General features: G+C 39.7%; 1 protein-coding gene across 2 annotated transcripts; it reads left to right on the forward strand.

The window, feature by feature from the left end:
• Window positions 1–14063: 14063 nt before the first annotated feature.
• LOC108719919 (ATP-binding cassette sub-family B member 5) lies at window positions 14064–86917 on the forward strand. Of its 2 annotated transcripts, none has more exons than XM_041567496.1 (28): window positions 14064–14151; window positions 40821–40937; window positions 43346–43403; window positions 46229–46379; window positions 46511–46553; window positions 47875–48066; window positions 48155–48326; window positions 48926–49050; window positions 49653–49827; window positions 51352–51465; window positions 54451–54561; window positions 56605–56730; window positions 56823–57026; window positions 57315–57485; window positions 57939–58100; window positions 59422–59577; window positions 61777–61920; window positions 62025–62129; window positions 63390–63467; window positions 63562–63645; window positions 66263–66466; window positions 67344–67444; window positions 68051–68191; window positions 69696–69852; window positions 71675–71872; window positions 73660–73866; window positions 75279–75425; window positions 84984–86917. In XM_041567496.1, exons 2-28 carry the CDS (start codon window positions 40864–40866, stop codon window positions 85179–85181), a joined length of 3798 nt encoding a protein of 1265 aa, XP_041423430.1. In that variant the 5' UTR covers window positions 14064–14151; window positions 40821–40863; the 3' UTR covers window positions 85182–86917. The 2 variants fall into 2 exon arrangements, with proteins under 2 accessions (XP_041423430.1, XP_018124703.1); XM_018269214.2 differs by lacking the exon at window positions 14064–14151 and adding an exon at window positions 16293–16552.
• The last annotated feature ends 20854 nt before the right edge of the window (window positions 86918–107771 follow it).

Raw genomic sequence — 107771 nt, forward strand, 5'->3', positions numbered from 1 at the left:
TATGACAAATGTCTTCTCACAAACTATATAAACCTTGGCCAATACCCCTGAAAGGCCTGCTCCTTTTGCAGCATGTGAATCAGGCTTTTATATCTCAGGTCCTCTGACAGTACCTCTCTGATGGTGGCCTTGCCAATCCAAAGCACATTGAGAAAACAAATATCTATACCAGAAACCTCATTTACTACTAATTGACAGGGTCGGACTGGGCCGGAAGGACTGGGTAAAAAACCTGGTGGCCCCCAGCCCTCATGGGCCAAAGGTAAAAGGTACTGGTGGACTAACTCTCTCTCTCTCTCTTTCTCTCTAGTGCACAGGGTGGGGGTGGGTGTCGGGAGGAGGCCCCGGGAGGTTGCAAAATAGGCCCTTGAAGTCACACCCCTGGGGGGCCTCCGATGAACTAGTCCAATGCTGCGAAGTGATAATAAACTTCCTTTCTTCAGAAACACAATTATAGTTTATATAAACATATGTTGCCAAGGGGGCAGCCATTCAAGCACAGGATCCACAGTAGATAACAGATAAGTTCTGAAGAATCCCATTGTATACTACAGAGCTTATCTGTTACCTGCTGTGTATCATGTGCCTTTTCTCCTTTTTCAGCTTTGGATGGCTGCCAGTGTCGGACTGGCCCGGTGGGACACTGGCAAAAAACCCGGTGGGCCCCGACCCTCATTGGCCTCCGCCGGGCCAGACCCCCTCCCTGACACTTGTTTTTTTTTTTAAAAAAAAAAGATTTTCAGCGATGCGCAGCGCATGTGCGCCGATGGGTGCCGTGTGCACACAGAGGGGGTGCCGTGTATGCATGCGCACTGAGGGGCACCGCACGGCGGGTCACAGTAGGGGGGATGGGGGGCCTGTAGTGGGGCCATGGACTGGAGTCCCGGTGGGCCCCAGGCCCCCCAGTCCGACCCTGCCAGCAACTTAAGCCAGCAAGACAGAAATAAAAAGCTTTAGCATAAAATCAGCATTGATATAAGCTTCAACCATTAATCTAGCTGCTTGGGGTATTGCATAACAAATATGTGGCATTCATACACGATTATAAAGAAATATAAATACAGAATTGTCATTTGATCTTACCACTTCTCCTTTTTGCGGGTCATAGAATCTCTGTAGCAGCTGTGCTCTTCCCACATCTGCTACTACCAACAAATGCTACTGTTTGCCCACTTTCTACTTTAACACATAAAACTCTGAGCACTGCAACATCTGAACAAGTTGGGTAATTGAATGGAACATTACGGAATTCTAAAGATCCAGAGTAGTCATCCTTTTTTTTTAAAAAAAAAAAAAGAAAACGGTGAATCAAAAATAATTTGGAAAAATGATTATTTTTACAAAGGAGGTACTAATAGCTAACAAAGGCAAGAGGATTTTCTTGCATCTTGTATACATGCGTTTGCAAGGACTCTATTCAGTTTAGTGTCTAAACATAGAATAGTTCCACTAGACTCATACATTATGAGGCCTTAATCAAATGCACAGTGTTTTACCTGTGGAGTGCTCTTTAGAGGCAGAGTGAAATGTGTTCTTAGAGTCACTTACTGGTTTCTGTCCCTGCTGGGTAAAGCTGTCTATTGTGGGTTCTCTTTCAAACAAGGCAAAAAGGTATCTGGCAGCAGACATGTCCTTAGTGAAGTCAGGTGCAAAGGTTAATGTGTCATGGCTCCAAATGCTATGATAGTAAATACACTGCAGAGAAAGAGGAACAAATATGCTTTCAGTGCAAATACATGCGTGTAAGGGGGTGAAATGTGAATTGTTAAGTAATTAATAATAAATGTTAAGTTAATATATAATTAGTTTGGCCACTAGGTGGCAATGAGTCATAAGTTGAATTGTGAAATAGTGAATAAATCATACAGGAACAGGAAATAGGCAGTGATAGAGGAAGGGACAGCAGTCTTTGTTAGGGAGAGGTGAGGAGAAAAGGTTGTGCCACTATCTACCTGTTTTGAGTCACAGCAATAAAATAAAACTGTTTAAGAGAAAGTCTTCCATACCTCGTGTATTAATGTTACATGCAAATGTTTCACTTTTCTCAGCCTGAGTTTTGTATGCAGACTAAGAAAAGTGGATCTGCTCCCATCCGCTCCTTTGTGTAGCTCCACTGGCATGGCACGGACATGCAAGCAGCTACATCGAGTGGATTTTGTGTTTTTAGGGCCGAAATCTGCTCATTCCATCTGCACACAGGCCCATGTCATGTCTGGCAGTGGAGCTACACAGAGATGAGGATGGAAGAAGATCTGTTTTTCTCAACCTGCATATAAAACACAGGCTGAGAAAATGGATTATCTTCCCCATTGTACCCTTAGCCTCAAGTGGCATTTTTTACAAGCCTGTTTCTGAAATGTTTCTTACTTATCCAGTGTCGGAATGGCCCACCGGGATACCAGGAAAACTCCCGGTGGGCCCAGGTGTCAGTGGGCCTCTTGCTTCTAACCATTTCTCCTATTTCATGTCATTCCCTATTTCTTTCTTGGAACAGAGAGGCTTAATAATGGAAGAATAGAGCATATTACGTGGAGAAAAGAGACTAGGAGAATAAATAGGTTGAGTGAGGAGAGGGGGTATAATAGTTTAGAAAGAGGGCCTTCAGCCTAAGGTTTTCTGCTGAGCCCCTGGCATCCCAGTCCGACACTAGACTTGTCTATTATACTGTCATCTCATTTGGTAGATTTTTTTTTTTTATAAACATAAACATAAACAGAGCACCTTTAAGCTGTTGGCACTGTAGTTGCCGTGTATATATAAAATCACAGATCTGCACCAGTGCCAGACAGGCTCTAAACAAGTGAACCACTGAAATGAGTTCACCTCCATGTGCAGCCAAATGGACCAGAATCTGTAGGCCAGTTGACTGGATAACTTAAGTCTAACTGTAGTTCAGCTTAAAACTTCTGCTAAAACTGAATTGTCATTCCAAATGCAGTTTAATAACAGACAGTGTCGGACTGGGACACCAGGGGCCCACCAAAAAACCTTAGACCAGGGGCCCACCCTCAGTATTATTTTTCTATTCCTCACTCAACCTCTATTCTCCTAGTCTCTTTTCTTTACATACTATAATCTATTGTACCATCTATTTAGCCACTTTATTCTTATAGAAATAGGGAATTACCATGAAATATGCCAAATGTTTAGAAGCAGGAGGGCCCACTGACACCTGGGCCCACCGGGACTTTTCCTGGTATCCCTGTGGGCCAGTCCGACACTGTTTGCTGGAGATACTGTAGAAGACCTGGGTAAGGGGTCTTTCTGTAATTTGGATCTCCATACCTTAAGTCTATTTTATAATAACAAGAATTAAACCCAACGGGATTCATAATGTCGTATTCATTATATCATAGTTGGGATCAAGTACAAGGTACTGTTTTATTGTTACAGAGACAAAGGCAATCATTTTTAAAAATTGGACTTATTTGATTAATATGGGGTCTATGGAAGATGAGCAGGGGCCGAAACCAGTAAATGACACCGAGTACACATTTCACTCTGCCTCTAAAGAGGCAAAACACTGTGCATTTGCTTTCTGGATAATAGGTTTCCGGATAAAGGATCCTATACCTGTACATTAGCAGTTAAATACTACTTGCTAAGTGGGTTACTAGAACTTGAAGAACCTGTTATTGCCTAAACCCATTAGTTCTAGTGACACTTGCAGAATTCCTGCTGTTAAAAGCAGAGTATCTATCAGCTGGGAGTTGTACAGTTATTCTGGCAGAGCCAGGTCTCCCTGGTTAGGCATCCATGCTATATAACCTGCTGTATGGTGTCAGTGTGCTGCTAACGTGTTATTCTCCTGTGTGCAGCTGTTTGATGAAGTGGATGCAAAATGCTTCAATGTGCAGTGGCTCCATCCCAAATGGGAATTGTGTCCCAAGAGCCTGTCCTGTTTGACTGCAGCATTACTGAAAATATCGCCTATGGTGACAACTCTGTCTATGGATGAAATACAAAATGCAGCCAAAGCAGCTAATATCCACTTGTTCATAGAAGGACTTCCTCAGGTAATTTGTTCTCTAACGGCACAATGTAATCAAAGCTGTTAAAAGAGAAATGCGCACAAAGCAAAAGTATATTCTTCCTTTCTATACATCAAGGGGCCGATTCACTAAATTCGAGTGAAGGATTCGAAGTAAAAAAACTTTGAATTTCGAAGTATTTTTTGGGCTACTTCGACCATCGAATGGGCTACTTCGACCTTCGACTACGACTTCGAATCGAAGGATTCGAACTAAAAATAGTTTGACTATTCGACCATTCGATAGTCTAAGTACTGTCTCTTTAAAAAATACTTCGACCCCCTATTTTGGCAGCTAAAAGCTACCGAAGTCAATGTTAGCCTATGGGGAAGCTCCCCATAGGCTTTCCTAAGTTTTTTTGATCGAAGGATATTCCTTCAATCGTTGGATTAAAATCCTTCGAATCGTTCGATTCGAAGGATTTAATCGTTCGATCGAAGGAATAATCCTTCGATCGTATGATCGCAGTATTTGCGCTAAATCCTTTGACTTCGATATTCGAAGTCGAAGGATTTCAATTCCTAGTCGAATATCGAGGGTTAATTAACCCTCGATATTCGACCCTTAATGAATCAGCCCCCAAGTGTAGCTTTTGGAAACCAAGTCGTATTTGGCGACTCCATGCACCATGTCACATTTGAAAATGTGCTATGTGCATTCAAAATGCGCAATGTAATAAGTGTCTAATGAAGAACATTATAATTCTGTTATAACTTCTTTAACCATCTTCAGGTTTATCTGATTGTACATTTATAAGTATAAATGGCTTATGGTAGTTGTGTTTGCACCTTTAAATCTAGTGTAGCTATTATGATGACCAGTTGTGTTGTGGGCAAAAGCACAACTGCAGCACTACACTGTGAGTTTGCGAAGTGGCAAAAGTCTCAACATTTGAGTTTGCTTTTATTCTCTGTAAAACTCCCATTGGGAGTTCAAGTTTCAGATAGCGGTTGCAATGAGGGCTAGTTCTGCTAGTTCAAGCCACGGTCCAAAGGAAGACAATACTGCTAAATACAAGCTGGCAGTGTGTCCTACAACCTTTATCAATCAGAAGGTATAAACAGAATACAGGAACTGGACCAGTGTCTGCCAAATGTTGCGAAGAAAATACTGTACTTTTGTAGCCCCTTTTAGTGTGACGTAGAGAGTGATACACTGAGGCAATTTGCAATTCGTTTTTTTTAAATTATTTATGGTTTTTGAGTTATTTAGCTTTTTATTCAGCAGATCTCCAGTTTGCAATTTTAGCAATCGGGTTGCAAGGGCACAAATTACTCTAGCAACCATGCACTGGAATATGAATAGGAGAGGGCCTGAATCGAAATATGAGTAATTAAAAGTAACAATAGCAAGGCATTTTTAGTAACATACATAGTAAGTAAGGTTGAAAAAAGACACGTCCATCGAGTTCAAACTTTTTTTTTTTTTATTAACTACCTATCTGCCAGTTGATCCAGAGGAAGGCAAAAAACCCATCTGAAGCCTCTCCAATTTGCCTTAGAGGGGGAAAAATTCCTTCCTGACTCCAAAATGGCAATCGGACTAGTCCCTGGATCAACTTGGACTATGAGCTACAGTATTTCCCATAACCCTGTATTCCCTTACTTGCTAAAAAGCCATCCAACCCCTTCTTAAAGCTATCTAATGTATCAGCCTGTACAACTGATTCAGGGAGAGAATTCCACATCTTCACAGCTCTCACTGTAAAAAACCCCTTCCGAATATTTGGGCGGAACCTCTTTTCTTCTAATCGGAATGGGTGACCTCGTGTCAGCTGGAAAGACCTACTGGTAAATAAAGCATTAGAGAGGTTATTATATGATCCCCTTATACAGTATATTTATACATAGTGTTACCGAGCATGTGTTTTTTTTAGGTGGGGTCAGTGACCCCCTTATAAAAAGCTGGAAAGGGTCATCAGAAAAATTCAAAAACTGTAAAAAGAAAAAATGAAAGGCAGTTGAAAAGTTGCTTAGAATTAGTCATTCTATAACATACTAAAAGTTAACTTGAAGGTAAACTACCCCCTTTAATTTCATGTCGTATTCATGTCGTATTCATTCTTTTTACTCTCCCTTCTTTCTGAACTTTTTTGTATTAGTATGCCCCACTTTCTTTTGTTTCTGGAAGATTTTCCCAGATTTATTTCTCTTCCAATATCATTTTGCCATTAGAAATATAACACTCAAAGGGAACTCAACTCTCTGGAGGACAGAAGCAAAGGATAGCTATTGCCAGTGCACTCATACAAACAAATATCTCTATCATGTCATACAGGGGCAATTCTGGCCCCTCCACTTAATTCAAATTCAAAAATCATTTACAATTTAAATATGTTAAAGTCACTGCTATTGTGTGTTTAGCAGCTGTGAGGTGTGCTTGCTTCTTTCCTGTAGATTGTACAGCAAGCCCTTGATCAGGCCCGGAAGGGAAGGACCTGCATCCTGATTGCACACAGACTGACCACCGTACAGAATGCTGATATTATTGTGGTTATGAACAAAGGGAAGATCATGGAACATGGAAGCCACCAAGAGCTGCTCGCCAAATGTGGGTCAAATTATGATCTAGCCAGTGATCCCCAACCAGTAACTCGTGAGCAACATGTTGCTCTCCAACCCCTTGGATGTTGCTCCCAGTGTCCTCAAAGCAGGTGCTTATTATTGAATACCAAGCAAGTTCTGGCTGCATAAAAACCTGGTGAACTGCCAAACAAAGTCTCAGTATAGGTTGACAATCCACATGGGGCTACTAAATGGCCAATCACAGCCCTTATTTGCCACCCCAGGAACATTTTTCATGCTTGTGTTGCTCCCCAACTAGTGTACATGATAAAAAATATATTAGTATGATTATAAATGTTGCACTATCAATTCACCATAAGGTGAAAAATATAAGGGTTCTATCAACAGCAACCAATAAGGCATTTTTATACATTTTACTGGATTAATAACAGCTGATTTTCAGTTTGTTGCTGTGCTTAACATTGCTATTTTCTCAGGGATACAAACCCCACAAACATTAGATGAGCTTTCAGATCTGTGCATCTGCATTAAAATTATTTGACTTCTCAGGTCTTTTGTAATAGCTGCATGTCATGCGACCATTATAATGTAGAGTCAAAAATGCAAGAACTATAAATGCTGCACTAAATAAGGAACACTAAATGAAGAATATAAGATGTGCAAATGAGCCATACTGTGTTTAGCTACTGTAGCTTTAAGGTTGCTGCTCAGGGACTCAAGTGTTTATCTACAATATGTGGTGCAGTGTATTTCTTAGGAACCCACTGGATATTTGGTGTCAATATCTCTGAGGATATTTAATCTCTGCTGGGCTGGTGTGTATGAGCCTACATATATCAATGACCTCAGTTATACAACTTGCACTGAGCAGAGAAGCTGCCTGTTATATACTAAGAATACTCAAGAAAGAAGCACTTTTGCACTTTTTCTACAATTTAGGGCAACAACACGGTATTTTCATCCATGTTAAATCATGGACCACAAAACATCTGAAATGTCTCACTACTGCCCATCCACAATGTAAATCATTAAAATCAAGTCATTCAAACTATATTTGAGATATGAGACCTGTTATCCAGTATGCTTGGTACCGGGGCTCTTTTTCGTCATTTTAATTTCAATACCTTAAGTCTTCTAAAAAGTAATTGAAACGTTAATTAAACCCAATAGGATTATTTTAACCAATCTGGATTAATTATATTTTAGTTGGGATCAAGTACAAGGTACTGTTTTATTATTACAGAGAAAAAAAGAAGAGTCAATACTGTAATTGTGTGAAAATATGCCTTCAGCATTTTTGCACGGTTATGCAATTTTACCTGTACATTACTAGCAATGACAAGTAGTGATGGGCGAATTTGCGCCGTTTCGCTTTACCGAAAAATTCGCCTGTGTCCGTTTTTTCCGAATTTTTTTTTGACGCCGGTGAATTTACGTGGGCGTTTCGCGAATTTTTACGCTGGTGATGAATCGCGCAAATTCGCTGCGAATTCGCGCCTGGCGAATAAATTCGCCCATCACTAATGACAAGCTATTTAAGATGTTTTATGTAATGTAAATTGTGGACGGCAAAATAGTCCATGTGTCTTTGCCCTTATAGTTACTGTACCTCTTTCTAGTGAAATGATCCCTATTTAATAAGATGCTGCTCAGTTGTTTCTTTTGTAATTCTACTTTGTTTTGGCAGTATTTTATAAAACATCCTTATAAAGCTGAACAGCGTAGCAGCAAGCAGTTCAATGGAAAGCTCACATAACAATACAGGGGCGGAATTAAGAAAACGTAAACAGGGATGTGCCAAAGAATGCGCCATTAAAGTTTTACTACATTTATTAGCACTTTTCTGACTGTCAGGAAAGTGTTTAAAGTATATGAAAATTAAAAAATTGTACCCCCCCCCCCCGTAAATCAGGCCCATAATAACATAGTATTGTCACCGAGACTGGAGTCAAGTCAGGCATAACACAGAGCTAGTTCTGTATTTCCAATGTTATTTTCAGTTGATTGAGAGGAACATGGCATACTTTGTAATTTGCACTCTGACCTGCAATTAAAGGGAATGTAAAGGCAAAAAAATAAAATCCCGTTTTTAAATTGGAATTTAATTTTTTTGCCTTTACATTCCCTTTAAAGAAAACTCCATGGGGCAAATTCGGTAACCGGCGAAAATTCGCCATCGCTGGCTTCGTGCACTTCTCAACAATTCGCCAGGCGTAAACAACGCTAATTCACGAAGATCCGTAATTGCGCACAGGGTACCGAACACTGGCAAAATTATGCCAGCGAAATTATGCTCAGCATTGGCTAATTTGCATACGGCATGCACTTAAAGTACAATGGCCGTATTTGCTGCAGCAAATACATTACACTACACAAGGCCAAGGAACCTTAATAAAATTATATTAAGTTGTTATAATGCCCTACAAAAGTGTCCATAGTATAGTTTAGGTGCCATATGTTAGCAAATGTAGGGGGGAAGGAGGGTACCCCAAAAAAAATTTACAATCTTTTTCAGCCTATCACCCTTTAAATAGGAAAAAGCGCCAGCGTTTTTTGGGACTTTCAACTTTTTTTGAGGAACTCCTATCTACTCTATTGCACTTCGCCTGGTCTAAGGTGGCGAAGGCAAGTCTGGCGATAGAGGTAACAGTCAGTAAAATCAAAAACATAGTGAATTTACACAGTAACGCTCTTTCGCCAGACCGAAAATTCGTCTGGCATTAGAGTGCAAAGTTGGCAAAAATATGCCAGCGAAATTACGCCAGCTACCGTTAGTAAATCGGCGAAGTGCCGAAATGACGCCACTTCACCCTTTAGTAAATTTCCCCCCATGGGTTTGCAAATCGCCAGTCAGGAAACAATTGTACTGAATGCAAGTCTCATTCTGGATTTCATTGTGGAGGCAAAATATCCCAGGCAGGTTTGCACTGCCATGTTTGATCATGACATATTCAGTATTAGGCTCCCTGGTGGCAATCACCTACCAGAAATATGGCCAGTGGAACCAGGACCACGTTTTCTCCCTCCAGCTCAGTGATTTGTAGATCGGGCTGGTGAGTATTCGTTCTTTGACTGTGATGTCAGGGTACCTGTGCAGGGGCCATCAATTATAATTGGAAGAAAATGTATTTCTAGATGATAATCACTGGTTTTAGTCACACAGTTTAATGAAATCTCTGGTATTAAGCATCAATCATCAGTTCTCTGAATAACTATATTGTCTGCATCACATGGCAAAATACTTAAATGCTTTATTAGAACTTCCTCTGGGTGTTTTTAGTCTATCTTGGGTCAGGCTGACTGATATGTGTGCGGTAATATAAAGTTTCATTGACTGATATGTTCCCATTAGGCATAGATAGTTCTGGTTAAAGGAGGATCAACAGGACTTGACCAAAACATGATGCAAAGCTTTCAAGGAATACCAGTAACCAGTTGCTGACTGTAAATAGATGAAATCTTTACACAATGCTACGAATGCTAATAATATGGGAACAGAGATATTGTTTCTATCAAATGATTAAATAAAAGGAAACACCCCACAGGCATTCCTAGTTATTTTGCAGGTTGTTTTAGGAAGAATGATATCTGTGTTTTAACATACATTTCCTTTGGAGAGATTATAGTATAGGGCCATATATATTTATGATAGTGAGATATACCTATATGATAGGACAGCAAAAGGAAAGCATTATTTTTATGCTTTTTTTTCCAGTTCTGTCAATGAACGATTGCTTTTACTGAAGTTTTGCCATTTGAAATTTTATTATTTTGTGTGTTTTTACAATTAATCCAGTTTGCGATAATTTCCAAATGTTTTTTTAGAATGACGATACCATTCTATAAACCCCACCTTTCCATACCAAAAGCAGCTTCTTGGCAAATACAGATCTGTGTGTGCAGTGATCCTACATAATGACAAAAAGATTAGATAAATAATGTGATTACAGAGGTAACTATGGAGGTAGCTCAAGGCTATCTGTTAGAATAAAACTATGTGGGTCAGATTTTATATGATCTTGCCATGCAATAGTATGCAACAGCACAAGATTTGCAGGATGCCCCCAATGGGCTAAATTCCATGGGAGATTTTGTGTTAAGCTGGCCATAGACGCAAAGATCTGATCGTACGAATCGAGGATTCGTACGATATTCGGACCGTGTGTGGAGAGTCCCGACATTTTTCGTCCGGCGGAGATCGGTCGTTTGGTCGATCGGACAGGTTCGAACATTTCTGTCGGCTGCCGATAATATCTCTGCGTGTATTGCCGATCGTACGATTTTCAGTGGGAGACTGTCGCTAGCTTTGGTTGGACATAGATATTGTACGATTGCTGTCAGGGGCAGAACATTGCTGATCTGTTCTTTAACTAATCTGACTGGTAAGACTTTGATCTGAATGGTTAGTGGCGGGTCGGGAGATGGGAAAGTCCGATCGTACGATGATTCGTACGATCGGATCTTTGCATCTATGGCCAGCTTTATGGTGTTGGACTGGATGCAGTAGCATAATGGGACTGATACAAAATTTTGATGTGTAAACTACATGGAAATGTTTTCATCCAATGTGACATGAGTGTAGGATGGGAAAGCTGCATGCTGCATTTATGTAGCCAACTAGATAAAATCTGATGGTGTCTGACGGACTTTTTTCCCATTGAAATGTCAGATGCATGAACAAATTACACCATCCAACTTTATCCGAACAGACTTTACATTCTAGCTATAAGGGGATCAGAATTCGTAATATCCTTCAAATCTGGTACTGCTGTGTGTTGTTTCACAGTGTTGGATGGTATAATCAGATAAAAAAGTCCTGTGTAGTTTAACACTAAAGGTGACCATTGGGGCACAGATGATATTGTACAAAACGATATTCGATGCATATATGGCAGGAGACGAGCTGACTGATATTGGCAGAAGACAAGGATATTGGTTGGCCTGTCCATCGGGCAGGTTGGAAAACATCGGCCTGTTGAACTGCTGAATTGTCAGATACAGGTAGAATTCGATTGTTTCTACCTATATATATATATATATATATAGACACATACAAGAGTCCTCTGCACTCAACCCATTATCAATATATTTAAGACAGAGACATTTTGTGCATACTGCTACTAAAAAATGCCTTACCCTTTAAACAAAACAGGGATTGTTTGTCCATATATTGCAATATATTTAAGCTGGCCAACTACGTCAAAGTCATCCCATATCTGGCCAGTCCTACGCTTAATTTTCATCTGATTCATTAAGAATTCTATTGCTTCATTATACATTTTACAAAGGGACTAGGTTTTACTTAACGTAGTTGGCCAGCTTAAATATATTGCAATATATGGACAAACAATCCCTGTTTTGTTTAAAGGGTAAGGCATTTTTTAGTAGCAGTATGCACAAAATGTCTCTGTCTTAAATATATTGATAATGGGTTGAGTGCAGAGGACTCTTGTATGTGTCTATATGTATTTTGTGGTCACAGCCTCATTGCACCCCCGCCTAATGTTTTTAAAAAATAGTGGTGAGCACAACTTTCCCTTGTTTGTTATATATATATATATATATATATATATATCTGACACTCAGCTCTACACATCTGTATTGAAAAACAATGGTTGCAGGAAAGATCGTAATTGTAAGAGCTTGCAGCTATTTTGTTACAACCCAAGGGCTAAACAATCGCTTTGGTTGGATGGATCAAATGTAAACGCATGAATAAAAGACAACATCTGACTTTTTCAGAACTTTACATTCTAGCTATAGGAGGATCAGATTTCATAGCATCCTACAAAATCTCATGGTGTTGCATGGCATGACCTGACCCACAAAATATGATCAAAATCTTCTGTTGGGTTTTACTCTAAAAAAGGCATGACATTTGCAAGAACAGAAAGGGGCCGATTCACTAAGGGTCGAATATCGAGGGTTAATTAACCCTCGATATTCGACTAGGAATAAAAATCCTTCGACTTCGAATATCGAAGTCGAAGGATATAGTGCAGATAGTTCGATCGAATGATCGAAGTATAATTCCTTCGATCGAACGATTTAATCCTTCAAATCGAACGATCGAAGGAATATCCTTCGATCAAAAAAAGTTAGGCAAGCCTATGGGGACCTTCCCCATAGGCTAACATTGACTTCGGTAGCTTTTAGATGGCGAACTAGGGGGTCGAAGTTTTTTTTAAAGAGGCAGTACTTCGACTATCGAATGGTCGAATAGTCGAACGATTTTTACTACGAATCCTTCGATTCGAAGTCGTAGTCGAAGGTTGAAGTAGAATCCTTCACTCAAAGTTAGTGAATCAGCCCCCAAGTGTTGTTTAAAAATAAAAATATTCTCTTAAACAGTGGGTCAAAGTACATGGTGAAATTCTAATAATGACAAAAAAAAGTGTTTATTTCCAACAAAACAAAACACATGACGAAATTCAATCTGGCTTTCTAGTGACCCAAACGGAATTGGCAAATAAAAGGATGATTCGCCTTTAAGTTAACTTATGCGGGGGAATGTAATTAAAGTCGCAAAGAGCAAAACAATTTGCGCCAATAAGACTAAAAATCCACATCTCGCAATGCAATATTGTTCCTTAAACTGTTATTGCATTGCGAATTATAATTGCGCATTGCGAATTGCGCATTGCGAATTTTACTTGCGCACTCGTAAGAAGTGCTTGAAGGTGTTGTAATCTTTTGGAGCAAAAAGAATGACTTTTTCAGTAAGAAGTTTTATTACATTGACTGCGCATTGGCGCAAACTATGAAATTTGCAAACGGTCTTCCATTGTTGCAAGTGGTCGCTAAACAGTTTCCGGGTTCGCAAAAGCTATATTAAATTCCCGCAAAGCAAAATCTGTTTGCGCAAAAGGCATAACTTTTCGCATTGCGAATAGTTTTTCAGTTACGGACTTTTAATACATACCCCCGTTAGTATGTTATGTTTAGAATGGCCAGTTCTAAGCATCCTTTCATTTGGTCTACATTATTTATTTGTTATAGTTTTTGAATTATTTGCCTTCTTCTTCTGACTCTTTCCAGCTTTCAAATGGGGGTCACTGACCAGAGTCAGACTGGTGGGTGCAGGACGCACAGGGGTTGCCGCCCTAGGGGCCCCCGCACCCGCCAAGGGGCCCAGTGCACTCCCACACCCCCCTGCAGGGGGACAGCCATATTGGCACCCAATAACTACCTGCCCACGAAAATGATTTGAGTAAAAGGAATAGCACATACAGTTATCTAAAATGTGTCATTATAAATGAATATAAATGAATACTCCAGTATCTGTTTATGCAGGGAACGTTTATTATGGGAGCATAATACATAAATGAATACTGCTGTAATAATTCTGGGGGATCAGGCTGATAAATGCAGTATCTGGGTTATAGTGGTCTGTAATCATTTTATTTCTGTGTTGTGAGCCAAATACTATACACTTCAACAATTATAGAGGAGGGCTTAGTGACATGGGGGATGGACCTCCTAAGGAGAAGGAACAATACCCAGGAACTGCCCTTAGAGCTGAGTGACTCCTCCCAGCACTCCAACTGAGAAGATCACAGGCACCTTCAGTCACTGAGAGAAAAAACAAGGAGGAGGTAGGTCTGGGCTTATCTGAAGTTTGTGGGGAAACATCTGTGCAACATAGCAGGATCCATGTGGAGCTGAAAGACAATGGGGAAGATATACATATATATACTGTATATATACTGTATATATATATATATATATATATATATATATATATATATATATATATATATATATACATATATATATATATATATATATATATATATATATATATATATATATATATATATATATATATATATATATATATATATATATAGCACACCTTTTACATAGTTGTCCTCTCAATATATTATCAGTAAGTTAAAGTTGTAAATGAAGCAGTGTTTCCTTTTAGAATGCTCACATTTAAATACAATATGTTAGAATTTTGTTTAAGGATATTCTTACTTGGTTGTGTTGGAGGGGGAAGGTAGAGCAGCAGTAAATGAGTGCATTGTTCTAGCATTAATTCTCTTTAAAAGATTACAGATAAACTCAAATTAAACCGAATTCTTTCCCTGTAATGCATTATGTTGTAAATCAAAGACATTTTCCTGTGCCTTGAATGAATAAACTGCAAGGATATTGGGTTGGCTGAACTGTAAACAATGTTAAGCATTTTGCGGTTTTCCTTCATTTCAAACTTTTTAATTTGGCTTAGAAAGGCCATATTGGCACCCGATATCTGCTCTGTATGAACACCTTGGGAAGCATGGTTCAAGCAGTAAATAACTGCACCCTTAGGGTCCATGCATGGAGCACTTACACCCCTGACAATGGTCAAGTTGCTCTCTTTAAAATCTGGTGCATAAAGGGAACCCTGTACTTATCATATACCCTAGACTAGTTCCCTGGTTCCTTACTTCCCCTTGGCTCTCTCTCGCTTGTGTGTTTAAATTATGGTCAAGCTGGTGGGCATTCCAGGGCCTTTTTGCCACCTACCAAATTTTGTACTGTATAAATGATGTCTTTTGTATATGGGGAAAAAAGGTCCCACTCATATGAATAATAATAATAGCAATAGTAATGGCTTGACAAAGGGCCTGTGTAGCCCGAAACGTTACCTTTGGCATTTTGGTAATGCTTTTCACTTTTGTCAATAATACCGGAGTGCTGCTGTTTTCATTGGAATAATAATAATAGTGATCCATACATGCAATAAATTACTGAAAATATGGGAAGGGGGGATGAAGGTCCGCGTTTGCTGAGTATTTAAGGGGTTAAGCAGCACCAGAAAAAAGGATGGATCCACGTATCCACATAAAAGAAATCTTTAAAGCAAAATAAATTTTGCTTTAAAGAATGCAATAAATTACTGTTTGTGTAAGGACATTCACATAGAACATAAACCCTTATTTTGAATACAATAACATTTTTATCAACAATGTGGGGACTTACTGTGAAAATCAATAGAAGTAAGCGGTTATATATTTCACAGTTTAAAGGAAAACTATACCCCCCAAACAATGTAGGTCTCTATAAAAAGATATTGCATAAAACAGCTCATATGTAAAATCCTGCTTCATGTAAATAAACCATTTTCATAATAATATACTTTTCTAGTAGTATGTGCCATTGGGTAATCATAAATAGATTTAAAAAATAAGGGCCGCCCCCTGGGATCGTAGGATTCACTGTACTCACAAACATACCATAATAATAAACTTTTTTAGTAGTATGTGCCATTGGGTAATCCTAAATAGATAAGTGCCATTTTAAAAATAAGGATCGTATGATTCACTGTGCACACAAACATACCAAACAAACTATACATGTTAGGTCACATGAGCCAATTAACAGACAGAGTTGTGTCTTTTGCTTAAACACTTCTTCCTGTTACAGTTAGAGCTGCAGTATTTCTGGTCAGGTGATCTCTGAGACAGCACACAGACCATCACAAAATGGTGGCTCAAGGCAAGAGATGTAAAAGGGCAATATTTACTTAAATATATATTCCAGTTTGGTAAGATTCTTTAATATGCCACTTAATATGATATGAACTATCTGTTGCTTAAGTGTTCATTTTGGGGGTATAGTTTTCCTTTAATATTATGCATACTTTGGTTGCTGCACAATAGTAAAAAGCCAGTGCTTATAACTACAGCAAAATGAATCATCCTGTATGCAGTAATAAAGTGACGTAACGTTTATTATTATGGGTGCTTGTGTAGAGCAGTGCAGTTTGGCAGCTTAGTACAGTATCTAGGTTATTGTTGTGGGTAATTTCCGTGGTGAGCCTAAGAACAAACCTTTTACTCATTGTATTACTAAAAGGAGGAGCTAATTATTCAGGAGAGGGAGTGTGTAATAACTATCTGGAACAAATGCCCAGGAACTGCCCCTAGGACAGAGTCACTCCTCCTGACACTCCAGCTGAGCAGATCCCAGGCACCGGCAGTCCCTGCTACAGCCAGGAAAACACAGGTTTGTGCTTATCTTTTCTGTCAGGGGAGAAAAGGGAGAGATAATGGAAAGCTATACACAGGGATGGATGCACATTTCTCCTAAGGGCAATGGCATATGATGACAGGTGGTGGCAAAATGCTCATGTTTGCCTTATTATACACTTTCCTATTAACTGACGTGATTGTTGGAGTAACCGGCTACTGACGCCCAGGGGTCCCTAAGACAGCGCATCCGTACGTTCCTCGGATCCGGGAGCTTGTACAGAGAGACACTAGCAAGCAGTGAGACTCATAACAAGTTCAGTTTATTGGTAGTGTTACAACAGCCTATATTGAGAAGCATATGATCTATAGCATAGGAGCAAGACACATCTTGTGACAGGATACATCGCTTATCAGTAAGTAATAACAGTTGCAGAAAAGAAACAGCACATACATTAATTGTATGTTTCGCAAATTTCCCAAATTTTTCGGCGAAGCGAAATGGCGAAAAATTTGCGAAATGGTGCCGGCGTCTGTTTTTTTGACGCCGATGCCCGTTGTTGACGCCGGCGCCCGTTTCTGACGCTGGCGTTCGTTTTTTCGAAACGAATTTTTTGACGCGAATTTTTGCGGATGTTTCGCGAATTTATTCGCTGGCGGCGAATCGCGCAAATTCGCCGCAAATTTGTGCCTGGCGAATAAATTCACCCATAACTACTCTTTGATCATAACATCATGAAATTCATAATATACAGTTAAGAAGGTTTATAGAAGTGGGTATGAAGATGAGCTAATTGGGACTGTTCTGCAGTATCAATAAGAGACTTAACATGGGTACGAAAAGAACAGAGAAGATATAAATTAAAAATAACAAGGAGAACCAAAGCAACAGTAACAATGAGAATAGGATCAAAAATAGCGTACATGATTTGAGAACCAGTGAGAGACCATCCAGTGAAAATGTCATACCAATAGTGTTGCAAATCGTCCTGTAATTGGGAACCTATAGAAAGTGATTTGTTTTTTGTAGCAATAGTTTTAACCACTGTATCATACAATTTATCAGTGTGTTTACGATAGGCAGCAACAGTGTCAGTATGATGATGAATAAGTGTGCGGAACAGAGACTCAAGGGAGTTGATAATTAGCAATGGGTAACGCAGGTGGGAAATAGGTAAGGGAACGATAGATTGAAGGAATAGGATAGAAGTAATAAAAATAGAAATGCCATTGTAACATAGTAATATTAGAGAGACAGCCAGCAAAGGGTAAATTAGAACCAACAGAAGGAATCCCAATAGGAAGAGCGGTAACTAAACTGGTATGCTTTAAGGTGGGTTAGGTTGGTTACCTACCATAACCAATTAGAAAAGAGTATTCAGTTTCAGAAATAACAAGTATTGAATGACCGTTCACCTAGTCCTGTGTAATGGGACCAACCTTGAACAGAGGCATAAGTTGTTTGTTTTAAGATGATAGAAAGGATGGTGCTTAGGGGCCGATTCACTAACTTCGAGTGAAGGATTCGAAGTTAAAAAACTTCAAATTTCGAAGGTTTTTTTGGGCTACTTCGACCATCGAATGGGCTACTTTGACCTTCGACTACGACTTTGAATCGAAGGATTCGAAGTTAAAATCGTACGACTATTCGACCATTCGATAGTCGAAGTACTGTCTCTGTAAAAAAAAACTTCGACCCCCTAGCCGAAGTCAATGTTAGCCTATGGGGAAGGTCCCCATAGGCTTTTTTTGATCGAACGATATTCCTTCGATCGTTGGATTTAAATCCTTCGAATCGTTCGAATCGAAGTATTTAATCGTTCGATCGAAGGAATTATCCTTCGATCGTTCGATCGAACTATCTGCGCTAAATCCTTCGACTTCGATATTCGAAGTCGAAGGATTTTTATTCCTAGTCGAATATCGAGGGTTATTTAACCCTCGATATTCGACCCTTAGTGAATCGGCCCCTTAGTGTCATGCTGACATACAATGTGGTTTCTGCTAATAGAGAAAAGACTTAGCTTAAAGTGGTATACAACCATGTATCAGATATGATATATGTGATTATAATAAAGGCCACCTTAACATTCCCATGACCAAAATTAACCTAAACTATAAACTCACCTAAATGCAAATAACCGTATTGAGACTACTATGCTCTGAAGAGGGGCTAGGCCTGTCTTCAAAACCAAGAACTCATTCTTGACCAGCAGAATTAACACAACTACATGCTGGAGAATTCCTAATCCATCCCAATCTTGTTATTTGCCTAACTACACAAACTACTTCAGTTTAAAAGAATTAACATGAAGTATTACATATCTAATTCAACCAACACCCAAAAGATTTGATGCCATGTATTTTGAAATATTGCGTTTAGTAAACATAAGTCTCTTTATCCATGTTCCAGTGTCGTTTAGAAAAGATGGTTTGAGCTTATTTATAGTAAAGGCATCTGCAAAGGTATTGTCCCAAGTATAGTTCTTAGAAGTGATGAACTTAGTATACCTGTAGACAGGTGTCAGCAAACATTTTCTTTAAAGTGCTTTGGAAAGAGACGTCCGGAATTAAAGGGAACTGTGAAATAGGAATGGTTCGCCTCTATCACAGATTTGGAATTATCAATAAAGAGTGTTCATTTGAAATCATCATCATCATAAACATGTAGCAAGAAAAACGATTGCCAAAATCTTCCACATGTTCAGTTGTTCTATAGAACGAAACAAATTATAATGTTAGAAACTACTTTTATAAATAATTTCAGAGTCAGGATATTGAATCCTGACACAGTAGATATGTTTAGCATTAAGTTTTGTACTTTGAGAAATTATAAACACACTAAGGGGCCGATTCACTAAGGGTCGAATATCGAGGGTTAATTAACCCTCGATATTCGACTGGGAATTAAAATCCTTCGACTTCGAATATCAAAGTCGAAGGATTTAGCGCAGATAGTACGATCGAACGATCAAAGGATTATTCCTTCGATCGAACGATTAAATCCTTTGAATCGTTCGATTAGAAGGATTTTAATCCAACGATCGAAGGAATATCCTTCGATCAAAAAAACTTAGCCAAGCCTATGGGGACCTTCCCCATACGCTAACATTGAGTTCGGTAGGTTTCAGATGGCGAACTAGGGGGTCGAAGTTTTTTTTAAAGAGACAGTACTTCGATTATCGAATAGTCGAACGATTTTTAGTTCGAATCCTTCGATTCTAAGTCGTAGTCGTAGTCGAAGGTCGAAGTAGCCCATTCGATGGTCGAAGTAGCCCAAAAAACACTTCGAAATTCGAAGTTTTTTTACTTCGAATCCTTCACTCGAAGTTAGTGAATCGGCCCCTAAGTTTATAAAGGGCATAAAATGATAACAATATAATGAAAACCATGAACAAGAAAACACTATCTTGCTTAAGTAAAACTAAATATATTATCAAATTGTAAACCTTTAAAAGGGTTCCACCCCTTATGCCTACTTGCACTTGCTTCATATTGTAACTCTTTAATCTTATTTACAATTCCACAAAAAATATTAAACTTTACTATGGTAAACAATTCTCTTAAGAAGATTGTGGTGTGATATTAAAAAAAATTGCTGTTACATTATCCTAATCTACAATTGTTATGGCAGGAGCTGAAGTAGCAATAATACAGGTACCATATCTATTCTCTGGTAACCAAACATAAGGCCATGTACCACATTCAAAGTAGTGGTTAGATTTCTATGTAATTAATCCATAAATAGCTAATTCTATTTTAGAATAGAATAGGTTCCAACACACTCTACTTTTCTTAAAGTTAGTATCTGTCAAATTAAGAGTTGTTTTATAAATACCATCTTCTGCTCAATGCTAAATTCATTAGCTTCCTCTTTAGTTGCCTGTAAAAACACACTTAGACCAATCATTATTTTCCATGTATCATTTAAACTTGTTTAATGCTTTAACAGTGCTATTTTCCAAGCCGTATATTTTATATAACATCATTAAGCTTTCAACCTTCCCAAAACTCTGAGGGTTATTTTTTTTTATTTAAGACATTTTTTGCCCTGTAAAGTGTGTACCCCTGTCACTTTCAATGTAGGTTGGTAAAGAATACCTACAGATTACTTCAGTTAAAGTTTCTTAGCAGTTGCTTTTGTTGTAGCCTTAGCAACTTGGCCATGCCTCAGGCCATCCTGAGAACATTTCAATACATACTGGTACATATTCATACGGACCTACTTTAGGCAGTTGGCTGTAGTGTATTTGTAATCGCTGGTAGGGTTATTCTGGCTTAGCAAAGTGCTGTCTCAGAGATTTGACTACCTAAACAGGATTATGACGTAAACCGGTAGCACAAGAAAAAACATATTTTGCAACAAATGCTAGAAACCCAGGTGCTATTCAACTTTTCTGAACTGAAGCAGCCATTGCATTCTTACCTGAGTTAGGTGTGCCATCATAGCATACACTGCTTTTGATAGACAGTATAATAGACCATTTCTCCATAGACTCATGTCATCCTTGGAGGCTCCCAGCTTCGACCACTTTCCTTTTTCCATCTCAGGGGCCTAGTCCTGTATTGTAGCCAGGATATCCATGTCCAACTTGCTGTCATTATAGGCAAGAGGGCAGCTGACTAGTAGGGATGTAGCGAACGTCGGAAAAAAAGTTCGCGAACATATTCGCGAACTTGCGCAAAAACGCGAGCGGTTCGCGAACGGTTCGCGAACCCCATAGACTTCAATGGGAAGGCGAACTTTAACATCTAGAAAAGACATTTCTGGCCAGAAAAATGATTTTAAAGTTGTTTAAAGGGTGCAACGACCTGGACAGTGGCATGCCAGAGGGGGATCAAGGGCAAAAATGTATCTGAAAAATCTGCCTGTGTGTGCTTGGAAGAGATAGTGTAGGGGGAGAGCTGTTAGTGATTTCAGGGACAGATGATAGTAAGTTTGCTGGCTAGTAATCTGCTTGATACTGCTCTGTATTGGAGGGACAGAAGTCTGCAGGGATTTGAGGGACATTTTAGCTTAGGTAGCTTTGCTGGCTAGTAATCTGCTGTTCTCTTTAAACAACTGCCATACGTTGACCTTGTAGGCATTGTTTGCCCAGTTTTTTTGGACGCAGCCACTGAAGCACAGTTGCCAGAAAAAATATGCCATATAAATGCTGAAAATAGTCATTTTTCGCCATACGTTGACCTTGTAGACATTGTTTGCCCAGTTTTTTTGGACGCAGCCACTGAAGCACAGTTGCCAGAAAAATTATGCCATATAAATGCTGAAAATATAAATTTATGAATGCTGCTTGAAAAAAGTGACTCCGGTGTTTTTTCTGGAGACGGTAATATTATGGATATTTAGACAGAATGGGAACAAGGTCACACAGCTCGATGGCGGGTTGAAGAAAACAGTGTGCAAATAATGCCTACAAGGTCAACGTATACACTACTACAGCGGTGGATACGGATTACGTAAAATATATGAATGCTGCTTGAAAAAAAGTAACTCAAGTGGTTTTTCTAGAGACGATAATATTATCAATATTTAGACAAAATGTGAACAAGCTCACACAGCTCGATGGCGGGTTGAAGAAAACACTGTGCAAATAATGCCTACAAGGCCAACGTATACACTACTACAGCGGTGGATACGGATTACGTAAAATATATGAATGCTGCTTGAAAAAAGTGACTCCGGTGTTTTTTCTGGAGACGGTAATATTATGGATATTTAGACAGAATGGGAACAAGGTCACACAGCTCGATGGCGGGTTGAAGAAAACAGTGTGCAAATAATGCCTACAAGGCCAACGTATACACTACTACAGCGGTGGATACGGATTACGTAAAATATATGAATGCTGCTTGAAAAAAGTGACTCCGGTGTTTTTTCTGGAGACGGTAATATTATGGATATTTAGACAGAATGGGAACAAGGTCACACAGCTCGATGGCGGGTTGAAGAAAACAGTGTGCAAATAATGCCTACAAGGCCAACGTATACACTACTACAGCGGTGGATACGGATTACGTAAAATATATGAATGCTGCTTGAAAAAAGTGACTCCGGTGTTTTTTCTGGAGACGGTAATATTATGGATATTTAGACAGAATGGGAACAAGGTCACACAGCTCGATGGCGGGTTGAAGAAAACAGTGTGCAAATAATGCCTACAGGGCAAATAATGCCTAAAAGGTCAACTTATACACTACTACAGCGGTAGTAAAATAAAAAAAGTAAAATAAAAAAAAATGAATATTAAAAAAAAAAATTAAAGTTGGTGCTGCTGAACTACTAGGAGCAGCAGATTAGCACACCAGTCCCACTCCCCAACACTGCTAGACTAATAGCACTGGGCTCTTATAGTAGTAGTAGTAGTAGTAGTAGTAAAACAACAAAAAAATAAATAAAAGCAGTCCTTACAAGGACTACTGTTATTGCAGCAGTCAGCAGATGAGATCAGAAGCAGGACAGCTGCCCACTGCAGCTACATACAGAGCACTGCAGTAGAAGGTAGATTACTAGCCAGCAAAGCTACCTAAGCTTAAATGTCCCTCAAACCCCTGCAGACTTCTGTCCCTCCAATAACAGAGCAGTATCAAAACGATTACTAGCCAGCAAACTTTCAACTGTCCCTGAAATCACTAACAGGCAGCAGCTCTCTCCCTACACTATCTCTTCAGCACACACAGGCAGAGTGAAAAAACGCTGCAGGGCTTCGGTTTTTATAGGGAAGGGGAGTGGTCCAGGGGAGAGCTTCCTGATTGGCTGCCATGTACCTGCTGGTCTGGGGTGAGAGGGCAAAAAAAAGCGCCAACAATGGCGAACCCAAAATGGCGAACGTCGCGCGACGTTCGCGAACTTCCGGCGAGCGCGAACACCCGATGTTCGCGCGAACAAGTTCGCCGGCGAACAGTTCGCGACATCTCTACTGACTAGGCTCTCTCGTCAGCTTTTGCATTTCCTTGTAGCTTCTGGAGTTTGAAGCTTTGTGTGCGCTTGTACTTTAAGAATGGCTACCTCAGTTGGAAGCTGTAATGCTAACAATAGCTGTCTTACTAAATTTGTATTTGTATTCTTATTTGGTTTACCTGATGATGTCATAACATTTCTGGCCCCCCAAATCAGAAGATAGTCGAGACAAATACCAATACAGTACCTGCTATCAGAAAAGATGTTCGCCCTTTGACCTTCCGCTAGTGTGCATGAATGATGTGATGAGTGCTTGTAGCTCAGCTTCTTGAGCTGCCATGTGTGGAGGTAGATTCTGCTGAACTAAAACATCAGACAAAGGTTACAACAGCATATGATATTTACCATCCTCAGTAAAGTAATGAGAACCATCAAAAAACAATTCACAATAAGGATCTAACAAAGGTTCATCTTTTACATTATCAAACCCTTGTACCTCACTTTGTCATGTATGTCAACATATCATCCCCCCCTTTTTCAGGTATTAGTGTGGCAGGGTTGAGGACATTACATCTTTTGATCGTTAGATTTGATGGTGTTAGTAAAGCTACTTCATACTTTGTTTTGTCCCCCCCCCCTTTTTTTCTCTACGGACGGGGTAGAGCTTGGCTGTGAGGCTGAGAACTGCCTGTATCAGTGCTGCTGTTTTCAGCACTGAAAGATAAATTGTCTCTTCTCACTATTCACTATTTTCTAACGTAACCCTTCTGCTAGCAGCTTTTCTTGTTCTTTTCTTTGCTTTCTAGCTTCCTCTGACTCAAGGGCATTATCCTCACCTTCTTTTGCGTCACTTACCTGACCTTCTTCTACTGAACTTATGTCAGGACACATTCCTAGCATAGGGAGTTGATGGCTCTATGTATGCCATATGAGTTGCAACCACTCAACTCTTGTAGGGCTAGAGCTTCTAATACATCACTTTAACTTTTCCATTTGATTCGATTATTCTTTGTTCGGACCAAAATTCATTGTGTAAGCATGTAGCAACTGTGAACCACACTTCAGCGGTCTCTGCAAGACCCTTATCATTATGATGTACAGAGACAGAGTTGTATCACCGTCCTATTGACTCTCACAAAACACAAACCGGGTAATAGATAGCTCTATACAGGTTCAAAAAAGAGCTGCAGGCAAGAAAATACCTGTTTGAAATATTGCGTTTAGTAAACATAAGTCTCTTTATCCATGTTCCAGTGTCGTTTAGAAAAGATGGTTTGAACTTATTTATAGTAAAGGCATCTGCAAAGGTATTGTCCCAAGTATAGTTCTTAGAAGTGATGAACTTAGTATACTTGCATCTCCATGATATAGTTGTGTTCTTGTAGAGACAGGTGTCAGCAAACATTTTCTTTAAAGTGCTTTGGAAAGAGACGTCCGGAATTAAAGGGAACTGTGAAATAGGAATGGTTCCCCTCTATCACAGATTTGGAATTATCAATCAAGAGTGTTCATTTGAAATCATCATCATCATAAACATGTAGCAAGAAAAACGATTGCCAAAATCTTCCACATATTCAGTTGTTCTATAGAACTAAACAAATTATAATGTTAGAAACTACTTTTATAAATAATTTCAGAGTCAGGATATTGAATCCTGACATGGTAGATATGTTTAGCAGTAAGTTTTGTACTTTGAGAAATTATAAACACAGTAAGTTTATAAAGGGCATAAAATGATAGCAATATATTGAAAACCATGAACAAGAAAACACTATCTTGCTTAAGTAAAACTAAATATATTATCAAATTGTAAACCTTTAAAACGGTCCCACCCCTTATGCCTACTTGCCCTTGCTTCATATTGTAACTCTTTAATCTTATTTACAATTCCACAAAAAATATTAAACTTTACTATGGTAAACAATTCTCTTAAGAAGATTGTGGTGTGATATTAAAAAAATTGCTGTTACATTATCCTAATCTACAATTGTTATGGCAGGAGCTGAAGTAGCAATAATACAGGTACCATATCTATTCTCTGGTAACCAAACATAAGGCCATGTACCACATTCAAAGTAGTAGGTAGATTTCATCCCCCCCTTTTTCAGGTATTAGTGTGGCAGGGTTGAGGACATTACATCTTTTGATCGTTAGATTTGATGGTGTTAGTAAAGCTACTTCATACTTTGTTTTGTCCCCCCCCCTTTTTTTCTCTACGGACGGGGTAGAGCTTGGCTGTGAGGCTGAGAACTGCCTGTATCAGCGCTGCTGTTTTCAGCACTGAAAGATAAATTGTCTCTTCTCACTATTCACTATTTTCTAAAGTAACCCTTCTGCTAGCGGCTTTTCTTGTTCTAGCTTCCTCTGACTCTAGGGCATTTTCCTTACCTTCTTTTGCGTCACTTACCTGACCTTCTTCTACTGCACTTATGTCAGGACACATTCCTAGCATAGGGAGTTGATGGCTCTATGTTGAGTTGCAACCACTCAACTCTTGTAGGGCTAGAGCTTCTAATACATCACTTTAACTTTTCCGTTTGATTCGATTATTCTTTGTTCAGACCAAAATTCTTTGTGTAAGCATGTAGCAACTTTGAACCACACTTCAGCGGTCTCTGCAAGACCCTTATCATTATGATGTACAGAGACAGAGTTGTATCACCGTCCTATTGACTCTCACAAAACACAAAACACAAACCGGGTAATAGATAGCTCTATATAGGTTCAAAAAAGAGCTGCAGGCAAGAAAATACCTGTATTTGCTGGCTGCCAGGAGTCGATTTAGACAACAAGTATGAACAATAATAGGTAGCAGGTTTGACACGAGTCAAGAAACTAAAAAATAGGTCTTCCCGTGTTCCGGAGGTGATCAGTCTCCATCCCCTCCTCTATTGGTCAACCTGTGTCCTTTGTATCGGCCGATGAGCAGTCAGAACCTGCAGCCCCACTTTGGGCACAAAAATTGATAAGGACACAAACAGTCCTGAGGATATCTATTACCGTCCTAATTAGATTATGGGTGTACACCAGAAGAACCACACTGACGCAAGACGTTCAGTATAGAAAAAGCTTCTCCCAATCCTGCTATTTTATCTACTTATGGGTCTACATAAAATCCCTCTGTGGGGCTACACCTATACACATATTGTTTACACATTTGGGTGATGGCAAATCGTTAGAACCTTTGCTTCCCCTGATAGGAAAATTTCACAAAATTATAATATAAATGGGTTGCAATAAATCAGGAGCAAGATAAAGCTGTCTTGAGATCAGAGGTCCCGACAAAACTTTTATCTATTTCCGAGATAAGTCTTAATATTGCAACAAATTTATTTGAGAAGTAAATATCATGCAAAAAAACCTGATAAGGGCGGGCTGTCTTGGGATCAGAGGTCCTGACAAAACCTGACACCTTGATCAAGCGGTAATCCTTAATATTGCAGAATATTTAGTATACATTTGATTAAAACAACATTGAAACACTACAAAATGACATTACAACATAACATGCACAACATGCAAAGAACAGTACGGAAGCGCTGTAACCATTCAGGGTCCCCTGTCTCAAGTAGCAAAACTGAGTTTACCACAAACTCTTACTTACCAAAAACTCTTTTTGAGTCTACCAAAGACTCTTTTTGAGTCTACCAAAGACTCCTGGAATTTACCTAAAATTCCTATTAGGTCCCTCGTCAGGGATCCTCTTTATCTAATAACCACCAAAGCCATTAGTACCCCAACCCTATACTTAGAGATACAACATTAAGCATAAACAGGTGGTAAGGAAAAGATCGTCAATAAGACAGACTTTTACCTACCATCCGTGCCGCTTGCTATAATCCACTTCTGACACCAGATTGTTGGGGTAACCGGCTACTGACGCCCAGGGGTCCCTAAGACAGCGCGTCCGTACGTTCCTCGGATCCGGGAGCTTGTACAGAGAGACACTAGCAAGCAGTGAGACTCATAACAAGTTCAGTTTATTGGTAGTGTTACAACAGCCTATATTGAGTACAAGGACAAAGAACACTATGAAGTATAAGAAGCATATGATCTAATTCTATAGCATAGGAGCAAGACACATCTTGTGACAGGATACATCGCTTATCAGTAAGTAATAACAGTTGCAGAGAAGAAACAGCACATACATTGATTGTGCAGCATTGTGTGACATAAAGGTAGCTCTTCAGTGATCTTGCCAGTGCAAACTTGGGTCTGATACATTGCTCACTGATTGCCTGACCTGTGATTGCACTGGCACAGTCATAGCTAGTGAACCAGGTGAACTATAACTCTCTCTTTCCCTGAACTATCATCCCAGCACAGACGTAGGTTGCAGAGCATTTAGACAAAGGAGGCAAGTTGAGCATTCAAAAGTTGGAGGTGGAGTCTGTTTAACCACAGGCAGTTTTATTCCTTTTTTTTGTATAATTAGAAAACATTCCATTAATTGCGAAAGGGGGGGATGGGGTTCGGCAGCATATTCTTCTAGACTGTATTGCCTTTGTAAAATCAGATTACATAAAATCCTTTTATTGCAAGGGTGTGAGTAAATCACATAATCTTTCCCTGTATCCTGAATAAATACACTGTAAGGATACTGTCCTGAATGAACTTCGATCTAGGGAGCCCCTTGAATCCTTGTATGCTTGGCGTTTGGTATTCTTTCCCATAAGCAGCCATGTTGCTCTGTCATGTGATCAAATATGTGTATCTTATTGGACAGGCAAAAATACCCAGAGCTACAATAATATCTAGAGCTAGTTTATTCTTCAATTCAAGTAGTCCCCATAAGGGTTTCTATAGCCAAGGGCTGTTTCTGAGGGAGGGGGCTGTTTCCCCCAGGTTCCCAATGATTACATAAAAGTTTTTTCCCCTGCTAGAGCCTGAGCTCTGGATAATGAAAAACAATAGTTTTATTGTTTCCTCCATTTGGATAAGTGTTTTTTAAAGTTTCCCTGGCAGAAAGGAGAAGTCGGTGCTGGACAGTCTGAAGTAGGAGGCCTTAGTAGGACTAGTTAGTGTTAGAAAAGATCTTGTAATAGCTTAAACTAGGAGTAAGTTAGTTAGTTAAGTTAGGCTGAGGGTAGATAGTAGAGCAAACAGAGGCTCTGACAAGGAGAGAAGAAAGGTTAATTCCCCTAGGCATACCTCCCAACTGTACCGTTTTTCAAGGGACAGTCTTGATTTTGACAGCTCAACCCCACAGTCCTGAATTGTTACTGAAATGTCCCGACTTTTTCTTTGATCTCCTGCACTAAACAGCCAGATACAAAGTTTCTAAAACGTAATTTTGCTTTTGGCAGAGAGCCCAGAATAGTGGCAGATGCACTAAGAACAATTAAAGATAAGCAAAGAAACAATTGTAATTATTTAAAATAAGCATGTCTCATGTATGTATGTATATTTTTATTTGTATAGCGCACCTAGAGGGCAAAGCACTGTATAGCAAAACAATAAATTAGTAGTAACAAAAAAGGGGTCACTGCATTGATAAGTAACAATAAGTGCATTGTAAGAAACACAATTCACATAAATATAAAATATAATTAAAATACAGATTAAGGGGCAGATTCACATAGGGTCGAATTTCGAAGTTAAAAATACTTCGAAATTCGACCCTCGAATTGAAATCCTTCGACTTCGAATATCGAAGTCGAAGGATTTAGCGCTAATCCTGCGATCGATCGATCGAAGGATTTTTCGTTCGATCGAACGATTAAATCGTTCGAATCGAACGATTCGAACGATTTTAATTCAACGATCGAAGGAAAATCCTTCGATCAAAAAAAGATTAGCAAACCTATGGGGACCTTCCCCATAGGCTAACATTGACTTCGGTAGGTTTTACCTGCCGAAGTAGGGGGTCGAAGTTTTTTTTAAAGGGCAAGTACTTCGACTATCGAATGGTCGAATAGTCGAACGATTTTTCGTTCGATTCGTTCGATTTCGTTCGAATTCGAACGAATTTAACCAATTCGATGGTCGAAGTACCAAAAAAATACTTCGAAATTCGAAGTATTTTTCATTCGAATCCTTCACTCGAGCTTAGTGAATCGGCCCCTAAGTGTTCTGTGTCAAGGACACAAAAGGATTGAGGACCCTACGCCATGGGGCTTACAGTCTAAATGGGCGGGTAACTTACGGATACAATTCGGGGGGTATTAAAGCGTTGTAGGTTACAGTGTGTGACTGTCATATAAGTGCCAGTTCCCAGTTCATGTGTTGTCTCTTGGGGAAACTGTGACTTGCAGCTTAAAGCGCAATTCACCTTCATTTGCAAAACTGTAATAACACACAAAAACCACAGAAATGTGTTCAAACTTCCATAACCTGCCAAGTTTTGTAAAATGAACATGGTAATTAGGGAGTGCGGCCACAAAAACGGGGGTGGCCAAAAAGATTTTGTCACGCTCTGCACGTTAAATCTTCTTGTCCCTATTTCTATTTCCAAAATGTTGGGAGGTTCATTGATGGAGAGATCCACTGAAGGGTTGGTATCCCTCCAAGCTTTAGATTAGATCTCCTATAAGTGATTGCTGCCACAGGTTGTAACAATCAATTTATCTATATCATCTTATCCAGTATCATCAGGGGTTGTATTCTATAACATTGGAAGTTATATAAAATAGACTGTTTATGATTCAGCACATAAAAGTTAACTATTAGTTTAGGAAAACTTCTGCCCAGGTTATCTGTGTGCGTGCTATCCTAAGGTGAGGACCCACCTGAAAAAGTCACCGGGGCTCATTGGGAGAAAACACCTTGGGCCCCTCCAGCCCAGACCAGCTGTTTACCCTGCGGGAAATACAGCTGTAACATGCACAAACTGCACTAAGGGAGAGAAAATACTTGGTTTGAAGGTACAGTTACGCAGGAGGGAGTTGTACAAAAGTAAGTGTACGGGGGTGTACAGCTGGGGATCTGTGGCAATATAGAGCCTCTGTGGCTGGGGGGTCCTCGAGGTGGCAGCCCCAGTGACACCCACACACCCCAGTAATACACACTCTATTGGGAATTGCAGGGAGTTGTATCTTTCCATACCTGTGCAAGGCAGTGTCCTCTGCCAAAAACAATACAGAGTAGAGCACTGCATCTTACATACAGCAATACATATTTATAAGTAATAATGGTATTAGTGTGTGTGTGTGTCTGTGTGTGTGTGTCTGTATTATACAGAGAATGATGTGCCCCTTATTGTCAAATACAAGGATAGTAGAAGTCACCAAGCTTATCAAAGAACTTTGGCCAAGAGAACTTTGAGTATTTTTATGTACAGTAGTTATATAAAGTTTTCCCTCATTTGTTTTTGTGGTCCCACCTATATATTTTGTTTTTGTATAATGCATTTACCTGTGTTTACTTTCACAATTTTTTTCCGGTCCCATGAAAATGTAAAATGGGGGTTCTGTTGTATATCCATGGGGCCGATTTATTAAAATGTGTTTAATATTTTTTTCACAAATCGTTTTTTTTTAAATCTCTGTAAAAGTGTAAAAAATATGGCAGGTAAATTTTTCATTTCATTGTTCAGCACTTTTTCCTGTTTGTACTTTCTATATTCGGATATTTTAATATATATCAAAGTCAATGTGTCTACACTGGTCTCCAAACAATCTGTTGAAGTGCACGGCCAGAATGCATATGGTTGTTAAGGACCAGCTTTGATGTAGAAGTCCTGATGGGCCCAAACCCATCCAGTCTGATGCTGCTAATGTGGACCAAAATGTTGAACACAAATGGTATGTGAAATAAAGAGTTTTTAGATCAAATACAAGAGAGGGCTGGTCCTTACCAACCTGTGGAAACTGCTGAGTAACGCAGGTGTGAGAGATAATCTGCTCGTACCTGTCCTGCCTTTTTTTCCATTTAAAATCAATAGGAGTCAAGGGAGGCAGTTTTCATCATACAGCAATACACACCAGGCTAGAGAACGTCCCTTGTATTGTCAGCCTTAGCTTGCTGTAGACAATGATGTACTAACGGCAATTTGTAGTGATTTTCCATTTTCTTTATTTGTCCTGTGTATTTCTGTATTGTCCTGCCGACACCAAGTCTGTAATTAAAACTCGTTGTTTGAGCATCAGGTGTCATAGAAACCAGACAGTGCTGTGAATAGCTAAAAGGTAAAAGGAGACTTATAGCTTAGCAACAATAGCATAACTGAAGAGGACCACATGGTTTTGAGTGTTTAAAAATGCATATATTGTCTTTATTTATATAATTTTTTTGAAGCACCGAAGTTCCAATCTTATTTACTGTTTTCTGAACACATGTGATGGACAAGAATATACAGCATGTGGCATCTAACAAAATGTACTGAAATGAAAATACAATAAAGCACAACTGTGAATGCTCCTGAGTACAACTAGGCAAAACATAATGGAATCAATTAGTGTTAGGTGCCAGTGCCGGGCCAAGTCCGTCGGGCGCCCTAAGCAACCCGGCCGACTACGTCGCCCATCGCTTCACGCAAATGTGCAAAAGTGCGCAAGTCGCGAGGACGTTCGAGTGTGCATGCGCAAAAGAACGGCAAGGACGCGCAATGCACATGCATCAGAGAGCACAGCGGACGCGCACGGGCGCATGCGTCGAAGAGTGCACACTAGCAAGAATTGCTCCGCAGCTTTGGAGCACAGCGGTAGGAACTAGGGGAAGGAATCAGAAGAGGTACCGTGCCTGGCGCCCCTCAGCCTTTGCACCCTAGGCACGTGCCTCTTCTGCCTACCCCTAGTTCCGGCCCTGTTAGGTGCACTCAAGCCTGCGTCTCAAAAATATCAAAAAAGACTGTGCGTAAGAAGCCTAAAAGTGATGTTAAAAACTAGTAAATTCACAAACAGGAATCTGACAAAGTTTCCACTCAACCGCCACTTTTTAATTTTTGTGAAAAAGAGTTTACAGACACAGACAAAAACTGTGCCAAAAAATTGCGGGTGACTTCGGAAAGCCGAAGCGATTCGAGTGCCATCCTACTGGCGATCTAGATTCTAGCCAGCGGGAAGGCAGTTTGAGGAGATTAGTAGCCTAAAGGAGAGGCGATTTGTCATGAGTGACTAATCTCTCCGAATCTCCACGTGTGTCTCTGCCCTTAGGGGCATTATGGGAGAGTCTGCCCTTCTAAAGCAGCAAAATGCTCACTGGGCATTCGCACATTGAATTCAATTGAGAAGGGTAGAAAACCCTAGGGAATGACTTGTGGTAATGGAGAACTGGGGGTGCGTTCAAAATCTTGGGAGTTGAAATGTTTGTAAATGTTCAATTATTTTGTCTCTATATCACCACTTTTGTGAATTTTTACCCATATGGTATGCTTCAGTGTTTTAATGCTGAGGTCCTCCTGTTAATGCTAACTGTGCTGACTGCTTGTATAGTTGGTACAGCCAGTAGTATAGGACCTGTTATCCAGAATGCTTGGGACCTGGGGTTTTCTGGTTTAGGCGTCTGTCTGTAATTTGGATCACCAAATACTTTGCTAAAAATTATTTAAACATTAACTAAACCCATAAAAGAAACAGTAACACCAAAAAAATGAAAGTGTTTTAAAGTACTGAAAATATAATATACCGTTGCCCTGCACTGGTAAAACTGATCTGTTTGCTTCAAAAACACTACTATAGTTCATATATACAAGCTGCTGTGTAACCTGAGCCTTTTCTCCTTTGAATAGCTGCTTCCATTGTTACACAGCTTATTTATATAAACAATAATAGAGTTTCTTAAGCAAACACACCAATTCTACCAGTGCAGGGCGATACTGCATTATATTTGTATTACTTTGAAATGTTACAGGGCAACCCTTTTGAAATGAAAAAATAACAAAAGTTGTATAAAGATGATACCTTTATTGGCTAACTAATATAATCATAGCAAGCTTTCAGAACATTTTAGTTCCTTTTTCAATATATATATGTATATATTCTCTGGTATATATACAACATTCAGCTCATAGGTCAAATGACCAACAAAAAGGAATATCAATCTCAGTGTAAAGCTGGCCATAGACGCAAAGATCCGATCGTACGAATCGTGGATTCGTATGATTTTCGGACCGTTTGTGGAGAGTCCCGACATTTTTCGTCCGTCGGAGATCGGTCGTTTGGTCGATCGGACAGGTTAGAAAATTTCTGTCGCCTGCCGATAATATCTCTGCGTGTATTGCCAATCGTACGATTTTCAGAGGGAGACTGTCACTAGTGTTGTCAGACATAAGTATCGTACGATTGCTGTCAGGGGCAGAACATTGGCTGATCTGTTCTTATTTGATCGGAATGGTAAGGACTTTGATCTGAATGGTTAGTGGAGGGTCGGGAGATGGGAAAGTCCGATCGTACTTTGATTCGTACGATCGGATCTTTGCGTCTATGGCCAGCTTAAGGTGTCAAAGTCATTTACGAGGGGATCTGCAAGAGACAAGCAGATAACAAGATAATGTGGGTCAAAGAGGCTGAGTATAAATTAGGGCTGAATTGGAGTGTGGAATCAAAAGAATTCCATATTTCTGACCTGGTGCAGTCCTTTCTTAGTCCACATAATTAGCCATAAATCCAAGGCCCAGGTTTAGTCCATTCTTCAGAGAATTGAAAGTTTCCATTAATTTGTATTCGCACACTTTTCTTTCATTATCTGTTTTTAAATTGCCCTTAAGAACTAAAATTCTTAACCAAAATCCATTGAAATGATTTCCTATTGGCGTGTCCAGTTTTTTATTGGTTATAGTGAATCTGTGGTGTGTATTCTCTTTCTCAGACTTTGCCCAGTCTCTCCTATATATAGTCCCCCTGTTATGCATTTAGTGCATTGTATTAAATACACCACATTGGAAGTAGAACAGTTGTAGTGACCATGGATGCTGTATTCCTCTAATGTGTTTGGAATTGTTATTTTGTCTGAAGTCAGGATGTGTGGGCAGGTTTTGCATTATTTTGTGCCACAGGGGTATGTTCCATTTTTGGTGGGTTGCAATAAGGCACTTCTTGTTATTAGTGACTTTAGCTTGGGAGGCTAGGAGTGGTGGGTCTGGGAATATGCTTTTGAGCCTCTCGTCCTTATGAAGTGTACCTTGTAGATCTCTGGCTATTTTTCTGAGGGTCCTTTGTTGTGAAATGTATGTGACCACTAGGGGAACCCAATTTATTTCAGGGTTTTGTTTATATTGTAGAAGGTGAGTTCTGGGAATCCTGGTGGCTGCATGAATGTATTGATCTACAATCATGGGGTTGTAGCCCCTGTTGATGAAGTCTGCTTTGAGTGTTTTGAGGTGGCGATTCATCGGTGTCTGAATATATATACGATTGTATCGTAAAGCTTGGCTGTAGATTATTGAGTGTTTAGTGTGGTCAGGGTGAAAGCTGTCATACATTAGATATGATGGTTTGTCCGTTTGTTTTCGATATATGGTAGTTTGAATAGTATCTTCTCTGATGTGAATGGTTGTGTCCAGAAAGTGGATGTGAGTGGGAGAGTAGTTCATTTTCAAATTGATAATTGGATGAAAGTCTTGAAACTGTTTATGAAACTGAATAAATTCTTGTTCAGTATCTGTCCAGATTATGAATATGTCATCTATATAGCGGAGGTATATCAGAGGCTTGGTGTTGCAGGTGGAGAGGAAGTCCTCTTCTAGTTTTGCCATGAAGAGGTTGGCATACTGGGTTACAAAGCTGGTACTGGCTAACACGGTACAGCAACTTTACCTGCTATTACTTTGAAACAAATTCATTTTTTGATGTTACTGTTCCTTTAAGGTTATTTTGCCTCCAATAAGGATTAATTATATCTAGGGTTGCCACCTTTTCTGGAAAAAAAATATCGGCCTTCCTATATATTTATATTGTTTCCCTATTAATAACATTGGGATCAACTATCATCAAAATACCGGCCAGGTGGCAACCCTAATTATATCTTAGTTGGGATTAAGTACTTTCATTATTACAGAGAAAAAGGAAATAATTTTTAAAAATCTGAATTTTTTTATTAAAATCGATAATTTGGAGCTTTCTGGATAATGGATCCCATATCTGGATATATTTTTTTTTATTCACAATGTTTACAAAAGTATTCTATAACATACCTCCCAACATTTGAAAAATGTAAAGAGGAACAAAAACATCATCTAAATTTGTGACCATGCCCATGTTAGACATACCAGGTCCATTTTAGAAAATGTTCCACACGGAGTTAGAGTGCTCACTTGAAACCAATAGACCTTTTCAGGCTGAGCTGGCAAATTGTGACTGTCCTGCCGAAAACAGGACAGTTGGGAGGTATGCTATACAACAGTTGAGAATTTGGTTTGGCCATTGTTTTATGGTTTCTTTTTAATGCTGTCTGTGATTCTGTGACCATAACCAGAGTTACGATTCTTATTTAAAAATGTTATTTTTAGGCATTATCACCTTTCATCAAGCACTTGATCAAAAATTGTGAAATGAGGACAACTGTGCTGATGCTAATGTTCCAGTCAGTTATCCCGACTGCGTTAGGAAGAAATTAATTTAAATTGGAAACTAGACTGGGTCACAGTAACATTGTTAATGCTGAACTCAGATGCAACTGGCTAAGAGTGTCACCATTAGGATACACTAGAAACTAGTGATGTGCGGGCCGACCCGATACCCACGGGTTTACCCTCAGGTCAGGTGGGTTCAGGTCGACCTCGCAGTGCTCCTCGCCACCTTCAAATGCCGGCTTCCGACTTCCGGGTTCCAGTTTTATAGTCTCGCGTCTGCTCGCCCGCCCCTTTTGTGACGTCATTGTGACATCATCGGCCGGGCAGTCGGCGCGGGTCTATAAAAAAACCCCGGAAGCGTGGGTGCAGGCGGGCGTGGGTTGGAGCAGGGCGGGTTAGGGTCAGTGCGGGTCAGGAAAACCCTGACCCGCACATCACTACTAAAAACCTCCTATATAAGTGAAGAGAATTCATTCTACTATCATAAAAGAAAGATGCTTCTATAAGGAATAATGATTATAAAACGTTTTCCTTTGAGATTATGTTGCCAACTGAATAAAGACAATTACTTGTCTAGGCAACAAAGAGCTTAGAATTGCCCTGTGTGCCATTGGCCTAAAGACATAGAATTGCAATTCAGACAAGTGTGAGGTGTGTGTGTGTTTATAAATATATGTATATATAATCTACAGACCAGCTAATTCCCTATGGGCCAGACTGTTATTTATATCCCTATAAACGGCGCGTTTCTACATCAGAATGCACCATTTATAACTTAATGAGCCAACTGCCGTCTCTGCAGCTTTTCTTCTTACCTGTCCACCTCACTTCTGACTTCCCCACTTCCTCCCTCACTCTGCGCACTCACTAGCGCCTAATAAATATAGTGTTGCCTTCCCTCTCAGTTCTCCTTTTTTCTTCCACCATCTGTTGCTTGCTCGTTTGCCATATCTCTCCCTCTTCTGTGCTCTCCTCTATCTCCGGTCTTGCTCTGTCTGCATCTCTCTCCTTCTTCTGCTCCCCCTCCGTCTCTGGTCACAGTCCCTCTGCCCCTCCCACATCCTGTCATTCTTCGGGTCTTGTTCTGTCTCTCATTCCTGCCCTCCAGCTATCAAACTTCTGTCTCGCTTCAGTCTCTCCCACCCACGTCCCTCTCCGGTCTTGTGCCCTACATCATCAATCTTCCACTCGCCATTGATCTCTGGTGTTGCTCACCTCAATGTATCTTCCACCCTTCCTGTCTCTTTCCCCCTCCTTCCCCCTTTTGAATCTGCAGCAATATGAGTACATGGTCAGGGTGCTGCAGAACTTGGATCAAAGGAGAAGGTAAAATATAATGTACAGAGGGACAAGGGGAACAAAAAATAGACTGAAGTGTGGCATTGGGTAAAATAATATAGAGCAGAGGCAAAGAGCACCTTGAAGACACAGCACAAAGACACTGTAGATTATAATTTTTAAAACATTTTTACCTTTTTCTCTGTAATAATAAAACAGTACCTTGTGTTTGATCCAAACTAAGATATAATTAATCATAATTGGAAGCAAAACCAGCCAATTGGGTTCATTTAATGTTTACATGATTTTCTAGTAGACTTAAGGAATCAAGATCCAAATTATGGAAAGATCCATTATATGGAAACCCCTAGGTACTGAGCCTTCCGGATAACAGGTCCCATACATGTACAAGGTACAGTTACAGAGAAGGGAAATCATTTTTTTTTTTAAATGTAATTACTTCATGTCTATGGGCGATGGCATTTCAGTAATTCAGAGCTTTCTGGATTCCATATTTCCATTTCTTATGAAGGGATGGACATTTTTACCTTTTATAAAAAGTGTCTCTAACTAACTGAAATTGCATAGACTACTTAGCAGAGACATTCAGACCTCCACCCAAAAACAAACTCACTTAAGGATTCATTTACTTTAGATATGGTGCTTCATATTCAATAACAGAAGTGGCAAGAGGCAGAAAAGGACGTTTTGACTACAGGGTGGCTGTAGTCAAAATGCAGCATGTGCCATACACCTAAAAGGTAATAATGAAATAAGAGCCCTAATGTCTGAGAGTGAAATCAGATCTTTGCTTCCAAACAGCAGGCCTACTTCCTGCTGAAAAGCTGCTATCTCTGGAGCTGACTATTATTGGTTTGATGAAATAAGAGTGAACAGTAGAGAACAGTTAAAATTATAGATTATATTAACAAATCTCAGTTATGAAAAAACTAAAGAATAATACAATGAACCTCTTAAAGGACACCTGTTACAATAAAATAGGGATGCACCGAATCCAGGATAAGGTTTGGGAATCGACCAGGATTCAGCCTTTTTCAGCAGGATTCGGATTCGGCCGAATACTTCTGCCCGGCTGAACAAAATCCTAATTTGCATAGGAAAGGAAATAGTGTGACTTTTTGTCACAAAACAAGGAAGTAAAAAATGTTTTCCCCTTCCCAAACAATAAATTGCATATGCAAATTAGGTCCGAATCTTTCGCAAAGGATTCAAGGGTTCTGCCAAATCCAAAATAGTGGATCCCTACAATAAAATATTGTCCACACTTCAGTTGGGGGTAACAGAAGTTTTTTTTTAAATTATCCCACCAATTATCCAGGAGGAAGTATCTGGTTTGAGCAGCCACGCATGTGCATAATGAGCAAATACTGCAACTTGCTCATTATGAACATACACTGAATAAAATGGCTGCTCACACCAGAGCAAGAGTGCTAATGTTGGCAGGGCCATTTAAAAAAAAAAAAAAAAACTACTGTTATGCATACTCAGCTGCCCTTTAGGCTATGGGCACACAGGCTGTTGTCAACCTGCGTATTTTTGTAGGCTGACAGAAGCAGATCTGCTCAGTGCCCCTGTTCCATTGATTTGAATCTGAGCAGCCTGTGTGCGCTCACACATAGCGGTGCTGAAGCTGAGGTATTTGGGCTGACCTCAGCCTGTGTGTGATCAGATTCAAATCAATGGAGCAGGGTCACTGAGCATATCTGCTTCTCTCAGCCTGGAAAAATAAGCAGGTTGACAACTGTTGCTGACAACAGCATGTGTGCCCATAGCCCAAAGAGCAGCTCTGGGCATGCATCACTGAAACAATTAAAAGCTAGAATCCACACCCACAAGTACATTAGAGGACATTATAGACAAATAGAAGAGGACCTTTATACCCATAAAGTGGATCACTGTACCAGAGGCCACCCCTTTAGACTAGAAGAAAAGAACTTTCATTTGAAGCAACGTAGAGGGTTCTTCACAGTCAGGACAGTGAGGTTGTGGAATGCACTGCCGGGTGATGTTGTGATGGCTGATTCTGTTAATGCCATTAATAGTGACTTGGATGATTTTTTGGACAGACATAATATCAAAGGCTATTGTGATACTAAGCTCTATAGTTAGTATAGTTATGGGTATATAGAATTTATGTGAAAGTAAGTAGGGAGGGGTGTGTGTATCGATGCTGGGTTTTCATTTGGAGGGGTTGAACTTGATGGTCTTTTTTCAACCCAATTTAACCATGTAACCTTTTGTACAGTATCTGTGAGCCTGGAAAGCTAAACAAACTTGAAAATCCTGAATATGATGAGCCACATTTTTGCAGCGAAAAAGACACTCATAGACTACAATGGGTGAAAAAAATTGTCGCCCCTTGACTTTAATGCAAATTTTCTCCGTTTCGTGAATTTAGTGCGAAGCAAAACTGGTCGCCCACCACTTAGCCCCATAATGTGGACTGCTAGACTGCAGAAACCTTTGCTTGGTGTACACTTGCATTTTTATTATCTTTTATTTTATATAGTGATGACATGTTACATGTGTAGGGACACATTAGAAAATGGCCCCAATGGCTTCATTCCCTACCAGTACCTCTTGTTGCTGGGTTAACACCCATTTAGCCATTTTTACTCATTTTACATATCCAATTCATTGGCTCTTCAGCTGATGACCATTTCCTGCCTCACTATAACAAAGTGCTTGGCAGGGTGAGATCTTTCCTATTTGGCCTGCAGCTGGGTGGATGTTCCATTGAGCCTGGTTCACCAAAGCCCCAGAAGTGTTAGACCCTAAAGGGACAATCCCTTTGGAGAAGTCGGGTACAGGGACCCTGTGAATGAGGTTAGCTAGTGTGCAGCATAGACACTGTCATAGCACTCTATAAGAAGATTCATTAGCAAGAGCAGCATTTTAGCTCCATCAAGGAGGATAGAATGGAGTAGCTCTCCCCCCTGGCTCTGCTTTGCCTGTAGTGAAGGGGCCACAATACTGACAAGGGAAACAGGTTATTGTTCTGTCCCACATCTACTGTAGGGCATCCAGAACACATGAGGTACTGATACCCTGGAAGGTGTATTTTTCAACTCCCCCTGCTATTTTCTTGCTACCTCATTTCTGGGAGTATTACCATCCCTGCTGTTGAATAAACTACTTGTTATTTTGTTTGTAAACCCTGGCATCCTTTTTCTATTATTTTATACTTTTGGCGGTATAGATGTATAGATCAACAACACCCTCACATGTTAATTCCACTTAGCAAAAGCTTCAATGTAGCCCATGCTCTACCTCACTAGTTGGAATTTGCCTTTTTTTAAGCCAAATTACACACGATTTACAGAACTTGGTTCAGTTTCTGTAAAAACGCAAACCCAAAATGTAACTTGCATAGCCTTGCAACTTTGTGTAGAATATGGACTTACCAATAACTCTTAGGATGTGGTCTGCAGTGGAATATATACTATTGTGAAAATAAAAACTACCTTCCCCAGAAAGACTTGGCCTGCAGAGGAAGTGAATATTATTATATGGGGCCTGTAACATTCATATAACTGGTGGAGAAAGGCAGGAGGAGATAAATTGTAACAAAGCACTACTTGTAACATTGCCCTTAAGATTATATTCTTTTACCTGATTCAAACACTTGTATGTAAATTCTGTCAATTCTTTACCTAGTGCCTTGTGGTTACCTGCATCAACAAGAAAAACCAAAGAAGACATGGACACAGAGTATGCAGTCAATACATCTAAAACAACAGACACTTTATTGGATAAAGCAAAGGAGGAGACAACGTAAGTATCATAATTGTATAGCAGTAGTACTTGTATAATATATGCTGCCTGGAGTGTTCTTAAATCTATCTATTGTTTTGCATAATGTAAATAATGTAATTCTAAGCCACTTTACTACACATATTAATGAAACATTTTGCAGTGCAGAGAAGGGCACTGGTGTAACTACCATACAGCAGAGTCTGCGGTGCACAAGCGTGCCGGGGCCTTCAGAAGTTTTTTCTCCCAGGGAGGGCCTGGTTCATGGTAGTTATGCCACTTGAGAAGGGATAAACAAATACAGTTTTCAATTGCAACAACATACAGTATATTAATATGTAAAGTATTACAGGTATGAGATTCTTTATCTGAAAATCCCGTTACCCAGAGCGCTGCGAATTATTGAAAGGTCATCTCCCATCGACTCCAATTTATTCAAATGTAGATGGGTTAGGGTTGGCCTCAATCTTCCTTGGGTTACTACCGGTATATGCTGGTTCCAGAACCCGGGTAAGGGGTCCAACTCCCAGCAACTCCCGGTATGCACAATATAATTAAACTCTATATCTTCAGGTGGGTCCCCGCTTATAGTATGGAAGAAGGGATACCACTCTGGTATGGACACACAGCCATCACTCTGTATCAAATAACTTTAGGCCCCAATGGTTCTTTAAAAACAATGGAACTCTTTATTCAGCCTTTGGTACAATCCTAAAATGTCACTTCAATTACCGTATATACTCGAGTATAAGCCGACCCGAGTATAAGCCGAGGTACCTAATTTTACCTACGAAAACTGGGAAAACTTATTGACTCAAGTATAAGCCTAGACACAACTACAGCCCTGTCTCCCAGCAGCGCACATTCCGCCAAAGTGACCCCCCCTAGCGATCAATGACTTCTTTGCAAAGTTGATGGTGACAGAGAATTGCCAAACGGATTACTGTGTGCATTGTCCCACTGTCCCACTACCATGTGCAGAGGGTGCTGTGTGATATTGCCATCACTGTTAATCTTTCGTATAACCAACAGAGGGCGCTGTGTGATATTGCCATCACTGTTAATCTTTCGTATAACCAACAGAGGGCATTGTGTGATATTGCAGTCACTGTTATTCTTTCATATAACCAACAGAGGGTGCTGTGTGATATTGCAGTCACTGTTAATCTTTCATATAACCAACAGATGGCGCTGTGTGATATTGCAGTCACTGTTATTCTTTCATATAACCAACAGAGGGCGCTGTGTGATATTGCAGTCACTGTTAATCTTTCATATAACCAACAGAGGGCGCACTGTTATTCTTTCATACAACCAACAGATGGTGCTGTGTGATATTGCAGTCTCTCCCCAAGCGAACTGTTGGTATAGGAATGATTAAAAGTGACTGCAATCTCAGCTACTGCCCGCTGACTCGAGTATAAGCCGAGGTAGACTTTTTCAGCACATTTTGGATGCTGAAAAACTCAGCTTATACTCGAGTATATACGGTATCACAGTGTGTGCTGAGGGTTACAATCCAGGAGCAACAAGATGGCAGCAGGTCATTTACATTGATACAATTCTCACAGATTCTTTCTGCATCTGATTAGTTAGCTTCTCACACAGGGTAGTATTACCTGCCTCTGATGCACAATCCCCATTGAAGGTGAATCTCACAGCTGGTCCCATGCTCCAAGGATCTCTCTATCCCTGAGCCTGAACACTTGAGTCCCTAACCTGGCGTCCTTGTCACCGCATGGTACTTTATAACCTTAGGGGAACTACTCCCCCTCTGAGAAAAAGGACCCAACCTAAATGGCCAACTAAATCCATGGGGTATAGAAAAATCTCACCCTTTTATAAAAGTGGCATATACTGGCAGCAGAATACTTTCATGTTGGAAAAAGAAAACAGTTTCCTTTCTAGAACTGAGGAGCCAATCTAGCTGACTTAATTATGCGCAGGGGACCAAAGGACATAAAGGTTAGCAAAACCTTTACCCACCTACACAAATAATCCACATTTTTATTCCTTTTCTCTATAATAATAAAACAGTACATTGTACTTGATCCCAACTAAGATATAATTAATCCTTTTTGGAAGCAAACCCAGCCTATTGGGTTTATTTAATGTTTACATGATTTTCAAGTAGACTTAAGGTATGAAGATCCAAATTACATAAAGATCTCTTATCCAGAAAACCCCATGTCCTAAGCATTCTGGATAACAGGTCCCAAACCAATAATTAGAAAGCTGCTTATAATGACATTTTCTTTCATTATGCAAAAGAATGAGTGGACTTTAAAAAATCCTGTTGCAATTAATAATAGCATTCTGTACAATAATCTGTACTAATCCTTCATGTTTATGTGGAGAGAGGGGGTAGTAGATAATCTGCCTGGCATTTTGCTAATCCTTATTTTATTATTTTCTGTTTTTTTCCCAAGGACTGAAAATGTAAAATGTAAACAGGAACAAATAATACCAGTTGGTCCAATTCGCATTGTAAGTCTTAAAATCATTTTTGTACGAATACCATTTGCCATTATATATGTATGTGTATGGGATCCATTATCTGGAAACCCATTAACCAGAAAGCTCCAAATTGCCTAAAGGCCATCTCCCATAGGCCCCATTTTATCTAAGAAATCCAAATTTTTTTACAGCAAAGTCCGCACTCTCAGGTCTTATGTATGTATGCAGTGTCGGACTGGGACACCAGGGGCCCACCCAAAAACCTTAGACCAGGGGCCCACTCTTGGTACTATTATTTTAATCTCCTCACTCAACCTCTATTCTCCTAATCTCTTTTCATTACATACTATAATACTATAATCTATAATTCCATCTATTTAGCCTCTTTTTTTCTCATAGAAATAGGGAATGGCCTTAAAAAGGGCCAAATGTTTAGCAGCATGAGGGCCACTGACACCTAGGCCCACCGGGAGTTTTCCTGGTATCCAGGTTGGCCAGTCCGACACTGTATGTATATATATATATATATATATATATATATATATATATATATATATATATATATATATATATATATATATATATATATATATATATATATATATATATATAGTGATCTTGCAAATAAGATCTGGGTGCTATTCATGCTCCTCACAGACCTTTCTCAAGGCTATAGAATGTGTACTTCCCTTGTATATTTATACCCTTAAAGGAGAAGGAAAGGCAATTTACATTGGGGGTGCCTAACTTTTGCCTAATATTTACTTACCTGACACCCCAGGCCAGTGCTCCTATCAGCAGAAACCTGTGCCGGCCCAGGGTTCTTCCAGCGAGCACTATGGAGTGATCCTCTTCCTTCTTCTTCGGCTTTCAAATTTCCCGAGGCAGAAGCATGCTCAGTAGAATGAAATAGCTGGCTTTTTCGGTTAAGTTTGGCTATTTGCTCTACTGCGCATGCGCAGCCACTAGAAGGCAGAGGAAGCACTAGGAGGTTCGCTCGGTGGTGCTCATTGGAAGAACCCTGGGCCGGTGCAGTTTTCTGCCGGTGCAGCTTTTTGCTGATATCCCCTGGGGTAACCCCAACTACTCTCCTTGTTGGAGCCAGAAAGCTGCTACACTGCCTTTAACTTTCACTCCTAGAGCTACTATTACACAAACGTCTACCGCTAAAAAACTTTCCCTAGCCAGGGCCTGTCACCGCTCAGACCCTCTCCTGTAACCACCTCCCACTAGGTGGGGTCTAGGAAGAGAGAGCCCTGAGCACGTGTGTTCTCCCTTTTAAACTTTTAAACACTGTCACCTACTGGACAAAACCTTGAACTGCAATGGACCCAGGAAGAGAGACATAGGGCCACTTAGGTGTCCAAATACTGTGTCCAAACATACCTAAACCTCAGGGTCTCTACAGTTTCCAAAGCTTGAAGACAATCCGTGCAGTAAATGGACTATATTTTTGGCTATCTGCAATTGAAAATCATTTTTAATTATTTGCTGTTTCTGAAATATTAAGCTTTTTTTTTTAGCAGCTCTCCAGTTTAGAATTGTGAGGTTTTTTTCTACGAAGAAAAATTGAGTTTTTCCCCTTTAAAAGTCCCGCCAGAAAAAAAAATCTTACTTTAATAAATAACCCCCTAAAAGTTAACTTAAAGGGGAGCCACCCCTGTAAGATGTGCTAGATGTATAAGCTGAACAAGAGCAGTCAAAAAGTTACCTTGGTTAGTAAGACATGGCTAATAATCAATATCATATTATAATGATGTAGCGAACTGCCGATTTGGTGTTCGCGAACGCCGTTCGCGAACACCGGCAAAAAATGCGAACGTTCGCGAACAGTTCGCGAACTTCGAACACCCGCTAAAATCGTTCGATTCGAACGATCGAAGGATTTTAATCGTTCGATCGAACGATTTTCATTCGAATCGAACGATCGAAGCATTCAATCGAATGCTTTTCATTCGATCGAATGCTTACAATCGTTCGAACGAATGGAAATCGTTCGATTTTTAGCGGTCGAAGAAATTCGAATGGTCGAATGGTCGAACGATTTGTATTCGAATCGAACGCGAACTCAAAATGCGAACGTCGCGCGACGTTCGCGAACATTCGGCGGACGCGAACGGTCGAAGTTCGCGCGAACAAGTTCGCCGGCGAACAGTTCGCTACATCCCTAATAATGACACACTGAATTGTGGGACCTGAGCTTCGGTGATCCTAATTAAAGGTTCCTTCTTTATAATCTACAAACAAGGTTTGATAATAGTGAGTTTTATGATCAACTGGGTTGCCATGCCATGCACCATTTTGATTCTTTGACTGGTGTAAGTAATAAATATACACAGGCTGTGAATTTTATATAATATTACGAAAGGTCTCAGCAGAGAAATGTTGGTTATTTCTCAATGTGCTTTTTTTTTACCTTTTGTTATAAATATGTGCAGCCTTTTGCTACTATAAGGTCACTGTGCATGTTCCTAGCTTTATGATTGGCTACTGTTGCCTCTGCTACTGTACCTTGGTGGATTATTTACATTCTTTTTATGGTGTATCCGATTTTTCACTCGGTTGTTATAGTATATCTTTCTTGCCTTGTTGGTAGTACTTATCATGTTTGTAAGGCATAGCTGTCATTTTTTACTTTTACAATAGCCACATGTAACAATAAACTCACCAATCCCAAGTACCGCTAGACCCAGATGAACTGTGGGTAGGTCCACACTGAATAAGTGATAAGTAAGAAAATCGTATTAAGATTTAAACTTTTCCCTCAAAGAGGTGAATATTCAAAAAAGGAAGCTGTATAGAGTAATGCTTCTTTTCTGCTGTCTCTGTGTTTAACATATATCTTCTTCTTCTAGTTCCGATTTGCAGACTGGCTGGATATTCTCTTAATGTTCTTTGGAGTGCTGGGAGCAATGGGATGTGGTTCCTGTTTCCCACTCATGAACGTTGTGTTTGGAGAAATGGCTAACAGCTTCCTGTGTCACAACTCATCTCTTCAGAATTCCTGTAAGAATTGTTATTTTACTTGTTGTTTACCAATACAGTTGCTATTTTGAGTTCAGGGGGTTTGCTTTGTTTGCATTACTTCTTCATCAGTTCTTCAATTGATAATTAATACTTACTTTTTGTATTTGCAGCACTGTGTGCAGAGTTTAAACCAATAGAAGAACAGATACAAGTGTAAGTATATACATGTATGGGATCCATTATCCGGAAAAAAAGCTCTGAATTAGACCCTATTTTAATTAAATAATTTTTTCCTTTTCCTCTATAATAATAAAACAGTACCTTGTACCAACTAAGATATAATTAGTTTTTACTGGAGGCAAAAACAATCCTATTTGGTTTATTTACTTAGCTCGAGTGAAGGAATAGAATATTCTAACTAAAAATCGTTCGACTATTTCGTTCGAAATGAATTTCGTTCGAACGATGGATTAAAATCCTTCGAATCGTTCGATCGAACGAATATCGGTAAATCCTTCGACTTCGATATTCTGAGTCAAAGGATTTAACTTCGATAGTCGAATATCGAGGGTTGATTAACCCTCGATATTCGACCCTAAGTAAATGTGCCTCTTAATGTTTCCAAATTATCGAAATATCCATTGTCCAGAAAACCCCAGGTCCCAAGTTTTTTTAGAATACCTGTATCTCATTTTTAATGCAAGGTATTTCAAATTTTTGGTGGGGTGGCTGTTTCTGGCACTTTGATGGCTTGTCCTTTTGACTACTTAAAGTGCAGAGCTCAAAGCACCCGAAAAGTGTCCCTTGCCATTTTTAGAAAATAATTTTAAGATTGCTATCATGAGTGGAATTAAAGGGGGTACTGTTATTAAAAGGGGCAACGTTTGTGTACCCATAGCAACAAATCCGCTGGTAGGATATCTTATTGTCTACTGCTGGTTTCTGCACCAGGACAAACTTTGTATCTTTTATTACGTATGGGGATTAGAAAGAAAGGATGCACATTAAACTAGATCATATATTTAAAATACCTTTACACTATATTTCAAGCACCCTAACATTTTTCTTGATCTTGAACATCAATGTACAATCAAAATGAAGCTTTATTTATACGGTTCAATCTGTTTCTTTAAAATAACTGTGACATGTATTATTCTTGGCATTATCCCTACACTGGGGACTGTGGGGGCTGTTTTATACTTTAATTTGAAGCAGTTAAATGAAGAAAAGGCACACACTACCCATCAGTCTCTATTTCAAGAAGAAGGAAAATGTAAATGACTGCATAAATGTTAAATGAGAACTAAACCCTAAATATTGATTTTTCTAAAAATACCATATTTTATATAATGAACTTATTGCACCAGCCTAAAGTTTCAAGTTGGCTTTTGAGCCTCTCATTCTGACCGGTCACCTGCTACCAGATGAATATATAGCTAGTTTAGGATGCATTTTCTGTTGGTGGGAGGGGGAAGTACATATCTAGATCTAATGTACTTACATACATTCTTTGGTTGCTTGCTTATTTTTCCAGATTCTCACTGTATTATGCAGGACTGGGTTTTGGAGCTTTAGTCTGTGGCTATCTCCAGGTGTCCTTCTGGGTTTTAACTGCTTCCAGACAGACGAGAAAAATGAGAAAAGCTTTCTTTCACTCTGTGTTGTCTCAAGAGATTGGTTGGTTTGATATCACAAAATCTGGAGAGCTCAACAATCGACTTACTGAGTAAGTGTGCTCAAATACTTGGTATCGAAGCTCAACCCCAATATGTTCAGTTGATAATGCTTTTTATACTGTTCCCATTTTCTTCCAGAGACATCAATAAAATAAATAATGGAATAGGAGATAAAGTTGGACATTGTTTTCAAAATAGCACAACCTGTTTATGTGGCATTTTAATCGGATTAATCAAGGGGTGGAAGCTTGCACTTGTCGTCTTGGCTACTAGCCCAGTTCTAGCTTTGGCATCAGCAATGTTTGCAAGGGTAAGTAATGGATGATATTCTATTTCATAAAATCTTTGTATATTAGCAGAAAGACAAATTTGCTAAATTGCCTCCGGCAGCTTTCAGAGTAGAGCGAGTTTACGCTTGCTATAAACAGTATTTATCTTTTATTTTCACTTTGAATTTATCTACAACAGGGGTCCCCAACCTTTTTTACCCGTGAGCCACATTCAAATGTAAAAAGAGTTGGGGAGCAACACAAGCATGGAAAAGTCCCTTGGGGGCCAAATAAGGGCTGTGATTGGCTATTTGGTAGCCCCTATGTGGACTGGCAGCCTACAGGAGGCTCTACTTGGCGCTATACTTAGTTTTTATGCAATTAAGCCTAGAATTCAAAAATAAGCCCCTGCTTTGAGGACACAGAGCAACATCCAAGGGGTTGGAGAGCAACATGTTGCTCACAAGCTACTGGTTGCCATCCTGTTGTGTCTTATCCAAGCCAGAGGGGATGTGCTTCTGCTGCCAAGGAGGTGTTGTTTAGTGCTTTCAGTTCTGCAATCATTATTCACATTTGTATAGGTATTATTCTTTACTCATTGTTTCATTTATAGTGTTATAATGCCTTACTTTCACTTTAGATTTTGGCTTCCCTAACAACTAAGGAACTCACAGCCTATGCAAAAGCAGGTGCAGTGGCTCAAGAAGTACTTTCATCAATAAGGACTGTTGTGGCTTTTGGAGGACAGGAGAAAGAAATAAAAAGGTTTTCTTCTGAAATGTATTCTGTATTTTTCCTGTTCAAAGTAAAGTGTGCATGTTCACATCTGAGCAATATCAGCTTTGAATTATTCAGACAATATACACTCTTCATTATTGAAGGTCTTTACTGAAGGTACCATTATATTTTAGATAAAAATACGGTATATATAATGATAACTACTGTATAACATGCCCATACAGGCAGACCTCAACTGCCATTTTGGCCTCTCTTGACTAAATTGATAGCCTATTGCCTCAACCAATTCATGTTTATATGGAAATGCAATTGCTAAAAGTTTTCTGAGTATCACATGTGTGATGTTTTAGCAATGTCGGACATCTTTATGTTTTTATTGAACTTTTTTAATGTTTAGGGCATTCTTAGGCCGGCCAGTCTCTTTAACTGTTCACTATATAAACGTGGTGGTGTCATATCATACTAGCAAAACCTAGGAGGAATTAATTGTGCTCTTCTTCTTGTAACTAGCCAACTCTCAAAGGACCTGTCTTGTTCTCGGTCAGGTAGTAGAAAATTGGTAGATACTTTAAGAAAAGTGTGATGTATTTAACATTTATTTTATATTTTTCTTAATATATTTTTTTTAGATACACAGAGAACATGAAAGAGGCCAAAGACATTGGTATAAAAAAGGCAGTTGCATCTCAGTTTTCACTCGGATTAATATATGGAGCATTTTATTCTACTTATGGACTTGGTTTTTGGTATGGCACAACCCTAATATTAGGGGATGATGCATACAGAATTGGAGATGTGCTAACGGTAAGTACTGGGTTAATTGTCCATGCCACATAGCCCTTCAGGAGCCCCAGCTTTCCTGTATAGTGACAGAGCCCCTGTTCTGTCCAGGGCATCTAGAGGGGCTAGACTCATTTGGGAAATCTGAAGTTAAAATTCTTTTAGCTTTAAGGTGGCCATAGACATTAAGATGTTTCTCTCCCTTAAAACCAATTTTAGTGAGATCTGACGAATCTTATCGAAAATTATCGTGAGGTTAGTGGGCACCGAACGATCAGTCAGAAAATCGATTGGTAGGGTTAGAAAATTTTCATCAGTCATAGTGAAATGTATCCATTGTCCAATTGTTTGCAAGGCCAAGCAGGCAGCTACTAACAGTTTCCTAGCTTCACCTAGATTATATTGCTTGAAATAGCCTTTTTAGTTGATGGACAAATCGTACGTTTAAACAATTGTTTCAGGATAAGCTTGGTTTTACAATAACGAAAATCTTAACGTCTATAGCCACCTTAAGTCTTCGCCTGCTAAAGTATCTTATGCCTCTATTTTACATTAAATTAAGTAAGTCATAAAGAAACATGCCGACTGTAAATGCACTTGAAAACAGTTTACTGCTGTAATTGATCTAATGGAGGTTATAGGCATTTTTTTATGCATGTACTGAACTCATAATCTGTATTCTTCTTGCTTCTGTAATACACACACACTGCATTCATAAGTACTTCAGTGCTTACATTAATATCTTTTACACATACACAATTTAATGGTTTCCATGGTGTGCTTACTCCCCTCAAAGATAACAGGATAAACTTTTGAAATAGTTACAAAAAATGCAAAAAAACCTACAGACTGACCAATGACCCAGTTAGGGCTGAACTATATGGGAGATTTTTTTGCATGTGGTCTAATCAACAGATAGGGATCAACCCTATATAATGTATGTAGCTGCACATCATAATAATAATAATAATGGAATTGATATGAAAATTTACATTTACAAAACTACACAACATTTTTCCATCTAACACTCAATAACTGTCAGAAGGGAATACTGCATGCTGTGTTTTCATGTGGCAAGTCTGATGAAGTGCAACGATTTTTTCATATTATAATACAATGGCAGTCAGATGTAGATGCACGAGAACAAAAAACATCCAACTTTATCAGATCATATTTCACACTACAGCATAAAGGATACATTTGTTGGATCTTTGGCAAGACTGGAGCTGCATGCATTTCCCATAATATACATGTATCTGGCCTAATTACACTAAAATCCGACTTATTCGCTGGACTATTTGTGTTGCCAGCATTAGTGACACCGACACTTCAACTAAACTCCTTGCTGCATAAAGCACCCATTTTATTTCTTTCAAAGAGTTGCATTTATTTGAGGCTCCCATCTGAATGGTAGTTGTGGCTATGGCTGTCCTCACTGTGGCAAGTAGTAATTAAAGCAAAATTGATAAAGATTGTATTACTCTTATGCTGATCTTCTACATTGCTTAATGATACCTGGAAATGTAAAGGTAGCTTTATTTATTGCAGGTGTTCTTCAACGTGACTATAAGCAGTTATTGCATTGGTCAGGCAGCTTCACATTTTGAATCCTTTAATATTGCAAGGGGTGCTGCTTATAACATCTTTAAAGTGATCAAACAGGTAAGAACCCAGGCTAAATGCAAAACTACAGTACATGATGTTTTACAAGTGTTGAATTCTGTTCTCAAATCTGTTTCCATGTTGTTTAGAAAACATGATGAGGTAAATTCCCATTCCCTGCTGGAAATCCAGTGTAAAAACATCCCAAATCACCTCTATTGTTGGTGCCGTGATTTGTGTGAAACACTTGAAAGGACTATTCTAAGAGTTTCTTGCTGAAAAAGACTTGCATGGGGCAATAGGATGCAACATCATGATGATCCCCCTTTCTCCCACATCCCTGATCAACTGAACTGGTGGGGAGTAGGACCTCTCCTATTTGCTTTCTGTTGGTTTATACATATTCCTATAATTTCAGCCTTTTGATATAACTCTTTTCATATAACTCTTTTGAAGTGCATGCTGTTCAGATCTTCTACCCTCTCTCTATAAGAGTGTCTGTCTGATTTTTTCCCTCCTCTGTACTGTCAGACCTGCAATCAATCTTGCTGATTATAACTGCCATCTTGATGAGCCTTCACAGTCTTGGCTCTTTTGTTTTCTCCGCCTATCCTCCTCTTTTTAACTCCAGCAGTGGACAGACATACCAACTCATAAGTATGGACATTTTTTGGATCTAGTCTTTAACAAAAATCTGCCTCTTTCTGATTTCAACAGTGAGCTTTTAAACCTTTCTGATCATCCCATTGCATTTTCTGTGTCACATTCTCCTACTCCACCTACTTTTTCCTCCACTGTTATTCTCACAACACCACTCTCCATTAGGGATTTATCAGATCCTGACACTGCTGAAGGATTTGGGAGAGTTTTTGGAGATTCCTTCTTTGATTTCTATTAACTCTATATCTAAAAAATTCTGGAATGATTATGGGTCAGACCCACACCCATTACTTAAAGTGTCCAACAAATGGGCTGAGTTTCTACAATGTCAAATATCCCCTTCAGATTTGGTGAAGTCTATTTGTAATTACAATAAATTAATTTTGGCAGAGAGTTGGAGGATACATTTTTTCTAAAGGTAACTTTTCTAGTCCTGTATAATACTGTCCCAAGTGTGATGAGTATAATGTGTCCCTTTTTCTCTATCTATGGACTTGTCCAAAGATCAGTATATTTTGGAAGGAAGTTACCAGTTTTCTAAACATCTGAAAATAAAAATTAAATGATCTCTAGTTTTTGCTTTGTTGCTTCTAGATGATAGTAGGCTCTCTTCAATTTTTAATATAGAATTTAAGTCTCAAGAAAATAAAATATTGACAATTTTATTTTTGGCTGCCTCCAGAAAGGCTTTATTTAACTGTTGGCTACAAAATGAGTCTCCCTCATTGACAGACACAATTGCATACATGAACCAGCTTAGTTGGCAGGAAGCTTTATTAGTAAAAACTAAAGGAAATAATTCCAAAGAATCATTTAGACGTATATGGTCTCCTTACTTTGAGTTCTGTGACTCCAATACCAGAAGTCAAATATCTCAGTTTTTTCAATTGTAAAATGTTCATGGGGGGGGGGGGTTATCTGACATTTCCAAGACAATGGGCTTTTTCTTTGTTCTTTTTCTTTTAAGAATGTCTATGCGTCCACTGGCTTAGTTAGTGATAGTTAGTTCTTGTTAGTTTCTATTTTATTTTACATATTACTTCATTGTAAGTTATACATTCTGTATAATATGCCATTGTTTTAATCTTATTATTCTGCATACTATTTGTTATCATATTGATTTTCATGGTTTATTGTGAAAACCAAATAAAAATATTTCAAACTGCAGATCCTGACACTCTCAGGATCTATAACCACATTATGTCATCTACCATCAACTCCTTGCAGGCTCAGTGTAGTTGTGCTCTTAACCCCTCCCCCCGAATGAACTTACAAATGTAATTTTTGTGCTGCTGTGTGTAATGAGGAAAAAAAAATCTATGCACAAGAAGAAGAGAGGAGAATAATGCCTTTGGCCAACTGGCAAAATTAGAGAATATTATGAGACCTAGACCCATTGGAAGAAGGTCTCCTAGTATCCTAATGTGCCAGTTTAACCATGCATCCTTAGTAGATACATCATCAAAGAAAATTGCTTCAGTCAAGATTTCGTCAAATTTATTCACTGGTGAACATTAGAAATTCATTTTAAAAATGCCCCTGGCAGAGAATTAGATAAATCAACTGGCAAAATTAAAGAATGTTATGAGGCCTAGACCCATTGAATAAGGTCTCCTAGTATCCTAATGTGCCAGTTTAACCATGCATCCCTAGCAGATACATCATCAAAGAAAATTACTTCAGTCAAGATTTGGGCAAATTTATACACTGGTGAACATTATAAATTCATTTTTAAATCAACATTATGGGGCAAATGTATCAAGGGTCGAATTTCGAGGGGTTAAATCCCTCGAACTTCGACTGGGGAATAGAATCGAATAGGGAATTCGGGCAAATTTACGCGCTGGCGAATAGTCGAATGGGCGAATATTTGCCCGGCGAATAGTCGCACGATCAAATATTCGATCGAAGGATTTTCATTCGATCGAATGATTGATCGAATGCCTTTTTATTCGCTCAAAAACTTAGAAAAAAAACCTATGGGACTTTCCCATAGGCTTTTAAAGCAATTCGGTAGGTAGGTATCGAATGGGCGAATAGTCGCAGCGTTTTTTCGTTCGATCTATTCGAACCATTCTACTCAGGCGAATTTACGCCAATTCGTTAGTCGAGGAGCACAAAAAACTACTCGAAAATCGAGTTTTTTTCCCTCTATTCATTCACCCGAGCTTGGTGAATGTGCCCCTTCTTTTTTTGTTTTGGTGGACTTTTTGGGCCATCACTTTCCAACACGTGATTCTTCTGTAAGCCTCCAGCATTTGAGACTTCTTGTTTGACAACAAATGGTAATTTACACATTTGGGCATACTTGGTTTAATATACCAGAAAAGTATTAATTTTGTAATTTAAACGTATGTTATGTTTTCCTTCTTTTAATTATCTCAGCCATCTACCATCAACAACTTCTCAAATGAAGGCTTTAAACCTGATAACATAAAAGGAAATATTGACTTGAAAAACATTCACTTTTCTTATCCTTCAAGACCAGATGTTAAGGTAATAAAACAAGTAAAGCATTTCTTTTTTTCCACCTTTCTAATTTTCAAATGTTGGGAGGTATGGCCTCACAGCCCAAGTGAATTGCCTCACTAGGAAACATCGTCTCACTTTGCAAAGCTGTGACGTGTATGTTTTCCCACTCAACAATTCACATTATTGACATTGGGAAAGCATTTTCAGGAGATCAGTTGCCCGCGGTAGAGAGATTTATCATAGGCAACTAATCTCCACATGTGCCATTCAGTACTTAATGAAGGGGTTTGTCCCAGAAACATCTGCTCTTCTTTTAGGGAGAAAGCAAGTGCTACCCACTAAGTAATGAAGACAAATGCCTGATATTGCAATAAGCAACTAAAGAGACAGTGGACTTTAAAAAACATTGATGATATAAATGAAAAATCTATAAATCTCAGTTTGCACAGCACTGATTGTTTATGAAGATGCATAACACAAACCTAAAGAACTCTGCACCAAATATGTACTTGCATAATTAAAGGGATACTGTCATGGGAAAAAAAATGTTTTCAAAATGAACGAGTCAATACTGCTGTTCCAGCAGAATTCTGCACTGAAATCCATTTCTCAAAAGAGCAAACAGATTTTTTTATATTCAATTTTGAAATCTGACATGGGGCTAGACATATTGTCAATTTCCCAGCTGCCCCAAGTCATGTGACATCTGCTCTGATAAACTTCAATCACTCTTTACTGCTGTACTGCAAGTTGGAGTGATATCACCACCCCTCCCTTTCCCCCCCCCAGCAGCCAAACAAAAGAACAATGGGAATGTAACCAGATAGCAGCTCCCTAACACAAGATAACAGCTGCCTGGTAGATCTAAGAACAACACTCAATAGTAAAAATCCATGTCCCACTGAGACACATTCAGTTACATTGAGAAGGAAAAACAGAAGCCTGCCAGAAAGCATTTCTCTCCTAAAGTGCAGGCACAAGTCACATGACCAGGGGCAGCTGGGAAATTGACAAAATGTCTAGCCCCATGTCAGATTTCAAAATTGAATATAAAAAAATCTGTTTGCTCTTTTGAGAAATGGATTTCAGTACAGAATTCTGCTGGAGTAGCACTATTAACTGATGTGTTTTGAAAAAAACATGTTTTCCGATGACAGTATCCCTTTAAATATGTGAATTAAGCAAGCTTGAATTCCATTCGAAATGAGTTAAAAATAAGCATGAACCAAAAGGAGTACAGGCAGGCCCGGATTTGTGGAAAGGCCACATAGGCCTGGGCCTAGGGCAGCCGGATTTTAGGGGGTTGGCATGCTGCCCAATCACACCCACATTGGTTCAAAAACACTGGGGATGTGCAGAAGATACAATAATTTTGTAAATTTCCCATGCCCAATCCACATTGCTCAGGTCCTGATTATTAAAATTTGCACGAATAAATGGGGGCACAGGTGACGAATGGCAGTGGGCCTAGGGGCGCCCGCTATGTAAATCTGGCCCTGAGTACAGGTAGGTGATCCGTTATCCAGAAACCCACGAATTACGGAAAGGCTGTCTCCCATAGACTCCATTTTATCCAACTAATCCAAATTTTTTAAATGATGTTCTTTTTCTGTATAACAATTAAACAGTACATTGTATCTGCTTGTAACTAAGATATAATTCATCCTTATTGGAAGCAAAACCAGCTTATTGGTTTTTTTTTAATGTTTACATGATTTAGACTAAAGGTATAAAGGTCCCGAGTATTCTGGATTACAGGTCTCATACCTGTATATTATTTTTTATTCTGCAGAACTGCAAGATGATATTAAAAAGTATATGCAGGATGTACTGCAGGGTAAACATAGCAAATTCAGGAACCTATGGGCTATTTGCTGCAATGAGTATGTAACTGACGGCAGGAAAGAAGGCAGAAACAAGCATTTCTAAGACATCTGAGATTATTTGCACAACAGACTGCAGCCAATTTAGCAACCTGGCAACTGCAGTCATAAATTACCCCTTGTATGTTTTTCTCATAATGTTTTATAATTTTATATACATTTCTTTTACATTATTTCTGCAAAGGTTTTAAATGGGCTTAATCTCAGCGTAAAATGTGGGCAGACTGTGGCCTTGGTTGGACAAAGTGGATGCGGAAAGAGCACAATAGTCCAACTCCTGCAGAGACTGTACGATCCACAAGACGGAACGGTAAACCGATTCATAGTTTTCCTTTTAATTCATTAATAGGGAATATTTCAGCTATTAACATGGTAACCCTGTTTGACTGTCACTATTTTCAGCTGACTGTGGATGGTCATGACATCAAATCACTGAATGTGAGACATTACAGAGAGCTAATAGGAGTGGTCAGCCAAGAACCTGTCCTGTTTGGAACAACTATTAAACAGAACATTAAATATGGAAGAGAAGATGTTACGGATGAAGAAATTGAAAAAGCTGTTAAGGAAGCAAATGCTTATGACTTCATTATGGCCCTGCCAGACGTAAGTATTTCAGGTCTCTTAAAGGGGCAGTTGCAACTAAAATTCGCATTCATTTTTATTTTTAAAATTTCAGCCCCCCCTGGCAAATCCCTGCCTGGTTGTGCCACTGGTAGTAACAATACCATTTCCACCATGTATCAGCCTGCAGCTTTAGTTTGGGGCAATAAATGCTTTATATTATGCTTTTTTTTATCATGCACTTTTTCTTAAAGAAATATGAAACGCTGGTTGGAGAAAGTAAATGCTTTATATTATGCTTTTTTTTTATCATGCACTTTTTTTTTAAAGAAATATGAAACGCTGGTTGGGGAAAGAGGGGCGCAGCTGAGCGGTGGGCAGAAACAACGAATAGCAGTTGCCAGGGCCTTGGTGAGAAATCCAAAAATTCTTCTTCTGGATGAAGCCACCTCCGCTTTGGATACAGGAAGTGAAGCCGTTGTTCAGGCTGCTTTAGATAAGGTGACTTGTAACCATGTAAAATGTGTCTTTGCTTATACAGTATATTTTATAACTGTGCCTTTAAGTCATACCTAAATAGCCATATGCCTGGGAGGAAAAATATTCTCCAAACTGACTGCAGTGCCAGAGTGGAATTCCCTGAAAATCACCAGTTTACTTTAAAGCTGCAACAATTGTGCATTACATTGCTTGGTCCCTTTTACACACAGAAATATTAACCTCTTGTACATCTGTTTCTAGATCTCAATAAGGCTGAATAGAATTTTAATTTGAAGGTAAAAAAAGGTATAGCATTAAAAAAAAAAAACACTATACACTAGATTTGATGCAAACCTTATACCTTTTATTATATGGCCCTCCTGCAAAAATATTCTGTTTTGTGTTAAATACCATTACATTATCCTCTAAGAAAAATTCTCTAATCTAATGTTTTTTACTGATCTTTATATCTAGGCTAGTAAAGGTCGGACCACAGTTGTCGTAGCTCATCGTCTCAGTACAATATGGACAGCCGATGTTATAGTTGTGATGGAAAATGGTGCTGTGGCTGAGCAAGGAACTCATACTCAATTGATGGAGAAAAGGGGCATATACTACTCTCTTGCAACAGCACAGGTACATTGTAAGCAAAAGCTCATCTTATCTGATACTGCTTCATATTTGTTTTCTTTTCTCTCTGGAGTCTACAAATGTAATACATTTCATAAATGTACTTATTTTTATTCAAACCAGTCAATTAATCAGGTGTATGGGAATGGGAGTACAGGCTGATGAAACCCTAGGCTGCTAGAATTTCTGTCCAATCTGATCAATATCTAAAAAAGCCATAGTCAGATATTAGTCAAGAAGTCCCAAACCTGATTGGTTTTGCTATCTTCTACCAACTTGGTAATTTAAAGAGCAAAGAAACATCATATAGTTTTTTTAATAGTTATAATCTGAGACAAATGCTGTTTTGATAAAGTGAGATAATTCTATGTTGATGGATACTCTGCTTCAAGCAGGGAAATGTTTGCACTGACTTAGCAAGTGCAGTATAATTGCTTAAATAACAACAGTACTTGATTTTAGTTCAGATCTAACAGATTCATTTTTGGTCAGTTTACTGATTAAAGCTCATGTATTAAATGGAACAGTCATCACTAACCAGTGGCTTAAATTCACGTTTTGGAGCCATGCAGACTAGCAGTCCACATGGGGCTATCAATTAACCTATTACAACGCTAATTTGTCATCCCCAAGAAATTTTCTCTTGCTTGTGTGGCTCCCCAACAGTTTTTACATTCGAGTGTGGCTCACTGGAAAAAGGGGTTGGGGACCTCTGAAATAGAATATAGGGCATCTTCTGCCGTTCCTCCAACTTTTTCTTAACAAGGGCTCTCAGTGCACCAAAGGCCAGGCAGTGATGGTCAACGCTGAGTGTTTACAACAGCTGAAAGACAGTTAAAGTTAGACATTTTTGTGGCAATAATACCACTAAAGGCCAGGCAAATAGCCCCACAATAGAAGTTACACGTGCCAAATTTCTGGTTTTCAGAAGGAGCAAATGGGGTGTGAGGGCTCTTGTGTCTTTGGCAGAAGAACGACCAGGTTTCCTTTGCCAGCAGGCAATAGTTTGTATACACAAGTTGAAAATGCGGCTTCAGCACAATGTGTTATAGGTGCTTGGCCTCAAGAAAAGATGGTCAGCCATACCTTGATGGTATTTGTTAGGTTATCAAAGTCCTGGAAATAACATCAACACAAGTGAAAAATGTAAAAATTGCTTGATGAGAGTCAGAATAATAATTAATTTGTGTACTAAGCTTTTGCAACCAAGAGCCTGATAGTATGGAGCCTTAAAGACACATAATATTTACTTGCATAAAGCTCATGGGTTTGACTCTTAAAGCAAATTCTTCCAGTTAGCACATATTACTCTGCTTTCTTTTTTTAGACTGTACAGCTTTCTGATGATAATGAAACTATTGAAACAAAACAAAATGGAATATATGAAAAGGCTTCCCTGATACAGCGTTTTAATTCCCAAACATCCCTGAAAAACAAGAGTTTGGAGGAGGAAGAGGAAGAAGAAAAATCTGACTCAAAAGAGGTATCTTTTAAGACTTTCCAATGTCCCTATAACCTCCACTTTATTAGTAGCACATATGCTCAAGGCAAAATACCCACCAAAGCCATTTATGGAAATTAAAAGCACTTGTTGATGAAGATACCCATATACAACAGAAAACAAACTCTTATATAACCTAGTTATACATTTATTTGCATGGCCATAAAAGATATTTATTTCACCCATGATCAGCTCTGTTCATAAATTGCTAGCTTTAGTCTACATGCAATTCTACCGTCTTCATGTTTACTGTGTCACTTAATGAACTTTAAATATAAAAATATAAAATGACCAAAACAAATCACATTTAAGTTGTAGTATTAATGGAGTTTGACCTTAATTGTATCAATGTGAGTTTTGTCTTTGAAGACAAAAACTCACATTGTTGAGTTGTACTTCATTCCACTGGGATAAGACTCACCAGAAAAATGGAATTCCTGTAAATCTCATTAGACTGGATAGACTGCCATGGATCTGGTGAACCCATTGGTTGAGGGTCCATAGTCAACTAACACCCAGAACAGGCCTATTTATTAATGCTTTCAGTCAGGCTATTGACAGTCTGCAATAAGGGGTTTGGCATTTGAACTAGGCATAATCAGATGATGAACTTTACATTTTGAAAGAGTTTTAGGGAAATGTATTTTAGTGACATCTTTTATAGTATGCCACCTAAATAAAGCAGTTTTCCCATCCTCATTTTCAACAGCTTTTGTTTATCATTCATGTTAATGATGATCTTGTTTTATTGTTCCTCTGTCTTAAGACCCATTGTGCTAGAATTGCAATATATATGACAGTTTTGTACTTAAAAAATCTATTATTTTTTTAGCAAAATAGCCCAGAGAGTGTATGGGCAGAGACACACGCTCAGAGTCGGGAGATTAGTCGCCCAGCGACAAATCTCCCCGAACTACCTTCCCCTGCCTTCCCGCCGGCTAGAATGTAAATCACTGGCGGGATGGCACTCAGAGCATTTCGTTTTCCGAAGTCACCTGAAGTTGCCTCACGAGGAAACTTCGGGCGACTTCGAAAAACAAAGCGGTCCGAGTGCCATTATAACACACAGGATTCTCATTTCAATTGTTCCCATCATTTCTGCAAAGAAAATTAACAATCTCAACAATACAAAGTAACGTGATGGCTATTGCTATGACTCATCTTCCAAAGCTCCTTGAACTAGCCAACACAGTGCAACAGCAGACCTGCCTGTCCTGAACCAACCGATATCCATAGTATATATATATATATATATATATATATATATATATATATATATATATATATATATATATTATATATATATATATATATATATATATATATATATAGTGCACACGGACACATTGCACACGGACAACCAAAGAGCAATGCCTGTGTGCTAGTTATATATATCAATAGTAATAAGCAAAAAGAAAAACCGCACCAACAGGTCTTTATACAAAAATAGAAAAACTTTTAAAAGTTTTTCTATTATTGTATAAAGACCTGTTGGTGCGGTTTTTCTTTTGCATATATATATATATATATATATATATATATAGATATATAGAGGTTGGGTTTGGCAGGCCATCATATGCATAATAATAGTTGTACTCTATGATGCCATGATTGTTATGTGAATTACCAGCTTAACCACCAAGGAAATCTGCCAACCTGAAGGGTGGATGCATATAAGGAAGAGAAGTAAATGTTGCCTAATTCCAAAACAGAACTTGTAGGGATCCTAAATAGAGCTGAACCTGGCAGAATGAAACATATTTTTTTAGTGTTAAACAAAGTACAGTTTTGTATATTTTAAAGGGGTGGTTCACCTTTAAGTTACCTTTTAGTATGTGGTAGCAAATGGTTTACAGATGTTTTTTGTAATTAATCGCATTCTTCTGCCATTTTCCAGCTTTCACTGACCCTGGCAGTCAAAAACGATTGCTGTATGAGGCTACAATTTTACTATTATTGTTGTTACTTTTTATTACTTACCTTTCTATTCAGTCCCCCCCTATACTTATTCCAGTCTTTCATTCCTCCCATGGGCTGGTTATAGGAAAATACCCTATCAACTAAATAGCTGCTGATATCCCAGTCTGGTGACTGGTGATAAACCATCCTTTAAGTTACCAAAACGTTATGATATTCCAAGAATTGACACCAAAAAATATATATGTATTTTTTCCTTTTCAGAAAGATCTTCCCAAGGTGTCATTTTTCCAAATTATGAAGCTAAACAGATCAGAGTGGCCTTATATCCTACTTGGAATCATGGCTGCAGGGGTTAATGGAGCAATAAATCCATTATTTTCTATATTTTATGCCAGAGTTATCGCTGTAAGTAATTTGGTACACATTATGCTATAACTATTTTGCATTAGTAGGCAAATTAACAAAATTTCTTTGATACTAAATATTTCCCTTATTTTTCCCCTGGACAGGTTTTTGCATCAAACGATCCAGAAAAAATCCGAAGTGAAACTAACATTTACTCAATTTTATTTGTAGTCATTGGTGTGGTCATTTTAATTGCATACACTGTACGGGTAAGCCTTTTAACTTGTCATATTTCTTATTTGTGTAACAATTCGTTCTCTTTTAAAACACAGACTTGAAAAGTATGGGATGAAACAATATGCTGAATATTTTTGTGGTACTATTAACTTTCAGGGGCAAATTTATCAATGCTTGAATTTGAGTTGTTACTATCAAGTTTTTTTGCAATAAAACCCATGAACTCGAAAAAGATGTGTTTGTGGTAAAAAACTTGAATGTAAAAATTCAGCATCTAAAAGCTGCCGAGTTCATGAATAATTCAATGGGAATTGGGGGACTAAATTGGCAAAATATAAGCAATTCAAATTCAATTTTTAGTCACAGGAACAAGAAAGTTAAAAAATGTTTAACCGCATGTGTAGGCTCTCTCTCCTCCTTCTTTCTCCAAATTTACATATGCAAATTAGTGTACAGAATCTTTCCCAAAGGATTTGGGACTTGGCCGAATACTAAAGCAGTGGATTCGATGCATCCCTCATTTCCAGCATGTCTGAATTATCTTATTTAGTTGAAGTAGGGTTTACAAAACATTTGCTTATAGGAGAAGGAAAGTCTTTTTGCACTTGGGGGTGCCAAATCTTAGGCACCCCCAAGTGATTGTATTTACTTACCTGAAACCCCGGGCAGTGCTCCTATCAGCAGAAAACTGCACCGGCCTGGGGTTATTCCATCGAGCACCACTGAGCGATCCTCTTCCGGCTTCTTCTTTCTTCCAATTTCCCGGGCAGACACATGCGCAGTAGAACGAAATAGCTGACTTTTTCGCTCTACTTTGCATGCGCAGCCGCGTGAAGAAAGAGATTGGGGTAAATTTACTAAGCTGCGAAAATTCCCCAGCGACGGCTTCACAGCCATCAAAAACACTTTGCCAGGCGAAAATTCGCTCAGACAACGCTAATTTAACGTTTAGTAAAGTCTGCATTTTAGTGAATTTGTGGAGTAACGTCCATTCGCCAGAGCAAAAATTCGCCTGGCGATAGAGTGCGAGTCACCACTTGCATCTTCGCCAGGATCACTCTGTGGTGCTCACTGGTATGACCCCGGGCCGGTGCAGTTTTCTGCTGATAGGAGCACCGGCCCGGGGTTTCAGGTAAGTCAATACAATCACTTGGAGTGCCTAACATTTGGCACCCCCAAGTGCAATAACACATTCCTTCTCCTTTATATGTGAGGATTTTCATTAATGGCTAACAGCACTGATTTTTATTTTCTATTTTAAATTGTCCCTTTTGCTGTTTCTGCATTGACAGGGATATATGTTTGGGAGATCGGGAGAAACCCTGACAATGCGATTAAGACACATGGCCTTCAAAGCAATGATGCAACAGGTCAGTGGGAAATAATCCTTTACTGCATGGCAGGAGAGAGAAATTGGTGGCAGGATTTTTAATCCCCATAATTCCATTTGGTTCCTGTTTGTAGGATATTGCCTGGTTCGATGACAAAGACAACAGTACAGGAGCGCTGACAACAAGACTTGCAACAGATGCTTCAGAGATTCAGACTGTACGTTTATCTCAATTCTTAATGTAATGTAATCTGTATGCTTGAGATATACACCCATCTATTTTACAGTGTAGCAGAATATGTTGGAGCTTTATAAACATGTGTTGTGTTCAGAATGCTAAGAAAGTTTTATCCTGCTTTGGAGTATGTCTCAGCAGTCAGCAGGGCCGTATTTATATATAAGTGCCCAGGGCCGCCCTAGGCACGGATGGAACGTCTCCATGGTTGTGAATCACTGCTTCCATGTAACAATGACTGGGTCTTTCATAATTAAGCCTCCAGTGGTATTTCACCCCTAGATTTATGTTTAACCCTGTCCTTGCCAGCAGAATTTTGTACTTCATTTCCATTTGCTAACAGCAGGTTATTGCTAGGCCCGCTGTTGTCCGTCTCCCCGTCCCCTCCCGTTTGTTCACTCAAATTTTTATTATCGGGATCGGAGCAATGGGGATTGGCATACAGGAGATTTAAAAAACAATTGTATCTCCTGCTTATCCCCAGTGTTTCTGGATGTGGTTGTGGTTGAGCAGTAGGGATGTCGCGGACTGTTCGCCCGCGAACTAATTCGCGCGAACATCGGCTGTTCGCGTCCGCCGAATGTTCGCGAACGTCGCACGACGTTCGCCAATTTGGGTTCGCCTTAGCTGGCGCTTATTTTTGACCTCTCACCCCAGACCAGCAGATACATGGCAGCCAATCAGGAAGCTCTCCCTCCTGGACCACCCCCACACCCCCTGGACCACTCCCCTTCCATATATAAACTGAAGCCCTGCAGCGTTTTTTCATTCTGCCTGTGTGTGCTTGGAAGAGCTAGTGTAGGGAGAGAGCTGTTTAGACTTTGCTGGCTAGTAATCTACTTGATACTGCTCTGTATTGTAGGGACAGAACTCTGCAGGGATTTGAGGGACATTTTAGGTTAGGTAGCTTTGCTGGCTAGTAATCTACCTTCTACTGCAGTGCTCTGTATGTAGCTGCTGTGGGCAGCTGTCCTGCTGCTGATCTCTCATCTGCTGACTGCTGCCTGTAACCCAATAGTCCTTGTAAGGACTGCTTTTATTTTCTTTTTTGTTTTTTTTACTTTGCTACTGTAAGAGCCCAGTGCTATTAGTCTAGCTGTGTTGGGGAGTGGGACTGGTGTGCTGCTCCTCCTAGTAGTTCACCACCACCAGCACCAACCAGAGTCAAAATTGTTACAAAGTATCTTATTTGCACCTGTTAGCTGTTCTGAGCTCTCTGCCAAAAGCTAATTAAGTTAGAAACTGTTTTTTTTCTGGCTGTTGAGTTCAGAGAAAAGAGGGACTGGTGTGCTGCTCCTCCTAGTAGTTCACCACTACCAGCACCAACCAGAGTCAAAATTGTTACAAAGTATCTTATTTGCACCTGTTAGCTGTTCTGAGCTCTCTGCCAAAAGCTAATTAAGTTAGAAACTGTTTTTTTTTCTGGCTGTTCAGTGCAGAGAAAAGAGGGACTTTCCAGTACAAAAGAGGGACAGGGGGTTGAGTGGTCAAAAGAGGGACAGTTGGGAGGTATGCAAGTGCCACCTAGCTGTGTGAGCTTTTTCACATTCTGTCTAAATAACAATAATAATTCCGTGTCCGTAAACATCACCTGAGGGATGTTTTTACAGCAGCAATAATATATTCCGTATCCACTACTGTATACGTTGCCCTTGCAGGCATTGTTTGCCCAGTCTTTAACCAAGTGCCACCTAGCTGTGTGAGCTTTTTCACATTCCGTGTCCAGAAACATCACCTGAGTGACGTAGTGTGATTTCTGCCCTTTACAGCACAAAACGCAGCGCTGTGTCAACAATGTATTTTTCAGATACATTTTTGCCCTTGATCCCCCTCTGGCATGCCACTGTCCAGGTCGTTGCACCCTTTAAACAACTTTAAAATCATTTTTCTGGCCAGAAATGTCTTTTCTAGCTTTTAAAATTCGCCTTCCCATTGAAGTCTATGGGGTTCGCGACGTTCGCGAACCGTTCGCATTTTTGACGCAAGTTCGCGAATATGTTCGCGAACATTTTTTCCGCCGTTCGCTACATCCCTATTGAGCAGCATGCCTCCCCCTAAAATCCCCCGGGCCTTGGTGGCCTCTCCACAAATCTAGGCCTGTGTGCTTGCATCATAAGGCTTTACTTGCACTAACCTTTACTAGCACTCAACTCTGCTCAGCCCAGTGTTGGACTGGCCCACCGGGATACCAGGAAAACTCCCAGTGGGCCCTTTTGCTTCTAATTATGTGGCCAATTTCATGGTCATTCCTTATTTCTTTATGGGAAAAATACTTAATAGTGGAAGAATAGACTAAGTAAATATGAAAGACTAAGAGAATAAAGAGGTTGAGTGAGGAGAGGAGGAATAATAGTTTGGAAAGTGGGCCCATGGTCTAAGGTTTTCTGGTGGGCCCCTGGCATCCCAGTCCGACACTGGCTCAGCCTGTCCAGCCTCCCTATTTCATCTCTCTTTCTTCCCTATTAATAACATTGGCATGAAGTATAATTTTTATTCAATCAAATTATGTGTGTTATCTTGTCCGATTCTCCATTTTAATATATTTATTGCTTTGTGATTGTGAAGGATCCATCGTCTTTTCTTTTCATTTTGTGCTTTAGGCTACAGGCTCCAGGCTCGGTTTAGTTGCAGAAAATGTGGTTGGCATCATTCTGACTGTCGCCATTGCTTTTGTATATGGGTGGGAAATGTCCCTGCTGGCTATTGCAATGGCCCCTTTTATAGTCATCGCCGGAATGCTGGAGTTTAATGCTGTAGCTGGCTTTGCAACTCAGGATAAGAAGCAACTGCAGAGGTCTGGAAAGGTAAGATTGTGCCTCTAAATCTAATGCACTGTAGGAAACATTGCAATGTTGTATATATTTTCAGGTATCATCTTCTAAATAGAAGCATGTGATGAACTATTCATATAGCCAGTCAAATAACCTCAGTGCTTTTTGCTTGATGAATCCCTCCCCCTTTTTTTCCCAGAACGCAAGCTGTTAATAGCCTTTGTCCTATTGATGTGTAGTAATTTGCATATGCTTGTGGCACAATGTATTGTACAAGGCTGCAGAAATGTTAATGCTTTATAAAAAGTTATACAGGTATAGGATCTGTTATCCAGAAACCCATTATCCAGAAATCTCCTAATTATGGGAAGGCAATCTCCCACAGACTACATTTTAATCCAATTTTTGAAAAATAATTTCCCTTTTCTCTGTAATAATAGAGCAGTACTTTGTACTTGATACAAACTGAGATATAATGAATTGTTATTTGTTTACACAATTTCCTAGTAAACTTAAGGTATGAACATTCAAATTATGAAAATATCTGCTATCCAGAAACCCCAGGTCCCGAGAATTCTGGATAACAGGTCTCATACCTGTAGTTATTAACCAGCTTGTGTACATAGTATTGCCTAGATTTAGTAGATGACCAAAAAGGCTTTTACGATGTTGGCTTGATGTAAAGCAATGACATAGAGTTGCCTCTGGTTCCTCATAAATATGTATCTTACAGATGTATTATAAAGATCTCCTATATGGGATACATTCTGCAGGCCACTGTTTATTGGACACATGATAAGAACCATATGAATAACTAAATGCCAAAAGTAAAGACAGCTTTATCAGCTGATTTTAGTTTTAAGTGCTACATGCAATTATCATTTTCAGTTCTTTATTTCTTTGTTTCTAGATTGCAACAGAAGCTGTGGATAATATTCGCACTCTTGTATCATTAACCAGAGAAAGGACCTTTGAAGAGATGTACGCCGAAAGCTTACAGAAGCCCTACAGGTCAGATGATCATGTTATCTGCAATGCATATATCTGTTATACACACACACAACACACTTTAGAAATTCCTTCATTCATTGAAAATAATTTAAGCTCAACAAATCTCTCTTGTCTTACATGAATTGTATTATTTAATAGGTGAGCGTATTAAAAGGAAAACTATACCCCCCAAACAATGTAGGTCCCTATAAAAATATTTTGCATAAAACATATGTAGACCCTGATTCATGTAAATAAACTATTGGCATAATAATATTGTATTTTAGTAGTATGTGCCATTATGTAATCATAAATGGAAAATTGTCATTTTGTAAACGATATTAACTCTTGACTGAAGAGGAAACTCTGCTGATGTTGCTCTACTTACAAAAGAACAGAGAAAAGTCATCAGAAGGGGGCTCTATATAGTGAAAAAGGAGGCTTTGACCAGCCAGCCTAAGGCATTGGCAGCCTAAGCAAGATTTTACAGTGGTCGTATAAACAGATACGCTCATTAGTCTTTGTTATAAATAATTATAAATATAAATAAATGAGTAGGAAAATAATTAACCAAAGTAGCTGGCAATTGTTTAGTATAACATGTGACTTTTAAAATCTGTTTTGCAGAAATGCTCAGCGTAAAGCACACATATATGGACTGTGTTTTGCAACTGGCCAGTCTTTCATGTATTTCATCCATGCAGCTGTTTTCCGCTTTGGGGCATATTTGATCAAAACTGAACGGATGAATGTAGAGGAAGTATTTCTGTAAGTATTAGGCCTTGGGACTGAAGAAATCGTTTCCTAACACTTACATTAAGGTGGTGCTGTATAACTTGTACCATTTTGCCCCTTATCAACTTAAAAGGCTGCCCCCATGGCTACTCAGCAGTTTATTGATATATACTATAGTAATGTTGGGAAGTTAACACATATATTTTACCATTTCAGAGTAACTGCACATTTTGTTTAAATAAATATGAAACTTTAATTTGTTGGTTTTACTGTTCTTTAATGCGGGTCTTGGAATAAATTCTCTAATTTGTTTGGTACCTGACATTTTGTTACCTTCCTATCCATGGTGGAAGAACAAACAGTACTTTAGGACAGGATGAGTAAAGCACTTAAGACCTCTGGACATAAGATGGCCATAAACGAAATAATCCACTTGAGCGGATCTTTCCCTGATGTGCTCACCTAAAGTGGGTGATATCATGGTAACCCAATCGTTTGGCCCTAGGGCTAAATGATTGGATTACAAACACGAAGCCACTGCAAAACATTTATTAACACAACATGTTTCGGGCAAAGCACTTTTTCAATATATGACATTTGACATATGGTCGCCTTAAGCTGGGACCAGCCACATCAGTAATAAGGTAAGAACATGGTAGGAATGCATGCACATTGCTGGTAAAGGCACGCATGGTTGCTAATTATGTATTAAATTGTTAATGGGCAGTATACCTCATTGTTCAACATGAGTGCAATGAAAAGGCCTTGTGCTAAACATAATTTTTTCCTGTTATTTTAATCATGAAAAATCTATGGAATTTGGTGTTTCTTGAGCTTGAGCTAAACAGAGTAAACAGGGAAACCGAAGCTATTCCACACTTGGTCCTTGCGAGGGAGCTAACTAGATTCATAGATAATCTCCCTGTATAATGGACTTCTGCTTTCAAAATAGTGACAACAATGGGGGATAGGGTGGGGCTGTATTCTGGTAATCTAATTATCTACCTAGCACAATTTTGAGCACAAGTGTTAATATCACAACTAACTGCACAAGTTCAACATCTCCTGTGCAATTGTGCAACTGCCCCTCACAGCTGCAATTACATTGGGTATTGTGACAATAAATGCTTCATTCCGAGTGAAAAATACATAACAAATTGTGTCTGAAATTACTCTAGATACACTAGGGGGCACATTTATCAAGGGTCGAATTTCGAGGGTTAATAAACCCTCGAATTCGACCCTCGAAGTTAAATCCTTCGCCACTTTAAACCTACCGAGGTGTACTGTTAGCCTATGGGGACCTTCCTCAGCACTTTTCTAACTTTTTTTTGATCGAAGTAAAAATCGTTCGATCAAACAATAAAATAAATTCGATCGCATTTGACCCATTCGATTGTCGAAGTACCCAAAAAAATACTTTGAAATTTGAAGTTTTTTACTTTAGAATTCTTCACTCGAGCTTAGTAAATCTGCCCCTAGATGTTATAATACCAGCATGTGCAATGAGTTTATAATTTTGCTTTTCTCTCCGCAGAGTATTTAGTGTCATAACATTTGGAGCTATGACTCTGGGAAACACTTTATCCTTTGCACCTGACTACGCTAAGGCCACGTCTGCCGCCAGATACCTTTTTGCCTTGTTTGAAAGAGAACCCACAATAGACAGCTTCACCCAGCAGGGGCAGAAACCAGTAAGTGACTCTTAAGTACACATTTCCCTTGCAAAACACTGAGCATTTCATAAATTGTCAGTCACTGCAAATAAAAATAACAATGGTTGTTTCCTAGAGCACAAAATATTATAATAGTCATTTGAAGGTTATTAGAGACTCTTCATTTGAAATAAATTTCACGATTGAATGTGCTTCAAATCAAAGGGCTGTGAATTCACATATGCAACAACCCAATATCACTTAAAGGGGTGGAGCAACTTTTCAATTGGTCTTTATTGTTTATTTTTTATATATTTTTTTACATTATTTTCTCCTTCTGACTCATTCCAACTTTCAAATTGGCGGCACTAACACCATTAAAAAACAAATGATCTGTAATGCTACAAATGTATTGCTTTTACTACTTTTTACTACTCATCTATCTATTCAGGTTCTTTCCTATTCATATTCCCGCCTCTTATTCAAATCAATGCATTGTTGCTAGGGTAATTTGGACCTTAGCAACCAGATTGCTGTAATTGCCAACCTGAGAGCTGCTGAATAAAAAACTAAATAACTCATAAACCACAAATTATTAAAAGTTGAAACCCAACTGCAAATTGCCTCAGAATATCACTCTCTTCATTATACTAAAAGTTACCTCAAAGGTGAACAACCCCTTTAAATAATTACTTTTTGCCCCATAAAAATATATATATGCCCTGCCTCCTCCCCTGAAGTTAATGGTGACACACCTTTGCACTGTGGCAGCTGTAAAATGCTTGGCATTATGCTTGCATAAATCCACATACAGTTACACCTATAACAGAATTTCTGGGAAGACATAAGGCAAGCTGGGACCTGTAAGCACTGGTGGAAATTATTTTCAATTGTATTAGACATGCTGCCAATTGGAAACAGCATGTTCATTAGCCATTCCTTTCAGGAATATTGCTTAATTATAAACTTTAAAAACTACTGTCAATAGCACATGGGATCAAGTTCACGCTAAGCTTTAAACATATGTTGCGTGGGGGCTCATTACCATAAGTTCAGCTGTACTGTGGGAGCCATAGATCATAACTGGATGATATAGAGTGATACGTCTTATTGGCTAACTTAGTATATTATAGAATGTGAGCTTCCAGGACTACTTAGGCCCTGCTCCAGGCATGGTATAATACTGCACCTGAAAAGGGATACAGTATAGGCCAGGTACCTATGCTACAGGGGTCCCCAACCTTTTTTACCTGTGAGCAACATTCAGATGTAAAAGGAGTTAGGAAGCAACATAAGCATGAAAAATGTTCCTGGGAGTACCAAATAAGGGTTGTGATTGGCCATTCAATAGCTCATATGTGAACTGGCAGCCTACAGGACAAAAACTTGCCTCCAAAGTAGGGCTGAGTATGGCACACACAGGCAGAGTATGGCACATACAGGCAGAGTATGGCACACACAGACTGAATATGGCACACACAGGCTGAGTATGGCACACACAGGCAGAGTATGGTACACACAGGTAGAGTATGGCACACAAAGGCAGAGTATGGCACACACAGGCAGAGTATGGCACACACAGGCAGAGTATGGCACACAAAGGCAGAGTATGGCACACACAGGCAGAGTATGGCACACAAAGGCAGAGTATGGCACACACAGGCTGAGTATGGCACACAAAGGCAGAGTATGGCACACACAGGCAGAGTATGGCACACACAGGCAGAGTATGGCACACAAAGGCAGAGTATGGCACACACAGGCTGAGTAGAGAGGTAGAGTATGGCACACACAAGCAACATGGTCAGGAAGAGTATGAATGAATTTTTAATGCAACATTTTCCATTTTTGTTTTAAATAGGATCACTTCTCTGGATCTTTAGAATTCCGTAATGTTTTATTCAATTATCCAACTCGTTCAGATGTTGCAGTGCTCAGAGATTTATGCATTAAAGTAAAAAATGGGCAAACGGTGGCATTTGTTGGTAGTAGCGGATGTGGCAAGAGCACTTCTGTTCAGCTCCTACAGAGATTCTATGACCCGCAGGAAGGAGAAGTGGTAAGATTGAAGATGCAATGGTAACTCTGCATTTATATTGCCTTATTATCATGTATAGCTGGGTCAGTATATTTTGATGTTTCAATAGTGATGAGTGAAACTGCCCTGTTTTGCTTTGCTGATAAATTTAGAAAACCATGGAAATATTAGAGAATGCATTGGAGTCAATGGAGTCAATTCCCCTGTATATTTATTTTTGTGGGCCAAAGCATTAAACAAAGCACATGGCTTAATTCTAGCACAGATTGGTGAAACTTTTTGCCTCCGATGAAGCTATAAATTTAGCCATAAATCTATATAAAGTGATAAGATTCACCCACTTTACCCCCAAGCAGTCAGAATTGCATGTTATACTATCATAGTGAAATTGGGTTGAAAAAAGACAAAGTCCATCAACTATGATAGTATAACATGCAATTCTGACTGCTATCGACTTTATGTCTATCACTGCACCAAATCCGTTATTTGTAGGCGGAATACTGACTCTTCCATAAAAGATTTGTCAAAATATCGAAACAAATCTGAACTCTGAACATTCAAAGAAGAGAAAAAAAAGGTACTTTGCCACTTTTATATATGAAGAGCTTTGACTTTAAGGTTTCCGTTTAAGTTCTGATGAATACTAAGAATTCATATTACAGTCATGCAGAGTGCTGATATTTGGCCAAATTTTGGTAAATTTCTAATCTACTGTACATCCATGGAGTAAGGGCCTAAACTTATCTAAAGGTGGCCATAGACGCACAGATAATATCGTACAAAACTAATTTTCTTCCGATATTCGCTGAGTTTATAGTGGGAAGAAGACTTGGATATTGATTGGCTCGTCGATCGGGCTGGACGAAAAATTTAGATCAGGCGCCTTTGAAGGGACCCAAACATCGCCATTGTTAGTGCTGAATCGTCAGATACAGGTAGAATTCTGCCTGTATATCTGACGATTTAGCTCTACACGTGTGTATTGAAACGATCGATCTTTCTTGGAAAGATCTTTTCCAAGAAAGATCATAATTGTTGCGTCTATGGCCACCTTTAGAACTCTTCTCCATCCAAACAGTGTAGTTCTACGTTTTAAAGTATACACACCAACCTTAAGCTCTGGCACAGAACTACAGTTCCCAGGATTCTCTGGTTGCAGAGGAATGCAGTTCAGTACCAACATGTCAGGACACTCAAGAGCTCGGCATTGTTTTGTACCAACAATTCTTTATTTTTATACCTATTTAGTGTGCAAAACTTTTACCTGCCAACATGTAGTATTATATGCAGCACATCTTACAGCCAAACTCAAAAACTGGTTATTCCTGCTTGAATCCTTCTTATTTATAGTCATTAAGGATTAGCAAACGTTATCACAAAAACAAAATGGGTAATGCACACTAACACTACAAAATAGACACTTATCCTAAAATCTTACCCTAATTTGCTTAACCCCCATTAAAGTCACTGGTCCAGCCCTGTTAACTGGGGCCCAGTGTACTCTTCTGTTATAGCTACTCATATATTACATTATGCTCACCTAAGTTATTGGAAACATCATTTATATATCTAATAGACATTGACAGTGAAAAGCTTGATATTTTTAGCAGTTAAAACAATGGTTGGAGAAATGTTTAGTAACCCATAGCCACAGGTCTGATTCAGGTAGCAGCAAACTAACCCTTTGTGGCTTTAATCATACATCATAGCTTCAAGTGAAACCTGCACCAGACAAACAGTGCTGTGGATTCTACTATATACAGTTAATACAGGTGTTAAATACTAATTCGATATTCTCCTGTGTGCAGCTGTTTGATGAAGTGGATGCCAAATGCTTCAATGTCCAGTGGCTCCGTTCTCAAATGGGAATCGTGTCCCAAGAGCCTGTCCTGTTTGACTGCAGCATTGCTGAAAATATCGCCTATGGTGACAACTCCCGCACTGTGTCTATGGGTGAAATACAAAGTGCAGCCAAAGCAGCAAATGTCCACTCATTCATAGAAGGACTTCCTCAGGTAATTTATACTCTAATGCAGTGGTCCCCAACCATTTTTACCCATGAGCCACACTTAAACATGAAAAAAGTTGGGGAGAAACACAAACATGAAAAAAGTTCCTAGGGGGTGCCCAATAAGGACTTTAATTGGTTATTTGGTCCTATGTGCACTGACAGACTACATGTGGGTCTGTTTGTCAGTTTTCATGGTTTTATAAAAACTATAGAAATAGGAATTGTGCTACTGCCACATTACAGCAAATATCTATGGTACCAATCAAATAAATATTAAATCAAAAATACAAAATTGTAGTTAAGATAGTAAAGGAGGATACACTCACAGTTCACCTCAGTCCCAAGGTGCAAAGTCCAAAAACAGTGTATCCAAAAAGGATGTGAGGATCTCCAATAATAAAGAAACAAATGTAAAAATAGAAAAATGTATAAGGACATGGGACCTAAAGCGTTTCGTGCCTATTGGGGCACTTACTCATATGAGTAAGTGCCCCAATAGGCACGAAACGCGTTAGGTCTCATGTCCTAATAAATTTTTCTACTTTTTACATTTGTTTCTTTATTATTAAAGATCCTCACATCCTTTTTGGATACACTGTTTTTGCATGGTTTTATGCCTCCAAAGCTTGCTTCCAAGTCAGAAATCCAAAGACGAGCTCCTGGTTTGAGGCCTCTGGGAGCAACAACCAATGGGTTGGAGAGTAACATGTGATTGGGGATTACAGTTCTAATGGCACAATGTAAAAAAAAGAGAGAAGAAATTGACATTTGTGTGAATTTAACGGGAACTATCCCAAAAATGTATCATTCGCTTCAGCACACTGAAATAAGAAACTTTCTAAATACAATCAATTAAAAATTCTGTACCTTTTCTGAAATAATAACGTTAATCTCCACTATTCCTCTCTCACCATCTGTTTCTCCTTCTTCTGTCTTCATTCAGGAGTTGGGTGTCAGATGAATGATCCAATAAACCTGCAGAATTTGTGCAAAAGGCAGTTATTTTGTTAGATTTTATTTGTACTGGAATCAGTTATTTGAGTGAGCTCTAATTCATCTGCAAGGAAAGGAGCCCCACTATAAGCTATATTGGATCATTCATCTGACACCCAACTCCTGAGAGAGGAATAGTGAATATAAACTTGATTATTTCCGAAACATTGCAGAATTTTTAATTGATTGTATTTAGAAAGGTTCTTACTTCAGTATGAGGAAGCTTATATTAAATTTTCATTTTCGCGATAGTTCCCCTTTAATATGACTTTGAGAAGCCTGCAAAAGTATTTAGTGTCAGCCAGTAGAAAACGGATTGCAAATTTTATAAGAAAGAATACTACTACAAGTTAGCTACTAAGAACGTTACTAAATCCCACGTCGTATATTCATATTCACTCTATTTTGTTTTTCTTCCATCAGAAATATAACACTCGGGTAGGAGGAAAGGGAACCCAACTCTCTGGAGGACAGAAGCAAAGGATTGCTATTGCCAGGGCACTCGTCAGGGCACCGAAAATTCTACTTCTGGATGAAGCCACTTCTGCACTAGACAATGAGAGTGAAAAGGTGAGAAGGAAAATCTTATAGCTGTTAAACACTTCTTACATACAAAGTCAGGTTAGTGACTGGCTTAGCGTTTTCCCTTGTATTAACTACATGGCTAATTGTGATTGGAAGCAATGTTTTATCCTAAGCAAAGTAGAGTATGTAAAAAAAATTACATACATGTTGAAAATAAATAAACATACATGAATAAGGTACTTTGTAGTTACCTGGAGCTGCACATTAAAATGTTCACATCACCCTGGTTTTGTCCCTAAATGTGGTGAGTGTGGCCTTGAAATTACTAACCCAACACTCCCTCCTCAGTGAAAAGCAGAATTGTGCCTTCTAATTTTGCTGTCTGTCTCACTTGTATAGAATGTACTATAACAGGTCTAGTCTAGTCACTTGCTAACCCTTATTCAACTTGTTGACTTCTAAGTTTTGTGTACTGAGGCTTTCTCTTGTTTCCGATCCACCAGTGCACGACCGCCTATTAGGGTGTAGAGATGTCGCGAACTGTTCGCCGGCGAACTTGTTCGCGCGAACATCGGGTGTTCGCGCTCGCCGGAAGTTCGCGAACGTCGCGCGACGTTCGCCATTTTGGGTTCGCCATTGTTGGCGCTTTTTTTTGCCCTCTCACCCCAGACCAGCAGGTACATGGCAGCCAATCAGGAAGCTCTCCCCTGGACCACTCCCCTTCCCTATAAAAACCGAAGCCCTGCAGCGTTTTTTCACTCTGCCTGTGTGTGCTGAAGAGATAGTGTAGGGAGAGAGCTGCTGCCTGTTAGTGATTTCAGGGACAGTTGAAAGTTTGCTGGCTAGTAATCGTTTTGATACTGCTCTGTTATTGGAGGGACAGAAGTCTGCAGGGGTTTGAGGGACATTTTAGCTTAGGTAGCTTTGCTGGCTAGTAATCTACCTTCTACTGCAGTGCTCTGTATGTAGCTGCAGTGGGCAGCTGTCCTGCTTCTGATCTCATCTGCTGACTGCTGCAATAACAGTAGTCCTTGTAAGGACTGCTTTTATTTATTTTTTTGTTGTTTTACTACTACTACTACTACTACTACTATAAGAGCCCAGTGCTATTAGTCTAGCAGTGTTGGGGAGTGGGACTGGTGTGCTAATCTGCTGCTCCTAGTAGTTCAGCAGCACCAACTTTAATTTTTTTTTTTTAATATTCATTTTTTTTTTATTTTACTTTTTTTTATTTTACTACCGCTGTAGTAGTGTATAAGTTGACCTTTTAGGCATTATTTGCCCTGTAGGCATTATTTGCACACTGTTTCTTCAACCCGCCATCGAGCTGTGTGACCTTGTTCCCATTCTGTCTAAATATCCATAATATTACCGTCTCCAGAAAAAACACCGGAGTCACTTTTTTCAAGCAGCATTCATATATTTTACGTAATCCGTATCCACCGCTGTAGTAGTGTATACGTTGGCCTTGTAGGCATTATTTGCACACTGTTTTCTTCAACCCGCCATCGAGCTGTGTGACCTTGTTCCCATTCTGTCTAAATATCCATAATATTACCGTCTCCAGAAAAAACACCGGAGTCACTTTTTTCAAGCAGCATTCATATATTTTACGTAATCCGTATCCACCGCTGTAGTAGTGTATACGTTGGCCTTGTAGGCATTATTTGCACACTGTTTTCTTCAACCCGCCATCGAGCTGTGTGACCTTGTTCCCATTCTGTCTAAATATCCATAATATTACCGTCTCCAGAAAAAACACCGGAGTCACTTTTTTCAAGCAGCATTCATATATTTTACGTAATCCGTATCCACCGCTGTAGTAGTGTATACGTTGGCCTTGTAGGCATTATTTGCACACTGTTTTCTTCAACCCGCCATCGAGCTGTGTGACCTTGTTCCCATTCTGTCTAAATATCCATAATATTACCGTCTCCAGAAAAAACACCGGAGTCACTTTTTTCAAGCAGCATTCATATATTTTACGTAATCCGTATCCACCGCTGTAGTAGTGTATACGTTGGCCTTGTAGGCATTATTTGCACACTGTTTTCTTCAACCCGCCATCGAGCTGTGTGACCTTGTTCCCATTCTGTCTAAATATCCATAATATTACCGTCTCCAGAAAAAACACCGGAGTCACTTTTTTCAAGCAGCATTCATATATTTTACGTAATCCGTATCCACCGCTGTAGTAGTGTATACGTTGGCCTTGTAGGCATTATTTGCACACTGTTTTCTTCAACCCGCCATCGAGCTGTGTGACCTTGTTCCCATTCTGTCTAAATATCCATAATATTACCGTCTCCAGAAAAAACACCGGAGTCACTTTTTTCAAGCAGCATTCATATATTTTACGTAATCCGTATCCACCGCTGTAGTAGTGTATACGTTGGCCTTGTAGGCATTATTTGCACACTGTTTTCTTCAACCCGCCATCGAGCTGTGTGACCTTGTTCCCATTCTGTCTAAATATCCATAATATTACCGTCTCCAGAAAAAACACCGGAGTCACTTTTTTCAAGCAGCATTCATATATTTTACGTAATCCGTATCCACCGCTGTAGTAGTGTATACGTTGACCTTGTAGGCATTATTTGCACACTGTTTTCTTCAACCCGCCATCGAGCTGTGTGACCTTGTTCACATTTTGTCTAAATATTGATAATATTATCGTCTCTAGAAAAACCACTTGAGTTACTTTTTTTCAAGCAGCATTCATATATTTTACGTAATCCGTATCCACCGCTGTAGTAGTGTATACGTTGACCTTGTAGGCATTATTTGCACACTGTTTTCTTCAACCCGCCATCGAGCTGTGTGACCTTGTTCACATTTTGTCTAAATATTGATAATATTATCGTCTCTAGAAAAACCACTTGAGTTACTTTTTTTCAAGCAGCATTCATATATTTTACGTAATCCGTATCCACCGCTGTAGTAGTGTATACGTTGACCTTGTAGGCATTATTTGCACACTGTTTTCTTCAACCCGCCATCGAGCTGTGTGACCTTGTTCACATTTTGTCTAAATATTGATAATATTATCGTCTCTAGAAAAACCACTTGAGTTACTTTTTTTCAAGCAGCATTCATATATTTTACGTAATCCGTATCCACCGCTGTAGTAGTGTATACGTTGACCTTGTAGGCATTATTTGCACACTGTTTTCTTCAACCCGCCATCGAGCTGTGTGACCTTGTTCACATTTTGTCTAAATATTGATAATATTATCGTCTCTAGAAAAACCACTTGAGTTACTTTTTTTCAAGCAGCATTCATATATTTTACGTAATCCGTATCCACCGCTGTAGTAGTGTATACGTTGACCTTGTAGGCATTATTTGCACACTGTTTTCTTCAACCCGCCATCGAGCTGTGTGACCTTGTTCACATTTTGTCTAAATATTGATAATATTATCGTCTCTAGAAAAACCACTTGAGTTACTTTTTTTCAAGCAGCATTCATATATTTTACGTAATCCGTATCCACCGCTGTAGTAGTGTATACGTTGACTTTGTAGGCATTATTTGCACAGTGTTTTCTTCAACCCGCCATCTAGCTGTGTGTATTATCGTTTCCAGAAAAACCAACTGAGTTTTTGTTGTTGTTGTTGTTTTTTAAAAATAATGCCAGGCAAAGGCAGGCCGCCACGCAGAGGCCGTGCTAGGGGCCGTGCTGCTATGCAATCCTGTGGCCCTAGCAAATTGCCCAGTTTTAAAAAGCCAATGACCCTGAACTCCCAAAATGCTGAAGAGGTAGTTGACTGGCTTACACAGCACACCCCATCCTCTACCGTTTCTAACTTTACCACAACATCCTCCTCATCCTCCACTGCTATGGCCACCCCACTTAACACTTCCTCCACCACCGGTGCCCCTTCTTCACTGGGGTCAGAGGAGTTATTTTCCAATGAGTTTCTTGAACTGAGTAATGCGCAACCATTATTGCCAGAAGAAGATGAAGGAGATGAGGACCTTACACCAGATTTAATTCTGGCAGAGAACACGATAGAGATGGACATAATGAGTGATGAGGAGGAGGTCCCCGCTGCTGCTTCCTTCTGTGATGTGTCAGAAGAAATTGATGCATCTGAGGAGAATGATGATGAGGAGATTGATGTTTTGTGGGTGCCTAGTAGAAGAGAGCAAGAGGAGGGTAGTTCAGATGGAGAGACGGAGAGTCAGAGAGGCAGTAGGAGAATAAGACTTAGAAGAAGCAGGGAGGACAGCCCGCAGGGATCAGCAGGGCAACAACATGTATCGGCACCTGTGTTCAGCCGGCCAACGCACCCGCCATTGCCGCCAATACCGCCAACTCCGCCAACTTCTACTGTTACCGCCAGATCGCACACTTCCAAAAAGTCAGCAGTGTGGGATTTTTTTAATGTGTGTGCCTCTGACAAAAGCATTGTAATTTGCAATGAGTGCAGTCAGAAACTGAGCCTTGGTAAGCCCAACAGCCACATAGGTACAACTTCTATGCGAAGGCACATGAGCGGCAAGCACAAAGCACTTTGGGAGCAACACCTCAAAGGCAACAGGCAAACTAAAAGCCACACTCCTTCTGGTCCAGCATCTTACTGCTCTACCTCTGCTCTCCTTGACCCGTCTGAACCACCCTCCACTCCGCCTTCCACCTTGACCACCTGTTCCCATTCCCAGTCATCTGCCACCAGCCAAGTTTCTGTGAAGGCCATGTTTGAGCGTAAGAAGCCAATGTCTGACTGTCACCCCCTTGCCCGGCGTCTGACAGCTGGCTTGTCTGCACTCTTAGCCCGCCAGCTTTTACCATACCAGCTGGTGGACTCTGAGGCCTTCCGCAAATTTGTAGCAATTGGGACACCGCAGTGGAAGGTACCCAGCCGCAATTTTTTTTCTAAAAAGGGAATACCACACCTGTACCAACATGTGCAGAGCCAAGTTACCGCATCTCTGTCACTTAGTGTTGGGCCAAAGGTCCATATGACTACTGACGCATGGTCCTCCAAGCATGGTCAGGGCAGGTATGTCACCTACACTGCCCACTGGGTGAACTTGGTAATGGCTGGGAAGCAGGGAATGGGTAGCTCAACAACAACAGTGGAGTTGGTGTCACCGCCACGGATTGCACGCGGTTCTGCCACCACCTCTACTCCTCCATCGCTCTCTACCTCGTCTTCTTCTTCTTCTTACTCTGCTGCTGGGTCCTCCTTCTCCTCCTCCACACCTGTGCACCCCCAGCTCCCCCTAGGCTATTCGACGTGCCAGGTACGCCGTTGTCACGCTGTCTTGGGGATGACGTGCCTGGAAAGCAAAAACCATACCGGATCTGTACTCCTGTCATCTCTGCAGTCACAGGCCGATCGGTGGCTGACCCCACACCAACTGCAGATCGGAAAAGTGGTGTGTGACAATGGAAGCAATCTGTTGGCAGCGTTGAGACTAGGCAATTTAACACATGTGCCCTGCATGGCACATGTGTTAAATTTAATAGTCCAACGTTTTGTCTCCAAGTACCCAGGATTCCAGGACGTTCTCACCCAGTCCAGAAAGGTGTCGGCCCATTTCAGACGTTCCTACACAGCCATGGCACGCCTTGCTGACATTCAGCAGCGCTACAACATGCCAGTCAGGCGTTTGATTTCTGACAGCCAGACTCGCTGGAATTCAACGCTCCTTATGTTGGAACGTCTGCTGCAACAACAAAGGGCCGTCAACGAGTACCTTTTTGAACTGGGTGGTAGGACTGGATCTGCACAGCTGGGGATTTTTTTTCCCCCGTTACTGGGTGCTTATGCGCGATGCCTGCAGGCTCATGCGACCTTTTGAAGAGGTGACAAATATGGTCAGTCGCACCGAAGGCACCATCAGCGACCTAATACCCTTCGCTTTCTTCCTGGAGCGTGCCGTGCGACGAGTGACAGATGAGGCTGTAGACCAGCGTGACGAGGAGCTGGAAGCGCACGATTTCTGGTCGGAATCACCAGAACGAACCCAGGCACCTGCTGCAACGCAGGGAGAGGTGCCAGAAGTGGAGTCAGAGGAGGAAGGTGGCTTTGTGGAGGAGGAGGAGGAGGACCAACAGGAGCAGGCTTCCCAGGGGGCTAGTGGTGACCTTTTGGGGACCCCTGGTCTTGTACGTGGCTGGGGGGAGGAGACCGTGGATGATGCAGTCCTTGATAATGAGGAAGCGGAGATGGATAGCTCTGCATCCAACCTTGTGAGAATGGGTCTTTCATGCTGTCATGCCTGTTGAAGGACCCCCGTATCAAGAGGCTTAAGGAGAAGGACCTGTACTGGGTCGCAACGCTACTAGACCCTCGGTACAAGCATAAAGTGTCAGAAATGTTACCAACATACCACAAGTCCGAAAAGATGCGGCATTTACAAACCAGCCTGCAAAACATGTTGTACAATGCTTTTAAGGGTGATGTCACTTCAGGAACTCATCAACATTCCAGGGGCAGAGGTGCCAGTAATCCTGCCACGAGCACACCTGCAAGGACAAAGCCCTTTGGCCAGTCTGTAACGTCAGACATGCAAATGTTTTTCTGTCCAAGGCAGCGCCACAACCCTTCTGGATCCACCCTCAAAGAACGCCTCGACCGGCAGGTAGCGGACTACCTGGCATTAACTGCAGATATCGACACTCTGAGGAGCGATGAACCCCTGGACTACTGGGTGCGCAGGCTTGATCTGTGGCCAGAGCTGTCACAATTTGCCATGAACCTCTTGTCTTGCCCAGCCTCAAGTGTGCTCTCAGAAAGGACCTTCAGTGCAGCAGGAGGGATTGTAACTGAGAAGAGAACTCGCCTAGGTCACAAAAGTGTCGATTACCTGACCTTTATTAAAATGAATGAGGGGTGGATCTCGGAGGGTTACTGCACGCCGGAAGACTTGTTCTGACTTCTATGCAGCTGTCCTTCTCTTCAAGCCTCATGACTCCACACACAGCTGTCCTTTAGCGTCCTCCTCCTCCCTCCGCCACCGTTACAAACTAGGGTGCAAACCCTACTGGTTTAATTTTTTCTGGCCTCTGTGCTTCAGTGGCTGCGACCAAAAAAATGCCTATTTTCTGCATTTATATGACATAATTTTTCTGGCCTCTGTGCTTCAGTGGCTGCAACCAAAAAAATTTATATTTTCAGCATTTATATGGCATAATTTTTCTGTCAACTGTGCTTCAGTGGCTGCGACCAAACAAATGCATATTTTCAGCATTTATATGGCATAATTTTTCTGGCCTCTGTGCTTCAGTGGCTGCAACCAAAAAAATTACTATTTTCAGCATTTATATGGCATAATTTTTCTGGCAACTGTGCTTCAGTGGCTGCGACCAAAAAAATGCATATTTTCTGCATTTATATGGCATAATTTTTCTGGCCTCTGTGCTTCAGTGGCTGCAACCAAAAAAATTTATATTTTCAGCATTTATATGGCATAATTTTTCTGTCAACTGTGCTTCAGTGGCTGCGACCAAAAAAATGCATATTTTCTGCATTTATATGGCATAATTTTTCTGGCCTCTGTGCTTCAGTGGCTGCAACCAAAAAAATTTATATTTTCAGCATTTATATGGCATAATTTTTCTGGCAACTGTGCTTCAGTGGCTGCGACCAAAAAAATGACTATTTTCAGCATTTATATGGCATATTTTTTCTGGCCTCTGTGCTTCAGTGGCTGTGGCCAAAAAACTGGGCAAACAATGCCTACAAGGTCAACGACGTTGACCTTGTAGGCATTGTTTGCCCAGTTTTTTTGGCCACAGCCACTGAAGCACAGAGGCCAGAAAAAATATGCCATATAAATGCTGAAAATAGTCATTTTTTGCCATACGTTGACTCAACGTATATGGCAAAAAATGACTATTTTCAGCATTTATGTGGCATATTTTTTCTGGCAACTGTGCTTCAGTGGCTGCAACCAAAAAAACTGGGCAAACAATGTCTACAAGGTCAACGTATGGCGAAAAATTACTATTTTCAGCATTTATATGGCATATTTTTTCTGGCAACTGTGCTTCAGTGGCTGCGTCCAAAAAAACTGGGCAAACAATGTCTACAAGGTCAACGTATGGCGAAAAATGACTATTTTCAGCATTTATATGGCATATTTTTTCTGGCAACTGTGCTTCAGTGGCTGCGTCCAAAAAAACTGGGCAAACAATGCCTACAAGGTCAACGTATGGCAGTTGTTTAAAGAGAACAGTAGATTACTAGCCAGCAAAGCTACCTAAGCTAAAATGTCCCTCAAATCCCTGCAGACTTCTGTCCCTCCAATACAGAGCAGTATCAAGCAGATTACTAGCCAGCAAACTTACTATCATCTGTCCCTGAAATCACTAACAGCTCTCCCCCTACACTATCTCTTCCAAGCACACACAGGCAGATTTTTCAGATACATTTTTGCCCTTGATCCCCCTCTGGCATGCCACTGTCCAGGTCGTTGCACCCTTTAAACAACTTTAAAATCATTTTTCTGGCCAGAAATGTCTTTTCTAGATGTTAAAGTTCGCCTTCCCATTGAAGTCTATGGGGTTCGCGAACCGTTCGCGAACCGCTCGCATTTTTGCGCAAGTTCGCGAATATGTTCGCGAACTTTTTTTCCGACGTTCGCTACATCCCTATTAGGGTGGAGTCAATAGGAATACCTCTCTCCCACAGGGCATAGGTTACCAGGGGTGTAACTACAGAGGAAGCAGACACTGCAGCTGCAGGGGTGCCCAGAAGATATAAGGGCCCCATGAGACCCTAATTAAGATACAGTTTCAATAAATATTGCTAAAACAGGTCCACCTCTAGCAGGGGTGCGCCACCAAAGAGGCGAGTTGATCCACTTGCCTCAGGGGGCAGCGCCTCCCTGGTTACTAGGGGCGGCAAAAATGCAGCTCCTGGTAACTAAGTTTTCAACCCGGAAATTCAGCTCTTCTAGTGCAGAAAGCGCAATTGCGTTCTCTGCACTAGCGTCGTGCAGCGCCGACCCCCTCCTGCGCAGAAAATGTGAGCGCTGTGTGGAGAGGTGGGGGCGGCAACGGAAGGCCGTCTCAGGCGGCATAAAGGCGTGGATCGGTGCTGACCTCTAGACATTTTGGTAGTCTGAAAAATAATTTGCTGTAAAGCCCAGCACATCTAGTTATGCCACTGTAGTTACCTCCATAAAACTTCTTTCCACGTCTCAAATATTTATACGGGTTTTACTAAAGACTTTTGATCCCTTGGGGCAAACGCATATGAATTCCAAGTGTTTTTGTACAATATTTACAAATATGCCAAACACCCGGGCTTGATCCTTCAGCTTGTGCTCCCTGTAAGAAATGCCTGAATACTCTAGCACCAGCACCTGTGATTTTGTCTGTAGGCAAAGGCAACAATTTAAAAAAAATGGATAAAAATAGCAACAGGAAACGACCTAAATAAGTGTGCATTCAAATTATAAACGGAAACACAGCACGGGGACTCGGTGGGTAGCCCTTTATGTACCCTGCAGCTCTGGGGTTTTAAGTTTCCTTAGTAACTCTAGCTTCCTCCTGCAATAGGTTTGAGATTCTGGTGTGTGTTTAGCAGCCGTGAGGTGGGGTGAATGACTTTTCTCACAATAAGGTTCTTGTTTCTTTCCTGTAGATTGTACAGCAAGCCCTTGATCAGGCCCGGAAGGGAAGGACCTGCATCCTGATTGCACACAGACTGACCACCGTACAGAATGCTGATATTATTGTGGTTATGAACAAAGGGAAGATCATGGAACATGGAAGCCACCAAGAGCTGCTCGCCAAACGTGGGGCATATTATGATCTAGTCAATGCCCAAACTATAATCTAATACAAACAGAGAGAAAAGGATTAGTAGGACAAGAAGGGGCACATTTATTAAAAAGCCATGTAAATTCACAATGGAGAAAAACAAATTATGACTGCCAGTAACCAAGATCTTTACCATCAGTTGTGAATGTGATTATTGGCATTATGTACATACTTGTGCAAAATAATAAACAGCAAAAATCACCATCATATAAGTCATGGTAAAAAATCGCAGGAAAAAAAAACATGCATTTTCAAGCAAGTTGATAAAAAAGGTGCAAAATTGCACGCTAGAATGCAGGTTTTAGGTGATATAATTTTTTGTAAGAAATAGTGCAAAATTTTAGGAAATAAATGTCAACAAAGTCACTGCAGCATTGGACAACGTTTGTTAATAAATGTGCCCAGATCCAGTATGTATCAGTGAAGAATGTGGGGCTTATATTGACAGCAGCCAAACAGGTATTTAATTACACCAATTAAAGCCAGTTTCTACCCCAAAAACTTCAGCAGCATACCACTGCACTTGTGGCTCCAACAGTCAGTAACTGGAAACATTCTTTATTTTGCAGGCATCGGTATACTCACATCCCTTGTGGTCAGAAAAAGAACCCTGCCCTGGGTGTGTCCTTCCTTTTCATACCATTGGCACTCTCACTTGCCCTCTAGTGGCTGGGGTCTGAACTGCACTTAAACATAATTGCCTTAAAGGATAAGTAAACCTTAAAAAAAAGTGAATGTAAATTTGACAAGGGGGCTATTCTAAGCACTTTTGTAATTTACATTCATTATTTCTTCTTTTTAAATTCCAAGATATTAAGGGATACATTTACTGTTAATATGAATGAATTTTGTTACAACAAAATTACACAAAAATTACACCTAATTCCATTATTTTAAATGTAACAAAACATATATAAAATAGGCATTTTACTTTACACCATTTTCGCACATCATTTCACAGATTCATCCAACATCAGTTACCTGGTCCACCCCCTTACATGCACTGAAATAATGTGATTTCTCTCTTTTGTTATAACTGTCATGTATCCGTTATAGTTTCTAGAGTTATAAACACAAACTATACTGATATCAATTAAAGTTCTTATTAGTTGCTTTCAGTAACATTTCTGTTTTAAACGATCCCTATTATGTTTGGGGCAGTGTTGATCTGGTGTTGTTGTGCAACATGGAAGCTGAGGGAAGTTGTTATTCCCTAAGAATACTTGAGAAAGAAGAGCACTTTTGCACATTTTTACAATTTATAGTTACCTCTTCAAATAGTCTTTATTTATAAGATGATGCTCAGTAGTTTATGTTTGATTTGTATTTTTATATGTTTTACCAAATAGGTTTTGGTCCATTTTAACAGAACGGCATTACTAATAGCTAATTTTTATACTGACTTCATTTCCTTTATTTCTCTGTAATGTGTCTTTCATAATACACTGCTCCCTGTTTTAAACATGCCTTAAATTATAATACACACAGGTCACAGTTTCATTTATTTTATAGTATTCAAATAACCTAAAAGGTAAAACCCCATTTATTTCATTTTGCAACTTTTCTTCACAGGAAAGAAAATCAGTTATTTTGCATTTCCCCTTTCAATACCACATTCTATTAAAGGGCAACTCCGGCTTCCAAACCAAAATTTGATAAAGAGGCCCATATAACACAGAAACTCCTAATATATCCATCACAGTTACCTGTTTCTTCAAAAAGTATGAATAAATGCCATTGTCTATGCTGAAATCCAGCCAGTGTCGGACTGGCACGGCTGGACACCGGGAAATAACCCGGTGGGGCCCCGACCCTCGTGGGCCCCCGCCGGGCCAGACCCCCTCTCCCGATATCTACATTTTGGGGGGGAAATTTTCGGCACTGCGCATGCGCGCTGAGCAAAGCAGCTCACGCATGCGCATGGCTCCGTTCATGCATGCGCACTGAGCGGCACCCTCACACAGTAACGCCAAGCTTGGCACATCACGGTAGGGGGCCTGGGGGGGCCCTGAACCAGAAGTCCCGATGGGCCCCGGGCCCCCCAGTCTGACCCTGAATCCAGCTATTTAACAGTTCTTCTCATTCTGCATCATTTGAAATCCTGGCAGGGAAGTAACAACAAATTGTAACAACTTCTCCACAGCTTACAGACAACATGCAGGAACTACATAACCCACAATGCATTGCACTGTGATGTTCTGTTCCTGATTGAAATCACATGTGCAGGGAATTGTGGGGTTTGGAGGATGCAGGCTCAGGACAGATGGCTGTTGATACAAAGTAACAGTAGTCAGCCAGCTCAGCAAAGTAGTCAGAGAGATCAGCAGGAGGGCAGGGGGCTAGGTTTAAGGAACTGTCAGAAAACATTAAAAATCATGAAAAGTCTATTTTTTAAATGATGCATATTGCAAAGTTGCTTGAAGTTTACTTTTCAAAAAGCTAAAGTTATGTTTTTGCGGAGTTCCCCTTTAATATTCTGTAATTTGTATTGATCTTTGTGTGTTTAAGGCAATAAACTCCATTGTTTTTATGTTAGCTTGTTTGGTTTGTTTTTATGCTGAATGGATCCTCCTCACATGACTCCAAACCTCTGGCATATCAATCAATGCCATGGGAGAAAACGCCAATCAGCTTCCTTTCACTATGACGTTGCTGTCCACTGACAGGCATGCATTGTATTTTGGCACATAAAATCTGCACTTAAATCTGTCCCACCAGAGAGAACACCTCATCTGTCATGGCCTTAAATTACCTGTTAGCAGTGCAGAGGGAAGCAAGGGCACATATACAGACTCTCAGGCTGGTATGCGACTTTATGATTAAGTATGTGTGTATGTATATGTAGGAGGCTAAAGGTTTTTAAATCCTTTGGTCTCCTGGGCATAACTCAGCTAAATTCTGTGACTGGCCAGTAGATTTAACTATTCTATTTTATAAAAGGGGAAGATCCATGTGCTCAGTCTCTTTGAACTTGCTGGAGAAAGTACAGTGGTGCTCCATAGGGCCTGGAACAAAGGAATGTTCCAGAATAGGTGCAAGGGCAGTTCTTTTATAGTCACTTCTTTTATAGGAGTGAAAGGCAGGATCAGGAGTTATTTAGTAAGCAGTCAGAGGCTCAGAAGAGGAGACAAGGAGGGTTAGTACCCTGGGGTGACAAGGCCGCTAGCTTTGAGACTCCAGCAGTCAGGCTCAGGGATAGAGAGATCCTTGGAGCATGGGAGACCCCGTGAGATTCACCTTCAGTGGGGATTATGCACCAAAAGCAGGCAATGCTACCTCTGGGGTGTTGTGAACACTCATTCTAAAAGTTGTAAGTATACACTGGATGATTATTTGTTGGAAGCACTTCTGTATGACTTACAGTATATGACTGCAAACAGCAGCCATCTACGAGAGACTGCCAAGAGATCCGTATAGCTGCATGTTACTTAAAGTTACAGTGTTCTACAAATAAACCAACCTTTCAACCATATCCCTGTGTGTGATTGTGGATCAGAGAAGTTCCCAGGGAGGGGTATTACAGTTCAGTCTGTTGTGACCTTTGGTGGAGGCACAGCATTTTATAGTGTATCTGCTCTCCTATAGCAGAGGCACAGGACACCTGTAGCACCACAAGGAAGGAAATCCTACTTGCAGTAGTAAAAGAGGGGTGTGTGTGTGTGTGTTTTCAAAAAGAACCAGCAACTACAGAGTATTATTAGAAATAAAAAAAGGGTATTTAGTAAACCATGTAAACGGTCACATTTGGAACCTTTCTCAAGGCAACCACACCCCATACACAATGTGATATATAAAGTCAATCAAGCATCAACAATTAAGAAGTGACATCACATTCAGGAAATTGCATCAAAGTGATTGGTCATCAAATTACACTTCACTTCAATGAGATAATGCTGAACAGTGAATCAAAGTGACACGTGCTCAATAATTTAACACGATGCATAAAATATTATTATGTAACCAATCCAGTTAAACCAATACAAAAAGTCTTTGAGAATTCTGTGAGTACACATATAAAAGAAATATCCCATATAAAGACTAAAATAATTTAGTGTATTCAAGTTAGCTACATCAGTATCCTTTGATGCTAGTTCTATCTTAGTGGGCCCCCTAATATAGAACTAGCATTGCATATCTCAAGTTAGACCCCCCTTTAGTAGGGTTTTCAATTTTCTGTCCAATTATCCCAAAAAAAACTATGATTGAACTTGCACACATTTAGAGAAATGCTTGTACACAATGTGTCGTGGGTGTTTTTTCAAACAAAATAATTGACTCACTTTTAGGTTTGCATTTTGTAAGAAAAGCAGCCTGTCATATTTCATTTTCTGTAATTTAATTATGTATAATTACTATGGTCAAATGATCACTCCCCAAGATGATAACAACATATCTTTATTGTGTGGAACTGTGTTACAAGTTATATGCTTAGTGTCACTGCCACTGTTGGCCACATGCAGAGTACAGCTGATGTTTTTCTGGGGAAGTGGTGATTGGTTAAAGAAAAACTATACCCCCATAATGAATATTTAAGCAACAGCTAGTTTATATCATATTTAGTGACATATTAAAGAATCTTATCAAACTGGAATATATGCTTGGGGTACTGTGTGATGAACTGCTAGGAGAGCTGCGCCATGCAATAGCACATCATGAACTTACTCCTAGCTATCCTCGAGGGAGGATGGTTAGGAGCATGATGCTCTACAATTTAGTGAGCAAGTCAGAAATTTGCATTTGACAAGGGCCACATTGTTTATTTGATGGCCTTGGCAAAATTGTATGTGTATATCCAGCTTTAGTGCATCCCGCTGATTGGTTGCTATGGGTCACTATACATCATATTTGATCAGTTGGCTTATGAAAGGGGCCCTCCTCTGCAACTCACGGAACCATTTTGCTGTGTTTAGATTTAGCTTTTTTTTACAGTTCTTATTCGAGTATCCATGTTTTTCATGTTTTGAGCATCCATGTTTTGATGGGGTTTTTTCAGCTTTTTTTTTTTTATATTCTCCCCCTCAATGTCTTGCTATTGTGAAATCTATGTAAAATGGCCACATGTGTTGCTTTCACCTGGTGTCAAACCATAACCATTCTGCTCTGTGTTTTGTCATTTTTAACTGTACAATTCTTTACCTAATGCCTTGTTGTTGCCTGTATTAACATGACAGACCAAAGTAGACATGGACACAGCGTATGTTGTTAATACATAAAAAACAACAGGCATTTTATTCCTTGTTCCATCTGTTAGCGGCAGAGATCGGAAGTTCAGTATAACTGCTGGCATTGTAGGAAGGTTCACAGTAATTATTCTAAACAGGTCCAGACTGAGAATTAAAATAGGCCCTGGCATTTCAGGTACACAGAGGCCCAATCAGCCCACATAGAGGCCCAAACAGCCCCCACCAGCCCACTAAATACTGAGTTTCTATGGGACCTTATAGCAGCCCCTCTGGCATTTGCCAGAACTCACAAATTGCCAGTCCGGGCCTGATTCTAAAGAACACATTGGCCAGTGCTCCAAATATTGTTAAAACTGCAAAAGGACAATATTAATAGTTCAAGTAACTCAGTGGTCTTTCTTAAGGTACCGTTCAATTTCTTTTGCTACACATTGCTACAGCACCATCTTGTGCTTATTTCTGATAATGCAATGTTGCAACGAAAATATTTCCTTGACTATATTAGATTTACTTCCCATCTCCTTCTGCTGTCCATTTGTTTGATTTCAAATAAAAAATCACAGCTCTTGTCTGTAAGATGAAAAGCAAATAAAGTCAGAATAAATCATCAAAAAATTGGAAAAAAATATGCATTGTAAGACGAATACAGGTACGGAACGTATTATGCAGAATGCTCTGGGGCTTGCGGATAAGGGATCTTTCCATAATTTGGGTTTCCATATCTGAAGTCTACTGAAAAATAATTTAAACATTTATCAAACCCAATAGGATTGTTTTGACACCAATGAGGATTAATTATATCATAGTTGAGATTGACTACAAGGTACTGTTTTAATATTACAGTGAAAAAGAAAATCTTTTTAAAACATTATCATTCTATTAAAATGCTGTCTATGGAAAATGGCAAATTTAGAGTTTCCTGGATATCAGATTTCCGAATAACATATTCCATATCCGTGCTTATTCCTATGTGAAGCTTGACACTCAGGGAGCTCTGTACTTGGGCAGAGCCAGCAGCCTACAAGGACATTTTTAACTAAATTTTTAATTGTTATCGATATAAAAAAGTTGGGTGGAGCAGACTAGGCTTTATGTTGGATTGTTAGGTCTATGGCAAGGCTTAAAGGAACAGTAACATCAAAAAATGAAAGTGTTTTTAATAATGAACATGTAATGTACTGTTGCCTTGTACTCGTAAAACTGGTGTGTTTGCTTCAGAAACTCTATAGTTTATATAAACAAACTGCCATGGGGGCAGCCATTCAAAGCTCAATGTGAAGATCAGACACAGTATACACAGCAGATAACAGCTACAATCTGTAGTATACAATGGCAGGGTCGGACTGGGCTGGCTGGACACCGGGAAAAAACCAGATGGGCCCCCGGCTCTTTTTTTGTGGGGGGGGGGGCCAGTGCCAGCCTGTTACACCACTTTCTTATTTCTTTATCTGCCACAAGGATCAGAGCAACTCTTAAAGGATTCCTTCTGTCAGTGACCTACAACATCTCAATATACCAATACAATATATTATGGAGGTTGTATAGAATTGTAGAGTGAATAAAGTACCCCCTATTGTAAAATATAAGGATATTATAAGTCACCGAGGAGTTCCATGACCATACTTTATTTATTATAATACACAAGTTTTCGTGAGTCATGTGACAAAAATAACATCACTACTCACCATTTCTAACTGATGACATCACTATGCAGTCACCATTTCTAAGGATATAATTAACAAGATATTTATGGCTTTTGTGTATTATATATAAATTCATAGCCAGTTATTAAAACCACAGCCTTGTTTTCTAATGTTAATGGGCCCAGGGCACAAGTTCATACCCAAGTGCAGTGAAACATATACTGTATGTAGTGATGGGCCAATTTGTCCCATTTCGTTTTGCCATTTTGATGATTGCGTCAAATTTGACGCCGGCGTTAGAGTCAATGGGCGTCCGCATAATGTTAATGAGCGACGGTTTTGACTCGATCGACTTTTCCGACGCGTGGCCAAAAATTATTTGATGCTGGAGAATTTTTGCAGCAGTTTTGCGCATTTATTTGGAATGTAGAAGTTCGCTGTGAATTCATGCCTGCCAAATTTATTCGCCCATCCATCACTATCTGTATGTCATATGGCAACCACAACCAACTCATCCTGTGTATCTGCTGTCTTTTCATGTTGTCTACTCTCCTAATTTGATTCTGTTCTTTCTTCTTCTCCTTTTCTATTCCTTACCATGCTTCTATGTATTAATATTTTTAGAGCATACCTTAATTGTTTTGTTTGTTTTTGGAAGATTCTCTCTGATTTATTTCACTTCCATTGTCATTTTGTTATCAGAAACATGACAATGAGGTTGGATGAAAGAGATGCCAGCTCTTGGGGACAGTAGCAGAGGATAGCCATTTCCTGAGCACTCACCAAGACTCACCAGGACACCAAAAATGATTACTTCTGGATGAGGCACTTCTGCAGTATATTGTCACAATAATATAGGGGAGGATTTCATCTTCACGAAATGGAGGCATTATGCTTTGACCCTTAAATCCTAAAGATGTAAGACTTAAGGTAATACTGAAGGCAATAGAAATGGAGGAAGAAGAAAGAACAGAAGAAAAGAAGGATGAGTATACAGCATGGAATGACAACAAGGACACAGGACGAGTTGTTGTGCATGTGACATATACGTTGCACTTCACACGGGAAAGGACTTGTGCCCTGGACCCATTAACATTAGAAGCCAGGCCTATTTATCAACATTTTCATTTTAGTAGTTTTAGAGGTTTTGAAGCCACAAATAAACTCACTTTCGCTAAAACCACGAATGCCATGGAGTGAAGTAGTAACAACGTAACCCGGTGTAATCAGAGAGAAGAAAAAGTGAAAACAAGGTAGCAAGAAGGTGCTGAGCCAACAGAGTAGCAGAGAGAAAGTATAAAAACGTCCCATCGCAAAGGTAGAGTACACAAATGCAGCCCGATTCAAAGTCCGCAATCGGCTAGGCAGTCGTGGCGCTTAGGGTCAATCGGATCGCAGTATAGTGGTGGGTGTGTCGGAGGCCCGACAACGGGTTACGTTGTTACTACTTCACTTCCCTCTCTGAAAACCAACTTGGCACTTCACTCTTTTAGCGTTCTGGGTTGCCTAGCAACCCTGTTTGGCGCCAAATGAACGGCCCAGGATTTAAAAATGTGTGGGATTGTGGGTATTCTGTTTGTTCACTGGAAATCTCTTGACAAAGATCCCTGTGGGGGATCGAAACGTCGAGCACAATAAATCTTTCTATTTTTGCACCATGAAGAAAAACCTGTGAGTGTCGCTATTCTTGGCTTCTATATATATATATATATATATATATATATATATATATATATATATATATATATATATATATATATATATATATATATATATATATATATATATATCAATAGAGAAAGAAATAAAGAAACTAAATAATACATATTTATTTGAGGAAAGTTAAACCTGCTGTTGCCCTTGCGTGCACGTTAATGCCAGGGAGCCTTGCCCTCTCGTTGCAAACCCCACCCAAAACATCACCCACCAATATGGCACAATGAAACATTACTGGAGCTGCCATACAACTAAACAGAGTCAATGCAACATGGGGGACCATTGCATTACTCCAGTGGTCACTGGAATGCGCTCTTGGTAAAGCCCGCTGCCACACAAGTGATGATGCCCCATTAAAAAAAATTGCTACTGCTCACAAATATCCACTGATTAACTAAAGATAGACCCAAGACTCGCCCTTATCTTTACAAAGTCCCACTTCCAAAATCTGCCAAAGACACACCTACTCCCATCAAGCCCCACCCATATATCACCTGCCCATACTACACCCTGGCAGCTCTTGCGGCCTTGCATTCATTGCTATTGGATCTTTGCTGGAGCTGCCATACACACAAACACTGTCTGGGGTAAATGAAATGGAAAATGAACTTGCTGCTTGAGTTAATGTTCCTGTCTCTGATGTTTCAGTCTGGCTGCTCAGTAATCCAGGTACTGAATCGGAATCATTACAATTTGCTACATTAGTTGATACATTTCTCAGCAGCATCTGTGGAAAATTAGCAACTATTGTATCAACGATTGCTGCCTCTATTTAAACTCGGGGATTCTGCTCAGCAGGGACAAAGATAAGAAATGTATCAAATAAATGTATCAATTTAGAATAGTTACAGAGTTAGCGATCTCCCTTCCCAGTAAAAAATGTAACTTTAAACTTCAATATTAGAAAAAGAGTCACAAGTAGAAAATAATAAGCAATTTTAAAAAAGTCTTTATTTCTTAGTTGGACTAGGGATATGTTCTCCATCCTAAAAGCCATGACTTGGTGAAGGGAGCTCCTCAAAGACTTGTCAGCTCTCCAAAGTTTTTCAGTATATACTGAATGGTGTTGTCAGGGCTTAGGCATTGATTGACAGGCTGTGGTCTGAACATAAAGGAGTTTGTCCAGGTAGGATGCAGGTGTGATGGACCAAATTCACATCGGCACCACTGGGGATAATAGTGAGGGTAACAGCCTGTGGGGGCCGTTTATTTAAAAAGTAGCTCTCCACAAGTATTAGGGGATACTGAAGGTTGGACTGCCCAACTTTATATAAATAATTGCGCCTACAAAATCTTTTTTCCTTTTCCCTACTCACTATTAAATAGTGTCCCTCGATACAAACTTGTTTACCAAGCGTCACTTTCCCTTTAATAGAAAAATATGTCCCTTGGTTAAACATAAGAGAGTTTCTTACAGCATTTCCTCGTGGTCAGACATGTTATTTTCTTTCAGGAGATTTTTTATAATAAATCTACAATGCTAAGCAACTAAACAATTAGCTTCCAGTAACTGCATATTATTTTTAACAGAAAATTCCTTTGACTTGAAATTATAGGTTGCAGAATATTGTAATAATAACAGCCCTTGTTCCTAAGCAGATAGCAAGTTATGAAAATACTTTAAGAATATGTCAAGTGCTGTTTCTGTTTGTGGCACGTTTTTCAAAGGAAATTGCCTGCTGGTAATCTGCAAAATTCTTTATTATTTTCCATATGCATTGCAATATTACTTAATATATATTCCTATATAAATACATGCTGCTGATTTGTTTGATCAGGCAGTTGCAATATGCAGCCTGATGCCAGTTGGCAATTATATCTTGCCATTCTGGACAGGATGGTTGATAAGATGTCAGGTAATGGGGTGTGTATGTGGCCAACACAAAACATTCAGCACTACTGGCACTTCCCATCTAAGCTTTAGAATTAGAAGGCCTTGTTTTATTATATATGAGCATGTCTGTTCCAGATAGTCTTAAAGGAGCCATTATTGCTCAGCTCATAAGCAGTTACTTTACAGATTGCTAGCCAGAGATGCATGCTCCTGGTATGGAGCACAGCTGTTGCATAGATGGGTCTCTATTCAGCATTAGCACCAAGAAGGGGCACATTCTTACAGTGTAGTAGATCATTAATTTGCATTTGCAAGATGAAATAGTCCTTTAATATGAAGTCCCACAGCTACAATACAGACGGCTTCTTTTCGAGCTGAAATTAGCCCTGGATAAATTGGGCCGCATGGGTAGTATCTCATTAAACAAGAAATAAACCACCTCTGAAACAATAGTACACTTCCAGAGTCCCCTTCCCTATCTGTGTAACCCATTCTGCCAAAGAGGGCCCAATTCCCTAGCACTCGAGGGCCCAGTGGACAACTACACAACACAGCATATAGACAAATACAAGAGTCCTCTGCACCCAACCCATTATCAATATATTTAAGACAGAGACATTTTGTGGTCACAGCCTCATTGCACCCCCACCTAATGGTTTTAAAAATTAGTGGTGAGCACAACTTTCACTTGTTTGTTATAGTTATACAGGAGCAGTGACCAGCTCCATGTTGTAGCTCCCACCCTTCCCAACTATAGTCAGGTGATCCCACTGGTGTCTAATAAAAGGGCAGCCAAGTTTGGGGGTTTTACTTTGAAAGCAGCTAGTAAGTTGCAGGTAAAACATAGTCCCTTTGTAAAATGTATATTTAAGCAATAGAATTCTTAATGAATCAGATGAAAATTGAGCATAGGACTGGCCAGATATGGGATGACTTTGACGTAGTTGGCCATCTTAAATATATTGCAATATATGGACAAACAATCCCTGTTTTGTTTAAAGGGTATGGCATTTTTCAGTAGCAGTATGCACAAAATGTCTCTGTCTTAAATATATTGATAATGGGTTGAGTGCAGAGGACTCTTGTATTCGTCTATATGTATTTTGTTGTCACAGCCTCATTGTACCCCCACCAAATAGTTTTAAAAATTAGTGGTGAGCACAACTTTCCCTTGTTTGTTACAACTACACAGCATGCCTTGTTTGGTTTTGGTACATCATATCATGCCAAACACCCTACTATGGGGACTGGTGCTGCTTGAACACCGCCAGTAAAAAATATATACTTATTGCTTACATAGGAAGGGCTTGTCAAGGCAGTTGCTTGCCTATAAACCTGACCCATCAGCTCTCCTAATATTCATTATACTACCATAAGTTTCTTCAGATTTAATTCTGACTTTGGAGGCAACCTGTTTCAACGAATTATAATAATGTAAAATCTTTATGGAGTCAGATTTCCAGTCATTGTTAACAATTACCAGCTACTGCCAAAAGTATTGGTTTTGGTTATTGTAATCCACAGAAACTAAAATGCTGAAAGCTTGATTCCCCTGCCATATATAAGCAATTGAGCTGCTGGAGATCTGGGTGGGATAGTTTGAAGTCAGTATGTCCCAGCATAGTATAATAGTGGATAACTCTCCTCCTTTTTGTAGATTTTCAAAAACAGTGATCCCCAGCGAGTGGCTTGGGACCAACTTGTTGCTCACCAATCCTTGAATGTTGCTCTCAGTGGCCTCAAAGCAGGTGTTTTTTTTAAGTTTGAGGATTAGAGACAAACTGTGGGTGCTTAAATCCAGGTGCAAACAGAACTTCCTGTAGACTGCTAGCCCACATAGAGCAGGAGTGGCCATACTTTACTAATGAGGGGTCTACTTTTAGCAATGTTGTCCCATGATGATCCACATCCGTAAAATCATTGTTAGCATTCTGTTTCATGGAAAATGTTACTTCAATATTATATTGATTTTTGAGAAAATGTATATTTAACAAACAACTATTTCTTCTGTTACCAAACATAATAAATATTTGAATGAAACATGACATAGAGTCTACCACATAGCCAATCACTGCCCTTATCTGGCATCTTTTTTCATGCCTGTGTTGCTCCTCAACTCTTTTTACATTTTTATGTGGCTCACGGGTACAAAAATGTTAGGGTCCCCAGATCTAGAAGGATGAGTTTAAGAATGTTGGGAGCATGTATTTCTGCTGGAGCTTTTGCAGCCATGCCACTCTGCAAAGATTTTAACTGAGTTTACTTATATGTTAGTTTTCTTCATGTGGCTTAATTACAGCCTATTAATAAATAATCATTATGGTTTGGGCATGGGTTGGTGATCTGCGGTACAAGTTGCCATGTTAACAAATTTTACAATAAAATATAAAGTCAGAGATTATAATAAAGTGTACATAATAAGTACAAAATTCCACTGAACATTGTCCTCTCCAATTACAACACAAACTTAATTTCTACTGGCAGGGGCTCTTAAAACATTCCCAGCATCTTTTTGCTGGCTGTAGAAAACTGTTTACAAAAATATGCTGATCTCACTTGCCAGGCTGGCTATTTATTGCATAGACTTTTTTTTTAAAAAAAAAACATCATAAATACATAACTTATAACAATGGAGTTTTGTCTTCCAGAGACCAACCTCTATGTTTTTATTTCCAATTATCTTACACTTCCCCATGTGTAATTTCTCAGAGCACCATTAGGGGGTGCAAGGCTACTGAGGAAAGCACCAAGCTTTATTTTAAAGTATTACTGATTTGCTACCATGTTACTATATTCATAATTCTCTATATACTGCACTGTTTCCTCCTATTCTAGGAGAAATATTGTATTGAAATACACAATCAATGTAAAATAAACAAATTATGCATGAGACACCTTTATAAAGGAAATCCAAAGCATGGGAAAAGTCCATCCAATAGTAAAATAGTAGCCAAAATATTTATAAAGTTAAAAAAGCTTTATTAGGACATGCATAAGCCTAACGTGTTTTGTGCCTAAAGTGGGCCTATTTGTCGCCTGCCGTTAATTCTGCACTTCCGCAGGCAACAAATCTCCAGAAAAAAAAAAAATATATATATGTAAATAATATAAATCACCAGTGGGAAAACATGCAAGTCACTTTTTTTTTGCACAAAATTTCTTTGATAAAGTCAGAAAATAAATGTCACATATGTCTTCCCACAAGTGGTTTGCATTATACCAGGTTCAGTAACCTATAACAGCCAATAAAAAGGTAGCATTTACTGGCTTGCTGTTTGAAGGAAAATGTCTATATGTCCCTATAAAGAGTACAATTGTTATAATGAAGTTTAATGTCTCAATAATGTTTTTTTTACAGGCTATTCCAAGACAACTTGCTGTCATTGAAGTAGTATTTGCATTTATTTGAGTTTTTAAGCTTCAGCTGAATACTATTTAGCTGTCTCCCCCTGTGAATCCAGAATTTGGTGCATCCCGATGTAATATATTGCAACAACAAACTCAGCTATTCACAGATCTTTAGTTGAACCTTATTATGGTATTTAGTATGCAATCTGCTTAATGTAATTGCATATGAATGTTCAATAAATATATAGTATATTATATAAAATTATCAGAATAATTCATCACACTAGTCGTTCTTGCATGAATGGCCATGGTTCATTTACAAAATGTGGCAACCTGTTGGACTCTGGAAATGTTAGCTAGGATAAAGATCAAGTTCCGGGGCTACCGTAATTACTGTAGGATGTGTTCCATTCTCACCTCCTGGCTTGACAGACGCCTTGCTAGAGAACAAAGAATTTGACAGGGTCGAAGGTAAATCATGGCACGTTTCAAAGGTCTTTGCATTATGACATGCACTCTTCTCCTTACATGAAATCCTTGTCAGGTTAGGCCATGTTGGTTAAAGTCTAATAATTAATTTAATTGCTTACTTCCTTTGACATTTTAATATAACCTGCAGTTTACTGCAAAATCCATGTAAAGAAATGTTCCTGAGTTTTAACAATAGAGTGGATTATTTTACAATTATTACCCTCTCATCTCATGCAAGCCTGACAGTCACAGCAATCATATTATGTCAAGCATACTGACCTGTTCAGCAACTAAATATTTTACTTTTACAGTTATGCGATATTTTGCCTTTGTTGTAAAAATGCAATGAAACATTAGCCAATGGAAATAGACTGGGTATTTACAGTATGTTCCTTTTGATATTCTCTAAGCAGTAGCCCCCGCTGTGCTCTCTATTGGCCTCCCATACTGAAACTCTGTCCTATTTCAGTATTTAGAAAAGTACAGGGCACTTTTCCTTTAGTATTTAAAATGGCATCATATGTATTATGGGACTTGGGACTGGGATGTGTCTATATCAGTGGAGACAGTGGTGGATCACAATGTAGAAACTTAGCATTTCTAATAGAGTGAGCTGCACCAGCTAAATAATATGCTGTATGTGCAATATTAATACAGGTATGGGACCTGTTATCCAGAATACCTGGGGGTTTCCGGATAAAGGATCTTTCTGTACTCTGGATCTTCATACCGTAAGTGTACTGAAAGAAAAAAAATTAAACATTAAATAAACCCAACAGGATTGTTTTTCCCCTAATAAAGATTAATTATATATTAGTTTGGATCATGCAAAAGGTACTGTTTTATTATTGTCAGTAAAAACACAATTCACAGCTATCCAGGTGCTCAGTCCTCATTGTCCCCACTGTATCCACATCCCAATATAGGCAACTGGACGGCACTTCTAGTAAAAAAGATTTATTACAGCAGGCTGCTGATAGGATACACCTAACGCGTTTCAGGAACAACTACCTTAATCATAAGCCTATGATCAGTTGCCTATCTTGGGACTGTTTTATTATTACTGAGAAAAAGGAAACCATTTTTAAAAATGTTAGGGATGCACCGAATCCACTATTTTGGATTCAGTCAAACCGACAAAATGTAATATTAACCCTTTGGTAATGTGGTGCAAACAATGCATTAATGCTTTCAGTGGGTTGAGTATTGTCCAAAGACACGGGTGGCCAAAATATAGGCAAAAGTTCACTCTGGAGAGCCAATTCGAATTCAGTGTATTTTATTCAGACACACAACATGTTTCGGACAGACGTGTCCTTCATCAGGTGCTAATTAGCACCTGATGAAGAACATGTCTGTCCGAAACATGTTGTGTGTCTGAATAAAATACACTGAATTCGAATTGGCTCTCCAGAGTGAACTTTTGCCTATACCTTGGATATTGTGTGGCTTGGACGGTGCCACTGACTCTGTTGGATGGAGCTTTGATGATTTTGGAGTGAGGGACCACCCAACATATAATTGAAGTACTTGTGGGTGGCCAAAATACACACAACTGTGTTTCTTGTCTTGAAAAAATCATTGTCTTTAGACTTTAGTGTTAGTATAAGTACTGTAGATAAAGGAAGGGTTAGATCAGTCTCCATATACAGTATACAAACAGTAAATACAAACAATGAACATTGCTTCATTCCTTCATAATTTTTATTTAGATCTAATATTGCTCCCTGTGACACCCAAGTTTCCTGGCTCCTCACTGAAAGTATGTGGGGTCTGTAAGAGGAGGGAATACGGAGGAATTACTGTATTATACCTGAAATCCAGTGCCACCTACTTTGTCTAAACAGTAGGACCCCACTGCAGCAGTGCACAACCAAGTACGCGTGTGCGCAACCGCGCGCAACCGAGGACGCACCTGTGCAAAGCATTTTGCCTTCAGAGAGTGCACCCACTTTTCACTTAGGTAACAATTGGCGGACTAGGGGTAGGCTGCATATGAGGTACTTGCCTGGTGCTCCCCAAGCTTTGCGCCCTAGGCACGTGCCGCTTCTGCCTACCCCTAGTTCCAGCCCTGAATAGATGGCAATAACCAACAAACCAAATCTATAAAAATTAAATGAGCTTGGCATCCTATGATTTTAAATGAAACTGTGTCTGAAAGCATGTCCTTGCTTAAAACTACACTGAGCTGGCTGTCATTGCCCTATAGGTGTAACTAAGCCATTGTACCATTCTTATTAATTTACCCTACTTCAATTCAGACTCAAAAAAAAGAAAGAAAATGCAAAAAATACTTGTCACTTAGGGAAACATATTTCCAGGGCATCACAAGAGTCAAGCAAGGTAATAATTTATGGAAGTAAAAAAAAAAGGGGCTACAGCAGTTCCGTAAGCCTTTAAAGGAGAAGGAAAGGCTAAAATTAAGTAAGCTTTATCAGAAAGGTCTATATGAATACACCAGTAAACCCTCAAAGTAATGCTGCTCTGAGTCATCTGTCATCTGTCAAAAGACACACAGCATGTATTTCCTTCTATTGTGTACACAGGGGCTTTTGTATCAGACTTCCTGTTTTCAGCATAAACCTCCTGGGCTTGGACTTGAGCATGCTCAGTTTGCTCCTCTTCCCTACTCCCTCCCTCCTCCTCTCCCTGCTGTAATCTGAGACCACAGCTATGAGTGAGCAGGGAGAGACTCAGGCAGGTGACGTCACAGCAAGCTAATATGGCAGCTGCTATCCTAAACAAACGGAGACAGTGTCTAGAGCTGTTTACTCAGGTATGGTAAAGCATTCTACAGAATTAATATAGCATTCAAGCTTGCACTTTTGTGGCTAATCTATTGCAATAAACTGCTTTGATAGCTTTCCTTCTCCTTCAAATGAAATAACATCTTATTAGACACAATTCTGGTTTTCTTTCGGGTGTTACACCAGTTATAATGTTATGTGGCATTTCAAGGTGATGTGAAGCATATGAGCCTTAAGGTGATGGCACAGAAGGACATTTGTCATCCACGGGTATAGATGTATTGCTACCACAGGTGACAAATCTCCCAAAAATGAACCTTTGGTACTGCAGGCGACAAATTGCCCAAAAAAGACTTTCCATAGGATAACATTTAAATTGCTGCAAGTAAAACCATTGCTCAGGGGATCTGACTTCACTGAAAATCAGAGGAATATGTTTTACTTGTAGCAATCTCAATGTTAACCTGTGGAAAGTCTTTTTTCTGAGATCTATCATCCCCAATAGCGAAGATTTATCCATGGGCGAGAAATCTCCTTGTGTGCCATAGCCCTAAGGGTTGGATTTAGTTGTCAGAAATAGAGTTAGCATTGGATAATTGAATCTCAGAAATTTAAAAATTCTCATAGAAATCTATAAAGAGATATGAAACTAATGACTACTAAGAAATTTAGATGCCTGTGAAAATTCCAAGCCTGAGAGCTACATAAATGATAAATGAAGACTAATGGCAATTTGTCTTAGAATCCTGCTGTCTAAACCACAGTAAAAAACTCACACTTAGGTCCCTCTCCTTAAATCCAGGGCCGATTACATAGCGGGTGCCCCTAGGCTTGCTGTCGTGTCACTTCTGTCGGGTCCAGAGCACTGGGGATTGGCGGCCTTTCCACAAATACAGGCCTGCTTAAATCACTATCCCTGATCCACCAGTCAGCATCAGTTTCTCTGTTTCTCTCTGAAGTCTCTCTCATCTGTAGCACAGTGCTTGTTGCTGTTCTGTTGAAGTCTTGGGGTAAAACTGGTGAGAAGTGGTGATGGCAACCAATAGGGCACCGGGTATCAGTAACCAGGGTACTTTTTATTATCCTATACACTACCCCAGACCACCACATGTGCAATGTAGTTTATAAAAAATATTAAATAATATTTATAGGCTTGATCGGGGCAGTGAAGGAATCCCCTGGAAAAATAAAAGATAAAGACAGTGCTGTATTGAAAAATAGCCTAGGTGGCATTTAGGGAAGAGAACTGCCATCAGTAATCACAGGGCCTCATTCTAATACGTTAGAAGGGCCCTACCACCCAAGGGGCCCCAGATATTATCCCACTGGTTACCTGGGCTAGAGTCCTGCATGGGTTGAGATGGACGACGCATTCTTTAAACTACATTGCACCTGTGGTGGCCTGGTGCAGTGCATAGGTCTGTGGGTCTTGCAATATATAGTGAATAAAGTACCCACTCTTGTAAAATATAAGGATATTATAAGTTACCGAGTAGTTCCATGACCATATAAAAGCACAAGGCCAGGTCATGGAACTCCGAGGTGACTTTTAATATCCTCATATTTTGCAACAGGGGGTACTTTATTTATTATAATACACAAGTTTAGTGAGTCATGTGACAGACATTACATCACTAAGCTCCTATTATAACCGATAACATCACTAAGCACTGTTTATTAGCATATATTTTACAGGATATTCATGGCTCTTGTGCATTATAGGCTTATAATGTTTATAATAGTCCTCGTGTTGTTAATATCAGTTGTTAGGAAATAGGAATTTGGTTTTTTCATTATAATGTGGTACAGTAAGAATGGTGGCAGCCCTACAGCTATGCATAGTAAGGATTAACCTTCAATGCCCTTCTGGCCTGTTGGCTGGTGTGGTACAATTCAGGCTGTGGCGCCTGTAGCAATGGAAATACTGTCAGTCACTCTTAGCCAGCTCTACGGTTCACGTTGAGAGCTGTATGGCAGCCCTAGATAATCCCATTATCCCACTTCCAACTTTTAAGTGTCAGGGTCACAACTTTCTAAAATTCTCAAATTACTTTTTATTAAAAAGAAAACTATATTAGCAGACAGCTAGCCCTATCCTTGGGCTTCTTGCTTTCACTACGTAAAACAGTGGCTAGGGGTATGCCTTCCCTATTATTATCTTTCATTAACATCACTGCTATACTTGCCCGTCAGTATTTGCAACTTGTTGCCCTCTGAGAAGAAGTGCAGTAAAAAATTAATATATATAGAAATGTTTCCAGCTTTAGTTTGTTTAGTGTGAAGCCATTGCAGGGTTGCATCCTTTAATTTTCTAATGTGCGTAAATTTATGACATCATGCGCAAAAAACGTAAGCAGTTGCCATAATTTCTATACTTTTTACCCTGCCCTCCCTTAGGTCTTTGAATACCAAAATAGAACACAGAGACCTGCATCTACTGATGGGTATAGTGCCCCCTGCATTCAGCAGCACTGTATTCATGAGAGTCAGGCACTCACGCTTGCAACTTTTGCTTCTACCCATCCCCTAAATTAAAGGACCAGTAACATAAAAAAAATGTAAAAAAATTTGTTTGTATACTACAAAAAAAAACACCAACACATATTAAACTTTAAAAGTCTTTATTTAGAAATAACTTACCGAATCTCCGGCTTGCACTCGTCTTCAGAAAAGGCAATCGGGTGATCCATCGTGCGGTGCTCGATTTCTCCTCACTGCCTTCCTTATAGGAGATAGCCAGGGAGGAGAAATTGAGCGCCGCGCGATGGATCGTTGCCCTGTCGCCTTTTCTGAAGAGGAGCACAAGCGGAGATTCGGTAAGTTATTTCTAAAGAAAGACTTTGCGATTTTAACGTTTAATATGTGTTGGTGGTTTTTTTTTTGTAGAAAACGAACACATTTTTAAAGTGAGGCCATACAGGATAAGATCCAATCACTTGGCGAGGTTGCCAAACAAGCATATCTTAATATGCCCACCCAGTGTCGGACTGGCCCACATGGGTACCAGAGAAACTCCCGGTGGGCCTAGGTATCGGTGGGCCTTTTGGCCTATTTCATGGTCATTCCCTATTTCTTTATGGGAAAAAAGAGGCTTAGTAATGGAAGAATAAAATATAGAAAGTAGATATAAAAGACTGGGACAATAAAGAGGTTGAATGAGGAGAAAAATAGTTTGGAAAGTGGGCCCATGGTCTAAGATATTCTGTTGGACCCCTGGGATCCCAGTCCTACACTGTGCCCACCAAAGCCCTAGGGCCAAACCAATTGGATTATAACAAAGGAAATGGTCGCCAGTGGCTCGTAGGACCGCATCACCTAGCTGATGCGATCCTCGATTGCAGTCAAAATCAAACCTGCCCAATCTATATCAGGTTTATTTTTGGCCTGATATCGATCGGGGAGACCTATCAGAAGCCCCCCACACTGGCAGATAAGCTGCCGAATCGGTCTAGGACCAATATTGTAGCTTCCATCTGCCTGTGTATGGCCACCTTTACATTCAGACACAGAAGAGAGGGAGTGCCAGCAGTAGACCTGTATTTACCCACTGGCCTGTGGCTGGCACATAAACAGGGCTTGTAGTTGACTTTACTCTAATTGGCATGTTCTTGTACCCCTTCAGGCTCTTGCATCCAGTGCCTTGTGTAATCCAGTTGTATCGGTATGAGAGATACACCCTCCTCTTTTGGGAATGAAGGTTGAATGAGACTCCAGTAGGGCATTATGGGATGTAAAGATGGCCAAATTTGGGTAGATACGCACACGAGGATGAGTGGATCTTGCACTGGTATGGCCACCTTTAGTGGGCGATATTGGACTGCTTCGACTGTGGACCCTAGGGCCCAACGATGGGATCACAAGGCAGTAATGCAGGCAGTGGGATTGAGGTCCACATCAATGAACCAATGAGGTCCTTGATCCAACGGGAATTTTAAGCCTGCCCGATTACAGTTTTTGGTCATTTATTGATCGGTGAAACCCGTCAGCAGCCCCCCGAACACTGGCCAATAAGCTGTCAGCTTTGTCTGTCCGTTCAGTGTATGGCCACCTTAAAGGGTTTGTTCACCTTTGACTTAACTTTTAGTATGATGTAGAGAGTGATATTCTGAGACAATTTGCAGTTGGTTTTCATTTTTTATTATTTAGGGTTTTGGAGTTATTTAGCTTTTTATTCAGCAGCTCTCCAGAATGCAATTTTAGCAGTCTGGTTGCTAGGAACCAAATTACCCTAGTAACCATACACAATGATTTAAATGAGAGACTGGAATATAAATAGGAGGGGATCTGAATAGAAAGACAGGTAATAAAAAGTAGCAATAACAATAGATTTGTAGCCTAGCAGAACATTTGTTTTTAGATAGGGTCAATGAGCCCCTTTTGAAAGCTACAATGAAAAAAGCAAATAATTCAAAAACTATAAAATATAAACTTTAAAGACCAATTGAAAAGTTGCTTAGAATTGACCGTTCGATATCATATTAAAAGTTAGCTTAAAGGTGAACTACCCCTTTAAGATCTTGGGTATCTAATTAATTATCATGGCCTAGTTTTCAGGTAGCATCTGATAATAACTGTGAAAATATTAAAATGGATGTACATTCAAAAATAAAATATTTGTCTAATGAACAATGTAATTATAATGCAACTTAACATTGTGCATTCAGTAAAAATGGACAGCACTGTTCCTTCCCTTACTTACTGCTGATTCGGTCTCTTGATTCAGTGTAGCAGAACTCAGTCTCGAAGGATTCTTTATGCAAGAACAGGCCCGGACTGGCAATCTGTGGGTTCTGGCAAATGCCAGAGGGGCTGCTATAAGGTGCCATAGACAGTCAGTATTTAGTGGGCTGTTCGGACCTCTGTGTGGTCTGTTTGGGCCTCTGGGTACCCAAAATGTCAGGGCCTATTTTGATTCTCAGTCTTGGGTAAGACTGTGCTTTAAGGTTTACCTAAATTATCTCATTTAAAATAATTTGCGCGGGCAACAAGAGGGAGACCAGAAGAGCTACAGTGTGTGCAATGTGGATTGGAGGTGCAAAATAGCCCCCTGATCTGCCAGTAACGCGCCAGGGTTTGTGCAGGTGGGAGATTGGTCTGAGTTTGCGCCTCATTGAGCACTGGGACGCACAGGGGAATTATGCCTGCGCTACAAAGTGCTGAGTGTTATGCACTGGGGATTCATCGGCCAACAAGCCATGAAATGTTACTGCATAATTATTCTTCTACCCAGGGCCTATTAGTGTGATACTCAAAGAATGCAAATTAATTAGCGAGCAGCCAGGAGAGGTTAATCGTTTAAGGGACAATCATCTGGGAAAAGAAGGAAGAAGTCCCCGTGGGGACAGCTCTGCGCTTAAATCCTACTGCTGAGACAGCGCAATGGCTACTTGTATTGCATATTCTACTGTGGGACCCTACTGATTCCTATTCACCCCACCCCACTAACTGATCCCTAGCCTGATTGCTATTCTACTCTATCGGGTCACACTCAGCATTCATTTCATATGGATATTTCATCATCATCAACGTGATCACATGTAAGAGAAATTAGGATAAAGTTCACGGTACAGAATATTAAATATTCTTTTTATCTTTTTTTTATTCAGTAATTTGTTGTTTTATTAGTAGTACTCCATTGCACTAAGCAGTGCTGTGTTTCTAACCCAG

Source organism: Xenopus laevis, chromosome 6S (genome assembly GCF_017654675.1).
Source record: "Xenopus laevis strain J_2021 chromosome 6S, Xenopus_laevis_v10.1, whole genome shotgun sequence".
NCBI lineage: Eukaryota > Metazoa > Chordata > Amphibia > Anura > Pipidae > Xenopus > Xenopus laevis.

Coding starts and splice junctions, on each gene's coding strand:
- LOC108719919 (XM_041567496.1), top strand. CDS start 40,864: ATGGACACAGAGTATGCAGTCAATACATCTAAAACAACAGACACTTTA. Junction 57,486..57,938: donor TTCAGGCTGCTTTAGATAAG/GTGACTTGTAAC, acceptor CTTTATATCTAG/GCTAGTAAAGGTCGGACCAC. Junction 63,468..63,561: donor TCAAAGCAATGATGCAACAG/GTCAGTGGGAAA, acceptor TCCTGTTTGTAG/GATATTGCCTGGTTCGATGA.